The 122,615-nt window shown below is 47.1% G+C and overlaps 1 protein-coding gene across 1 annotated transcript; it reads right to left on the bottom strand.

Moving 5' to 3' along the window:
- Nucleotides 1-16,908: 16,908 nt before the first annotated feature.
- Nucleotides 16,909-82,035, bottom strand: LOC119170747 (fatty-acid amide hydrolase 2-A). Its single transcript, XM_037421998.2, has 8 exons — nt 81,898-82,035; nt 55,452-55,666; nt 50,067-50,286; nt 49,072-49,281; nt 40,298-40,417; nt 35,737-35,891; nt 31,745-31,840; nt 16,909-20,828 (listed from the first exon to the last, which is right to left on the bottom strand). The coding sequence occupies exons 2-8, from the start codon at nt 55,638-55,640 to the stop codon at nt 20,241-20,243; spliced, it is 1,578 nt and encodes a 525-aa protein (XP_037277895.2). The 5' UTR covers nt 55,641-55,666; nt 81,898-82,035; the 3' UTR covers nt 16,909-20,240.
- Nucleotides 82,036-122,615: the final 40,580 nt, after the last annotated feature.

The following is a 122,615-nucleotide window of genomic DNA, read 5'->3' as shown; positions in this document are numbered from 1 at the left end:
GATGCACAGAAGCCATCAAAGAGAGGGTAAGAGGTGACAAGAGGGTTGCAGTAGGGGCGTTCCCAGGACGCAAGCTGGAAGCAGTCATGAGGCAAGCGAGCGCAAAGCTCAAAACGACAGCTGATAGACGAAACCTAGTGATAATTTCAGGCGGTTTAAACGATGTCCTAAATGGAGATGCAGCAGGACTAGCAGCCACACTGGCGAAAGGCGTCAATGACATGCGCGCCACTTCTCCTAAGGTACAGGTAGTGATATGCACGATACCGGAGGTACCGGTGCGTGATAGCAACCTTCAAAGAGCGGTGGTCAACGCAAACCAAGAGATATGGCGGATGAGTCGAGAGAGAGGCTTTGAGGTGGTGGAAATAAACAGAGAGGTGCATAGGTGGGGGGGTTTTCAACGAGACAGAATTCACTTCGATGGGCGGCTAGGTCATGAGGTGGGTTGGCGACTTGCAGGACGCGCAGTAGCTTTTTTGGGGGGCAAGCGAGCCCTTCGGGGTGCAGGATAGCTAGTAACGAGGAAAACAACCAGGGAGACTCTTCGACAGGTGGTATGGACAGGTACGATTCCAAAGTGGCACCAATATCTAAGATAGGTAGAGTCCGGGGCATAAATAGACGTAGCCACGAGCGCCGAGCCAATTCAGACATAGGGTATATTAACATGCAGGGTGGTAGGAACAGGCTGAAGTGGGAAGAGATAGAAGAACAGCTAAGGGAAGAGAGGCCGATGGTATACGGTTTTGTAGAAACACATCTCAGGGACATGGAACAACCTCCGAACAATCCGGACTACGCGTGGGAATATTGTAATAGAACAGAAGGCAGCAGAAAGGGAGGTGGTATTGGGGCATTCATTCATAAAAGTACAGACTGGCAAAGGGTCAAGCAGGAGTGCAAGGAACATTTATGGCTAAAAGGGAAAGTGGCAGGTCAAATGACACTCCTTGGTTTTGTGTACTTGGGGACGGGAGCTAAGGCCAGAGAGGAAAACCAGACAATGGTAGAGTGTATATCAAAGGACATTCAGGAGTTAGGAAGAGAGTGCGAGATAATTATACTGGGAGACATGAATGCGCACATAGAAGATATAGATGGGTATACCGACCCGACCGGCAAAATGATCATGGATATGTGTGAAAGGCTTGATTTGATCATTTGCAACAGTACCGAGGAGTGTGAAGGGCAAATAACATGGGAGGTAGGAAGGCTTCAGTCGACGATAGATTATGCACTGATGTCACATAGGATGTATGATAAGCTCAGGGGAATGCACATAGATGAAGGTGGCTCCAGAAGTCTGGGTAGCGATCACAAACGTATCAAGCTAAGTTTTGGAAGAGGAGTGAAAGTGGGAAGGAGACAAGATGAGCAACTACAGGAAAATTTTTATCCAGAAAGGCAAATTGAAATAGCCACTAAACAAATTGAGAAAGTAATCACGGAGGATAATAAGACAGTGTGGACATACACGAATCTAATTAGACTCTTTGAGCTAGAGCTTGCTTAGACGCGTGACAAGTCACACCGGAAAAGAAGACACAAACCCAAAAGTTGGTGGGATGAGGAAGTTAAGAGAGCCATAGCAAAACGTCAGGAAGCCTCTAGGGAACACAGACATGCTAAGCAGCGGGGTGAACCGACAGATGATGTTGAAAGAAAATGGGCAACCTTTCTAAGCTGTAGAAGGGGTGCATCCCTTCTGATCAATGAAAAAATTAAAAGGAAGGGAGCTCAGTGACTGGCAGAAGTACATAAAAAAGATACAAAGGCAGCTGCAAAATTTTGGAACCATCTAAACTCCCTAAGAAATGAGACGAGCCTAGAGCTGAGATTTATAACTACAGCCCAAGGTGCTAGGCTAGAAGGGGACGAAGCTATTGAATATATAAGAACAAAAGTGACAGAAAAATTTCAACAAAGAAGTACTTTATGCACCACAATAGACAAGGACGAACCAAGTGGAGCAATGGCTCCATTTTCACAACAAGAGTGGGAAAGGGCTGAGAAAAGGGTTCCTAGTAGTACATCAACAGGCCCAGATGGCATTCCAATTAGGCTGATAAAGACATTAGGTCCGAAGTCTAAGCAGGCTTTGAGAGAGGCAATGAGCACAATAATAATCGATGGTGAAGTTCCCGATGGATGGAAACTTAGCAGGACGAGCATGATCTATAAGGGAAAGGGGGACAAAGCTGACATAAACAACTACCGTCCTATAACAGTGACATTAGTGGTCTACAGGCTGGCGATGCAGATTATAAAGGAAAGACTGCAGGCGTGGATAGAGGATGAGGGGGTGCTGAGGGAACTGCAGAATGGGTTTCGGAAACACAGGAGGTTGGAAGACAATCTGTTCTCACTGATGCAGTGCATCGAAATAGCAGAAAAGGAACACAGGCCCCTGTGGCTAGCATTTTTGGATATCAAGGGAGCGTACGATAGCGTGGTTCAAGAGGAATTGTGGGGAATACTGGACACACTAGGCGTGGAACATGTAGTCACTAATCTTTTAAAGGGTATCTATAAAGGTAACAAGGTAGTTATAAAGTGGGAAAAACAGGTATCCAAGCCTGCAGAGGTAAAACGGGGGCTTAGGCAGGGGTGCCCCCTGTCACCCTTATTATTCATGATGTACCTACAAGGATTAGAGGCAAAACTAGAGGAAAGTGGACTGGGCTTCAACCTCTCTTTAGTCAAACAAGGAAAACTTATTGATCAGGCACTACCAGCATTAATGTACGCAGATGATATAGTGCTAATGGCCAACAACAAGGAAGATTTGCAGAGATTTATGGACATCTGTGGTAATGAGGGAGATAGGTTAGATTTTAGATTCAGTAAGGAAAAATCAGCGGTCATGATTTTCAATGACAACGAAGGTAGTGAGCTTAGAATACAGGAGGTCACGCTAGAGATAACAGATAAATACAAATATCTGGTCGTATGGATAAACAATGGGACCGAGTATCTGAGGGAACACGAAATATACGTGACGACTAAAGGTAACAGGAATGCAGCAGTCATGAAAAATAGGGCACTGTGGAATTACAATAGGTATGATGTTGTGAGAGGAATATGGAAAGGGGTCATAGTTCCTGGGCTGACGTTCGGCAGTGCGGTCTTGTGCATGAGATCAGAAGTTCAAGCAAGATTAGAAATTAAGCAACGCGGAATAGGTAGGCTTGCTTTAGGAGCTCATGGGAATACACCAAATCAGGGAGTACAAGGTGACATGGGATGGACATCATTTGAGGGCAGGGAAGCTAGCAGCAAGATAAAATTTGAGAAGCGATTGAGAAAAATGGCGGAAGAGCGTTGGGCTAGGAAGGTTTTCAGCTACTTGTACATGAAGAATGTCGATACCAAATGGAGGAAGCGAACCAGGAAGTTGACTGGTAAATACTTAGAAAACAGCAGGTGGCCAAACCAAAAAGAACTATCGGTTAAGAAGAAAGTGAAGGAAACGGAGACTGACATGTGGAGAATGGGCATGATAAAAAAGTCCGCACTAGAGATATATCGAACGTTTAAGCAGGAAATTGCCAAAGAAAGGATATATGATAATACTCGGGGTAGTTCTCTACTGTTTGAGGCCAGGACGGGAGTACTGCGAACCAAGACATATCGGGCCAAATACGAAGGGGTTGACACAGTATGCAGTGCGTGTGGAGAGGAAGAAGAAACTGCCGAACACTTGATAATGTTCTGTAAAGGGCTTCACCCTATAGTTCAGGATGATGGCGCAGAGTTTTTCAAAGCACTGGGGTTTAGGGACCGGGAGGGCAGGGGCGGCACCAAGATGTTTTTATTGGGGGGGGGGGGCAACCACGAAAAGTGAGTTCCTCCGGGGGGGCAAGCTAGCTCTGCTCCTACTAGGTTTTCAATATATGCTTCCGGGCACTTGGGTGGGCATAGGGGGGGCAGGCGAGAATTTTGGGGGGCTCCAGCCCACCATTGTCCCCCCCCCCTGGCGCCACCCCTGCGGGAGGGCAAAATAAACTTTAAGCGGGTAGACTTAACTAGAAGGAGGTTATCTGATTGGTGGCTAAAGTCAAGGCACGAGTGAAAATTAAACTCTTCACTGCAAAATACGAATCCTCAAACTCTTTTTTTAAGGAAAAAAAAATATAGTTTCTGGTTCATTAAGTATTACGGCTTGGTGGCGCTAGCCACCGCCCGATCTAAAGGGTACAGCCACATCCATCCATCCATCCATCCGGCAGAGCCTGTTCACTGACTCCGGTGCTACCTCCGGCACTGACGGGTGGGTCCTTCGTTGCGCGTTTGTAAGCGCGGCAAGCTTAAAAAACAAAAGTGTGATACCACCAAGGAGGTTATACTAAAACTTCTGGAGTGGCGGAGGGGCTCCGTGGCTGAAGCTTACCGCCGCCATATTGGCCAGGGCAGAAAGCGGATGGGCGCATTGTAGCGTACGTGGCTTTCGCGTTGTTCTAGTGCCAGTAATGTTGCGCGTGATGCCTCTAATTGAACAAGAAGGTTTTGAACACGTCAGTGATGACATTAAAAACGACGATGGTGGGCTCCTGGGTAGCATTTGGCAGCGCGAATCATGTGAAGCGGACACCGGGTACAACCTTTGATGTGCACGTAGGCACGCTTCGCCCGTTCGCTTTTCCTCGCATAGGTTCATGAATACGACTGCATTTGCGATTACATACACTTCCTTTTTACGTCCGGGTGCACAGAGATACTTGGAATAAATTTTTTGTACGTTTCATGGTTCCGAAGACGTCGTAATGCGCGGCACATGAGAGTGTTCTATGAGGGGAAAAAGGTTAAGCGCCGAAAAAACAAATAATGACGAATGATGTTTAGTACACATGTTGAAGCATGCTGCTTCGATGAGACAAGGTACATAGCGAGACGACGGGCTTATAAAATTACTAGCGTGTTTGCATCGTTTCCATGCGCACTTACGAAAGCCAGTACGCGAGTGTGCCTAACAAAAGTGTGCACTTCGCTTTCGAAAGGTAGCTAATGTAGCACTGGCTCTGCGTTTCCGGGATTTCGAGCTTCTTATATTTGCATAAGTACTACGCTCCCAGTCTCAAAGTTTCTGATATGTTGCGATATGCTTCTCTTTATGCAGGAGAAAAAAGGAAACGGGCTCCATTGAAAATGCAGGGAAGTACACTTTCGCCTAAAGCTCCTCTCATTGATGGAGCTGTCAAAATCCCGCCACCCCTGAACTTCACACACAAGGGATTGGTACAAGCAAAAAACAAAAAATAAAACAAAAATTGAAAAAAAAAATCACGAACAAGGTACAATTAACAGCTGAAAAAGAAGGGTACGACATCGTACGCAGCAGTACCAATGGCGCCTTTTAAAATGCATTGATGATTCTCGGAATTTCTTCGACCAGATTATGGAGCAGAACGTATCATCAGAGGGACGATTGCAAGTTTTTCAAGCATTGTTTTCCCTGTATATCCAGGAGCTTCATAAACGAGTACGTGAAAAAGTGAAAGACACTCCCTCCCCCCCCCCCTAATAAACAGTTTGCACACACGCTGCACTATTGTTCGCCAAGGGATAATGGTTGCGTGTGAGTGAAACTTATACTTTCCTTGCATCTCCTAACTGGTCACTTCTGCTGTGAGGCAACTGTGTAAACATATATTGCTAATCGATATCCTCCAGTACAAATTTTTTTTCACATCGACAGTCATGAGGTCAGAACAAAGGTCACTTGCGACGTATGTAACTGCGCGGTAGTAAACACGGACGACAAGAAGATACAAGGACAAGCGCAGTTACATACGTCGATCATGAATCACCAACTCGCCCAATCGTCCACCTTGATTAGTCACTTGCGACGCCGTAGTTGTCCGCCGCCGCCCCTAACCAGTATAGAACAAAAAAAAACTCGGTAAATAAAGAACATCAATAACACAATGGAATTACAACCCAGGTCCTCTGCGTGCCTGTCCAGTATTCTATCACTGAGCCACGCCAGTGCTTGTAACTTGTTTCTAAACTGGCCATAGGCAGACTTGATGTCAGGAAAGGAATAAGAAAGCGTTTTATAACATTGAAGAGACAGCCAGGTGTCACACAATACGAATTGCTCAACGACTGGGTCGTCTAATGCTCCAACTCATTGGAAAACTTGTTCTTTACCACCCTTTAACTGTGCCGCATACCCACCTCATGCATATTTCTTCGTCGTCACCAGCCACTGCATAAAAAAACTGCACAAACTTTCCAACAAGTGTGTAGCGGATACCACGTACGCTTCTCCAAAAAACGACGAAAGATAGCATAGTGAATGCTGGCCTACTACACAAAGTGCATTAATATTTAAGGCGCTGTGGGTACACAGCAGTGTGCTTGTAGCATCCCAAAGAGTGTTTAGAAAATTCTCTGAAAGACTGCTTTTCTAGCTGTAGGTGCGACTGTGCTGCGCGTTCCGTGCATGCCTGGCTTTTTTTTTCTTTTTTAAACACGCCTAAAACGCTAAGTGTCAAAGAAAAATTAAAGCATATATGCATTAGAGTCACTCCCACGTTCCCTCGCTGCCTAAGAATAATAAACCGGTGCTTTAGTAGCTCTAACGAAACGCACGGCTGCCAGCGACCACAGCATTACGGCGCTACAAGGCAGCCGCCACCGCCTTCTGCCCTGAGCAACATGGCCGCCGCGGCTTCACTTCGATACATTGGCGGCTATGCGGGACCGCCACTCCAGAAGTTTTAGTATAACCTCCTTGGATACCACTCCCGTGTGGCACCTAAATATTTAGGAGAGAACATATGCAAGAGAGAAAGAATAAGTACGCAAGATAGCACATTGAACAGAACACCATACCTTCAAGGAAACGGTAGAGAAACTTGTTTATTGCGTATTAATTCATTCGCAACCTGCGGAAACGAACAAGAGGGCAACGATCGAAACGTTCCTCACACGCACACAGTCTGACGAGCTTTAGTACCCTCGTTGACACTGTTCACAAGCAGCAATCACAATTTTAGCACTTTTCGCGAAAGTGGCTTCACTTCGAAGACCCTCAAAAAGTCATGCTTTTCCGTCACTTTCATTTTTTTTTCGGCTCGCCTTTTCGTTGCTGTGGGACATTCTGACACACTGGCTCTTTTTCTGATCGCCGCGTCCCTTCTCGGGGCTTTTGTCGAAGGCTGCAAGTAGCGCGGATATTCTTCGAATACGCTAGGCACCACACCTTTCATAAGCCTTCGTGTTTTACATCCTTGCTTAAAATCAGAAGCAGCGAAATGGCGACTGCACACGGTTGAGTAGCAGGAAGTGGTGTTCGGCGTCCAAATGTCTCGTGAAATAACTTTTATTCACTTTTGCCGCAACTCCTCGTCGCTTGGAATTTCGTGGAACGGTTTCCCTACTTCCTTCTCTTTGCTTGAAGACTTGCAACCGGGCACGCAACAGTACGCCATCGCACCTGACGCGGGTCATCCCAGCCGAATGAACCACGGAGACTTGTGTGCGTAGGCCGCTGCACGAGACAGAAACGAGAGAAACCGTAAACTAACATTCCTGATTACTTAACGAAATTCGCTGATAGGTGCACGGAAAAGCCTCACGAGAAAGAAGCGCGAAAAATGATAGCAAAGCATGAAACCGGCTCTGCAAACACGAGGTGCAAACGACGTTGTTTGTTAACACGCACTCACTTATTGCCGCGTGTCATCTGTTCACGCAACACAATGAAGCAACAGTTAAATATCATACTTGCTGAAAGTACTACGCTGCGAAGATAGGTGCGCGGAAAAGTATTGCCAGAAAGAAGCGCGAAAAATTATAGCCGCGCTTGACAACGGCCGTGCAAACGCGGGGTACAAATGAAGTTGTTTGTTTATACGCACTCAGTTAATAGAGAGTTTTAGTTCTGCGGAATGGTGCTACGTACGCATCACGCAAGCGCCTTGTGTTATGTGGCGTCCTTTGCCACTAATCGGCTTTTAGTACGCCGTAGTACCCGCGTACGTAACGACGTGAAGCGTGTTGCGTCATCTGGTAGATCAAAATAGAAGCACGTGTTGTTGATGGCCAATGTGAGCCAATCCAAGTGTTATAGCCAGATTGTGGCCATATTGTGAGCCACAGAGCCGGTCGGTGCTTGCCTTCGATGCCGCCATTTTGCAAAACGAAGTCTCGCGCTGTCGCGAACATGTTCGAGAGCCGCGCGATCACCTCATACGTACGCACGCACGCATCTCATGCGTGCGTACGTAGCGGATGCGTACGTAATGCGATACGTGCGCGTTGAGGTCTGCGCATGCGCACTACGCAGAACGTGGCGTCCTTACGTACGCAACGCCGCCACGTACGCAACGTACGCAGTACTAAAACTCTCTAATGCCACGTGTCATCTGCTCACGCAACACAATGAAGCAACAGTTACAATTATACTTGCTGAAAGTACTACATACCGTTTTGGTCGTAAATAATTGGTGTCGCAAACGTATGCGACACGAACAAAGGTTTCCTGGAGATGCGTCGCCGCGGCTGAATGCGCCGACTCGATGGATGGATGGATGGATGGATGTGGCTGTACCCTTTAGATCGGGCGGCGGCTAACGCCACCTAGCCGTGATACTTAGTGAACTAACCATTACATTTATCTTTTTTTTTCCTTTAAATAATGAAGTTGAGGATTCGTACTTCGCAGTGAAGGGTTTATTTTCACTTTTGCCTTGACTTTAGCCACCAATCAGCTAACCTCCTTCTAGTTAAGTCTACCCACATAAAGTCTATTTTGCCCTCGCTGTCCCTAAATCCCAGTGCTTTGAAAAACTCTGCGCCATCATCCTGAACTATAGGGTGAAGCCCTTTACAGAACATTATCAAGTGTTCAGCAGTTTCTTCTTCCTCTCCACACGCACTGCATACTGTGTCAACCCCTTCGTATTTGGCCCGATATGTCTTGGTTCGCAGTACTCCCGTCCTGGCCTCAAACAGTAGAGAACTACCCCGAGTATTATCATAGATCCTTTCCTTGGGAATTTCCTGCTTAAAAGTTCGATAGATCTCTAGAGCGGACTTCTTAATCATGCCCATTCCCCACATGTCAGTCCCCGTTTCCTTCACTTTTTTCTTAACCGATAGTTCCTTTTGGTTTGGCCACCTGCTGTTTTCTAGGTATTTACCAGTCAACTTCCTGGTTCGCTTCCTCCATTTTGTATCGACATTCTTCATGTACAAGTAGCTGAAAACATTCCTAGCCCAACGCTCTTCCCCCATTTCTCTCAATCGCTTCTCAAATTTTATCTTGCTGCTAGCTTCCCTGCCCTCAAATGATGTCCATCCCATATCACCTTGTACTCCCTGATTTGGTGTATTCCCGTGAGCTCCTAAAGCAAGCCTACCTATTCCACGTTGCTTAATTTCTAATCTTGCTTGAACTTCTGATCTCATGCACAAGACTGCATTGGCGAATGTTAGACCCGGAATCGTGGCCCCTTTCCATATTCCTCTCACAACATCATACCTATTGTTGTTCCACAGTGCCCTATTTTTCATGACTGCTGCATTCCTGTTACCTTTAGTCGTCACGTATATTTCGTGTTCCCTCAGATACTCGGTCCCATTGCATATCCATACGCCCAGATATTTGTATTTATCTGTTATCTCTAGCGTGACCTCCTGTATTCTAAGCTCACTACCTTCGTTGTCATTGAAAATCATGACTGCTGATTTTTCTCTACTGAATCTAAAATCTAACCATTCTCCCTCATTACCGCAGATGTCCATCAATCTCTGCAAATCTTCCTTGTTGTTGGCCATTAGCACTATATCATCTGCGTACATTAATGCTGGTAGTGCCTGATCAATAAGTTTTCCTTGTTTGACTAAAGAGAGGTTGAAGCCCAGTCCACTTCCCTCTAATTTTGCCTCTAATCCTTGTAGGTACATCATGAATAATAAGGGTGACAGGGGGCAACCCTGCCTAAGCCCCCGTTTTACCTCTGCAGGCTTGGATACCTGTTTTTCCCACTTTATAACTACCTTGTTACCTTTATAGACACCCTTTAAAAGATTAGTGACTACATGTTCCACGCCTAGTGTGTCCAGTATTCCCCACAATTTCTCTTGAAGCACGCTATCGTACGCTCCCTTGATATCCGAACAAGAGTTCGGACGGATGGATGGATGGATGCTATGAGCGTCCCCTTTATAAAGGGGTGGTGACAAGTATGCCACCAGGCTCGACAAAAAAAAAACCTTTTTTCCTTTTTTTTTATGTTGGCCTAATGCCTCTACTTCGATAAATTCTATCTTAATGGAAAAAAGGTAAATTTTCAGCTTAAGTTCTCTGCCATTTACGGCACACTGTCCATATTTTATTTTTCCAATATTTATTTTTGTCCTTTCTCTCTAATTTTCTGCCACCAATACTCTAACCGTCTCTTACTTATTTCAATCGCGGGTGTGTTCAGCTTTCCATTGTTGTCCCTAAAACCCAAGGCTTCCTGTAGGCTCGTGACCCAAAGGTACACCTGGGTGGATATCTCCACATTCAATCAGAACATGCTCCGCCGTTTCCTTATCTTTCCCGCAGCATGTGCATTGTTCTTCTTTTTTACTGAATCTTGCTTTATAACTACGCGTTCTAAGGCAACCCGATCTCGCTTCAAACAGTAAAGCGCTTCCCCTTGAATTATCGTAAAATGCCTCCCTCCTTATTTCATTTTTGCCCTTTCGGTAGTTACTCAAAGCCGGTTTTTTCTCCATAGCTGCCATCCAGTAAATCCTCTCCGCCTCCCTGACTTTTCCCTTAACGCTCTTTGTTGACATATGGCTCACAATACCAGCCGTATATTTACTAGTGAGTCTTCTAGTTCTTTTTCTCCACTGTGTGTCCACGCTCTTCCTATACAAATAACGGAACACCTTCTCTGCCCATCTACTCTCCTTCATATTTCTTAGCCTTTCTTCGAACCTTATTTTGCTCTGCGCTTCCCTCGCCTCAAAACCTGCCCACCCCATATCGCCCTTTACAGCCTCGTTTGTCGTCTTCCCGTGAGCACCCAACGCGAGGCGTCCCACAGTCCTTTGATTTACATCCATTCCCGATTGCACCTCTGCCCTCATGCACACCACTGAGTTCCCAAAAGTAAGCCCTGGAACCATTACACCCTTCCACAGACCTCGAAGCACCTCATACCTATTGTATCCCCACAACGCTCTGTGCTTCATTATTGCCGCATTCCTCTTTCCTTTTGCTGCCGAGGCTTTTTCCTGTACCTCCATGTATCTATCACTCTCATTTACCCATACTCCAAGGTACTTGTATTCACTTACCCTCGGTATTTCTTGGCCTTGTATGGACACCGTCTGATCACAGGGATCATTAAATACCATCAAACCACACTTCGTTACACTGAATCCTAGTCCAAGAGCTTCACCTTCCCTTCCGCATATATTCGCAAGCTGCTGTATATCATCTCGACTGTCCGCAAATAAGACGATATCGTCCGCATAAAATAAACCTGGAAGCTTCTGCTCAATCATCATGCCGCCCTGTTTGTGTGACAGATTAAAACCAATGTTGCTACCTTCTAGCGCTTTTTCCATACTCACCATGTACAGCATGAATAACAGTGGGGACAAAGGACATCCCTGTCTCAGACCCCTGCTAACCTCAACGTTCTCTTTGCTACGCATTCCTTCCCACTCTATGCAAACTGTATTTTCTCGGTATATCTCCCTCAAAAGCTGTATACAGTCGTCGCCCATGCCCATTCCTTTCAATATATCCCACAAAATTTCCTGATTAACGTTGTCGTATGCCCCAGTGATGTCTAGAAAAGCCACGTACAAGGGCCTATTCTCTATTTTAGATATTTCTATACACTGAGTGAGAACAAACAGGTTATCGTCTAACCGCCTGTCGACTCGAAATCCGTTCTGAAGTTCTCCCAAAATATCGTTATGTTCGGCCCATGTTTCTATTTTCATTTTTACTGCTTGCATCGCCAACCTGTATAGTACCGATGTAATGGTTAGTGGTCTATACGAGCGAATCTTGTCCTTTTCTCCCTTGCCTTTATAGATTAAGTTCATTCTACTTTGTCGCCAACTGTCCGGTATTTGTCCGTCCTTTAAGCTTTTTTTCTACTGCTTTTAACAATGCTTCTTTAGTGTTATGTCCTAGTTCGTTAATGAGGCTAACGGGAATCCCATCTAAACCCGCGGCAGTGCGCTTTGGAATTTTTCCTTCGGCCTTTTTCCAGTTGAAATTATCTAGTACTAGCTCTTCCTCTGTTGCTTTCTCCGCCACCCTTTTACTCACCGGGGAGATCCCCTGGACGCTCTTTTGAAACGAATCGGCTGTTACCTTTTGGATGTAACCTAGCGCTTCGTACCCTTCCAATTGATTTCCTCCTTCATCTAGAATATGTTGTTGCGTTGTGACAGACTTCCTACCTATCGCCTTTATGTGGCTCCAAAAAAGTCTAGGCGCGGCCTCCTTTTTTTCGTGTATCTCTGTCATCCAGCGTTCACTTTCACCTTTAATTTTTGCCTCTACCAATTTCTGTACAAGGGATTTTTTCTCCAAATATATTTCCCATATTTTTTTGACTTCGTCCTGCGGCCGCTTCTCCTTTTTTGCCTTTCTATGCTCCCGTGATGCTTCGCGTCGCTTCTCGATCGCCTCCCGGATTTCCTTGTTCCACCAACTTTTTGGCGATTCTGGGATGCGAGCGCCCCTGGCGGACAGCAGACGCAAAAAGAGAGGAGGATGCGGGAGGCGGCCGAACGGGCCCGGCGGACTGACTGCGCTGGCACAGAAAATAAAGGAGGCTATGGTCTGTCACAACAGTAAAAATGTCGACCATGTAGATACGGACGAAATATTTGGATGGACCAGACAACAGCCAAGAACTCTTGTTCGGTTATCGAGTACCTCTTCTCTGCAAAGGTCAGAGTGCAGCTTGCATAAGCGACAACTTTCTCGCGAAAGGCATTGTCGCGCTGGAGGAGTACAGCGCCGATTTCTTGTCCACTAGCGTCAGTGTGTATTAACGTAGGTGCCTTGTCGTCTAAATAACAAAGCACCGGCGGGAATGTCAGTGCGTGCTTGAGTTCTTGAAATGAGGCGTCGCATTATGATTCCAATAGAAGGAACTGGTACTAGCAAGAAGCTTTTGGAGAGGAGCGGCAATACTGGCAAAGTTGCGAATGAAGCGGCGAAAGTACGATGCGAGTCCAAGGAAACTGCCTAGTTCTTTGGAACAAAAGGTCGCGGAAAGTTGAGGACTGCGAAAATTTTGTCCGGATCAGGCTGGATGCCATCTTTACTAGCGAGATGTCCCAGAACTTTTATAGCTGTGTTGCCGAAATGGCACTTCGTTGTGCTTAGTTGAAGCCCAGCTTTGGGGAGACATGTGAGCACTATCTAGGCGTTGCACATGATCAGCAAAAGTGGAAGAAAACACGACGATATCATCGAGGTAGCATAGACAAGTTTTCCACTTGAGGCCATGAAGAACAGTGTCGATCCTCCTTTCAAATGTGGCGAGAGCATTACATCGGTCGAATGGCATTACATTAAACTCGTAAGACCATCCGGCGTAGAAAAGGCGGTCTTTTTTTTCTGCTTCGTCCATTGGTATTTGCCAATATCCGGATTAAAGGTCAAGGGTGGAGAAGTATTGGGCGCCTTGCAATGAGTCAAGTGCATCATATATACGGGGCATCGGATATACAACCTTTCGGGTAATCTTGTTGAGCACGCGGTAATCAACACAAAATCGTACCGATCCATTCTTTTTCTTTGTACCAACACAACGGGTGATGACCAAGAACTGGTAGAAAATCGTATGATGTTTCTTTTTAGCGTATCGGTCACGTTCTCCTCGATGATTTTGCGCTCGGCCAAGGATACTCGGTAGGGACGACGGCGTACAACAGTCTGACCTTCAATGTCGGTGTGATGATGCGCAACTGTGGCCTGTCCTGGTGCCGAAGCATTGGCGTCGAAGGAGGCCTGGTGTTTCGTTAGCAAACTTAGCAACACCTCACGTTGAGAAGCAGAAAGGTCAGGATTTATCCCGGGAGCAAAGGAGGTGGAAGTAACAGACTGGCCCTGTTGTGGCTGAGCTGTCAAGGCGTCAAGAGAGACTAAAGATATCGGTTGGGTATCCACATAACACAACACTGCAGAACCTTAGGGTAGGAGGACAGGCTCCGGGGTAGGGCTCAAGCCAAGGATTATCGCAGCACTGTCTTTGAACCTGACCAGGCCGGAGGGGACTACAACGCCGCGAGCTAGACAGTGGCTGGAAAGGGTGATAAGGACGTCACCATTGGCAATATTCGGAGAAGTAATGGTGATGAGTTGCTCCTTACCCGGGAGCAGTATGGAATCGGAAGCTGTGAAAAAACGCAATGGTTTCTCGTCGACTCGTTCGCTGCAGTGTGGTCTCGGTCATCTCGACTACATGTTGACGGCAAGAAATAATGCAGATGCTGATGATAGAAAGTCCGAACCTAAAATTAGTTCATGAGCACATGAAATTAAGACAGCGAAGGTGATGTGATGACGAATACCATCAATGAAGACACGCGCTGTACAGGGCCGATGGTCTAATTGTTGCTCCATTGGCCCCAATCAAAAATGACCCAAGGAAGGGGTGTCTTCACTTTCCGCAATCGAGAACACAAGTCGGCACGCATAACTGAAATAGCTGCTCCCGTGTCCACGAAAGTTAACACCCGCACACCATGCGCAGTCACCGATAACATGTTTGACAGTCGTTCAGGAGGACTTTGGTCATTACGCCGTGATGCAGTTTTCCCTCCAAAAACTGCACTGTTTAGTTTTCCGATCGCTGGGCAGCCAGTTGAGAGACAGGCCTAAGTGGTGAAACAGAGAGTCGAAGTGGCGAAGGGGAGCGTTGTCGGGAGGCACGTCTATTGTTGTTCGTGTTGGAAATACACACAGGAGACGGGGATCGGTGGTTAGAAGGACCTTCGGCATAACGGTAGTAACCTCGAGCGCATGTGTCGTCACGTTCAAAAGCGGTATAACCACGACGTTCATCTTGCTACCGACGTCGACAGAACCGGGAAATGTGTCCTCGAATTCCACAGCAGTAGCAAATAGGCCGTGGGGCCCGCCAGGAAGAATGGTAGGGAGGGTTCGGTGGACGGGCGACTAGAGGTGCGAGATGTTCGTGATCAGGTACAGGTGGTGGTACTTGAGACGGCGAGGGTTGCATTGCAGTGATCTGTGCATACGAAGCGGGTCGGGGGCAAGGTGGAGCATGGCGGGTGCTTTGCAACGCTGACATTCTTTCCCTAATATTACCACGCAGATCGCTACAGGCGCGTTGAGCAGGAACGTTGTTAGAAGGATGTATGCTTGCAATTCCTTACGAATTATGGCTCGAATGATGGATCGGAGCTCCATTTGCCAGGGTGTTCTCACAGAAGTCGGGTCGCAGGTGGATTGACTGCAAGGTATCAAGACGCTAGCATACAGAGACGGCGTCCGAAACTGTCGAAGACTTGTGCGCGGCAAGGGCGTTGAAAGTGGTAGGTCCGATACCCTTCAGAAGGTGCCGGATACGATCAGCTTCTGGCATGGTGTCGTCGATACGGCGGCAACGTGCAAGCACATCCTCAATATAAGAAGCGTAGGACTCACCATAATGTTGAACGCCTTCTGCCAGTTTCTTCAGAGAAACGAACGAACGGTCATTGTGCCGAAAATACGTCGGAGCTGCTCTTTGAACGAGGACCAATCGCGGAAGTCGCTCTCATGCTTTAGTAACCATGTCTTGGCAACCTGAGATGCGTAAAACTGGACGCGTGCTAATTTCGATGCCTCGTTTTAGTTGTTGTAGACCCCTACGCGGCTATAGTTGTCGAGCCAGTCTTCGACATCTTCGCCAGGCAGACGGGAGAAGATTGGAGGTTCTCGAGTGGGGTTGCTGACGGGGCTAGGGTTGGCAGCGGGTGGTTGCGCCGGCGGGTAGTTCGGTTGGGCTTGCTCTTGTGCCATGGTGCTCTGCTGGCGTAAGCGACGTTCCGAACGGAGCTCCAGGAGCTGGCTTTGGATGGAGAAATGTCGAAGAGATCGGGAAGCACCTTCCACCACTTGAAATACCACAATTCAGCTGACGCTTTATTCAAGCAACAGCAAGATGTCGCCAATGATGAAGGACAAAACGAAGACTGATGATGGTTATTGACAGATGAGGAAGATAAAGTCCAATGAATTTTTACTAAATATATATATATATATATATATATAGTAATAATTTATTAGACTACGTGATATATATATATATATATATATATATATATATATATATATATATATATATATATATATATATATATATATATATATATATATATATATATATATAGTACGGGGGTGCTATCATGATCACCCCCTTCACTTGACGTGAAAAAAAATTTGCATTTGCATGGGGATGTAAGATGGTTTAACGAATATCGCACGGTGGTCAAGACATGAATAATGTCACAATCCCATCGCGTAAATCATCAAACACTTTCCAAGAACAGTGGCACATATCCGGGGTTGGGTATGTGCCCCACGTGTTTGATATTTTATATCTACTCAGGAACGGCTAGACGACATATGGTTAATTTCAACGCTTGGTAGTTGAAAAATAGCGGACATCGGCAGCGTTGACCGGACGATTGCAAAGAATAAATGGCTCATCAGGAATCGAACACTATATGATACAGTCGTCTCGTCCTGTTATCAATTGTAGTCATGTGTCGTCCGATCAGTTTATTTATGTAGCAGTGTGCAGGGCTACGATCCTCACGAGGAGAAGCGCTATGTACATATACGCTTACACCGTCTAGTGTTGGTGATATTCATGTTGTTGTTGGCATCGTTACACAACTCTAAACAACTGGTGATATAAAACATGTGCGACTGTTTAATGTATGTCTATGCGTACACTTGTACATTTCCTTCTCGCCATCTCGTAACGTTTCGGTCAATGAAAAAATTACAACACAGTCAGCTTGCATGCCCATGCTTCGCATAACATCGATTACCATGCAAGGTACGTGGCATCTGCCGAATATTTTGCACACACAACTTTACTGACACGCTTTACATATCTCAATCGATAAAACAACGAATCACACCAAAAATATCGTGCAAGAACTTTATTAGGTGTTGCCTCATTGAGGCAATTAGTTCAGGTGGTAGGGCAAATAATCACGTAAACAGCGTAAGGAAGAAGGGACAAAGCGCTGTACCCCGCCTTGTTATTTTTGTCCATGTGATTCTTCGTGAAACTGCCCTAATTATGTACTATACGAACAAGCCCATCATCAGCACGCTCCATCTACCCGCTACCGCTCGGCCCTACCAAGGCTGCAGGGTGTAAGAAAGCTACACGCTTCCGCAGTAAAACATAGTTCCAGACATAATTACCTTACGATTGATAGGGTTGAGACATCTGCACTTGTTTGGCACGTGTTACGTCACATCGATGCGAGACATGTCCATCTTCTTCGTATTGATGTCGTATGCTATTCTATTGCTGAATCACTAAATCCTGGTATAGAAATCATCGTGTGTGTCACTACTAGACAGGACGCCAGGAAGCAACAAACAACCGCAAGCACACACGAACAACCCATTGCAAAAAAGGCAGATCTACGCGTTTATATACCAACACACTGCACAGGCGCACTACCACAACAACCAATGATTGTTGAAATGGTGTGCCTGCGCAACTTGTTGATATATACACAGACAGACAGACAGACAGACAGACAGACGGACGGACAGGCAGGCAGGCAGGCAGATAGATAGATAGATAGCATTCTGTAAAAGAAAAGCAAGGCTATTGAGATCCTGAAATTCCACAGTCCTGCTCGAAATGCGGACATGAGTCTTTTTCTCAGGTTCATATTATCTGGCTATGGCCATTCAATGTGGACTCCGGTCTGCCCTATCAGACGAAGTGAGATGAAGCTTAAGAAGTTCCTACATAACTCTTCAAATATACAGGCTGCCCAGAGAGTCTAGGCCGTCGCTGAGAGTCACCACCTCTTTGTTCTTTTCTAGGTGAAGCGACCGACTTGATTGGGATCTCTGAGGACGCTTTCATCAGGCCTATACTAGAGCTTAGAGCTCTTGTCAATGTCAGTTATTACTTTCCTCGAAAATTGCATGTGCATTTAGGTTCCGAGCGGAAAAATGTTCCGCTGCAAGAAAGCTAGCGAAATCGTTTTACATTGCATCGAAAAATTATTACCCAACAAATACCCAAACTTTGTTTTGCAGCACCAAGTAGAAGTTTTGGCTTTATGAGTTGCGGTGATGCTCTTAGTTATCGCTTATTTTACAGTGATATCAAATACAGCCAATGCGTGCCACCCCATCCTAGACGCCCAGTAATGTGGTCATTTAGCCACACCGATGAAAATAAAATCATGTGTAAGATTGCGCACATCTTTCGCCAATCTCACTCAGCCTTGCGCATTCTTCGATATAAGATAACATTTCAGACATGATGTTTGTTTGCTTTTACCGTGTTGAATCAAAATGCCTCGAAGAAATTTACTAACGTAAGTTTCTGCCGAAATGTAAAACTTATCTCTTTGCGAATAAGCAGAGTTAAATACTGAATACTTGAAGACAGCTGACAACATCTGAGAAGCACTCGTCATTTCCGTTCAATAATAAGCATATTTATATAACGCATAAAGCAGTTCAATATTATTCGATAAACAAGTAGATTGATTTCATAATCAAAGGCTGTGGAAGATAAGCTGCTAATATAAGCTGACTGTGCGAAGTTTACACTTCGCTTTTGACACAGCAAGTACTTCTGAAGATTCATGTGCAAGAAGACATCATGAAGACATCATGAAGACATCATGCACAAGAAGCCACCAGAAGCACTAGAGTACATTTGCAAGAATTTCTGAGAAAAAATCATAAGAACTGCTTTTCATGCTTACCTTTTGCATACACCTTTTTGAAACCAGCTAATGCTTATTTTTGACGCAATTTCTCAGTGTGCAGATAATAATTGTCGGTTCCCATTCTTCTCATAGGGTCTTCAAAAGCTCGAAAAACAAGCTGTGGCAAATAAGGTGTGGGTGTGTTTTTAGGGGCGAAGCTTCTTACAGCGACACCCGTTCGTCCCTCGTAGCCATTGTAGTGTGTAACAAGTATAACATTTTGACCTCCAAGGTGGTGCTGGCGAGAGATTTCTTCTGTGCGTTGTTGAACAATAAAAGATAGTGCTCAATGTACATGCCAATGACTGCTAAGGGGGAATGGGAAACAGGAGCATTCGGCTTTTAGTGAATGCGCATGCACTGATCCCCATTAGCAGCCATTGGCATGTAGATTGAGCACTATCTGGCAAGAAAGGGTTGCTACGTTATACTCGCTGGGTGTAACCTTCTTAGATTTAGAAAGGTTTAGCGAGCGTTGAGCGGCAGTGCCATGAATACAATGAACTAGTATATATATCATGAACTCGAGGTGGTTAAAGGTGAGAAGTAGATACGAAGCGCAAGCAGTAAGAAAGTAAAAGCCAAATTCTCCTGTCTCTCATTTCCTATTAGCAGCCATTGGCATGTACATTGAGCACTACCTGACAGAAAAGGGTTCCTACGTTATACTCGCTGGGCGTAACCTCCTTGGTTTCAAAAAGATTTAGCGAGCGTTGGGCCCCAGTGCCATGATTACAGTGAACTAGTATATACCATGAACTCAAGGTGGTTAAAGGTGGGAAGTAGACTCGAAGCGCAAGCCGTAAAAAAGTGTGCGTGTGCCACCTCTTGTTTAGTCCTTCAAATGTCCGCTGGATGGCGGTGCTTCTATATGGGGAATATATGATGAAAAGATGCGAGATGATGGTACTTGGAGTGTTGAATAGATGTACGAACAGACACACAGACAGATGCATGGATGGACATATGAACGTACGCAGGGGCGGATGCATGGACGAACGCAGGGACGGACGCACGAACAGACGAATGCACGGACGGGCAGATGGACGCATGAACGGTCACACAGACGGACGCATGGACGGACGAATGCTTCACCCCACTCTCCATCATTTACTCCGTGGATATGCTGCCATTTTTTTTTATTCTTTACTAGTGCGCTTGCATGGAAACAGGTTTTGCATGGGCATGCACAACTTAAAGCACCTTCGCCAATGCATAGTGAGATATCTAAATGACCCAAAAACTGGTCGAGGAACCCTTCATTAACATTTCACCGAAGGATCCATCCACCCACCAAAGTGCTTCTCTATTTCCCTGGCTACCGCAAGGCATAGCCTGTCATTTCCTCTCTTGGCAACAACCTGCACACACAAGGGCAAGTTATTCACTGACCGCATTACGGGGCACACTGTGGCGGGTGCCTGGAACAAGTTAAACAGAGTCACTGTGTCCGGCGAATCGAAGATCAGCATGTCCTGATTCCGAAACAATGCAGCGCTCGTCGCTGCGGGTAGGACTAGTACTCCATTATCTCCCAGCTTCTCCTCAAACCGGTCACGTGCATTTTCTAATGAAGCGACGTACGCTTCACCTTCCTGCTCAGAACGGAAGCGGAAAAGTGACGCCATTTTGCACGTGACCAACGCTGCCAGTGTGTGGCGGCCAGCTCCCACCAGGAGACGGAACAGTTCAACTAATGTGTTGAAGCCACCGGGCCTGTACATCTCGGACAACGGCTGGGGTTCCTTCGCGGCGGCAACCTTGAACAACGTGAACACGGCGAATCGCATCTCGGGAATTTGCATTGGCTGCGGTTGGAGTCCGTGCGTCTCCTTGAGGTACTGAGTGACCTGCGTGAAGCAAAAAGTTGACTAACTTTCCAAAGACAATACAGCCAAACTGAATGATGACATTTATATGTGCAGAAAGATTTGCATTACTGGCAAAAAAAACAGTCTTGCGAGGAACGCAAAGCATATTTACAGCGAGAGTTGGAAGAGCGGCCTTTCAAAGCCTTTTCTAAACACTCTAAGAAACGGGTATAGACACGCCTGGTGGTTGCCCACTGCGTCACAAATATTCATAATTTCTGTGTAGTAAGCTGGCATTCCCTATGCTATTTTTTGTCATTCTTAGGAGAAGCATGGTGTCCGCTACACAGTCGCAAAAAATGTCGTGCCAATTTTTTTTATGCTGTGGCTGACAACAATGCAGAATGAGGCCTCAAGTAGGTACGCGCCACAGTTATTAGGTGATCAAGAACAAGCTTTTCAAATGCGTTGGAGCATTGAACAACCCTCTCGTTACGCAATTCTCGTTCTGTGACGCCTGGTTGTTCCTTTCCTGTTTCTGACACGCTTTAGTACTCATATTAACGTGATTTCTATCCGGACATCAAGTCTACCGTAAGAAAATTTGCAAGAGAGCTACAAGTACCGACGGAGCTTGGTGGTAGAATACTGGGCTAAAATGCAGGGGACCCAGGTTTAAACCCCGCTGTTTATGTAGTGTGCTTTTATTTACTGAATTATTAAATGCGAAGCATTTCTTAGGGAACTTCGGCGACTTTGAGCGTATCTATCTATCTATCTAGCCGCCTACGACTTTTAGCTCTCTCTCGTGGCCGTTTCAATAATGGTATGGATACCAAACTTCGTATGGCATACCATGACTGTATTAAGAAGATACTTGACTACTCATAACATAAAAATCATAACATGTATGACATGAATGTCATGATTTACGTTTTCTGGTCCTGCAGCTCTCGCGGTAGTTTTGTTCACATGGCATGTTGCAAAACTGGTATGGTATGACATGGTTGTATGGTGAACACAAGCGACAAACCCTAACATGATTATCGTGACATGGGTGCCATGTAACAACATGACTACATGCCTCGTTCCTGGTGCACTCGCGGCCGTTTCTCTAGCCTCAGATACACCAAATTTGGTATTACGGTAATTGTATGGATGACGAAGGTACGTGACTGGTGGAAACACAATAATCATGAGATGCGTGTCATCTAACAACATGACTAAATGTGACGCTCATGGTGCACTGGCGGCCGTTTCGCTAGCTTCACTTATGCCGAATTTCGTATTATGGGACGTGAATGGAAGACGAAGGTATGATGCTGGTGCAAACATGAAAAACATAATATGCGTGTCATGTAACAAGACTACATGTTACACTTATGATGCGCTCGCGACCGTTTCGCTAGCTTCACAGGTACCAAACTCGGTATTACGTGACGACAAGGAATGACGAAGGTATGTGACTGGTGCAAACATGATAATCACGTGATGCATTTCATGTGAGAACACGAACACATGCCACAGTCAAGGGGCCAATACATTTCGACGTGATGTGGTGTGCGTGCTCACCGGCGTTTATTTCGTTGCGTCACGCCAGCTCACGCCAGCGTTGCCACGCCAGACGCCGGTCCTGTCATATACTAGCAGGCGCCCGCCGCGCTGCGTTGCTAATGCGCATGCGCGTTTCAGCACGTTCAGCGTCCTTCTGCCACGAACAGAGAGAGACGCAGAGTTGTCTGGGTAACGCTTCGGTACGAAATGCAGCATGTCGCAATTCGTGCCGGTTGCCGTCGGGCTGCACTGGTCGCGCCTGGCGTCAGACTATATAGTGTTCGCGTTTTGCTAACGTAGCGTCGATCTGCTCAGCGCCCGCGCGAGTCAACGCTACATTAGAGTATATATGAAGCCCTTCATGATGTGCTCGCAGCTATTATATACCAGATTTGGCGTTACATAACGTCAATGCATGATGGAATATATGACTGGTGTAAACATGATAACTCTGACATGCGTCTCATCTAAGAAAATGACAACATACCGAGCTCATAATGTGCTCGCGAGAATTTCGCTAACTCCACATATAATAAATTTGGTATCAGAAGACGTGAATAGATCACGCAGGTTAATTACACATGCAAACATGATAATCATGACACGGAAGCCATGTACGGCATCATTTATCTCCGCCTAGTAACGTTGTGCTGATTTTAAAGTGACATATCAACCTTTCTTAATCGTGCTTCGCATATCATCGATTCTCACAGTACGTAAGATCTGCCAATTTTTCTTCATTTCATGCGATAGTGGTTACAGACACCGGCGACGGCGAAGAGCTATGGCGCCACACGTGGCCCGTGTATTGATCTCATAACAGTTCTAGCTGTAATAACCTCGAGTAGCGCTACTCAGTGAGTCCATATACCAGGTGGTACGTCCTGCGAAAAAAAGTTTGATCGTCATTTATTATAATATAGACCGCTCGGGCATGATTAGACCAATTCAACCGCGGGTGCTTCAACCTGCACTTATGTCAAAACATTCTGGTTGCTGTTGCATGAAATAGGGTTAATGATTGGATTGCCCATTTCGTAAAGAGCCTGCAGCCATACATTAGAGGCATTTAACCTGATTTTGGCTGTTCTATAGGTGTGACGGTAAACTTCGAATTCCCCCGGCTACTAGGCTTCATGCAGCACAAGAGACAGCACGTGCTAAATTAACGCTCTTCAATGGAACATGAAGAAATTCGGCAGATGCACGCACAGTGGTGAACAACTTTATTAAGGCAGCTGACGGTTTCCTAAGTGGCGAGGGCTGTCAGGCCATGCCTGGTCGCCACCTCGTCAGCGCGTTTGATGGCCCGGAGCTGGGTGTCCAGGCTTGTGGTCGTGAGGATTCTCTCCCAGGCCTCACTTGAAGGTGACTGTCCTAGGAGGTTTGGTGGGGGAGGGTCCTTGCTGCATCCCCAGATGATGTGATCCAAGGTTGCGGTCTGGGTCTTGCAAAGGGTGCACGTAGATGTGAATAAGGCAGGGTATATGTGCCTGTATATGTACGGGGAAGGGAATGAGTTCGTTTGAAGCCGCCGCCAAGTGATTTGTTGAGCTTTGTTTAGTTCCGGGTGCGGGGGTGGTCTGGTTTGCCTTGATAGCTTGTAGTACTGTGTGATGTCGTGAAAGGTGATGAGTGCTTCAGTTGCTTCGATATCGTGGTCCGAAGTCTGGCCCACCGCTCGGCATACGAGTCCTCGAGCTTGTCTGTGGGCGGCTTCGTTGCCCGGGTTTCCTGCGTGCGCTGGGACCCAGATGAGTTGGATTAAACGAGGATCGTCATCGTCGGTGCTGCTGGCAGTAGTGTCGCCTGAGGCGTTGCGTGCCGCTCGGGGCAGATGACGGAGGATGCGCGCCGTGGTTGGGGAAACAGTGCCCCGGGCAAATCGGATGATAGCAGATTTGGAGTCACTGATAATTGTTTCAAAACCGGCCATTGCGGCGAGTGCTATGGCAGCTTCTTCGGCCTCGGTTGGGTCTTGTGTGCGTATGGAGCCGGCGCACCTCGTGGTAGGCTCTATATCGACTGGGGTACGTTTCGACGAGACGTTGATTGCAAAGGCTTGTTTGGGGGTTGGGTAGCTTGCCGCGTCGACGTGAGCCACTTTTGTGTTCGTACCATAGGTATTGTGAAGGTTTCTGGCGCGGGCTGATCGTCTACCGTCATGAATGCCGGCCAGCATGTTTTTCGGCAGCGGCTGCACAATGAAGCGCTGTCTGAGGAGAGGCGGTAGCGAGATCAAGTCTTGTCCGCTTGGTGACGAGGGAATTCCGATACGTTGAAGTATCCATCTTCCGGTTTTACTACCACGCAATCGTTCAATTTGTGCAGTTCGGTGAGCCTCGATAAGTTCATCTATTGTATTGTGAATTCCAAGGCTGAGGAGGTGCATGGTCGATGTGGTGCGGGAGAGGCCCAAAGCGATCTTGTGGACTGTGCGAATAAGCCTGTCTACTTTTTCTTTTTCAGCCTGGAGGAGTCGTAGGTACGGTAAGGCATAAGTTATTCTTGTGGTTACGAAGGCGTTTAACAGCTGGAGAAGTTCCTTTTCTTTCATGCCGTGTTTCCGCGCGGAGATTCTTCCTAACAGACGGGCAGTCTGAGTGACGGTGACCGCAAGCCTCTCTAGTGCGACGGTATTGCCCCTGCCGGCTTGTACGTGAAGGCCGAGTACCCGCATGTGCTGCACTATCGGTATTTCGGATCCGGCCATTCTGAGAGTGATGGTTGGTAGTGGCGGGTGTTTAACCTTACGGTAGTCAGGAGGACGAAGAAGGAGGAGTTCAGATTTCTCCACTGAGCATTCGAGACCTGCACACGCGACGTATCCGGCCACTGTGTCCACAGCACGTTGCAGTGCCTCCTCGATCTGTCCGTCGGAGCCAGTAGTGGTCCATACCGTCACGTCGTCCGCGTATAGGGTGTGTCGGATATTGGGTATGCAGTCTAGTAACTGTGGGAGTTGGCTCATTACAAGGTTGAAGAGGAAAGGTGAAAGAACAGCTCCCTGTGGCGTGCCTTTGTTGGATAGGGCAAGTCTCTTCGTGGCGTTGCTGTCAATCAGGGAAAGTTCCACAGTACGGCCTTGGAGGAAAGAGCACACGTAGTTGTAAATACGTTCCCCAGGGTTTGTTGAAGCCAAGTGCTGGGCTATCGCTTCATGTGTTACATTATCGAACGCCTTGCGTAGGTCTATGCCTAGCATTGCTCGCGTGCCCGCACGTACGGGGTCTTTCAACAAATCGTGGTAGATTTGTACGAGGGCGTCTTGAGTAGATAAGTGGGCGCGAAAACCGAGCATGGTTGGAGGGAAAAGGTCTTGCTCTTCTGCAAGTGTTTCTAGCCGAGCCAAGACCACGTGCTCAAATAGTTTGCCAAGGCATGAAGTTAACGAGATGGGGCGAAGATTTGATAAGTCTGCCTTTTTTCCGGGCTTTGGTATAAACACTATTTTCGCGTGCTTCCATTCTTCTGGTATATTTCCGGCATGCCAGCAGTCATTGAAATATTCAGTAAGGGCAGTTACTGACCTTGCGTCTAGGTTGCGGATTGTTTTGTTCGAGACGCCGTCTGGACCTGGTGCTGAAGTTGTGCGAAGCTTTAGAATGGCTGCATACACTTCGGCTTCTGTGATGTCGGCATCAAGAGTTGGATTTGGTTTACCTTCATAGGGTGGTAGCGGTGTCGCTGGTTGATGGGCTTGGTTGATGTATTTGTCCGCCAGTTCAATTAGTAGATCTTCGTCTGATCCGGGGTGTTGGTGGACAAGTCGCTTAAGTCTGTGCCGTGCGGCTGTTTTCGAGTCGTCGGGATCCAGTAAGTGGCGTAACAGGTGCCACGTCTTCTTGTTGCCTAGCTGTCCGTTGAGTCCGCTGCACAGCTGGCCCCATTGTTGGCGGGCGAGGTAGGTACTGTGTCGCTCAATTTCTTCAGAGAGGGCCTGTATGCGGCGACGCAATTTCTTATTGTAGCGCTGCTTCTGCCATCTGCGCAGCAGGCTGGCGTGTGCGTCCCACATGTGGAGAAGACGAGAGTCTGTGGCAGGCGTTTCCTCTGCTGCTTTACTTTCGCGCGTTGTGCGTCGCACGTGGTCGTTTAGGGAGGCTGTCCATTCCTTGAGGTTTGTTATGCGTTCTGGGGCTTCACTTTCACGGATGTCTCTAAATTTTGGCCACTCCGTGATTTGAGCGAGGGCGTTGTGTACTCTCTTGCCAGCGGACGTCTGTACCTGGATGGCAATGATGTAGTGGTCACTACCAGCGAGTTGACAGGTGTTCTCCCATCTGGCCTGCGCAATATTCTTGCAGTATGTGAGATCGGGTGACGTGTCCCTACACACGCTGTTTCCTATGCGGGTTGGTGACTGCTGCAGGTCATTTAGTAGAGTGAGCCGGAGGTCCTGACCGAGTTGCCATAGCTTCTTGCCTCGTTTGTTCGCCTGCAGGTAGCCCCAGTCAGGGTGCCTGGCGTTGAAATCGCCCAGTATAAGCAGTTGTGCGCCTCGAGAAAGCGATGTGGTTTTCTGGAAGAGCAGGTTGAAGTCGTCGGCGCGTGCCCGGGGTGCGCAATATACGTTGAGGATGAAGACTGATTGGTGCGAGCGTTTTCGCGGAAGAATTTCAACGACCGTGTGTGGAATGTCCGAGAATTCTAAGTCGTGTTGTTTCGCCGTGAGGCTCTTGTGGACGAGCGTGCCTGTACTTGGGGCTTCTTGGTTGTGCGAGTCGGTGAATTGTTGGAAAGCGATGTAACCAGGGAGTGAGACAGAAGCCATTGTTTCTTGTAGTGCGATGACGTCTGGAGGCGTTTGGCAATTGGGCAGTTGTGTTTCTTGTACGAGTAGCTGCAGGTGGGCTTTCTTTTTACGAAAGCCCCTGCAGTTCCACTGCCATATAGTCAAGTGGGTGCTGGCCATGATGCAGCAGCTGGAGCATTACTTGAGGCCGTCGTGGGTTCGCTGTGCTGGGTGGAAGAGTGAGAGGTCACTCGGTTGCGTGTGATAGCTGGTGCTCTGGCCATGCTTTGCTTGATTACTGCAAAACTGGTGTCTGTGGCAGTTCTGAGTGCTTCTAATCCGGCTACGGTGTTGTTTACGGTGGCTTCCATGTTTGAGAACCGTGTCTCTATGTTCGTTAGGCGTGAGTCTACGGTTGCGAAGGCTTCTGTTACGGCGGCACGAACGGCGTTGACGACCGTGGTTTGGACTGTCGTGCGGAGGGCTTCAGCAACGGATGCGTTGACCATTTCAATAATTCGCGCCGTCATGTCCTCTTCGGATTGCAGCGTTTCCGTGGAAGTCGTTGCTTTGCGTTTGGCTGCTGCGGGTGGTTGGGGCTGTTGAGTTGAATTATGCACGGACTGGCTGGCCTTTGCCAGTTTACTTTCTAGGGAGCGGTTCTGCGCAAGGAGCACTTCGATCTGAGCTTGTTGCGTCGCCATTTGGGATTTTAACGCATTGATTGTTTGCGTAAGTTCCTTGACGAGCGGGTCATGCGTTGAGGCGCACGGTTTCGATGGCTGCGGGGGAGATGATGGCAGCGGAGACGCTGCGCTTGGCGCCCATGCTACACTAGGGTTGCTTGGTGGTGCTTTGGATATATCAGCATGTGGGATGCGACTTGATGATCGGGTTCTTGATTTGGACCTAGAGTGGGAGGCTGCTTGACCCTGGCGAGATCGTGACTTCGATCGGCTGTCGCGTTTCGTCGGCGTTTGTGATGTCCCGAAACTGGGGTAGTTACGCTCGTCCAAGGCAGGCGGGCTATCGTCATTTGAGGTTTGCTGCGTCGCTGGTGACTCGGTTTGTAGCGTCTTTCCTGCTTGTGCTGCGTTAAGTGGTTCAGACTTTTTGGCGAAGCGGTACTCGCATCTTGAGCTGTTCGTCATGTGTCCTCCTTGACAGACGATACAGCGTGCTTGGCATGTTGGTGGCGTTCCTTGCGGCGGTGGCTCGTGGTCTTCTCCGCAACGCGGGCAGCGTCGGCGCCTAGGTTGAGGGCACACATCGGAGCGGTGCCCGGTCTTCCGGCAGTTGAAGCATGCGTCTACTTTGGGATGGAAAGGGTATACTCGAATGAGACCTCCACGGTGTAGAAGCCATCTAGGTAGGTGGTCCCCGAGCAGCGTTATAAGTAAATTCTTCGTTTTTCCCATGCGTCGGCCACCTACTATTTGGTAGTCAGGGTTGCTGTCTTGAAGGTCCTTCAGCGTCTCATCATCGGTGGGGAACGTGTGGGCGTAGAAAGAAATGCCTCGTATCGCGTCGTCTGGTGGCGGGGCGTACATGTGTAGCTCAATCTGCCGGTCTTCTCCGAGGAGGATTGATGTGATGCGTTGGTACGCGATTGCTCGGTCGGTGGTTGCCACACTAACGGTGAAAGTGTTATTCCTTGGGTGTATGCGTAGTTGATCACGCTTGGCTGGGTCCAGGTCACACAGAGATGCCGCTTTAAGCAGTGCTCTCTGCAAGTCTCCGGGTGATGTGCGCGTGAGGTCAATGGGTGTCTTGGGGCGTCCCACGATGTGGTACGTGTGCGACGGCAGTCTTGGCAAGGGATGGCGTTTCAGTTCCGGCGGCGGCCGGGGGGTTGGTGGAGTTTTGGGGGCTTTGCTTACTTGCGCGTCGTTCATTTGGGCTTGTTGCTTAAGTGCCTGGTGACGTTTCGCCTGGGCTCGGAAACCTTGAGGTGGTGTCCAGGAATCGTCTGACCATTCTTCGAGAGAGATTTCGACGCCGTCGACCTCGATTTCCATGTCGGCTAGTGTCCCAGCGGCCGCGACAGCGGCGTTCGGTGTAGCGTCGCTAGGCTTAGGCGTCCAGTGGCGGATCTTGCCGGCGTGGCGTGAAAAGATGAAAAGCTTACTTGAAAATTGTGACCAATATCTGTCGGAAAGTTGTATCCTCGGGACCGGTATGATTTGCAGAAACCATTCGTACAAGAAATCTTGAGCTATGGCACGTCTTCCTACTGAAAACCACGCACAGTGGGAATCGATGATATGCGAAGTATGAATGAGAAATGTTATGTCACTTTAAAATCGGCACAATGTTACGAGGTGGAGGTAAATGTTGCCGTAAATGACTTCAGTGTTATGATTATCATTATTGGATGGGTCGTTTACCTTCGTCATCTATTCACTTCGCATGATACCAAATTAAGTATATGTGCAGTGAGTGAAACAACCGGGACACGCTTTGAGTGTGGTATGTTGCCATGTTCTTACATAATACGCGTGTCAAGATTAACATGTTTGCACCAGTCATATATTTGATCATCCATTGACGTCACGTAACACCAAATTTGCTATATGCGGAGCTAGCAAAACGGCCGCGAGCGCATCATGAAGGGCCGAATATACTCCAATGTAGCGTGAACGCGTGCACACGGTGGGCACAGCGACACTATGTTAGAAAAACGCGGGCACTCTATGGTCTGACGGCAAGTGCAACCAGCGTCCGTCGGCGCGGCCCGACGGCATCGGGCACTTTCGCGCCGATGCCATAGATTAACATAACTCTGTGCTGATGCGTTATTCAGACAACATAGCGTCTCCCTCTTTTCGTGATGAAGGGACGCTGGATGCGCAGAAATGCGCATGCGTCAAAGCAACGCAGCGTGGCGCACGCCTGCAACTGTATGACAGCACCGGTGCTTGAGGTGGCAACGCCGGCGCAACGCGACGAAATGAACGCCAGCGAGCACGCGCACCGCGTCATGTCGAAATGTATTGACGCCTTGACTGTGGCGTGTGGTCATGTTCTCACATGTCGCGCATCTGATGATTATTTCGTTTGCACCAGTCACATACATTCGTCCTTCATTGGCGTCACGTACGTGAATACCAAATTTGACATATGTGAAAGTAGCAAAACGGTCGCGAGCGCATCATGAGTGTGGCAAGTTGTCATGTTGTTACATGACACGCATGTTGTTATTATCATGTTTGGATGTGTCATTCACTTATGTCGTCCGTTCGCGTCGCATAATACCGAGTTTGCTACATATGAAGCTAGTGAAACGGCCGCGAGCGCATCATTAGCGTAGCATATAGTCATGTTGTTACATGGCGCGCATCTCATGTTTATCATGTACGCACCGGTATCATACCTTTGTGATCCATTCACTTCCCGTAATACGAAATTTGGTATAAGCGAAGCTAGTGAAAGCGCCGCCAGTGCATAATTAGCGTGACATGTAGTCATGTTGTTACATCACACGCATCTTATGATTATCATGTTTGAACGAGTCACATACCTTTGTCATCCATTCACGTACCATAATACCAAATTTAGTATATGCGACGCTAGCGAAATGGTCGCGAGTGCATCATGATTGTGGTATGCAGTCATGTTGCTACATGACACGCATGTCATGATTTTCATGTTAGGGTCTGTCGCTTGTGTCGCTATGAAATCATGGCATACCATACCAGTTTTGCAACATGCCATGTGAACGAAACCAACGCAAGAGCAGCAGGGCCACGAAACGTAAATCCTGACAGTCATAACGTACATGTCTTAATTTTCATGTTATGACTAGTCAAATATGTTCTTCATAAAGTCATATTAAGCCATACCAAGTTTGGTGTCGATACCATATTCGAAACGGCCATGACAGCTAAAAGTCATAGACTGGATGGATGGATGGATGGACGGATGGAAGGTGGGTGGGTGGATGGGTAGATGGATGGATGGATGGATGGATGAATGGATGGATGGATGGATGGATGGATTGTATGGATGGATTGTAGCGAGAGAGGAAGACGGGACGGCGGCCAACGTGGTTGTGTCGTTCTCTCGCCACTTTATTCCACACCTGAAGCGGAGCCGCGGTGGCTGTCCACGTCCGACACACCAAGTGGGCCGCCGTCCCGTCTTCCTCTCACGCTACAGGGACGGACGGACGGACGGACGGACGGAAGGACGGACGGATGGATGGATGGATGGATGGAAGGACGGGCGGACGGACGGACGGACGGACGGACAGATAGATAGAGAGATAGAAACGCTCAAAGTCGTCGAAGCTCGCTAGGAAAGGCCTCTTATTTAAAAGTCACAGTTTTACCACGAAGGCGGAGCAATCAACGCGATAACAACAATTTGGAAGGTCACGTTCAGAATGAAAGCAGATCAAAACGTACATGTAGCTAAACATGACTACATGTAAACATGACTACATAGTGTGGTCGCGGCCGTTTCGCTAGCTGCACATATACCAAATTGATAAGAAAAAGAAAAAAAATAAGTATAAAACTTTTGCAACAAGAAGGGGCACACAAGTCATGGTGTGTGCGACGATTTCGTACATTATTTTCTATGCGCTCAACAATTCAAAATATACTGCGACATTATTTTTTAATGCTATGCTTATTACTATATCGTTGGGTATTTTGGCACTAACCTTTTTCACGACTTTGCGAACATCACTTGTGATCCGGCTGATGTAGAGGCTTCCTTCCGTGTCCATGTAATAAAGCTTCAGCATGTTCAGGTTTACCTGAAGAAAAAGAAACCGTTTCCGTGTTTTCAAATCACATGTTTCTGAATTTTCAAATTGTGCCTCATATAATTAGGAACATTTTATTCCCGCATGAAAACTGAAAATTGTTCTAATTTTAACACCGAAAAACGTAACGAAGATCTACGGATCTCTACGAAGTGAATCATGGCAAGTGGACGAAGCACTGAGGATGGTTCTTACCTTAAGTCACGCGTGACATAGCCCACTCGTGCATGTAAGTGAATGACAACGCATGTGTACAGTATATACAATGTGTTCTTGCTGTTGAGCCGCCGCGTCCCGCGCCCTCAAATGCGAGGGAGTGTCAGCGTTTTGTCGCTTCAACCCGAACTCTCGCCTCCGCTAAGCTTCCTATTTGCGCAGACGTTGAGCCGCCGCATGCCGCGCTCTCGCCTCCGGAGCAGCAGCTTGTAGGCGTTGCCGTTTTGCCTTTCGCGGGCGAGAGCACCATCGTTTTCATCCATGCCACAGAGAGTGTGTGGTCTGGAAAGCATTTTTTCTCATCGTCATAAGAATCGTCATCGTCATGGCATATGGTTGGTACCTTGCAAATGCTGTGCCGTGATGACAGTGTCACCTTCATCTGGTACCTTGCATGTGCTAAGGCACTTATCCTTCCTCGTCATCGTTATGGCGTATAGCGGGTGCCTTGCGTGTGCGGTGTCGGACAACGTACAACGGACAAAACTAGACGTTAAGGTGCTTTTCCACCACTGTTGTTGCGGTTTAGCGTTCCCAAATCATGATAGGATTATGAGGAATGCCTTAGTTGTGGCTTTGGCCGATTTCAACGAGGTTCCTTAAACCACCAGCCACAAGCATTTTTTCCTGGATCGACAAGGAAGCGGCTGCGATTCGATCTCACGACTTTCGTGTGAGCAGTCGAGCACCACAAATACTAGACCACCGGGACGCATCAACGCTAAAAAGCAATAGTCTCGGCGTGACATGATAAGAGAGTGCTCATACATATATACAATGATTTTTGTTAAGCACCCGAACATGTATTCACCAGAAGCTACGTCAAGGGCGATATTATGGCGCGTAATTTCGAATAAGGTGTCGAAAGCATAAACGCATATTGTGCAATTTTGTGACACAAGTTGAATTATAGATTTAGGCGACCCCCATCGTTTGGCTTAATTGGGCCAAATTCCATTCCTGGATGTGACGTAGCCAAGTATTGTCGGCTGCCGTACTGCGATCCCTCGCTTCTTTATTCGTAGACAACATTTGCTAAACACGTCAAAACGTGCCATAGTCACTGGACGTGCGGAGCAAAAACAAAGTCGTCAAGATAGCACATGCAGGTGGGCGACCGCAAGACTCGCTGAACTGCATCCAACATGCGCCTAATGTCACTTGCGCTTTGCAAAGTTCTAAGGCATGCTGTTAGCGCTGCATAAGTCGACAAGCCGCACAAGGGTTATTTTCGGCTGATCGAAATTTCTCGGCTTTTTTCCAATACCATAAGGACAAATAAAAAAGTGTTGGTCCTTGTAGATTGTCCACTTCCGTCATGACTCCGCGTTAAGAAAGAAACTTTTCATTTGTTCTGTAACATTAAAAAGATGGTGGCAATAAAGAGCAAAAGGAACCGAGAACTAAAAGAGGCTACTGATCCATTCTTAGATTAGGTAGCAGCGCACAGATTATGAGCAGAGTAAAGGGTTATGAAACGTTCCTATCTGACTAAATTATATAGAAACAACCGCATAGTTAAATAACATGTAGCAATAACCAATAATTTCGAGTCGAAGACAATGTGTGGGATTCAGTTAAAATCCTACGTACCCTGACTACAATCACACTAACACGTATTAGACATAAAATATTGGTACAATAACAGTAGAGATATAAAATTCGTGATAATCAAGTGTCAAATCATAGTTAAAAACATCAATAGGTTCAAAATCATCATCTGTGAAAACATCATGCAATATGGCACTGATAATAGGTAACGAACATGAGTAACAATTCAGTAAGAACATAAATAGTATATTAGTGCAAATTAAAGTCAGAAAGCTATATTTCATTTTGCTTTCAATTAAAAATGATTTCAAAGAACTCTTAGCAAAAGTGTTGATTTCCGTCTGTCCTGCACGATAGATTGCTGTCTGCCATGCAAAATGTTTGTCAGCATGATTGAAATAACTGTCCTAAGTAGTGGACACGAATTTTCGTTTGGAACTCAGGTGCACAAATTGCGAGTGATATTTTTGGGAAGTCGAAAAGAGATTGGCGCTTGTAGTGCCGCTGATTCATCCGTCACCCGAAGCGCCAACACGCTATATGTTGGTTGCGTTGACAATGGCAGCGGATGCAGTGCTGGAACAGCACAACGGCACATACTGCAGGCCACTTCACTTCCTCTCGAGACGCCGGTGACTTATGCGGGGGTTACCACAGCACCTTCAGAGGACCGCGGTTTTTCATGTATCGCTCTATAGTAGGTAATATGTGCACTTCTATCACAATATCTGCACTTCCGTTCCTTCTTCGGAGGCTGAACCCTGAACGCTGTCATCTTACCGACCCAAACCACCCTTGCTTTCGCCTTTGAAAACAGCCACTCATACATACTGCAAGAAAAGAGTGTCAGACACTTTTGATGCATTTCCAAAGTTTACAAGTACATCTGCAACAACTTTGGCAGCCAAAACGAGGTGGCTGACGCCCTTCGTGTGACAAGCGCAATGCCTGCTCACTCCTTAGATTACAAAGCACTAGCCACTGCCCAACAAAATCACCCTGAAATGTGCAGATTGCAGGAAAAATGCACATCGCTCCACCTTACTGAATTGCCACGTTCCTATAAAGAAACAATGATGGCGTCTAACACACCGCAGTCAGCTCTTCGTCATTCGTGTACCAGCAACTGTAACAGCCAACATTTAATTCTGCTCGCCGGGTTAAGCCATCTCGGCATCTGAACATAGAAGAACATTATCAGGGGTCTTCGTTTCATCACGCAGTAAGAAATACGTTTGAGGCTGCCAAATAACTTGACAAGCACTTCATTTCATGGAAATGACCCCACAATTGCAAGATAAATCAGCGGGTAAGCGGCGCGAAAGACACACTACAACAGGACGAATGCTTCAGCGCTTGTGCTCTTGCGAGGGGGCTCAACGACGAGTGTTGGACAGGACTGAAGACACAATACAACAGGATGAGTGCTGTAGCACTGCTCTTGTTGTGCTGTGTCTTTCGTCTCATCTTTCATGCTGATTTGTTTCGCAACTATTGCACTAACTGCCCCAGACAAAAGCACATCTAAGACCCAACATTCTCGCACAGAAGCACAACTTTTACAATGACCTGCATGGTAGCCCTTTTCACCATTTGTCTCTACAATTAAAAGACACCCCTAGCACACTTTACAGAGTTGAGTACCTCGTTGCGTAGAAAACCTACACGAATTTTGCTCTTGACGAGCAGCATTAACGAGGACCGTGCATTGAGTTGTTTTGATGAAAATTACTTCATGTAGAGATTGCTCAATAGCTCAATGATACGTATCGTCGGCGTATCAGATACACAGCTTCGCTAACCACAGCGGGGATCGTAGTCCAATTGTTTACATGAAACATCAGCATCATAATGTTTCTCTTCAGTGAAGAAAGAAGAAAAATTATAGGTACAAATACTTGTTTACTTTGCATTGATTCCCGCGTTCGGTCACCACTTTCTAAAACAACAGAATAGCCATAATACAAGTCTAATTTCTCAAAACACACCGTAACATCGAGCACTGGCACACGTCTGACCTGTGTATCTCTCGGAGTCACCCGTCAATATGGCAACTAAGCTCACAATGAAAGTGATTCATTCACCAACACTAAGACAAATTTTCATGAAGTTGTACGCACCTTTTCACTTAGTCTAAAAACGTTGGTCGGACTTCCCGCCAGAACGTTGAGCATCAGCGGCAAGTCTTCAGCAAACCTGGTCATTGGTCCCACGCAGTTGAACTGTCCAAGTTTGTCTCCGGCGTCTGGGAACAGGCCAGTGTTGTGTACTACTCCTGAGATTGCATGGCGTAAAAAAAAACAGAAAGTCGGTACGAGAGTGGTAGCACCAGAGTTTTCTCTATTCAAGCTACGTTTTTGCAAAGGCAATGTTTGTGCTGTAACAGCAAAAGAATCAATGTTCAACATAATCATTCTATTATTATAAGACTCAATATCAGGTGGGGAAGGAGCCGATACAGAAGACGTTGTGGATCAAGAGTGTTTTAGGGTAGTCAAAACAGAGTATTTGACTTACGAATGTGTTATTAAAGACCACCACTTCATTTTTCGGAGTCGAAAGCGTATTATCATGTATGAACAAGCTGACGTTTTAAAAAGGTGTAGGGGTATGGCTTTGTCCACTACATGTTAACCACGGCTAGCGACCATGTTGTGTTCTGGGTTTCGGTTTCGGATTGACATGTGAGGATGCCAGGGGGCGCCGCTCTGGCATCTAGGATTTCAAGGCGACTGTAAAATAAAGACAGTGTGTGTTAGGTAACCGTGGAGTGCGGTTGTTGTGCTTTCTTTCGGCGCTTCGCACCAACCCGCGTGTTCGGGCTGGTCGGTGTCCCCGCCGGCCGCGTACGTCTCCGTCGGCAGTCTTCTTCTTCTGCTTCGTCGGGACCAGCCAGCCCCCAACACAGCAGACCATAATACTGCTCTGCTGAAACGCTGCGAGATGTTGAAGAATCCACGGTGTTTCTTTTAGCGCAAAAAGACACCACAAGAAACAAGACAGGACAAAGCGCTACCCTCTACTGGCATGATTTATTGCATCACTCCACTGTTTATATCAACCAAATACCGGAAGGACATTTGTAGCAGGGCACGGCAAAAGCCGGACCAGGCCCAGGCAGGAGAAAACGGGGCCGGCCAAGCCCGAAATGTAAATGTAACTGTTAATGAAAATATAACTGTGAAGAAAGAAATGTGGGTGAAAAGATAACAGAAGATAAAAAAAAAGCAGGCTCATTTGGAGTGTTCCACACTAGCCGCCACCATAGCTACTGGTGGCACTAACTCCTGATCCCACATTTAATTAATATGTACATACCAAATAAACTGGCTGAAGGAATTGCCACCGTGATAGCTCAGTTTGTAGATGATCGAATGTGCTCTTCGAAGGTCGCAGGTTCGGTTCCTGCCCGTGGCAAGTTATCTTTTCACCCACTTTTCTTTCTTCAAACTCACCTTACAATTAGGTCTAATACCTTCCCCTATACTTTTCTTGGCAGTATTGTATCTCAATAATATTGTGTCAAATTATGGAAAAACAGGCACTTGAGTATACACTTCTTTCCTTATTTCATTAGTGAGGGTCTCGTATTGGCAGATTCAGCGTCATTAGGTTCGATACGAGAGAATATTGATCAGCTGCCAGCTCTTAATACGTTCACATGCTACGTGACGCCAAAACAAACTCAATAATAGTGCACCACACTCGCCTCCATGGCTAATGGCGGTGCTGACTGACACTCCAACGTTTAAATTATATACCCAATAAAGTGGCTGAGGAGATAGCCATCGTGGTAGCTAAGTTGGCAGAGCATTCAACGCTCTATTCCAAGGTCGCAGGTTCGTTCCTGACCACGGCAAATCATCTTTTCAACCACTTTTCTTTCTTTACATATACATTACAATTAGGTTTAATAGCTTCCCCTATACTTTCCTTAGCTATATGGTCTGTTAGATGTTTATATATATATATATATATATATATATATATATATATATATATATATATATATATATATATATATATATATATATATATATATATATATATATATATATATATATATGACGCTATGATGACTGGGAGACGTGGCCTGGCTCATACCCCATGTTTATTCTTTTCTCACTTCTTCTCGACCTCTACTAACCATCACTTGATACGTCACAGATTCCCCCTCCCCCCGAAAGAAGGCGTGGATTACGCACAACGAAAAGTAAACAAGGAGAGGTTGAGAAGTCACAAATGTCCAAATGCACAATTGGTTTCATGGCCCCGTGGTGTTCCGTATACTCACAAAACTTCAGAAAAAAGTGCAGCGGCCTGGTGAATGGGGGAGTTCTGGTGGGCGAGGTAGGCTGTGGCGTTCTGGAGAAGGTAACCGCGTGTTGCAAAACTGCACTGACCATGACGTGACTTGAGCACCTGCGAGGAACGAACAAGGTTGGAAGTCCTTGGAGCATTTTAAGGTCGAATGTGGTAGGCGCAGAACCTCTGTCGTACAGGCTGTATTCTGTGTCGCGGCTGAGACAGAATTAGTGCTTGCAGCCTGCGTGTACAAGAACTGAAGTTCAAGAAATTATGTCTATGTTCATGCATTGTACAAATTATAGCGTTCAGTCTCTTTTGTAGTTTTCTGTGGCGTTGGCTCTGTTGTCGTGAACTAATGGGATGGTGTCTGAATCTTTGCGTGGTAGAACTGGTGACTTCTTGTCTTGTTCGGTGTTTCCTGAGGTTTCGGAGCTCTAATCTTAGGCGCAGTCTTGATATTTTGTGCCAAATGCGTTTCTGGCGCCGATTCCTTATGCAAAGATGTCTGACGTCTTGAATTTGTTTTAAGAGGCTGACTTTGCGTCATCGTCCTTGTCAGTGTATCCGTTGGAGTGTCTGCAATTCTTGGACTTGCTTTTGCTGGCGTTGCTGATGTTGCTGTGGAACGCATTGTGGTGAGATCCCTTCTTGAACATCGCGCTCGTTTTTTTCACAACTTGAGGTGGGGCCCAGTCGGCAGCTGGTAGTTTGTGGGCTGTTGTCATGCACTTCGGGCAATGAAGATAATGCTTCAGAATTGGTAGAAAGTTATTCAGAAGTTTCTTCTACCCTGTTCACTATAAGAGGCTCTTGCGCATTGCAGTGTGCGACGTTCGATGCGTCGGAGCCTTCGGTGTTTCTTCCACTGTCGAGTGTGTATGGACTGGATGGCGATGCATGAGCCCGTGTGGAAGGAGCATGGCTTGACAGGGTATTTTTCCGATGCGCCAGGTCATCTACCATAAATACGGCGTCCTTATAAGGCAAATGGTGAGCGTTAGGAGCGCTTGAAGAACCGCGTGATGAAAACCCAGGTGGTGGACTACGTATGCCAGACGAAGAGTGAACGGCATTAGGTGGTTGGGCAACGTCTCGGGTCATATGCTGAAGCGATGACTTCGCAAATGCCAACTTTCGTGCAGAAAGTAGGCACGCTCGATGGCTGTGTTTTTCCCAAAATACGCGTTGTTGTCTGCCACTGAACTCGTGTGCCACTTCGTCTTTTGTCAGAGGTCGAATCTTGTTGTGCGTTCGAATGATTGAAGACTGCCTGTAAAATTGATGACTGAGTGCAGTTGTCTGTGGATGGTGGGTTACAAGCAAGTCTTCGTCGTAGTCGCCATCGTATTTTTTAAACCAAACGATCATTTCTTCTTTTATCTTTTGCCAAGACTCATCGTTGTCGAATATGTGGGTGAGGTAAAATTTAAATGCTTCACCAGTGACGTAGTCGCTGAAGTTCGTAACCATTTCCCGTTCTGACCAGGATGCAGCGGTAGCGTGGAAGTCGAACAGGTCGAACCAGTCCTGTACAGGTCCATCGTCCGCTGCTCTGGTGTACTTGGGGATGGGAAGGTCGGTCGATGATTCTGTCATGGTTCTGGTCGCTGTGTGCAGCTAGGAGATGATTCCGTAGTCGATGTATGGTCAGGGCGTCTTGTGTAGAACTGCGTCGATGATGAGACACTGATGAAGTGGCTGGGAGGTCTTCATCCTGTCGACTCGTGTGATGCTATGATGACTGGGAGACGTGGCCTGGCTCATACCCCATGTTTATTCTTTTCTCACTTCTTCCTTCTCGACCTCTACTAACCGTCACTTGATACGTCACATATATATATATATATGTGTGTGTACTTTAAGTCATTCAATCTACATTCGCAGCCTAAATGTACGGATGACGTACGGTGACATACGATACTAAGCGCTTTGCCCGCTTGTCATGATTCACTTCATGGAGGTGCAGGGTTGTTATGCATGCACTATCATGAGTGGGCTCGAGTAACCAAGTTTTGACGGCTGTGCGCATGGTGTACACTACAAATGTCCTTTCGGTATCACGTTGATATAAAGAGAGGAGTGATGCAATAGATCACGTCAGTTGATACTAGCGCTTTTCCTGTCTACTTTCTTGTGGTTTTGGTTTGCTCTAAGCAAAAACCATGGATTCAGACCAACTAGTCCACTAACGCATTTTGTCAAACTATGTCGATTATTTAGAGATAAGTTACGAAATTAACTCAATATTTTCATTAGTTGAGCAAGATGGTACTAACGAATAGTTCCACAATATTACCGAGCGCGCAAAAGGACTAACTACTTTCTGGAAGAACTCAACTAAATTAACAGAAAAACTTGACTAAAGTTTATCACCTGCTGTTGGCTTGTGGGCGAAGATGCCGCAATAGGCAGCCGGTATTCGGACGCTTCCACCAATGTCTGTGCCTATACCAATCAGGGAGCCAGCCGCTGCCAGCAGGGTTCCCTCTCCACCTGCAGTTGGCGTGGACAAATAGAGCTTAAATACCAAACTGAACACCAATATTAGAATTTTTATTGCATTTCACATTGGACGCGTTTTTACACCAGAGATGTTCAAACATCTCATTACAGTTGCTAGAGTGAATAGAAATATCATCATCACCATCATAACCATCATCATCATTAGGATGAAGCAGTGGCACGCCCTATCCTCTTCTTCCTGTTCCTCATCTACTGGTTCTCTACCAGGACACACACGCTCATTTATCTGATGTGGGCTCCAATAACTGACAGGGGAGAAACAATTACAGAGAGATTAGAAAAAGAAATATTTAGAGAGAAAAAGAGATAGAGAGAAAGCAATGGAAGAACGAAAAAAATGTAGAGAAAGAACTACACAGAAAGAGAAAGAGATATAAACGAACAAAAAAAAGTGATTTTGGTGTTACACACAACAATTCCCGGGTGTTTTTTTTCATTTGTTAATGAATATTTCTCGGCCGGGGTGCACGACCCGAGAAGCCTATACGTCATGTTATCTGCCTACACAAAGTACTTACTGGGGATTTCCCAGTAAGTAACTTTGTAGGCAGATAACATCACCACGTGGCCTGCAGTTTCAAAGCACAATTGAATAGACCACGCTCGTGGGAATTGGCTCTTGACTAGAATTTATCTTTTTTAAAAGTCACACGCTGCTGCTTTTGTCCGAGGTCAGTCCAAATGAGTAATAGATTTGTCATTTCCAAGCTCATTTTTAAGTATATTCTGGTTGAAAACTTTAGACCACGCTACTAACAGTGATGACTCGGTTATTAGTTTTGTCTTTAACTTTCCGAGAATAATGGGCACCAAAAAGGACGGCTCATTCGTCAACCACGATAAATTATAAAAAGACTTAAAGGCCACTTTCGTTCGTCGCAAAGACATAAATGGTGACATAAGGGCTATGAGCCTGTGTGCCTTGGTAAAAAGGTCAGTAAAAACGCCACTTCAGATTAAACTTTGCCAAAGGAGCATCTTTTAGTCCATGATGGAATAGAGGTTGCATAGGGGGCTATAGAAAACAAAAATCTGCATGGAAACAACTTCTGGTCAACCGATGCCCAAAACATTTGTGTGATCATAAATTCTTAACTAATACCGTACAATAAGTAGCAAATAATCACTACGATATGAAAACATTTGATTATCTTTCTAGGGCTAGAAATATAAAAGCGCTTTTCATATTTTTAAGGTCTCAAAAAATATCAAGTCATGTTTATTTCATAATTCACTTTCGTTACACGGTAAGAATAGTACAGCCGGACGTCCCAAAGTTTCCGAGAAACTGACGGGGGAACCTGTTATGGTGACATGAGTGGGGTAATTACAAAAAATACAGCAAAGAATGCGAATCTGTGAGCAAGGACTAACGAGCCTACTTAACAATAACAATACAATCAATATATAATATCTTTATAATAAAACGGGAAAAATCAGACATGAAAATACTCAATATCAGGTGATCAAACAGGAATAACAAAGCAAGTATAATGAATTCTACATGACAAATGCAACTAGCTTTATTATCAGGGGTATCAGTTGTACAAAAGTAGATGGATATACGAAACTAACACATACATGCTCAAAGCCGTTATATATTTACAGAATTCAGATGAGTTAATAAATTCCTCAACAAAATATCTTTTGCTATTTGAGGTGAAAATATGACTGTTGTGCGAAGATTTTATTTCAATAGCATTGAATTCAAAATCACTATGCTTGTAAACAATGTTGCGAACTTGTCGTAGTTTGTTCTCACGACCAATAAAAGAATATTACTCTGGGAAACCCAGGTAGTATTGCTATTAGTTAAGTGATGATGATCAATGCATGCAGTGAATGTCACGCGTGGTGATCCTATCGGCAACTATGAACACTCTATGAAAAAAGAATTGTCTGAATGAAAGTATGTTAAGTTTGGAAACAATGAGTACAGGACGAGTAAAATGAGCCAAATGTAATTAAAATAACCGCTTGATTATGATGTCGCTGCCACCATTCAATGTGCGCGCAGTGAGTGTCGCCCCAAGATGATACACAATATAAAATATGAGTGTGAATTTAGGCAAAATACAAAGAACGTAAGACGTGCGGTGGAAAATACGTACGTGTTTTGATGATAACATTGATTCCAAATACTATTTTTTTAACTAGTGAACTGGCATGTTTATGACATTTTAGTTCAGTATCTAAGATGGACGCCACGAAACCGTGCTTCACTAGAAATGTTTATGGAGTCATTGCGGCTGTGAAGAGAAGGTGGTATCTCAAGTGAAATTCGCGGGGAATGAAGCGTCATAAAGACCTGATCTGCCACTGTTTGCTCCGGTACTATAGAGTGATGTTATGTAAATCTATGTTGAGGTCAGTCTGGAGTGTAGACACTGATTTATTTTATGTAAAGTTAGTTGTGTTATCAGCGTACAGTAAGCACTAGGTCCTAGTAAGAATGGCAGGTAAGTCATTATTAAACATCAAAAATAAAAGTGGGCCTAAAATTGATTCCTGTAGCACACCTATGTGAATAAATTTGGGTAATGACAGATGGCCGCTAATGTGCACCATTTACACCTGTTACTGAGGTAGCTTTGAATAAAGTTTAGAGGAGGGCCAGACATAATTCTGGTTTTCCGAATGCACGTGATGATTTGTTGTGTCAAAAGCCCTCATTCAACCGATAAAAACAGAATGACCTGTTTATTTTTCTCAGTTGAGGTAACATAGTGCAACCTCTGGTGAATATATGGGCCGAAATCCTAATTGTGCTGACAAAAGGTTTTTTTGAATAACGCATTAATCTAGTGTGGGATAGTTACCACCCTCTGAAAATGTTCACTCTTCAGTTCTTTTTCTCCGTCAACTGTCTGATTAGTAAAACATATCACGAAGGGCTACAATATATATTTATGTCAACTATACTATTGGACATTGTGAAACAAAAGGTGGGTGATTATTTCAATGACGTTGCTATAGCTGAGCTGGTGGAGGTGATAAACCAGTTATCTCCTTCAGCACCTAGATCAGATGGGGATACCAATGCAATAATAAAAATATTAATTTGAATTTTTTCCACCGTCCTCTTTGACAAATGCCTGGATACCTGCGGAATGGAAGCTGTATAAAGTGATTCCGCTTCTTAAAAAGCAGGCAATTGGATTTGCGCGGGAAAATGTATACGGACAATCTGAATAACGCCATATCTGGCGCACCAATGAAAGAGTTTTGAATGTCCGGGTAATAAAATATATTGAAGATAATACAATAATAAACCCCAGTCAAATTGGTTTTAGATCTGATTGCTCAATATGGTGCGCGCATGTTGGTTTAAAGAGCCACATACAACTAACTAGGCGTCGGGGTGAACACTGTGCATTAGTTACTCTTGATTTGGCTAAGGCGCACGATATGATTGAGCATTCAACTTTATATTCACATGGAACGCCACCAATTTCCTAAGTACATCAGAGCGTGGGTTTTGGAGTTTTTAAGGGAAAGGCAATTAGACTGCTTTAAAGATGGGTGCTCATCAAATAGATATAAGCAGACACGTGGCGTGCCACATGCGGCTGCCCTGTCGCCAGTGTTGTTTACCATTTTTTAAGCTCCATTTCATCAAATCAGCACATTCAGGTATATGCGTATGCAGACGATGTTGCTTTGTTTGAGAGTAATGAAGATATGCAATCACTATATCGGAATCTACAAAATTATCTCAATATACTACAAGCATATTTAAAACACATTCATAAGACTTTCCACGTCAAAAAAAGCGTGCTTCTTGCGTTCTCTTTTAAGCAAGCTATAAACATCTCGCTAATGTATAGTAATGAGCTCATCACACGGCTGTATTTTTTTAAATATCTAGGCATCATATTAAGAACACATGATATTAGTGAAACCACATCGATGGTTTCAACAAATCATAAAATGGGATTGACAAGAGATAACTAACAATGATATATAACATTATGTGCGGCGTAATATGGAATTTAGATGTGTATTGTTTTTTTGCAGTACAGCCTATAAAATGAGACCCACAATACAGCTGGAAAGGAAAGCGCTGCATTTGTGCCTGAATTTCGCAAAGTTTCTTGCAAGCAATGTGTTGTATCTGGAAGCATGCCTACTTCCCTGCTAAAAGGATCCAAAATCTTACTACTTAAGCATTCTAAAGATATAAAGTTCGCACTAGAGATGCCCATTTTACGTTTTCAGTGAAGAACTCAGCTCGTTTTTTTAAACAAATTGGTCGCGAACACACACCCTACAAATTATAGTTGCACAAGCGAAGCTAAAGCCACTGAGTGTAAAAATCAAGCATACTGGCGTAATAGGTAACTTATGTTTAATGCTTAGCATACGACTTAATCAAATGGTTCTTCATAACGCAAAAAAACTGCCGCATAGGTATTTAAAGTACCAGTCAGCAGATTACCTAGCTCATCTGGAAATAAGCAATATAATGGCGACTCATGCGTTACTGTCAAAAGAAAAGGCTGGGGTAGCCATCTTCTCTTCTTCTCTTGACTGGTCCTTTTTGGTTCGACTCCCAGATTATACCCCTTTATTCATTACAGAATTATTGGCAATTGTTCTAGCTCTAAGCAAAATGCCCTCAAGCGAAGCAGCAGCAGTGATCATTACAGGTTCTCTATCAGTATGCACCGCACTTTTTGCGGCAACCAATTTAGAACTCAAGAGTAAATTTCATTATTTAATTCCAAAAACGTAAAAAAACAGCATATGCTATGGGTACTAGACCACCGCGGATTATATTGGAGCGAAACGGCAAACCCTTTAGACACAGTATCTTAAGATGAACCCACCGTCCCAGTTTTACCACATAGTGCCATAGTGCTTACACGACAGCATTAAGGTTAAGAAATGCTTGTTGGCAATGTGAAATAGGCAAATTATTATTGGATCAATTTAAAGACTTTGAGCATCTAAGGCATTGCTGGAATAAACATCGGTGTGCATCTCGCCAGTTAGAAGTTACTTGCTGCAGATTGCGCTATGAAGTTCCACAAGTCAACTATTACTTGGTCAAAGATGCACTCAATTTCATAAGTTAGGAAAGTACTGAATGTTACAGTAATATTATTACTGGGCCGCAACCTTAGTAGACTACAGCCACATGAAAGTATGCTCCACTATGTATTGATTGATATCTGGGGTTTAACGTCCTAAAACCGCCATATGATTATGAGAGACGCCGCAGTGGAGGGCTGTGGAAATTTCTACCACCTGGGGTTCTTTAACGTACACCTAAATCTGAGCACACAGGCCTACAACATTTCGGTCTCCATCTGAAATGCAGCCGCCATAGCTGGGATTCAATCCCGCGAGGTGTGGGTCACCAGCCGAGTACCTTAGCCACTAGACCACCGCGGTGGGGCGCTCTACTATGTATGAGTACATCAAAGCAACAGAAGGATTACCATGTTAGTCTATCCTTACTGACTCAGAGTCTTAGTTTGTAATGGGTTGTTATTTCAAACAAGAAACAGAGATGGTCTGACTACTTGCAGAGTAAGCATTTTCATTTATTTATTCGAAGTTCTATCTGTAAACGAATTTTACAGATTGATTTGAGTTTCACAGTCTGAGTGAGTGAAACAACTTTATTGACGATCCGGCATAAAGGGGGAAGGGGTAGGGGGATTAAAGAGAGACACTAGCGTGCTCGGACGTCCCGGAGCAGCAACCTACTCGCGTCAAACCCGTGGGGGCGCCGCTTTCGGTCGCTGGCGTTCCAGGATGCTAAGCACGTGCTGGATCACGTCTCTTTGGTTGCCTGGCTCTCGGCTGATGATTTTGCTGCTTATGGCAGTTGGCATTACTTCTTGGTTACCCGGCGGTGGTGCACAGTCCCAGAGGAGGTGTCTCTGGGTGGCTCGCGCCTTCTTGCAGTGTTGGCATACATCAGTGGTGTAAACCTCCAGGCAAACGTGCTTTGCCCAGACGGTGGTCCATATGGCTTGTACTTGCAGCTGCCGTAGTGTGGCTGCTTCTCTGCATTGTAGGTCTCGGTGAGGCGGTGGGTAGAGGCATCTACTCGTTCTGTAGCACTGCAGAACGTCGGCGTAGGTTGTGATAAAATACTCTCCGTCTTCGGCATCGGGTCTTTGCGGCTCCGAGGAATGCGTTGACGGAGACCCGCGGCTAGTTAGCGTGTGTGCCTCCGTTGCGGTTCTGCCTCCTCGTTGCGGTTCGGGCCCACGTCCAGCTCCCCGGCGTGCGAGAAGACAGTCTACTACGACTCACCCAGTCGTTTGCAGTCAGCCACATCTCTTACGTAGCGTCGTTCCACAATTGGAAAGCGGTGGAGAAGATCAAGATTGACGCTATGATCAGAAAGGCGTACAAGACGGCCCTGGGCTTATACTTCCACACCAACACGGAACGCATGCTCGCATTGGGCGTTCACAGCACGCTGGAAGAAATCGTAGAAGCCCAGCGAACAGCGCAGTATAACCGCCTGTCCCAGACCAGGACGGGAAGAACGATACTACAACGCATCGGAATCAACGCGCCAGTGACGACTCCGGAGATAGTAAAGCAGCTATCCCGGGACGTTCTCCAAAGACTGGGGGTTCCACCCTTACCGAAGCACATGCATGCGCAAGTACACCAAGAAAGAAGAACGGCGAGAGCCACGGCCCTCACAAAAGGTCACACCAACGATCCGCGCGCGTACTACGTGGACGTGGCGAAGTATCCCCACCGGCCAAACACGTACGCAGCAGCAGTTATTGCAGCAGACACTGGAGTACTCACAACGTCGGGAAGCATACGGTGCAAGTCGCCCACGCAAGCCGAGGAGTTTTCAATCGCACTGGCACTAGTGATCCCGGTTCGCCGCACGGTCCTCAGCGACTTGAAGACGGCAATAGTCAACTTTGCTACAAACAACGTCCATGGAACCACTGCAAGAGTATGTTCAACTATAGCAAGACTGGAAACCAACATTACCGTCAAGTAGTTTCACAGTCTACTACTTCAAGCATCCTGCCACCCGGTTGTAGGCCAATCCCCGTTTGTGGGTGAGTGTCATGCCTATGAGGTCAACATCATCATCAAAAGACATAAAATGGACCTCTTCTTCATCTTCTATTTCGCTCCCGAAACACCGGCGCCGATTTGTCTGGCGTGAGACGCAATAGCTTTGATAGACCAGAGAGCGAATGCAGGGAGAGAGAAAGGAAAGTAAGAGTAGACGAGAGGCAAAGACATATTTAAAAAGTGAGAGGAAGGGAGAAACAAAGACAGACAATTGGTTGAAAGATAACACGCTGGAGTAGGCAAATAGAGAGAGATAGAAAGAGGTAAAAAACAACTGGCCCTGTGTCTGCATGTAATCTGCAAAAGTCATCAAAAGACGATAGTCTTGCATGTGTAGACGGTGAACAAAACATTTATTTGATGTTCTGCGAAATAAAATCGGTGAATGGTATTCTAGAGGCGCTACATTATAGTGCCCAGTCGAGCGTGCAGCAGAGGCGAACGAGCGCATCAAGTCACGTCACACGTGAAATGTAAGTGCCATCTGGCCGTTTTCTTGGAAAACGCAGCACGTGGCTCTGAGACGAGTGTGCACGCCCGTCTCAGAGGTGATAAGCTGTAGAACGCAAGGCAACGGGTAGGTGCCACCACCGTCTCGTCTTAGCAAAGCGTTGGAAACACTCGCCTTTTCATGCAAGTGTTGCATGGTCAGCGCAGCGTGATAAGCGCTGCGGTCCTTAAAATTTCTCATGTATGCCTTTTCTAGTAAAAGACGCAGATGCAGAATATATACGTGTTGTTACGATAACCCAGACATGGGCAGTATTTGCTTTTTATTCGACAATTGCACAAGTATGAATGCTAAGCCTTGAGCAACATTGGTGGGTGCTACGGATGGGGTCAGCCGTTATAAGTACCCAGTGCTGTTAAGAGTAGACAAACAGACAAATGTACAGACAGACTGACCAAATCTTTTTTTCAAAGGTCCCCAAGAAAGACTATCGTCTTTAAAAAACGTTCACAGACAAGTGAAAGCAAAAACCAAGAGCAGCGCAGATAGAAAGAGAAGACATAAAAAAAGGCACAGAGAGGAAGAGGGTGTACCATAACCCCGCAGTATCAGTAAGATGGACAAAAAAAAAACATCGAGGTTCGCCTTTGCGATGGCGTAATCGTGCCTCGGGCGTATCGCCTTCTGAAATGCTAGCCTGCTTCTGTTCTCGGAGCATGCCTTAACTATTTCGTAAGGAAACGAATCACCGTGTGCATAACATTGGCTGTTCCATATTATCACTGAATGTCCACTGCAAGCATGGTTGCAAAGTGGCCACTACGTCATAATTATTCCTCTAACGCATCAGCAAATAGTCCACTACACGTCTTTGTAGAAAGTGCTCTTTTAAATTTGTCCTGCACCATTGGGAAGACGCATTAATATATGCTCTGCTCTAGCAGCATGGCATTTCATCCTGCTAAGCTGCCGCAGAGGGTGACATGAAAAAGAAAGGAAAAGGGAGCCACGCGACAGCAGGTCATGTGGCAAACAGCCTGAGAGCTTCGCAAAAGACCCGAGACACAAACAAGGATGCCCCAGAAAATTTGTATAAATCACGTACCACTGCTCCCTCCGGGACTACGACGTGTGTCGTGCGAGTTGAGTGTGGCGCCGTCCACCAAATTGTGCGAGTCGCCCCACATGCACATCTCAGGTACGTTCGTCAGCGCCAGTGGGATGGCACCGGCTGACCTGAGGAGAGCTACAGCAGGAGCATCCTCTACAGCACGCCGCCCGTACCAGAATAAAGAGCCTGCATCCTGTCGCATACCTGTCAAAGAAACACAGCTGACATTCCAGTGTTAACAGTGACACGCGTGAAAGCAGCAGTAAGGTATAGCGTTCTGACGAGACGATATTCCAACACCTATAAAATAATGCTGAGCACAATGCACTTTGCTCTCACTGTCAACTCACCGGCATGGACAATCTCTACAATGTATGAAGTGAAACCACAGCACAATGTGTAAGCCAGAAAATTGTGCAGCAAGTGAATTAGGTTTTTGGAAAGAATTCATCTTAATAGACATGTAATGCGATCACACAGACCTGAGAGAAGTGAAGACGTGACAAACGTCGACCAGGTATGTCTTACTTCTCTATTTTGTCAGCATGTGCACGTTTTTAATATAAATAGATTACATCTAGTTAGACAGTCGTTACTCTAGCAAAGTGCAATGTCTACATGATCACGCCAGTAGCACTCCACTCGACCACAAGCCTATGCTGTGAAGCCTTTGCATATCTCTTGGATACTGGAAGTAATCACGAATAGTGGTCCGCTGGGAGTCCTAGACACATACTCTGATTCTTTAGGAAGAAATGGGTGGCAGGTTAGTTGGTTAATGAAGGTCGTTAGCATTATATCTGCGTGCAAACTTTGATGTTGCTCTGTCAACTGCCCATATTTACTCAACCTTCCTAGAAAATGTCTAACTTCAAGAAATAGTATACCACGTTTCTCATCTACCAGTTTTCCTCAGCTTAACGTTCTTCCTTCTGGTCTCTTTAAAACTGCAAATTTTATGCGTCGTGCATCGGCCACCAGTTGGTAACCTTTGATCGCTATGCTGTTCTTGGAAGTGAACGGCAGCCCCAGCAGAGGCTTCTCTTCGGTCATTTGACTAGGGCTCATGGTTCCCGATGCCACCAGTGTGTCGACCTCCTCGGCGTCTTTAAGAGCCTCATCGAATCTCTCCTCGACGACAGCGTTGATGATGGGCTGCACCTCCCGGATGCGTCTGATGTAGGCGGAGACAACGTCGACACTTCGCACCTGCAAGGACGAGAAAAAAAAAAGAGAAGTGATGATTGCGTCACCTCTTTCATGGTTCCCACAAAGCTACACGATTGGGATAAAAAACTTGAAAATAGGAAACATTTTTCAAACAGACGCGTCGCTGAAACTACCGTTTCGACAGGTAGACTTTTCTTCTTCAAGGCGTGAAGTTTCTGCGTTTTTCGGCACCTTCTATAGGCACGCCTTCATCCCTCTCCCAAAATCCCACCAAGGCAAAAAATATGAAGCGATGTCGAAAAAGAAAGGGACATGCAAAAAATGTATGAAGGTGTGAAACTTATGCATAGCGGTAGCACATAATGAACGCAAGTACACCGCAGCAAACAAGGACATCGTGCATAATGTGTATTTTCTTAGTTCTTGTTTCGTTACCCTGTTCTAAGGATAACTATAAGACAGGCTAGCTGCTGTTTATTCATCTTCAAAGGTTTGCTTAGTTGACAGAGACACAGCAGGAATAAAATACAGGACTTTAGGTAACCTCAGGCATCGCGCTCTTGTCCCCTGCATTATTTCATTCGTCCTGGGTCAGTGTTCACTAAGCGCAATTTCGAGAAGAACCCTGCAGAGCCGTACACAGGAATTTTTTTCTGGGGTTGTTTTTGTGCGGATCGGCTAACTTTGCCAAGTGTTTATCGATGCGAAAGCACGTAAATACTTGAGTATTACGCAAAAACTTATAGCATAAAAAAGATTTTGGGAGGGTGAGAACACTTTACCTCCCCCCTCGTTACTGCCCCTGGAACCCTAGAATTAAAAAGCGCGGCAGGAGGCTATTCGCAGTATGGTCAAATGGTGAGAGTAAAAGCGAGCAATTATACAGCAAAGCAAGCAAACCAAGAAAGTTAATATAAAGACCGGCAATGTATGCGAATTTTGTTCCTTTGAATGGGTAAGGGTGGTTTGAGCGACTGAGGCACAAGGAAACCGGGCGAATTTGCATTTAACGAAAACATGCATCACAAGTGAGCAGGAAGTGAGCATGGTCAGAGCGGTTGAAAAGGGAGTAGTAAGAGTCCTAACTGTGTCTATTTCTTCTGTAAATTAAGGCAGGGATGCCTTCAAGCTTTCCCATAGTATAGTACCAAGTACTCTAAATTGTTTACCACTTTTTTAACACACTGCTCCCTCTTAAGGCACGTCACCACGACGGTTGTCCTCCGTTTCCATGTGTTCGTATGATATAGTAGTTATTTTAGGAGCAACACTACTCTATCAGGCAAATAAAATAAATTAACGCGCAGGCACAAACACAAGAAATCAGAACTCTATCGTTGTCTTCCATCCGTGTCTGCAACGCTTACTTCTGTCATCATGCATCCGTACCCACAAGCTCAACTTTCTGTCCTTGTACATCGGGCAGTTTTGGGAACGCGCATCGAAATGTTCCAGTGGAATGCCACTCGAAAATCGAAATTACTTCAGAACCATTCCGCATTTTTTGGCGACCCTGGAATACAATGGGAGTGGAATGGGGACACCTCTTCGAGGAACGGAATGTGGCATGAATTAAGCGACTTTTTCGCAGAATGCAAAAGGAATGATATTGCGCTTTTGTTTTCAAAAATAAAGCACAATTTGATCCACGCACTGTTCTTCAAACTTGATTGATTGATTTGTGGGGTTTAACGTCCCAAAACCACCATATGATTATGAGAGACGCCGTAGTGGAGGGCTCCGGAAATTTCGACCACCTGGGGTTCTTTAACGTGCGCCCAAATCTGAGCACACGGGCCTACAACAGTTCTTCAAACTTGAAGCATTAGTTAGTGAGAACCTTTAATTTAACAATAAAGCAGTGTTTTTAAGATGGCTTGGCTGATTAAAAGCACAGTACATTTATAAGCAATGCTATCCCTCGATAGACTGTGTTGCTCCGAAGTTTGTTTCTATCCTATGCGTAACCACGGTTCTATTCCGCCGGTATTCATCGTGTAGAACTAAGTCAGCTGTAAACCCCCGCCTCCTTCCCCCCTTTTTACCACCATTGAAACAGCCGTCATTCAAACTTCGGGTTTGAAAAACAAAACAGTGAAGTGCCCACTTGTAACATTTCGTTACAAAATTTAGATGACTAAACCCAAAATAAAGCTCCTTTTTGAACACGGCATTTTTAAGACCTTTGCTGCAGCATTCAAAAATAACGATAACGCCTGGGCACTTTTTATGACATAACGACTGCCAGAGAATCAATAGTGGGCAATTGATACACGTATTGTTGTAAAAGCATTTGTTTGATGTAATAAGAAAAAAAAACACGGCATATCCACGGAGTGAATGACGATCAGTGGGGCGAAGCGCCCGTAAGATTATCCGTGTTTCCGCCCGTCCGTTCATTCTTGCTTCCGGCCGTCCGCGCGAACAACCATGCGTCGATCCATGCGTCCGTCCGTCTGTCCGTGCGTCCATTCGTGAGTCCGTCCATCCATCTGTCTGTCTGTCTGTCTGTCTGTTCGTGCATCTGTCCATTCATACGTCCGCGCGTCCATCCATCCATCCATCCATCTGCTAGTCTGTCTTTCCATCCGTCCATGCGTGGCATCTAGTCAACACTCCAAGTACCGCCATCTTCCATCTCGCATCCCCTGTGGCACATACCCGCTCTAGAGCGGGTATGTGCCACCGGTGGCTACGTACTACTACATACATACAAGGGATGGACACACCCACGCCTTAAGAAGCTTCGCCCCTAAAAAATAAAGGTGGGTGGCTTATTCTAAGATCAGAAAGCTGTGAGTGACCGCTGCTGCACTTATCCGGGAGATCCCTCGAAATGAATTTCATGAATGAGCCTGAGTGAGCTCGACCCGTTTTACCGACCTATGAGTGACACACGTATAACAACTCTTGCAACAAGAAAGACCTTGCGTACCTGCGCATAGGCGAACTCAGAAAGTTCTCACCCGATTCATGCCTGCGAGACGCACTTGACAAACGTGCGTGCTGACGAGTAGTGAGGCCTGGAGTTGCTTATTCGATGCGAACGCACAAGGGGCCTCAGTGGTGCACTGTTCCAAATTATACCAGCAGATCTAGAGGGTTTTGTTTCCCATTACCCAAATCTTAGCTTTCTCCGCACAGGAGTGGCAAAGCCGCTTAGCCTTCTTCAGCACTATGGCCAGCATAAAAATACGTTATGTCATCTTTGTAATTAACACAATCATAAAATTGAATGACAATAAAACATCACCTTTCATTCAAACAAGCTAACCATCCAAATTATGTAGGTAGTGGGAGAACTGCTCTTATGAGAATTCGTAGAGTAATTGTACTACACGTGATTTGCATGGGATTTGTCTCCAAGCTATTATCCCTGAACCTTGCTGAGGTGTTTTGCGTAACTTCGCAGTTCTTAATCCATCTTATGGCATCAGCGTTATGGCCAGTTCATTCTTAACTCGATAAAACTATCCAGATGCATTTCCTACGTTAAATAATTACAGGAATAGAATTTAACTGCGTGGCCATTTTCAGAGTGGGAATGCACAAAGGTTTTGTTTTCAGGAATTGAAAGGAATAAAATTCTGGCCAGTTCGAATTCCCTGCAATGGATCGGAATCGAATGTATAGGTGCCAATTATGCAAGACTGGGTCATATCTATCTGCTGAAGTATATTACGCAGGCGAGATATTCTCATTTTTTCCCGCCTCGCTAAGACGAGCATTTTTACTGAAGTATAAGAGTCTTGATTTCATCAAAGTAGTAGCTTGTCGCATTGAAAAATTACTGCTGTCACTGCTATCAGTAATTTAGTCGCTGTGTGTGCACGATGTTTGCTCAATTGCAAGTGGACACTGATCAATCGCGGTTTTTCTTGCTTTCTTTAAGAATCGCATTAAGCCCTTGGATATGCTGTGGGGTTATCGATGAAAAAGACACCACACCCCATTAATTATAACTTCGCGCCAGCTCATGCCTATGGCATGAATGAGGTTTATTGTTTCCATGAACAATTATGGTCATATATATACTACATAGACGAGTGTAATAGGCTTCCAATTGTAATATTCCTGCTTTAATAATAACGAAACAGTTATCCCACTGTCAAGCAAAATGAAAAAAAAAGTATTTTTTTATTCGGGAGGCAGGAGCTCACTTTTTGCACTGTCAACGTCACTTTCGGAAGGTAATATTTAAAAAGCTGCCATTCCTCAAATTGGAGAGGCAACACAGTGTATTTGCAACGCATGCCACATCAACTCCAGCGCACAATTCTGTGCACAAATTCTACACAACACAACATTGCTTACGTCGTACAATAGCAACAGTGCACATTTTCTGCTGTGGCGTAACATCAAACCATGGTGCTGGGTAGCGTGGTTTTGAAATTGACTACTGGAGACGAAGTGCCAGTGACGCCCACTCGAGCACAGCAATATCTTTGATGACATTTAGGCGAGGGCTGATGATTGGTACATCTGCGAGGTATAAGCCCATTAAAACGATATGTACAAACGCTAGAGTTGGCGACCTTGTGATGCAGACAGCCGAGTTCGTGGTGTCGAAAGGTGAAACAGCTGGACGGCAAATAATGGGCGGGTGAAAATGGGGGAGGGGTACTGGTAAAATACAATAACTATGTGGTAAGCCTGTCTAGCAATCACGTCGTATTTGTGGGAATCATGCAGCAAACAAGGTTGTAATTTATCCACAAGGATTAGCAGCGATTAAAAAAAAGCGCTTTCAAAGCTACTTTATGCTTAACATTCTCAGCCTACTTGGCCATTTCTCTATCAAAGTTGCTCACGAACAGACTCAGAATGTCGGGAAGGTGTTCACTGGATAGTTAGGGGATGGGGAAGGGGTTTCTTGCATTGCATTGGAGGCCCCATAATCAGTGCCCTGCGAGTCACAGGTTGCCTACGCCTGAACAAACGGAACAACCTTGCGGTCGCATCTGCACAGGCAAAGCACTTTATGCCACCTTGGTGCAGTTTTATTTACGTGTCATTGCCATGGTGTTTCTATTTGCTCCTATTTCAACACCTGGCTGCAAGTGAGCGAAGGCAGTCAAAGTCGCGCATGTCACCCACCAAGCTAAAAATTCCTGCATTGATCACATACAGCTCATTTGCTGACCATGTGAATATTTGGGCTAAGAACAATTTTCGAGCCAAATCTGGGTGAAGAGCAATCTTACCTTGCCATTTCTAATGTCGGCAGCAAGAGATGTAGCAGAACGCAGCAGAAGCTTGTCGGTGATAGGTGGAACTGGACGAGGCCTTTGCCAGAACCACCACAAGGCAAACACCAGCCGGGTCGCAGTCCACCACAAGTACAAAACCAGCTCTAGTAACAGCTCCCGACTACTTCCTAAGATGATAGCCATTGCTTGGAAAATGCTGCGCGACAATTCTGTGATAAAGAAAGGAGAATCGCCAATCAATCATTACATCTACGAAAGCACCACAGGACCGACAAGAAAGACGGTATTAGCAAGGAAACGCTAGCCCCTACAAGCGTATCGCTTCACGCTTTCTTCCTGCCTACGTGTATGGCTTTGCTTTCTTGAGTAAGCAACTCTTGTTATCGCGGCATAATATCGCAGGCAGTGAAAGGCGTACAATGTGAACACTGTGTCAATGAGCTGATCAGAATGTTCTTCTTAGACGCGACCTATATTTAGATGTTTGAGGCTTTCATACTTTGACATTTCTTAATGAGGTACTTCATCTCCTGGGACAGCTTGCTACTGTCTCGTCTAACTACCTTACTTTCAAATTCGACTGCAAACTTCGAAATGATACTCGTCAGATTATGTTTTAATGCATCAACGTCAAGGCCGATTTCCTTCATCATAGCCGAGTATTTGTTCTGGAGTGAGAATCTGAAGTCCTGTATTTTCTCTCTCACCACTAGCTCAATGACTAGTTTCTTGCGTGTCAGTTTCTGTCGTTCCTTCTTCAAGTATAGGTGAATTCTAGACCTTGCCAATCTACGGTCTTTACATCGTATCTTGCCAAGCACTTACACATCCTGCACGATGCCTGGGTGTGCACTAACTGTAAAGTCTATTTCGTTTCGTAATTTCACAAGTCGTTTCGTACTTTCACCATTACGGCTCCTCAATGTTCACTTGTTTTTGAAGAAGGTATTCAAGATCCGTAAATTATTGCGTTAAGTGAACTCTACTAATTACTCGCCTCTGGAATTTCTAGTGTCGATGGCAAAATTCCCTACTTCCTAGTCTCCAGCCTGCTCATTCCCCACGTTTATATTTAAGTGATATTAATATGATATGGGGTGTTTAACGTCCCAAAACCTTCATATGATTATGATAGAGCCGCAGTGGAGGGCTACGGAATCTCGACCACCTGGGGTCCTTTAACGTGCACCCAAATCTGAGAACATGGGCCCACAGAATCCCCCCCCCCACCCCCACAGAAAATACAGCTGCCGCAGCCGGGACTCGATCCCGCCTTGGCATTCAAGTCACCCGTTGCTATAGCATACTGTGTTTTTACCTGACTCATTGCTGATTCAACGTCTTTATAGAAGCTTTCAACTTATACGTAATCATGACTGGATGTAGGTGCGCAGGCCTGCACCACCTTCATCTCGTATTTGTCAAGTTTAATTAATGTACTTGCCACCCTTTCATTATTGTAACTGTATTCCTCTATGTTACAAGCTATATTTTTGTTGATAAGGAACCCGACTCTCAGTTCTCTTCAGTCAGCCAACCACAAGAGCGAAGGACATGCCCATTTTGTAGCACTGTAGAGGCCTCTTCTGTCCTCCTAACCTCATTGAGCCTTATTACATGCCATTAAACAGCCCCTAGTTCCTCGAATAGCACAGCCAGATTTGCCTCACTAGACAAGATTCTAGCGTTAAACCATGCCAAGTTCTGGTTCAAATGGCAGCCTATCCAGACCGAAAGATTCTTAGCACCATCTGTTGTGTCGCAGATCTGACTGGCGCCTTGGTCAGTTGCTTCGCAGCGGCCGGGGACTAAGAGCGGAGGGTTATTTGGCGTATCCATGTGGAAAGTAGTGGCCAGATACCGCATGGGGGTAGTGAATTCTTCTCTGGTGAGCAAGTGGGTAACCGGCGGTGGTTACCGGTGAGGCCGCACCCCAGGACCTTTAGTGCAATTTCATCATCATGCGGATAACTTTATTTTACCAGCAAGGAATTGCGTGGCACCAGGATTCCAGCCACGGACCTCTTGAACGCGAGGCTGATACTCGAACCATTATGCTATCACTGTCAAATGGAAATTTATGATTACTGAACTAGAAGAGGAGGGCCAAAAAGTAGGTCTTAAAATTATTCTGCAGAACACAAGAGTAATTTCAACAACCTCGCAAGAGAACAGCACTCCAAGATTGGTAGCAGTGAACTTGAAGTTGTAAAAAAGTAAGTGTACTTAGGACAGGTAGTAACCATGGAGCCAAACCTTGAGGTTTAAGTACCTAGAAGAATAAGGATGGGGTGGAGCACATTCGGCAAACTTTCTCAAATCATTAATGGTAGATTGTCATTATCCCTCATCAGGAAGATATACAACAGCTGCACCTCACCTGTACATAACTACGGAGCAGAAACCTGGAGGATTACAAAGAGGGTTCAACTTAAGTTGAGGACGACACAGCGAGCAATGGAAAGGAAAATGATAGGTGTATCTAAAAGACAAGAAGAGAGCAGAGTATATCAGAGAACAAACGAGTGTAAAAGGCATCATAGTTGAAATCAAGAACAAAATATGGCAGGGCACGTAGCACACAGGCTAAATATTCGGGTCATTAAAGATTACCGACTGGATTCCAGAAGAAGGCAAGTGGACGAGAGGCAGACAGAAAGTTTGCTACATGGACAGATGAGACTAGAAAGTTTGCGAGTATAAAGTAGCAACAGCAAGCACTGGACCAAGTTGAGTAGTGGTACATGGGAGAGGCCTCTGTCCTTAAGTGAGCAAAATCAAGCTGATCACGGTGATGATAGATAAGAGCAGCATTCCCTTTGAACCATGTGACGACTAGTACAACAAAGCTCTCTCCAAGTCTTCTGCATGATCTGCAGTTTGTGCTAGCAAATTAATCCCAACCTTCCACCTCTAAATTCTCACTATTATCGCAGTGCCTCTGTTTTCATCCTTTTCACTGGTTGTGCTTTCTTCTACCAATATTCCTGCCATCTCTCACAGGTCCTCAATGCAGATTAATCTATGTTCCCAAAACTGTCACTGAAGCCTAATATCATAATATATATTCCTTTCTTTATGAATGGAGCGAGAACTTGACATTCGTCAAAAATATGTCTCGCGGTTCTTGCCCAATCCCCCATTTAAAGTATCTTTTTCTAAAAATATTCTCTAAGGCTTCGCATTTTTGATACCTTGGTGGAGCCTCAAAAAGCTGGTAACGTCCGCCTGATATGTCATATATTCATTTTTAACGACGCGAGCGTGTATTTTCGGATTGCACCAATACTTCAGTCACGTATTCTCGGCACAGAAATGACGTCGCAAATGCGCAGGATGAGATGGCGAAGAAAATTCCGACACGGGAGTCGAACCATTGGCTCTCGGTCCGCGACAAAAGATGTCACGCACACTATCGACTGTACGACATTCAAATTCTCTTGAGGCTTTACACTCTTAGACAAATCCTGGCTAGACTCCACGCCCGCAGACAGGAATTCAAGTCAAGTTATCGCCGCTTCTATGCGGCTTCATAGCCCTGTCCCAGAGAAACCAGCCCGATTAGAAGTGGCCTTCAGAATAGTCGGGACAAATATTAGCCGTTATTATAGGTCACAGTTTTTCTCGCAAGATACAGCCTGCGGTTAGGCGTGACATTTCCGTAGGCGGCCCGGCCCTGATGCGGTGGTGGAAAGAAGCATTATATTACGCTTTTGAGAGCGGTTTCCCAAGCAACGCTCAATGTCGTGAGGTCGTCCTCACATGGTACAATCATGCTCGCACAATTCTCATTGACCTTAGTACTTACTGAGGATGACACAAGCTAGTTTGACCCGGAAACGTCTTTTCGAGTGCTTTCTGGGGACAACAATTTGTCCGGAAAAGGTCCTGTCAAGGATCTTTTGGGGATGACAAAAGCATTGCACTGAGCACTTAGATATATTTCCTCAAAACCTTTGCGCCCCAAGTAGATGCATTTCACATGTGAAAACTTTTTCCACACATTCGTTTCACACAGTCATAAAGTATATTTTTGCCTCGTTTGTTTCTTTCAATTTTGACAGAAAATTTTCAAATTACGCGTTCCGTCTAATAAGACATGCGTAATTAATTGGCTTTGGTATTGAACCTGGTATTGCAGAATGTACATTTGAAACAGTGTGTTCTCAAACGTCAAAGCCTTAAATTAGTCATTATACGCTGCTGTAGCGCGTAATAACAAACTAGCAGCTGACAACCAATGACCATGCGGCATCATTGTGCATAGTCAAGTAGCCAAGCCATTCCAAGCCAACTGACTGTCAAAATGGCGTCTGTGAGGGTAGGCGCCGTGTACTAATGTAGGTTTGTGTGCATGGTGAAAAGTGAGACATGTGTGACAGTGTAAGTCGTTGGTGATGGCGGGAGGTAAATTGCCGTGTTTATGGGTGCACTGGGCTGGTCAACGTTCAGACTGGTCATGGATGTATTGTCACTAGCCGACCGCGGTGAGGTGTGGTTCTAAGCAGCCTGGAACACCAGCATATCGCGATCAATTGTGCTTCGAAGCAGCCTGGTCCCAACGTGAGAGGATCGACTTCTGCATCTGACACATGGCCCGACCTCGGGCAAGTCAATTCAAAGCCCATGTCGAGTGTACTGGTAGGCTGCCATAGCGGAGCCTCTAACACTAGTGAGTGCATTGGGCACAATACACGTGGTGATGAGGACACTGTGTCAAACGTTTGAGGAAGATTAGGAACGTGGTTGATTGAGCTGTGTTGACTGCCTTGATACTAATTTTCTTTTTTCAGACTATACGTGGACTCGAATGCCTTACAAAGCCGTCATTTGTGATTAATTACTGTTAAATAAATTTCAGTCAATAAGCTTTGTTTTGTCACCTCTCTGTTGATTCATACAGTATATATACACGAGACCTCGCAGGTGCTTTTTTATGTATGAAAATGTCATGAAAACAAGTAAATCCTAAGTAGTATCACTGCCCACAGTGCCGAACCGGCCACGCAATCGTTGTTCTGAAAAGATACTGAAAAAGTCCTGAAGTGTTGTTTTGAGGATGTGCTGAGGTTGTTATGTGGATGGAAAGAGGACGGGATTAGTGCCATTCTAGTACCATAAAAGGACATTCTGAGGGCGTCATATTTTCCTCATGGAGGCATACTGAGGACGTCCTGAGGATGTGTTTGTGTTGTCTGGGTTCTCGCCGAGAATGCAGCGGATACGACGACTACAGGTAATTAGAAAACCATTAGTGTAACAATCACCTATATTTGCGAGAATAACATGCAAAGCACAGCCCTAAAATCGAACTCAAGACCGCATGCAAAGAAGCAGATGTCTTTCCCATCGCACCACAACGCCACCGCATGAAGGCGAGTCTTTTTGCGGGGCATATATCTTCCAAGTGTATTTTTGCAAGCCTTCTTCAGAACCTCGAACTGTTTTTGTGCCATGTGCATGCATTTGATCAGCGAATAGTTCGTAGGGCTTCATGAACTCGAGACAACCACGGTGAGCGCTTCCGGCTCTGACTTCGGCTCATGGTGCGCCGTTCCGCAAAAACGATTAACATGTGCTTGTGCGCCGTTTTAGTACTTCCACGTAAACTATGTGTGTTACACTCACCGAAATTCGCGGATGAGGCTGTGTTCGGTTGTCGAAACCTCCGTATATTTCTCGCACGTGCGTGTGCGGTGAGAAATTTCGCTGATTTGTGTCAGGAGGTACACGCTTGTCAGTGACAGCAACCTATTCTCAGCTGTTTGAAGACAATGTGCTTTCGCACGCAAACGTTGCATTAGTATTTTAGCGTGCCTTCTTTAACATTTGCGTTTCGTACGCGTGAACAGCCGCGAGCTGCACGCTGGGGCAGTAGCCCCTTTTTAGCATTTCAACGATTACTTATTTATGCAATTGCCCCGCCACGGTGGTCTAGTGGCTAGCGGCTGCTGACCCGCAGGTCGCGGGATCAAATCCCGGCTGTGGCGGCTGCATTTCCGATGGAGGCGGAAATGTTGTAGGCCCGTGTACTCAGATTTGGGTGCACGTTAAAGAACCCCAGGTGGTCAAAATTTCCGAAGCCCTCCACTACGGCGTCTCTCATAATCAAATAATGGTTTTGGGACGTTAAACCCCACAAATCAAATCAATTATTTATGCAATTAGAATTTATGTGCACTATTTTGCTACATAAAGTGGTTTTTACTCATTTTCAGTCTTTAACTGACCTTATTTATGGGGAATGGCTACTTTATTTTTTCTTCAGCATCACACCGCTGTTCAAGTGAATGCCGAAACGCGCACCAAGGTCAAGTATGACGTACACAAATTAGTGATAGACAGGTCAGTCTCCCTCCAAATAAATATTGCCTCTGCACATCTCTTTTGCGAACCTAGGCGTGCAGTTCGGGTCAAGAAATGGTGCAGAACGAACCTCAAAATATTTATTGTTACTGCTAGCAGTTGCTGTTTAGAAAATGAGGATTTCTATAGCTAGTACATTATCTCCACAGCAGTACACTGGTTGTCTTGGTCGTGGTTCACTGTTACAAATCCATGCTGGAATATGATAACTGTACTTATATTCAAAAGAGTGAGCCCATGTTGGTGCCATACGCTCTCCAGCTGACTTCGATTGATTGATAGGTGGGGTAACGTCCCAAAACCACCATATGATTATGAGAGACGCCATAGTGGAGGGCTCCGGAAATTTCGGCCGCCTGGTGTTCTTTAACATGCACCCGAATCTGAGCACACGGGCCTACAACATTACCGCCTCCATCGGAAATGTAGCCACAGCAGCTGGGATTCGAACCCGCGACCTGCGGGTCAGCAGCCCAGTACTTTAGCCACTAGACCACCATCGGCCGGGCTCTCCTGCTGACTTTGCACTTGACTTCTGTACTTGGTGTTCATCATCAAATTACGCAACCACTAATCCAACATCGACCAATCGAGTTTCAATTTTGATCTTTTACTGTCTCGCGGCCTTCAGTTTGCTTTTTTTTTGCCATGCTTTCTTAAAATCATCACTTCAACTTGTTTCTAGAAGATGAGCATCAACATACATAGGCAAGTGTTTCAATAAGCTGTTGCGCATGTACTATTAATCTTTTATTTAGTGCATGACACAGTGTCATACCTCGACAACTGATGAACGGAAGGTTGTTTGTACTCATTTATTGAAATCAAAAAGAGTAACAATGGGACTGCACATCCCAGTGTATGTCCAAATGCAGAGAGACATATGATATCTTGAATAAAGCGTGCCATATAGCACTAGAAAATGTTTCCGTCCCAGACCATCTTGTAGAAAAACGACCATCACAAGACAGCGGGACGAAACGGCGACGCACAAATGCCTCGGCATGCAGGCGACGGTGAACGTGACGCCGGCGCTGGGCGCCCAGCTGGCGGGGCGGTAACAGGGGGGGGGGCGTTTTTTTTTTTGCGCTCGTGCTTGTGGCTGAACGGTTCTGCGTAAGTTGATGCCACCTCCTGGCGCCAGGCTGGCGCGACGAACTCGGCGGCTCTCCTCCTTTTTTTTTCCTTCTTGCACCTGCTCTTACCGGCTGTATGCGTGACTTCCACGCCGTGCGGATTTCACGGGTGTTTTTATTGCTGCGCTCTCTATAGACAGGATTTTAGACCGGACGCAGGAGCGTGCCACCTATGTGCCGTTCGATCTCCGGCACCTGACTGAGAGTGTACAAACGTGTCTTTCATACTGCACATTAACCTCACACGGTGGTTTTACCCTTAAGAGCGGTAAAGTGTAATGATTCATCATTACCATGGGCTCTGCGATTAGCTTCTGCACGCGTCGTTGTTACGCTACTTTCCATTCAAAGCGATGGCAGAAACAAAAAGCAATTTTTTGAACTTGTTAACACACCGCGAGGTTGCCACTTTAGGCCAAGGGTCGGGATCGCTCATAGCATCCGCACTGCTCCCTTTCGCTTGCCCCGAGGAAATGGCGGCTGAGCTACAGGGCAGACAAACACTTGAGAAAAAGGGGGAGACAAAATGCGCTTTGCTTTTCTCTCTAGTCTTGTCGTAGTGTTGAACTCTTGAAGGGCCTGCTCGCGCTAGCGACAAGTCTGGCGTATACAAGCGCTGTGCCATGGAACGTTGGCCGCCACCATTTGCAAAATAACGGTTCAACGTGCATGGCAACCTTCAACGGCGAGGCATTTCAAAAACATGCCTGCTCTTTTGAATGCAGCTGTCGGCTACCTCGAATCTATCAAGCATTCAACGTGCGCTCTCTATATTGTAAGCTCTTATCGGATGTTCAAGTTATAACTTTACACTCATGTCCTTAAACGTCGACTACACAACACTCGAATCAAATCGCAATCGTTTTTCATAGCTCTACTCAAATATTTGACGTCGTAGGCTTACCGAGTAATGATAAGCATTTCCTGAGCGCATACATCACACGTTTGTTAGATTTTTTTTTTGCTAATCCTGGATAGCTGGCGCTACTTGTCCAGGTGCCAGCTTTGGGACACGTTATTTCATTTTAGGCTGTGCTCTTTTAAATACCTGATAGTCTAAAACGCCTGAGACCAAGCTTGGGAACAACACGGACGACATCCACACTTATAGCGTGATAACCACGGCGTAAGAAGCAAGCAGTTCGAAGCGTCCTGCGGCCGACGACGCGGTTCACCGATGTAGCTCCTCCGTCACTGATGGACTACGACCGCTCTCGGGCAAAAGGAAAACGGCACGAAATTGAGTATAGGACCTATTCTCCGAATCGCAAAAAAAACAGCAGACGTGCGCGAACGAAACCGTCCGCACACGACCGCCTGAGAGCGTTAAGCGTCAAATGACTAGGCAGACTTTCCGCTAGCGTGAACGGCTGCTAACGTCCCGCGGGATACCGACCTCAGCCAAAGTTGCGCGTCCTGTCAGACGTACTCGTTTGGCTGTCACACTACCTTCTCTGAATATGCTCTCACCGTCTACCACAAGAACTACCGCAAGGATTCATAAATGATCATGGACTTAGTCATTGGGACAGAAGTATATCGCCATGCATCCGCGTGGGTGCAAGCGCATTGAAACACCAATATATATTGCCCCAGCTCTCTTATTCAATGCACAGTAAGCATTCCTACTTCTGTAAGGACACTTCCTACTTTCGCGTTATACCGATTCCTATGACGGAGGGATTAACCGTGTTTTCGAAGCCCAACATTGTTGGCGTCCGTCAAGCTAGAAAAAACAGACACTATACACCTGCACAACGAAACGCAAAAGAATATTGCATAAAAACCGACTTATGTGTTCATGAATCAAGTATATGACAGCACAATGCATAATCTTCAGTGCCGTCCGTCTATCCATCCGTCAATGCATCTGGCCATCCGTCCATTCATCTATGTAGCCGTTCGTCCATCCGTTCATGCGTCCATCCATCCGTCTATCTGCCCGTCCTGTACACTGGTCGACGATTTATACGTAGACATTAGGACCTTAGATCCTTGCTTAGCCCACTCCTCATCACTCACTTTTCTTTTTGCTTTGAACCTAGCAGTTATGAGGGGATCAACAGCTTGTGTGTAAATAGCATAGTTGTGCGCATGATGTGCGCTTGCCAGGCACACCGAGTGCACTAGATATTGCTACATGTAGGTTCCGCAAAGCAAATTGTCAGCGCGCATGTGTGCTCGAGCTCGGAGCCATACTGGTCAGCGCTGCAACCATCGTTGCAAATATATTTCAAAAATATATTTGCACTATATTGACTTGTTACTCACGCAACATATTTGGTGGGGGTAAAACGTTCCCCGTCAACACCACGCAGCTCCGCAGTGGACACGTTCTCCAACTTCCCGCCATGGCTTCCAGTGACAACCCGTCGCCTTCTCTGTCTCCGGCTTCTCCGACAACCTTTTTCGCGGTCCCCACACCCCTTGATCCCGGGACATTATCTGCGCAACCTGGCCTCGATGTCGACTACTGGCTTCGTCTGTATGAACTAGTCAGTCAAACTCACCGCTGGGACCCTACCATGATACTCGCTAATCTTCTCTTCCACTTGGACGAAGCCCTGCGTGTCTGGTACGAAACAAATGAGTCCGAACTCACCAGTTGGGACACGTTCAAGGAGAAGCTACGCGGCATCTTAGGGGACCCGACGGTCTTGTATGTGTCCTACATACAAGAAGTTCTCGCTCGTTGCCGGAAGTGTGTAAAGCTGACATGGTTGGTCACGTTTTGAAGGGAATCGCGGACGACGCTTTCAATTTGCTTGTCTACACCAACGTCTCGACTATCGATCGCATTGTTCAGGAATGCCGCCATTTCGAAACAGCAAAAAGCTGTCGGGTGTGCCCTTAATTTTCTCGTTTGCCAAACACGGCGGCTATGTCCACCTGCTCCGATTCTGCTGCCACACCACTCCGTGAGCAGAGTGCCACACGTATCGTTCGACAGGAACTTGAAGCAGCAAGTCCAGCGCCGCTTCAGCCCTCTTCCTTTGAACATGCTACCATACCAATAACCCCAACGGTCTGTTATTCAGGCGGTCGTACGACAAGAAATCGCCAACTTTGTGTTTTTGTCACCTGCCCCGTCTCTCGCCCCTCCTTTAAACCAATGCCATCAATGCATATTGTCATGACGCAGACACAGCAGGAGTTCGATATAGAAGAGCTCACTTTAATTAAAAATGAAAGGCGCTCGTAAAGAGGACCGGGCAAGAGCTTCGTCTTCTTCTCTGGCTGTGCGAGCTCTCCTCTGCCGGTTGAATGCGGCATTTGCCTCCCTCCAGGAAGAGCATCGACCCGATGCTCGGCTACAGAATACGCGGTGTATGTAGTTGACGTATTACGCAACTGGCTCACTGCAATATGGCTTCATCCGCACAACGTGTACGATTTCAGATTTTTGGGCTCGCGAGGAACTGTCAGGGATGACCTCATAATTCACGTCACTTAGGCGCCGTATAACATTGTAGAGACCAAAGTACTTCTTCAATAACTTTTCACAAAGGCCGCGTCGGCGTATAGGGCTCCAGACCCACACTTTCTCGCCTGGTTGATAAGTGTCGTATCGGTGTCGCAGGTTATAATGTTGTGCGTCATAACTCAGCTGTCGGGCGATTCGCACGCGTGCTAGCTGCCGTGCCTCTTCAGCTCCTTGGGTAAAGGCTTGAACATCCGTGTCTGTATCCTCGCAGTCGTGCAGCAGCATGGCATCAAGCATTGTCGTCACTTCACGGCCATAAAGAAGACTAAATGGCGTGCTCCGCGTAGTTTCCTGCTGCGCCGTATTATAAGCAAACGTCACGTATGTGGAACGCCGTCCCAATTTTTATGATCCACGTCGATGTACATACTAAGCATAACAGCAATTGTCTTGTTGAGGCGTTCTGCTAAGCCGTTGGTTTGCGGGTGGTAGGAGGTAGTTTTTCGATGCGCTGTTCCACTCAACTCAAGCACTGACTTGAGGAGCATGGCCGTGAAAGCCGTACCTCTGTCTGTTATTATAATTCTAGGAGCACCATGCCTCAGAACGATATTTTCAATGAAAAATCATGCCGCTTCTACTGCGGTTCCACTTGATAAAGCCTTTGTTTCTGCGTAGCGAGTAAGATAGTCTGTAGCGACAATTACCCACTTATTTCCAGTATGCGAAGTCGGAAATGGTCCAAGGAGATCCATTCCGATTTGTGCAAAAGGCATGGTGGGCACTTGAACTGGTTGCAACAATCCGGCTGGTTTTAAAGGTGGCGATTTTCGGCGTTGACAATCGAGACACGTGCGGACGTAATGCTTTACAGTGCCTGGAAGCTTCGGCCAGTAGTACTTTTGTTGGATTCTGGCCAATGTGCGCGTGTATCCGAGGTGGCCGGAGGTTGGCTCATCGTGGCAAGCGCTCAGGATCTCATCGCGAATGGATGTCGGGAGGACAAGTAAGTGGGCATTTCCGCTGGGGGCAAAGTTCTTCTTGTATAGGACACCACTGCACAAGCAGAACGATGGCAGGCTCCTTGCAAATATCTTGGGAACGCTTGTAGACTGGCCGTTAAGAAAATTAATAAGAGGGAGCAACTCACTGTCTTCTTTCTGCTTAGACGAAATGGTGACCGTGTCCACCACTCCTAAAAATGCCATGTCATCATCTTCTGAGACATCATCTTGCTTTATAGGCGACCTGGATAAGCAATCAGCATCAGAGTGCTGTCGTCCCGACTTATAGACGACTGTCATATCGAATTCTTGTAGGCGTAAGCTCCAGCGCGCTAGCCGACCGGATGGGTCCTTCAAGTTGGTCAGCCAGCAAAGAGAGTGGTGGTCGCTGAATACGTGGAAGGGACAGCCGTAGAGGTATGGGCGAAACTTCAGAACTGCCCATACTACAGCAAGACATTCCTTTTCCGTTGTGGAATAATGGGACTCGGCACGGGAAAGCGTCCTACTTGCATATGCAATCACTCTCTCGGCTGAGTCTTGCCACTGGACGAGTACAGCGCCTAAACCTACGTTGCTGGCATCAGTGTGGATCATGGTTGGAGCGTCCTCGTCAAAGTGAGCAAGCACAGGGGGTGTCTGCAGGCACTGTCGTAGACCGTCAAATGCTGCTTGTTCCTCTTCGCCCCATAAAAATGCAACATCGTCTCTCGTTATGCGTGTTAAGGGCGACGCTATGTGCGAGAAATTGGCGATAAATCTGCGGTAGTAGGCGCAAAGGCCAAGAAAACATCTTACAGCCTTCTTTTCTGTTGGCACCGGAAATTTTCGGACGGCGTCGATCTTGTCGGGGTCCGGACGAACACCTTCATGGCTCACCACATGTCCTAAGAATCGGAGTTCCTTGAAACCGAAATGACATTTCTCAGGTTTCAGCGATAAGCCAGCGGACCGTATTGCTCGAAATACTAATAGCAGCCGTCTTAGATGTTCCTCGAATGTTGGTGAGAAAACAATGACGTCGTCGAGGTATACCAGACACGTCTGCCACTTAAGGCCTGATAGGACGGTATCTATCAGTTTCTGAAATGTTGCTGGGGCTGAGCACAATCCGAAGGGCAAAACTTTAAACTCGTAAAGCCCGTCAGGCGTAACAAAAGCAGTCTTTTCTCTGTCCCGCTCATCGACCTCGATTTGCCAATAACCGCTTTTCAGGTCCATCGACGAGAAGAAGCGTGCATGCCTCAGCCTGTCAAGTGAATCGTCAATACGCGGTAGTGGGTATACGTCTTTCTTTGTCACGCGGTTCAGCTTGCGGTAGTCCACACAGAAGCGTAAGCTGCCGTCTTTCTTCTTAACTAGCACTACCGGTGATGCCCAAGGGCTTTTTGACGGCTGAATGATGTCATCATTGAGCATTTTCTGGACTTGTTCTTGGATTGCTTCGCATTCTTTCGGTGCCATGCGGTATGGGTTTTGTTGAATTGGTCTTGCCGTCTCTTCCGTTATAATTCGGTGCTTTGTCAGTGGCGTTTGATTTACTCTCGAGGTCGACGAAAAACAATCTTCAAACTGGCCGAGAATATCTAGAAGACTCTGCCTCTGCGCTGGCGATAAATCTGTGCTCCCGTCGACAGGCAGTGGTGTTGAAGCGGCCGGCGTCTCTGCCTGTTGTACTGCGAAGCACTCGCGGAATTCTACAATTTCTTCGAAGTGTGCAACTGTGGTACCCTCTGCAATGTGTCGACGCTCGTTGCTGAAGTTTGTCAACAGGACCTCTGCTTGCCCAAACACTACACTGACGAGACTTCTGGCAATAGCGATTCCTCGAGAGAGTAAAAGCGTCGATATTTGTTCCGCGACACCTTCTCCACTATGCTGCGTGTTACACGTGACAGAGACGAGGCGGCATGACAACGGTGGCATGGGCACGTCGTCAATCACGCGCATGGGCTTGCGCTGCAGCGCTGCGCTATGGTCCGCTGAGAACGTCAGTACACCGTCCGGTATATTTATAATGGCACCGTACTCCCGCAGGAAATCCATACCCAAGATGGCCTGTTTACAACACTCAGAAAGAATAATGAAGGTTGCCACGAATGATAAATCCCCGATCTTGATTCGTGCGGTGCACTTTCCGGTAGGTGTCAGCAGCTGGCCTCCGGCTCCTCGAATTCGCGGCCCTGTTCATTCCATTTTCACCTTCTTGAGTTGGTCGGCCAGATTCGCACTCATTATTGAAAAGTCCGCACCAGTGTCGACCAGTGCGGTCACGTCGTGACCGTCAATTGAAAGTGTAATGTCGGCGGTGACAATCTCGTCTTTCGTCGGTTCATTCGAAATGTGTGGCACTTCATGCGGCGGCAATGGGGGATTTTCAAATCTTCGGCAATTCGCAACCTTCCCCCCTAAGGTCGCTGCTTTTAGTTTCCCCGGCGTGGACTGGGAGTCCTTCCTCTCGCCATGTCCGTGGTGCTACCTCTATTAGATCGGAGAAAATGACCTGGGGAGGGCGAGCGTGACCGGAACCCAGGAGAAACGTCTCGCGGGATCGTCGCGCTCGTTTCAACGTTGCGTCTTCCGTCGAAATAGCGCTGAGGGGTAGTGGACGGAAATCCTTGATACCCGGCAACCCGATGAGGACCATACCGCACGATGTGGCCTGCTTCCCCACAATGGAAGCACAGGGGCCTGTAGTCAGGGGTACGCCATATGTCGGTTTTGCGGAGTGGGGGTCGCATCGGCGTCGACGTTTCCCTGTAGTACCAAGGCACTGTCGGCGGCTGTTGCTGGTGGTACTGTTGAGGTGGCGGCACGTTAGATCTAGGCTGTCGACGGAGAATATCTGCATATGTTGGCCTAACTATTTCAGTGTTCGGCTCGGGAAGTGAAAGCGCTTGCCTTATTTCTTGGCGAACAACTTCTGTGACCGACGCAATCGCGCAGTCATTCGGTGTGGCGGCGAGCTTCTTCACCTCTTCTTGCACAATTTCGCGTATCAGGTCACGCAAAGAACGCTCGTCAGGAGTCACCGTGGTCACAGCGGTTGCGCTGATTTGTCCGCTGTTGTTTGGACGGTCGTACTGGCGGTACCGTAGCTGTAGTGCGCGTTCTATGGCGGTCGCCTTCTTCGAAAATTCGTCGACGTTTGAAGGTGGGTTCCGTACGAGACCAGCAAACAGCTGCTCTTTAACACCACGCAGGAGGTGGCTGATCTTTCTGTCCTCGGACATGTCGGGATCGGCTCGATGAAAGAGACGAGCCATGTCCTCAACAAACATAGCAACAGACTCGTTGGGCTTTTGAATCCGTGATTGAAGGAGTCGTTGTGCATGCTCCCGTCTTTCGGTGTTTGCGAAGGTGTCCAGGAACTTCCACCGGAACTCGTCCCACGTTGACCACACGCGATTCGTGAACCACGTGCGAGCCCCGTCTTGAAGAGGGAAATACACGTACCCCAACTTCTGTGCGGCGTTCCACCCGTTAACGTTGGCTGTGCGCTCGAACTCCTCAAGCCAGTCATCTGCGTCCTCATATGAGTTGCCATGGAAGTCCACAGGAGTTTTAGGGGTGAAAACAGTCACCTGTGTCGTGCTTTGGCTCGTCATGGTGGGGCAACTGCTTCCCGGCGCGGTCATGTTTTCCGTCCAAGGACCGAACTCTGGGCTCAGGCCTAACAGGCGGCGGCTGGCGCGGTGAACGGGTGTTTCGACGAGCGGAAGTCTTTGTGGACTAGATCCCGGGCTGTTGGAAGGTGTCCTGGACATGTACCCAGCTCCTCCACCAGTGTCACGACGCAGACACAGCAGGAGTTCGATATAGAAGAGCTCACTTTAGTTAAAAATGAAAGGCGCTCGTAAAGAGAACCGGGCAAGAGCTTTGTCTTCTTCTCTGGCTGTGCGAGCTCTCCTCTGCAGGTTGAATGCGGCAATATCGACATGAACCATTCGTTCCTCCACGATCTCATAACCCCACGAAATGGCGGACTCCCGACGACAAACCGACTTGTTTCCGGAGCCACCGCGCTGGACATGTCTCCCGCTACTGCCATGCCTCATGGACGCCGCCACATAAGAACCTGTCTTTTACACCTTATCGCCCAAATGAAGATCTTTGCCGGTGCTCGCCCAGACGTACGGATTTTGCTTTCGACACAGCTAACAGCCGCCTTTCTGCTCGTTCTGCGTCTCCTCAACGCCGTCATTCCCCATCGCCCCAGCCACGCCGCCATCCCTCGCCGCCCAACATTATATCGTACCTGACGGAAAACTAGACCGTGCAGCTTCGGAGGTAGTGCTTCATAATCTCCGTCTGAACCAAACCCTCCATTGACGCTTCCTACGAACAAGAATCTTATTGATGTGCACGTGAACAGTATTCTTTGACAGCACTAGTCGATACTGGCACTCATTGATTGATTTGATTGATTGATATGTGGGGTTTAACGTCCCAAAAGCACCATATGATTATGAGAGACGCCGTAGTGGAGGGCTCCGGAAATTTCGACCACCTGGGGTTCTTTCACGTGCACCCAAATCTGAGCACACGGGCCTACAGCATTTCCGCCTCCATCGTAAATGCAGCCGCCGCAGCCGGAATTTGATCCCGCGACCTTGCATGTTAGCAGGATACTGGCGCTCACGTGTCTATAATCAGTGTTCATCTTTGTCCCCAAGTACTCATGCCTCCTGCTACAGAAGCTGTACGTGTCGGCGATGGCGGAACCACTCCGGTCATTGCAATGTGTATGGCTCGCATAAGTATCGCCGACCACTACGTTCCTGTCTTATTCACGGTGCTCAATAACTGTCCTCATGACCTCATCTTAGGGATGGACTTCCTGTCGACCCACTCTGCTCTCATAGACTGTTCTGCTGGTACTCTGCTTAGAACTTTCTCCTCAGCCGAATATTCAACCTTAACTTCAACGTGGCCTTTGTGCCACAGATTCCCTCCCCTTACCGCCTAAAGCCCTCACGTTCGCTGAATTCGGCACAACCTCACCCGTGTTGAATGGAGATTACATCGTCACGCCGATTCCTGATGTCCTACTGGCCCGTGACGTCACCGTCCCTCACGGCGTCGTAACTATAGCTGCATACCGAACACCTCTACCCGTCATAAACTTCGGCTTCACGAAGCAAGTTCTCCCTGGAGGCATCTTAATCGCCACGTTGCGGTATTTAGCCGATGACCACGTCACCACTTTCGCAGCCGACGTTTGAACCAAGCTTCCTAGTCGCCCACCCGATGCCACACTCCTCGACAAGCCAGTACGTCCTATGATCATCGCCTGAACAATATGTAATTGGTAGCTCATGGTTTGATGTAATGCTGGTATATACCTTAAACCCTTACCACACATTCGCATTGCGGCAAGACGGCGCGTTGCATGATTAAACCACGCGCATCTCCTTATGGAGTGAGAAGGCGCGCAGCTGCGCTGGGCAATGGTAAGCCGCTGAGTCTACCCAGCATGCGCCGACGCGCTGTAACGCGAACATATGGTATAGGCTTTACAGTCAGACACCCCAGTTTCATCCCTACGAAGAGCAAATTACTGGGCGATGATGTGTATTTCATACGTATCGGTTATCGGTATATTAGCGTTATGGTTCAATATACCTTAAGGAGTCATGGACATGTAATGTTTGTTAGACGAATATATAAGTGAATAGCCGACACTGCCACACGATTTCAGTCCTGGCACGACATTAATAGACGTTTTTTGTTTTTTTAATTAGGCACCTACGCACTTTTTTTTTCAGAAGACTAGGCTCCCATTCGCGACTCCTGGGTTTTATTCTGGCTGAAGCCGTGAATATTATTCATTGCTTCCTTATCGAGATATTTGATCCATTGACAATACCACCGACGCTAGCAACGAATATTCTGCGGTATGGGCCCCTAACCTCTGGTTGAATTTGCCAATGTTTTGGTTGAATCAGAGTGAACAAAAAATATTGGCCGATCCCACGTACAGTGGGAATCGATGATATGCCAAGCATAAATGAGAAATGTTGATATGTCCCTTTAAAATCAGCACAATGTTACGAGGTGGAGGTAAATGATTCCGTACATGACTTCCATGTCAAGATTATCATGTTTGAACGTGTCGCTTACCTTCATCATCTATTCACGTCACGTGATACCAAATTTAGTATATGTGGAGCTAGCGAAACGACCGCGTGCACGCTATACGCATGGTATGCTGTCATGTTCCTACATGACACGCCTGTCAGGATTATCATGTTTGCTCCAGTCATACACTTTCGTCATAAATTAACGTCACGTAACACCAAATTTGGTATATGTGGAGTCCGAAAACGGCGGCGAGCGCATCATGAAAGGCCCAATATACTCCTATGTAGCGTTGACGCGCGTGCACGCTAGGCACAGCGACGCTACATTAGCGAAACGCGAGCACTCTGTAGCCTGACGCCAGGCGCGACCAGCGCAACCAGCGTCCGTAGGCGTGGCCCGCAGCAACCGGCGCGAATTGCGAAATGCTGCATTTCATGCCGTTGCGTTACCCAGACAACAATGCGTCTCCCTCTTCTCGTGACGGAGGGACGCTGAACGCGCTAAAACGCGCCAGCGTCAAAGCAACGCAGCGCGGCGCGTGCCTGCAAGAATATGGCAGGACCGGCGCCTGGCATGGCATGGCAACGCCAGCGTGACGCGACGAAACGAACGCCGGAAAGCACGCGCACCACGTCACGTCGAAGTGTATTGGCGCCTTGACTGTGGCATGTAGTCCTGTTTTCATATCACACGAATCTCATGATTATCATGTTTGCACCAGTCTCATACCTTCCCCGTCCATTGGCGTTCCGTAATACCGAATGGGGCATATGGGAAAGTAGCGAAAAAGTCGTGAGCGCATCATAAGGGTGGCATGTAGTCATGTTGATACATGACACGCATGTCGCGATTATCATGTTTGGATGTGTCATGTACCCACGCGTCCATTCACGTCGCATAATACCGAATTTGTCACTTGTGTAGCTAGCGAAACGGCCGCCAGCGCATCATGAGCGTAGCATGTAGTCATTTTGTTACATGACACGCATCTCATGTTTATCACGTTTGCACCATTCACATGCTTTCGTCATTCATTCACGTACCGCAATACCAAATTTGGTATATGTGACGCTAGCGAAACGGCCGCGAGCGCATCATGAGCGTGGCATGTAGTCATGTTGTTACATGACACGCATGTCATGATTTTCATGTTACGGTCTGTCACTTTTGTTCGCCATGCAATCATGTCATACCACATCAGTTTTGCAACTTGCCATGTGAACCAGATCACCGCAAGAGCTATAGGACCATGAAATGTATATCATGACATTCATGACATGCATGTCATTACTTTCATGTTTAAACTAGTGACTAGTGAAATATGTTCTTCATGCAGTCATGTTATGCCATACTAATTTGGTATCCACAGCATAAAAGTCGTAGGCGGCTAGACAGACAGACAGACAGACCGACCGACAGACAGACAGACAGACAGACAGACAGACAGACAGACAGACAGACAGACAGACAGACAGACAGACAGAGAGACAGACAGATAGATAGATAGATAGATAGATAGATAGATAGATAGATAGATAGATAGATAGATAGATAGATAGATAGATAGATAGATAGATAGATAGATAGATAGATGGATAGATAGATAGATAGATAGATAGATAGATAGATAGATAGATAGATAGATAGATAGATAGATAGATAGATAGATAGATAGATAGATAGATAGATAGATAGATAGATAGATAGATAGATAGATAGATAGATAGATAGATAGATAGATAGATAGATAGATAGATAGATAGATAGATAGATAGATAGATAGATAGATAGATAGATACGCTCAGAGTCATCGAAGTTCGCTGAGAAATGCTTCGCATTCAAAAAAATGGCCACGTATCTTCGGGCTATACTGCAAATGTCGTCGAAAGACGACAGTCTTCTGCCGGCCGCAATACACGAGTCCTGGTCTTATCCAAGGGCACGCGTGATGCTGTTCTCGTTCCATTTCTATCCTTGCACGATAAACGCAATATTAAGTCCGCCGTGTAGGCACCATCGGTGACGTCTTGTAGGGCAGAAATACACTCCGTGGCATTAGCACAGTATATACAAAGGCACACTTCTTGGTGTGGTGCAGGAAGAACCCAATTCGACCTCAGTGAATAAAACTTTGAGAGCCCAATAGACGTGTTCGGATAAGCTTCTCTAAAGAGACGGTAAGCCTCTCGCTCCGGACGGGTCATAACACTTTTCGAAACAAGCTCCTTTTTTTCCGTCAATGATAACAGATACTACATCTTTTTTGTTGGGACTCTGCCGAGGGCAGCTATACTCATCTTTGGAGTAGTAAGCCAGAGCTGCCTGGACGTCCATTGGTTTCAGCCGTGTCTTTTTTACCACATTTGGTGCTAACCATATCCCGTGTTTTGCGCGTCAGCATCGGGATGTGTATATCATGTAAGCTGACAAGTTTGGTATAAGCGCTTGGAGTTTTCGGCGCTCCATATCGCTGGGCAACAGTGTCAACAAACGCATGCGCTCTTGACACGAAGAACGCGCTTCATAGGCTTGCTTGAAGTTCTTGAACCACTGGGCACACACACTGCATTTTAGATCTGATGGTTGAAAGTGGCGGTTACACACGTTACGGTGGCATTTTACGGTTGCTGTAGAATTGCTGCTATGTTGTCTTTGATCTGCATGAACTTTGCTATTTTGCGCATGCAGCTTCTCCAGTCGCATATGTGACAATGCTTCAGGCGTGTTTACGCACCGCTCTTGACTTCTGCCTTATTCTTCTTCTGGCAAAAACTCATCAGCTGTTTCAGCTGAGAAGCCATTAGACGAAGACAGCATATCTCTGAGGCGTCTGAAGCAGTTCTGGCAGACGTGGTCGTCGTTATGTGCATGGTGGGCAGCGTTCGGCAAAAGCTTCTGGAGGGCAATCAGGCCGATGTCTTCGACCTTGCGGAAGTTTTTTTGATAAGGTATTCTCTTTTTATGCAACATGAGGTAATCTGAACAAAAAACTCTATCCCGGCTGAAGTGGTCAGCCATCGCCACGCTCCTTGAGGCTCAAATTACTGGCAATGCAACTATGCGTGAAACCAGCAGCACGAAAGTGATCTATCTGTCGTCTGTTCCTATGTCTCTCACTTTTAATGAAAGCAGACATAAAACAGCTTGCGCAAGTATCCGCAGTGCGAATCCAAAACTGAAGTATAGTACGTTAAAATAAATTTCACAATGTTTTTGTCAATAAAATTACGAAAGACGTAATCTTTGTCCCTACTTTAAACCATATGAACTAAAGCATTGCCTCTGAGATGCGGCGCGCACAGCAATTCATCTGTAGAGCAGACGACGGATGACAACTTGCCCGAAAGCGTGTTCTTCAGTCTAATGCGGCAGTCTTCGTGCCCCAAATGACAAAAATTTGTTATGAATCGTTTATGAACTCATTCAACATTCAATTCTCTTACCCAACGTGTTGCAAACACATGGCCGACACAGCAGCTTCATCTGTGTGTCAGTAATGGAGAGGCACCACATATTAGAAGTCTCAGTGCTCTACGTATAAGAGTGAATTCAGATACTGTAGAATATCGTGTTCAATATAGTTACTCCTATCTGCTAAAACAGCCTTTCTTCACCAAATGCAGTCACATTTACTCGCGTTTGAAGCTCATTGCCACTTTCCCGTTCTGATTTCTAGATTTCTCAACTTATCAGTGCTTTTTCGAAAAGCTCTGATTTGTACCACGAATATTGTCGCTAAAAACAAAATAATACAACATGTTTTTCTATATAACTGTATGATGGCCTTCGGTTGTCTATTTACGAGATTTTAGGAAAAATCGAAGATGGGGTTATTTATTATTGAAATTTCAGTGGAGTACACTTTTGCCCATATGAGAACTTTGAGGCAATATATAAAAAATTACATTTGCCCTACGGCAGCAATAATTTATGTACCTAATGAACACACTATATCCTTAAAACGTGTCAAGTTTGAAAACACTCCTTGCATTACTTTCGGGAAAAAAAGGGGAATACGTAACTTATTTTAAACTGTCGCAAAATTAGACATTATCAAAAGCTATTTTTTTAAGGTCTACAAACTTGAAACCGTATGAATTCATTCTTCATTATACATGCATTTCAGGTAAAAATTATCTTCCTTGAAACAAAAATATTTGTCTTTTTGTAGCATCTGCAATTTTCGAAAATGACAGGTGACGAAATTGGTGCCTCCGTGTTGGTGAAGTTTGATTTTTTTTCTCGTAAGTTATGCTGTTAATCATAAAACGAAGTTGACTTTCGGGATACCTGGTGAAAGGTACACGAAGTATAAAATACTGAATGAAATCTAAAATAACAACTTTTGGACCCGTGTCGATCTCTCGTGGAATCACACAGGAGAAGAAAAAAGTTTGCGCCCGTGTGCGTAGTCAGGAGATGAAAGTTTTGCACAAGTGAGCGTAGGGTCATTCCGCCGTGTTGACGAAGGCTTCTGTCCTCAGTGACAAAGCAGGTAATGAAGAGGATTTCCACCTGAGGGGTGAAGACTCGTGCTACACGCAGAAGAGTGTGTCTACCACCAGCGAGCGAAACGCGTTGCAACAGCTGCAGGTGGGAAGCCGACGTGTTACCGGCGAAGAAGTTTGGTGCTTGGAGAGCGACCACTAGAAGACGCAAGGTTTCCTGGAAGAAAAACTTCGGGGGCAGCGCATCGACAACAGCGCTGCAGTTTGAGTGAGCGATTCTTGGAAGAGTATCATTCAGTTTGCTCCAAGGAGTTTGGACTGGATAAGTTTTCGAACTCTTTAGCCTATAAGTGTCTTGGTTGTTCGTTGCATGTGATTGCATTGTAGCGCGTATTGTTGTTTGTGTCCGTTGTTTCGAGTGTAGCGGATTGTACTGCGTAGTACGTTGTTTGATTGGTGACATATCGTATTCAACTATTGTCGAGTGTGTATATTTGTCTATCGTTTAATCTGCCATATTTGAGAATATAATTGTCTTTAGTTTATCAACTCTCGATTGATTTATATGTGAGGTTTAACGTCCCAAAACCACCATATGATTATGATAGACGCCGTAGTGCAGGGCTTCAGAAATTTAGACCACCCGGGGTTCTTTAACGTGCACCCAAATCTGAGCACACGGGCCTACAACATTTCCGCCTCCATCGGAAATGCAGCCGCCGCAGCCGGGATTCGATCCCGCGACCTGCGGGTCAGCAGCCGAGTACCTTAGCCACTAGATCACCGCGGCGGGGCGTTTATAAACTCTCGGCTCTGACTTGTTCTTTGGGCCACAGCCGGCGTCCACTGGCGCGTCAAATAGAACCACTTCTAGATTGTCTGCGCTTTCGTGGTGCAGTTCGGGGGGCTCACTCCAAGGGCCGATACTTCGGCCCTTAGAGTGAGCCCGGCGATCGCCTCCCTAATTGACGGCACCTGTGACAGCAGGCAGTATCTCAAAAACAGTATAATAGATGGCGAATGTCCGAATGTCATAGAAGTACGTACAAGCTGCAGTCAACTGCTGATATTCTAGATGGCACTCTACCGCTACTTTTCAATTGGCTGCGGCGCGGGCTGTGTCTCGGTACGTGGAGAACGAGTGCCTCTCTCAGTCTCCTGGATAGCCGCCGTACGTGGCGGATCGTTGATGGGGCATGGACGAAGCAGAGCGGTGGACACGTTGAAGACGCTTGCATTCGGCTTGCAATTCTCGCGTCTCGCGTGTGTTACCCGCGCGCCATCTGCATTCTCAAACGCGATCGGCTGCATGCACGGACGGCCAGACACATAGATGGACGCTTTGCCCCATTTATCATCATTCACTCCATGAATATAGTGTGAATTTTTCGCAGCATTCAATCGGCGTAAAGACAGTGGTATTTCACGTAAAGCAATGTGTTTTGATGAGCGAAGTGACATATATACAAACACTTTTTGTTTTTTTGTCTGAGGTGCGTGAGCATTTCGATATTTGTATTTTCTGAGCAGTGCCAACAGCGCGTCACTAGCGTATTTCAAGTTCAGGCATCTTGCATTGACTAACCGCTAATACGACTTCAAAAGAGCAACAGTTTCTGTATTTGCAAAACCAAGCGATTCATCGCGCGACGGCAACTTCCATTGCTTTTTGCATCACTCGTCATCGTCGCAGGGAATTTGCCCGTGTGTGGGCTTTGGCCTATGACGCAGCGGCAGCCGTAAAATGGAACAGTCTAGAGCACTTCTCCGCCAAGCTGGCGATAACCTACACAGTAAAATGACGAGAAAAGAAGTCTGACATCGCCGCTCAGGACAAAATCACAAAAAGTTCGCCGAGTATGACGTTGCAAAACAAAACAAACATAAATGTTATGGCAGTCGGTAGGTTCCAGGCACCTGGTGGGCACGCGCAGCTGCGTATAGAGTAGTTGAACTGATACCGTATTTTCTTGCCTACAATCCGATGCTTCTGACAGACTTCTGTCAAATGATTACATTCTAGTCAATCCAATGCTACATGTAACCTGCATCCCCCATTTCAAACACAAAGAACTGAAAAAAAAACGTGTGGTGTTACTAACCGTCTCCCTTATTATCATGAACCAGCGCAATTAGCAACAAAAACATGGTAAATTTTTTTTAAATTTAACCGGCTACCAAACAATGCCAAACTTATTAGCGTTTTATAGCAATTTCAATATATGCTTGTGCCATTCCATGCATAGTCGAGATGCGTTGATCATAGGCGTATCAGTCGAGAAGGAGGTAAGGCGCCAGCCCCCCCCCCCCCTCCCACCGAGCAAAGTTGGGGGGGCTGAGCCCCCCACATTTGATAGTGGTCACTCATGCTGCACGCTGGGGAATCCAACAAGTAAGGTGAAGTTTTCCTTCACAACAATAATCACTCATACGTGTTCTTACAGGAGAATGAAAATGTTACAAGGCAATGTTACAACATAGTGAAATTTTGCCGACATTTCCTCTATGAAGAATTTTCTTGTGGGCTCTTTGCGGTGCGGGTTGGCTATGCGACGCCTTTGCGTCTTGGGCAGAAGTACTGCAGAGCTGGTAAGCGCTGAACAGAGGCCCTATATTATTACATCACTTGTTCGTGCTTTTATTCTGCTGTGACTTGTTGATGCAGTTACGGATGGGAGCGAGCATACTTTTTAAAGACAGGTAAAAGCATTTTCTGCTTCCGGAAAACCATTTGTCTATAAAAAGGGGATATCGTAACCACTGCTCTGTTCAGCCGATGAGTGTAACGAATCGTTTTGGACGCGAAAATCAGGCTAATGGCGCCATTCCTCAATTAAAATGTGATTGAAATTCGTGGTTGCTAAGAAATCGAATCTAGTCACATCTGTGTACGCAAATTCATATCAAAGTGTGTGCGCGTCGATAAATGTATCTTTATATATATATATATATACATATATATATATATATATATATATATATATATATATATATATATATATATATATATATATATATATATATATATATATATCCTGGCGTTTGAGGTAGGTTCCCCTCCCCCCCACTCGCGAAAGTGTCGGTACGCCACTGGCGTTGATCCACTTAAACGAACTTATCAGTTCCTATCAATTAGCACAGCTATACATTTACTAACTAGTGTTCCTCGGAACGTATTCCTCGAAGCATTAACAAAGTTAAACAACCTCTTTAACGTCATCACGGTAAAAGGGTACACTATGAGCACTCCCTTGTTTGATTTCTTTATAGATCCAACTTTTCATGCATGTACATTTTAGAGGCTGATTTATGAAATTTCATAATCACTGTTACCATTGCTTGAAGTTATTTTACACACTCATTAGAAAAACTTTGAGTTAATGTGGGATCTGCATTCAAGTGAAACAGTCTCAAATTGTCTGGTAGCCTCCGTCAACTTGTGCGAAAGGTGTATCTCGTATTGTAACGTGCACGACCTTTCTCAAACTTTCTAAAAAATGCTCATACCAATACCATACCTGCTTAGGATATCACGGCAGATACCCAAAGAGTATATAGGGTGCTCTTTGGGTATCCAAAACAAACTAATGTTCGACACTGCCCAGCTCTGGTTATCGCAGGCAGGTGGACGTTTGCTTACGACGTTTTTATCGCAAATTATTCTTATGTATGAAAAATGCAAATGATGTAGCCAACGCGCCAGACACTAGGGCAGGTGTTCCGTCTCACGATATCACACAGTATTCAAGATCACACTCTATGCACCAACACGTTCAAGCCCACACATGCATGAACTCCTTACTAACACGGCGTCTCTGAATTGAACTAACATACTGGGCAACGCCCCCGTAAAGGCCCTTTGTTTACATTACTACTCCCCTCGTCACTTGGAACTTCTGGCATCCTTGACCCCACATAACGACAAAAATAGGTGACTATTGTACAGTGCACTGTCTAGCAGTTACTTATCACACATACCCTTCGTCCGAGCATCGACGTACGCCGTGTTTCCGACGAGGAAGTTCGTTTTTGAACGGTGTCAGACAAAACAAACCGCGGACGGCTAGCGCCAGCTGGTGTCACAATGTCAATTCACTTAACACCTCCTTTAGAAAGATGCCGGCGGCGTCACTCGCCAACTTCACGAAGCAGCCCTACCTGAAGTTGTGGTCACGTGTCGAGAAATAGGCACATGCCACCTTCCGTCATATTTCCTTCAGTGGATTGGGAAGGTGCTCACAGGAGTGCGTAGGGTTGGCAGTTCATGATAACGTTAACTTTTTTTCTACAACACACCGCAAACGATCCAACATACCAGCTCTCCTGTAAAAAAACAGACGATTGGTTCAGAAAGGTTCCTCGAAAACCCGTCTTAACACTTGTTCTCATTTAAATGCAACCTATATCTTCTTATTTTACTTAGCTATATGCCAAATGTCTCACTACGAACAGGTCCAAATTATTATGTACCCGTGCTAAACATCGCCATGACATAACAGCAAATTCAAGAGGAATGTCAATGCGTAAACAGCAGCCGAAATAACGCAGCTACTTAAAAGTAAGAATATAGTAGGGAGATGACTTTGTCAGCACGTAACAAAATGCCCATTGCAGCATTCAGACCAGAAAAAAAATAATACAGACGCCTTGGTAATGCATGCGATGCGTAACGGTAGCTAAGAAAGTAAATACTTTGCAAGCAATTTAACTATGCGTTTAAGAGCTATTTGAATAATGATTGCAGGAGTATAGCACACTGTACGCTAACCTATCTTAGATGAGGTAAATGCTTGTTTAAGTGGTTGTAGCATGAATATCAATGTTGCTATATTACCTAGAATTGTATTTGCGTATAAGTCATGATCAGGGCCCGTTAGTTGACATTCTTCAGACTTCATAACGAAGCACCCTGCAAGAAAAACACTGAAAACCCCACTATTCGCAACTCAAACTAAACGCTCACCACATAGCGGCCGCTCCTGGAAACAGCGTTAACAGGGTCAACCTTGAAAGGAGATATGCTACCACGGTGCGTGCGTTGAGAAGCGTTTGCATAGCTCCTTCTATTCCGCCTTGCCACAAGGGCGAGCGCGAAAAGGAGATATGTGTTGTTCTAAACACTCCGAGGGATGCTGACGACGTGTGACGAGAAACGCTGCGAATAAAAAAAATTGGCAGATCCCACGTACAGTGGGAATCGATTATATGAAGCACGAATGAGAAATGTTGATATGTCACTTTACCATCAGCACAATGTTACGAGGTGGAGGTAAGTGATGCTGTACATGACTCCCATGTCATGATTATCATGTATGAATGTGTCATTTACCTTCGTCATCTATTCATGTCACGTGAAACCAAATGTAGTATATGTGGAGCTATCGAAACGGCCGCGAGCACGCTATGAGCATGCTATCTTGTCATGTTCTTACATGATACGCGTGTCAGGATTATCATGTTCGCACCAGTCTTGTGTTTCTTCATCCATTGACGTCGCGCAACACCAAATTCGGGATATGTGGAGCTAGCAAAACAGCCGCGAGCGAATCGTGAAGGGCCCAATATGCTCCAATGCAGCGTTGACGCGCGCGCACGCTGGGCACAGCGACGATACGTTAGCAAAACGCGAGCATTCTATAGTCTGACGCCAGGCGCGACCAGCACCCGTCGGCGAGGCCCGACGGCAACCGGCTGAAATGCGACATGCCGCATTTCGCGTCGTTGCCATAGGCTAACATTACTCTATGCCGGTGCGTTACCCAGACAACAATGCGTTTCCCTCTTTTCGTGACGGAGGGACGCCGAACGCGCTGAAACGCTCATGCGTGAAAGGAACGCAGCACGGCGCGCGCCTGCGCGTATATGGCAGGACCGGCGCCTGGCGGTCCTGCCATATATATATAACATATATATATATATGATATAAGTACCATATATATATATATATATATATATATATATATATATATATATATATATATATATATATATATTGTCACGAACAAAACAAGACCCGCAGCCAGGAGTTCACTTGAACCAGAGCAACGAAGATGTTCTCTTCTTCTTCGCCCCCAAAAACGCGTATGAGCCACCGTGGCTCGTTTATCAATGGTGGCATTACCCCCTCTCCCAAGAAGCATCGTCTCGATGCTGTACATGAAGGCAAAAAAAAAGAAAAGAAAATTAAATGAAAATTAGCATGCGAGCAAAATGAATGGCGTAAGGCGGGATAACGTAGTTGGTTGTGGGGACAAAAGTTAGAGAAATAAGAAAAATAGGAAAAATGTAAGGAAAGGACGAAACAAAAAGAAAGACGCGAAGTTACTAATAAAGTCAGTCACTCTCTGGCGATTCACAGCGCGAAAAGTATGGTTTGAGACGTGAAACGTGAATGACTTCAGTTTGCGGGGTGAAACGGGAACGTCTCGAATTGCCTTGTGGGAGAACCTCGTAAGTGACGTCACTGAGACATCGCACAACCTTGTAAGGGCCGAAGTAGCGGCGAAGAAGCTTTTCGGAACGTCCACGCTGTCGGATAGGGGTCCACACCCAGACTTCATCACCTGGCTTAAAAATAACTTCACGGTGGCGAAGATTGTAGCGGCGCGCGTCTGCGGTTTGGTGACGTTGAATGCGGTGACGAGCAAGTTGACGGGCCTCTTCTGCGCACTGCGCGAATTTGGCGGCATCCGTGTGGTATATTCCTAAGTTGTCGGGCAGGAGCATGGCGTCGAGCATCGTCGTGACGTCACGACCGTGGACTAAGCGAAATGGCGTGAAACCGGTACTTTCTTGAACAGCAGTGTTATACGCAAAAGTTACGTAGGGAAGTATGGTGTCCCAGTTCTTGTGGTCGATGTCCACATACATTGACAGCATGTCTGCAATTGTCTTATTGAGTCGTTCAGTCAGCCCATTTGTTTGCGGGTGGTAAGCCGTTGTTTTACGATGTTCCGTGCCACTTAATCGCAAGACTTCCTGCAGCATCTCTGCGGTGAAAGCTGTCCCACGATCAGTTATGACGACAGCTGGAGCACCGTGACGTAAGACGATGCTGTTAACAAAAAATTGGGCGACATCTGCTGCGGTGGCTTTTGGAAGTGCCTTGGTTTCACAGTAGCGTGTTAAGTAGTCTGTAGCGACAACAATCCACCGGTTTCCAGACGAAGACGTGGGGAATGACCCCAGCAAGTCCATGCCAATCTGATGAAAGGGCGCCTTTGGTGGGCCAATTGGGTGCAGTAGTCCCGCTGGTCGTAAAGGTGGAATCTTACGTCGCTGACAGTCGCGACATGTGCGAACGTAGTGCTTCACAGTCTTCGCGAGACGTGGCTAGTAGTAGGAGCGTTGAATCCGTTGCAGCGTGCGCGTATAGCCGAGGTGTCCGGATGATGGCTCATCGTGACACGCACGTAAAATGTCACCACGAAGCGTAGTTGGCACCACAAGCAGATACATAGCTTGTGTAGGATGAAAGTTCTTTTTATAAAGCACTCTATCACGGAAACAAAAGGAAGATGGTGAGCGCGCAAAGCTTCGGGGAAGGTGGGAATTGCGTCCTTCCAGGTAGTCAATGAGCGGGATGAGCTCCGAGTCATGACGCTGTTGCTCCGCTAAGCTGGTCGCTGATACGGCAGAAAGAAAAGTGTCGTCGTCTTCAAGGTCAGTGTTGGCATTTTCGACCGGTGCACGTGAGAGACAGTCGGCGTCGGTGTGTTTCCGCCCAGATTTGTGGACGATGGTGACATCAAAATCTTGTAGCCGAAGGCTCCATCGTGCTAGACGACCTGAGGGATCTTTGAGATTCGCGAGCCAACAAAGGGAATGGTGGTCGCTAACTACCCTGAATGGGCGGCCATACAAGTATGGGCGGAACTTTGTTATGGCCCAGACAACAGCGAGGCATACCTTTTCGGTTGCAGAATAGCTTTTCTCCGCTGGGGATAACGTTCTGCTCGCATAAGCGATCACGCGCTCTATGCCATTTTGCCACTGAACTAATACCGCTCCTAGTCCAACGTTGCTGGCGTCAGTGTGTATTTCCGTGTCAGCGCTTTCGTCAAAATGACCTAGTACAGGCGGAGCCTGGAGGAGGTTTCGGAGGGTGTCGAACGCATGGCACTGATCGGGACCCCAAACAAACGAGACACCGTCTTTTGTAAGCTTGTTGAGGGGTTCAGCAATCTTCGAGAAGTTTTTGACAAAGCGCCTGTAATACGCACAGAGCCCCAGAAATCGGCGTAGGTCACGCTTATTTGTGGGCACGGGAAAGGCGGCAACGGCGCGGGTTTTCTCGGGATCTGGGCAGATCCCAGCATGGCTCACAACGTGACCAAGGAACTTCAGTTCTTCATATCCAAAATGACATTTGTCGGGTTTGAGAGACAACCCCGCTGTTCTAATTGCCTGAAGAACTGCATAAAGGCGTTGGACGTGTTGTTCAAACGTGTCTGCAAAGACCACGACGTCATCAAGGTAAACAAGGCATGATTGCCATTTGAGCCCCGTGAGAACCGTATCCATCATTCTTTGAAAAGTAGCTGGCGCTGAGCATAGACCGAAAGGCAACACTTTAAACTCGTACAGACCGTCGGGAGTAATAAACGCCGTCTTTTCGCGGTCGCGCTCGTCCACTGCGATTTGCCAGTAGCCGCTACGCAAATCCATGGAGGAAAAATATTTAGCGTTGCGTATACGGTCCAACGAGTCATCTATCCGGGGTAGAGGATAAACGTCCTTTTTGGTGACCTTGTTCAGTTTACGGTAATCAACGCAAAAACGCAACGTACCATCCTTCTTCTTTACTAGCACAACTGGCGAAGCCCAGGGACTGGTCGATGGCTGAATGACGTCGTCCTGAAGCATCTGCTGGACTTGGTCACGTATAGCATCTTGCTCTTTTTGCGACACCCTATAGGCATGTTGTCGGATGGGTCTCTCAGTAGGTTCCGTGATGATACGATGTTGAGCAAGTGGTGTCTGTTTAACCCTTGACGTAGTGGCAAAGCAGTCTTGAAATGAGCCGAGTATACGCAAAAGGCTTTCTCGTTAAGCCGAAGGTAGTCTCTCGTTTACGTCGAGAGTGCTGACGAAGGCCTCGTCAGGGTGGCCACTCGATGAAAATGAAGCTAACGTAGATGGACCATCGACATCGGCAAGTTCTTCACAATATGCAATGGCAGTGTGTCTCGTTAGGTGGCGATATTCGTCGCTGAAGTTCGTGACCAGCAGGTGAGCATGCCTATTGCTAGGCTGAATGATTCCTCGGGCAACACAGATTTGTTGTGAAATAAGGAGAGACAAATTGGCCTCTGCAATTACCGCGTCAGACAAGTCCTGTCCCAATTCTACTTTGACAAAGAGGCTGCTTCGAGGTGGGAGAGTCAGAGAATCGTCGGTAACACGGAGCGCTCTTTTCCGGAATTGCATACTGTCAGTTGCAGCGCAAAAAGGATCCTCTAACGACACAAGTAATTCACGGAGGTCGATGACGGCGCCGTATTCACGAAGGAAGTCCATTCCTAGAATGACTGGCCGAGAGCACACGCGCAATACGAGGAAAGAGCCCGCAAATGTTGACGTACGTATTCGAATGCGTGCCGCGCACATACCAGTAGGCGTCACCAGATGGCCACCTGCCGTGCGCAACTGAGGTCCTTGCCAAGGCGTCATAACCTTCCTCAGTTCAGATGCCAGTGTTGCGCTCATTACTGAATAGTCGGCACCGGTATCGACGAGGGCGTTAACAGCATGATTGTCGACGAAGACGGCAATTTCGGCAGAAACAATCTTTTTGCTGTCGGAGAACACTGCAAAACCGGAATCGCCCTCGTCTGGTCGTTGCGTCGAAGGAGGGTCTTTTACAGTTCGCCGGGCCGCGACTTCACCCCCAGAAGTCGCCGTTCCTAGTTTCCCCTGCGGGGACTTGGTGACCGGCTCCTGAAAGGAGCGGAAGACGATGAGGGCAAACTGGGTGACGTAGACCGGCGAGGCGATGGTGATCTCGATTGGTGGTGCCGAATAGTCGAAGGAGTACGTTGGCCCGTGAGATAGGCTTCAATTTCGCGGGGGCGCTCACCGTTGCGCGGGCATCGAGCATCAGGGTGGAAGCCGCGGAGACCTAGTTGCCGGTATTGACAGTTCCGGTATACGTGACCCGCTTCGCCACAGTGATAGCAGAGCGGACGGTTATCCGAGGTGCGCCACGTGCTTGCCTTGCTACCACTTTGTCTTGAGATGGACGGCGGATAGGTGGGTGGGCTCGAAAACCTTGAGCCGAGAGGTGGGCTTGAAGCAGTGTCGTGAAATGGCTGCATAGCCTGGTACCTTGGCCGCATAGCAGTATCTGTAGCCGGTGGCGCAGGGGATCGCAATGCCACTGCGTATGTCAGGACTGGGGCCTCGGGAATCGGCGGTGCGATTGGGGCTAGGGGTGTGACGGCCTGCCGGACTTCTTGTCGGATTACATCCGCGAGGGCTGACACGGGTGGATGGGATCCCACTGCCTGCAGCTGTCGCAATTCGTCCCGAACGATACTTCGAATGAAGTCTGCGAGGGTCTGTCTCTCGCTGTCAGAGCCGATAGAGCATGTGGTGGCCGGGATCTGGCGTTCGTATTGTGACGACCGCTGCTGCAGCGTACGTTCCATCGTAGCCGCCTCACTGATGAACTGGGCGACTGTCGTCGGTGGATTGCGCACGAGCCCAGCGAAAAGCTGTTCTTTTACTCCGCGCATTAAATGTCGCACCTTCTTTTCCTCAGGCATGGCAGGGTCCGCGCGCTTGAAGAGTCGAAGCATGTCCTCGACAAACATGGATACACGTTCGTTCGGCCGTTGGTTTCTGCTGGATATGGCTTGTTCGGCCCTCTCCTTCCTTTCGGTGTTGCGATAGGCGTCACGAAGCTGTCGGCTGAACTCTTGCCATGTTGCAAAGGAGCCCTCGTGGTTCTCGTACCACGTCTTCGCAGAATCCTCCAAGTAGAAATAAACTCGGCGCAGCTTGCGAACATCGTCCCATTCGTTGATATTGGCAACCCGTTCAAAGTGGTCTAGCCAGTCATCAACATCCTCGAAGATGTCTCCATGGAACGGCTTTGGTGTCTGTGGCACGTGGAGAACATGGGCGAGAAGCGAATCATGGCCATCGCTGGTTTGGACCGCCTGGCTTGTCATCGCAGTTGCCATCTTTCTGGGTGTCGATGCCAAGGGACCAAATTCAGAGGGTAACCCACGCAGGCGGCGGCTGATTCTTGCTCTGGGAGATGTAGCTGTCTCCACGATGGCCGACACAGCCGAAGTACACGTACCCAGCGTCTCCACCAGTAATGTCACGAACAAAACAAGACCCGCAGCCAGGAGTTCACTTGAACCAGAGCAACGAAGATGTTCTCTTCTTCTTCGCCCCCAAAAACGCGTATGAGCCACCGTGGCTCGTTTATCAATGGTGGCAATATATATATATATATATATATATATATATATATATATATATATATATATATATATATATATATATATATATATATATATATATATAACAGATAAAACTAAACGCGAAGGAGCTTCTCGTCTGTGTCCCAGGGATTTTTTTACATAACATTTTACATTTTATTGAGGTTGTTATGACCACATTTCAAGAAATGCACAACAATGATTAGACCCATAGCCGTAGGCTAGTAAGGGGTCTAACGGGAGAAAGTATACAAGCAGAATACAATTTGTATATAAGAAAAAAATCAAAACATCAAAAAACGTTGATTTTTCAGCAAACGAACAAAAATACAACAAGATAAACATTGTTGCACTCTGTTCATAAATAATGAAATAATCAAGTATAGACAAAACATCAATGTGTAAGGCTTAGTACATGGTCATTACTATAAATCTACATGTATCAAATATTTTTTGAGTGCGCTCGAGAAAACGCTAGAATCTTTAATCAATGGTATGTTATTCCACACTTTAGCTCCTACGAACTGTAGTAAGCGTTCACCATACACGTTTTTAGGGAGTGAAAGAATAAAATTCCGCAATGTAATGCATCTAGTGACGCGGGACGAGGAAGAAAAGATAGATACATCGAAAGGTACACTGTGTGCAATAACATTGTTGATGGTGACTGCTGTTTTATGCTGCCGTATGTAATCAAAAGGTAGACTATCCAACTTGTGAAACAAATACTCACTGGGTTCATTATATGCCGCATAATCTATAATTCTAAGTGCACGCTTTTTTAATATCCGGATAGGATCAAGGTAAGTTTTAAAGGTCCATCCCCATGAGTCTAAGCAGTATGATAGATGACCATGAACAAACGAAAAATAAAGGACTCCGAGAATATTTCTGCTAAAATAATTTCTAGCAGCCAGTAGCATACTGCAACCAGATGCTAGCTTAGTACAAACAGAGTTAATTTGTTTTTTCCAGTGTAATTGGCTGTCGAACACTACACCAAGATATTTATATTCATTTACATGCTCAAGTTGGCATTTGTTCATTGTAAGTCAAAATGACTAACAGTTTACATTTCGGTAACGGGAGTGAAAAATGGTGTATTTGGTTTTCTTTGCATTGAGTGTTAATTTGTTCACTGTAAACCACTTAAAAATATTTTCTAGTTCTTCATTAGCTCTACATTCTAGATCGGCTATGTTATCGGCGGTAACTATTAAAGCTGTGTCATCAGCGTACATTAGCAACTCGGCCGATTTGAGTATGCATGGCAGATCATTTACGTATAGTGAGAATAATAGTGGCCCCAGGATGGACCCCTGAGGTACCCCTGTCTTTATGTTTAATAATGACGACGTAAGATCTTGCATGTTGACCATTTGATGACGTCCATCAATGTAGTTAGAAGAGAGGCTAAAAACTTTGCCGCGGAATCCATAGTGTTTTAATTTCATAAGCAGAATATTATGGTCGACGGTATCGAATGCCTTTTTTTAAATCAATGAAGACAACTGCCACAAGAAGGTTGTTGTGCAGTGCTTTGTTAATCTTCTGTGATAAAGATAACACAGCTGTTGATGTGGAATGGTGTGATCTAAATCCATGCTGCTGCGGGCAAAAACCATTATGCTTTTCTAAGAATAGGCACATTCGTTTTCCAAGAATCTTTTCAAATAGGTGTTCATGATGGTTAACACAGATATGGGCCGATAGCTTGAAGGATCAGAGCGATTGCCCTCTTTATATACCGGCACAACTCTGGCGTTTTTTAAACAAGATGGGTACGTCGACGTACGCAAGCAATGGTCAAATACGTGGCACAAGATGAAACTCAAAATATCAATGTTATCTTTCACTAAGCGAGCAGTAATACCATCTATTCCACTGGCTTTGTTCGTGCTTATATTGGCAACAGTGTCATGAATTTCATCCTCAGTGATGTAGTGAAGAGCAAACGTATTTGTTAAGGAGGTTGAAAAACATTTCATTTCTCTACTAGGGAATTTCGCGGCTAAGGTAGAGCCGATTTCTGTAAAGAATAGATTAAATTTATCAAGTATACGCGCATCGACTACATCAGGTGATACACGCTGTGTTGGTTCTTTACCGACAACTTCTTTTACAATTTGCCATGTTTTCTTTGAATCGCCTTGTGCTTGAAAAATGAGTCGAGAATAATAGACCTTTTTTTGTTGCCTCATTAGATTCACGGATTGGTTTCTTAAAAGTTGGAATTGACCTAAATAATATTTATTTTCTTTGTGCTGTTTCCACTTGTGGTACCAGAAGTCTTTCTTCTTCAGCAATGCAAGGATCTCTGTTGTCATCCAAGGAGTTAGCGGGGTGTTATATGAGCGTACTTGCTGGCGGCAAATCGCAATTGTGGCTTCGTTTATTGCAGTGTTTCAGTTTTGTTGCGAAGAAAAGAAGAAACTTTTTGGAACTTCGTGAGCTGATTTTAAATGATAAGCATAATATAATAAGGTGGCCCGGCCGTACATGACCGACCCCAGCCCGAGCCCGGCCCGAGGTTCTAAGCCCGGGCCCAACCCGGGCCCAGCAGTACATGACCGACCCCAGCTTGAGCGCGAGGTTCCAAGCCCGGGCCCGGCTCCGGCTCGGGTGTTCATTGCTAAATTTGCTAAACTCACGATTAGGCCCGGCCCGGGCCCACTAAAGAATATCAGTTGTTGACTATGATTATTAATGATGCTTTGCGCTTTGCAGTGGGGAATCAGAGGGAAAATTCAGTGTGCACATGCGTTGAAATGTTGCTTTTCCCGCGGTGATGACTCAGTAATTAGGCTGTCTTGCTGTTAAGTAGTAGGATGTGGGTGCAATTACTGTGGCCACAGCGGCCGCATTTTGATTGGGTGAAAGGCAAGAACACCTGTGTACTTATCTTTAAGTGCACGTTAAAGAACTCCAGGTGGTCGGAATCGATTCGGTCTCCATTATAGCGTGCCTCGTAATCATATCGTGGTTTGGGAGCAAGGAATATAGATGAAATGTTGCTTATATGTCACATAGCAAGTCAATATTATAGCAGTATAGGGAAAATAAAACATAGCAACAAAATGTATTGAAAAGTCTACAACTAACATGAAAAAGCGGATAGAATCAAACCCAGGACATTTTTGTTGATTCCCTTTTTTACACTCGCGTTACAAACATTATTTACACTATCTTTAGGAGAATCCTGATTAATAATTTATTGCAGCAAGATAAGAAAACCTTAACGCTATATATTGTGAAAAGCCACCAAAAGCAGATAAAATAAATATTTTTCGTATTCTAACGCCATCACGGAAATGTAATCACCATTTACAATATAATTATGTAATCAAGCTGTTACACACCATGTTTGATGCTATTTCAGATAAAAGGTTTTCCCCTTCTTTGTGAAATAAAGATAAAAAATACGCCTGAAATAACACTCAATGGCACAAAAAAGATCACACTTGAAAACGATGCCACAAGAATACAAGTGCAAAAAAATAGAAAAAGGCAAAAATCTACACGTTCTTGCGCAAAAACAGGAATTTATCCAGGCTCTCTGGCTTCAAGCAGGTCCTCCTGTCTTGGAGTACGTACCCAGCTGCACTAAAATTGCATTCGCTGCTGGCACTCGTGGATGCGATGCAAAGTACTTTTTCGCAAGAAATGAAAGCTTGCGGTGTTTCCTACGATTGGCTTCCCACCATTCAAGCAGTTTTTCAATGTCCTCACACGAGTCACTGTCCCGAAAGTAAATGTCAAGCTCACTGTCGGCTGGTTGAGTAAATTCGTCAAGGGACATATGCTTCGCTGGGGGTTCATAATTAGGATGATTTGTGCTTGTTTCTTCTTATTGATTGATTGATTGATTGATTTGTTGGGTTTAACGTCCCAAAACCACCATATGATTATGAGAGACGCCGTAGTGGAGGGCTCCGGAAATTTTGACCACCTGGGGTTCTTTAACGTGCACCCAAATCTGAGCACACGGGCCTCGACATTTCTGCCTCCATCGGAAATGCAGCCGCCGCAGCCGGGATTTGAACCCGCGACCTGCGGGTCAGCAGCCGAGTACCTTAGCCACTAGACCGCCGCGGCGGGGCAGTGTTTCTTCTTATGGCAAATGCAGATGTACATCGATTAACAATTCGCGTACTCTGTCATGAACACTTTTCCTCTCCTGCTCATCAAGAACGCAGAGATGGCGGAAAGGCGGCCATAAGAACATTGCCACTTTCTGAAGCTCTTCTAAGGGCAGTTTTATTTGAAGGAATTCAGTGACCTCGGCTTGAGCTGGCACACTTCTCGTGAGTCTGTCGAATCAGCAGTAAGGTGCTTCTTCAGTTTTGTGTAGTACACAGTACAAGGGGCAGCGTTACCACTTTATCTTGCTCAAGCTTTTTGCTGGCCTCTTCGAAGGGCTCCGAGAATTCGGCGACCTCCGTCAACAAAGGCTTATTGACGTCTTCCAAGAGCACATTTCTCCTTGAATCTAGGAGGTTCTCCATCGCATCGTACTGACTTAGCTCGAACTTGGTCATGGCGAGCTTTGAATTCCACTGCGTACATATCTCCTAGCACACACCGTGTGGTAGCTGGCTCATCAGTCCGCTCTGTTTTAAAAAAAGTCACGACAGCTTTCACTTTCTGCGGTTGTTCCAAAAAGTCGGGAAGTTCGGGAAGTGCGACATGTCGAGAAGGGCCACGGTCGGGAAGCGCCACATGTAGAGGAGACAAATTACGGATTATAGAAAGCCAGTAACTAACACAATAAAAGCATCAGTGCACTCTGCCGAGCTACGACACAACATCCAAAGCTTTCTCTTTTTTTTTTCTTTTTCAGTAGATGGCGACACGGGTCCCACGCTACACACGCAACAGTTCCTTGCATGAAGTTTCTTATGGGTGGGCCGCGGTCTGCGCATACTCCGCTTAGCCGGGTGTCGCCTAGCAACGGAGGCCGTCTTTACTCTCTTATTCTTCCGCGCTTCTTTCCACGCGTGCCTCTTATTTCTACTCACGCACGAGGAGTTATCAAATCTCGCAGAGGTCGCTGCAAGGTGGCAGGGCCTTCATTTTCGGGATGGCACGAATTACACGCGCCTGCACCTTAAGATGCTTCAGGTGTGCGCCCTGTCAGGACAGTTACGAGCTTGCGATGTCAGTGACAAGTTATATCTCCATAATTCCCTCACTGCCCAAGCGAAAATTAATATGACGCTTTGAAGGTGATTCACGGATTACAATTTGACAGGAAGGATAGCCACATACAATTCGGCATACACCTCTACAGGCGCAACGAAGAACGACAGTAATAAATATCTTTGTTTACTTGTAGATTGCATCAACTGTGTCAACCACAAATAAAAAAAAACGAAATATTTGTTACTCCCGCAGCCTGAAGCCCAGGCCCGACCCCGGCCCGTAGCTTCAAGCACGGGCCTGGCCCGGGCCCGCCCGAAAATGCTTCATTCAGACGGCTCGGCCCAGCCCATGGGCCGGGCCGGGCCTGGGCTGGCCCGGGTCCATGCAGTGCTCTACCGTACCTTTCACTATCATCATCAGAATGCCCGAGCAGTTCTCTTTCAGCCTGTGCTATTCAAATGTGGAAAAGCCCTCTCACCATCCTTGCCTGGTAACTGTTTTTCATGTCGAGCTTCACCCCCTTGCCATTGTTTTTGTCAGGCAGCTCTACACGCACACTTGTTACACAGCTGTTTTGTGGCCTTTTGGTTGGTAATTAAACGTTCAAGATGAGCTCCGGAAGCAGTACGAAAGGAATGCTACGACAGAGTGGAAAACGCGATGCGAGTGACTTATGGGACGAAATCGCCAATGATTACTCGGATATGCTTCACTAATGCTCGAACATTACGCATTGTGCGACAACGTAGCGTGCAGGTGAGCTTAACTGACTACTGATAATACCCACACTCTTTGTCGTGATAAGAAAACGGCTACGTGACCGAAAATCTTGAAACAGCATATGTGAACGAATGTGAAATATGTGTATTTAATGCCGACACGTTGTAGTGCGTAAGAATGATGAGCATGCTCAAGAGTTCATCTTTCAGTAGTCTAGGTGGCCATATTAGGATAGATTGCGCTCTTCCTAAAGACTAGTCAAATTTCTGTACTACCTATCATTTCCATGGTCGCTGAACGACACCAGCGCCAGAGTCCTCTCTATTTAATTTTACGAAACTTTATGCGCTGGTTTCCAAAACCTGTAGGAACAGCGCCGGTTGCGAGAACCGGCTGCTCCAAGCTGGCCTCCATTTGCAATCCCGCAGCGGTAGCGTTGTAGTCGGAGGCACTGCCAGCTTGCTCGGTGCGCAACTCAAGCATTGGAAGTCTTCTTATTTGTAGGGAGGAAGAGGGGCAGGCAGAATGCGCTTGTGCACAACACCCCGGGGAGTCGATAACAGAGTGTTGTGCAGCACCCTGTTGGCGCATGTGGCCTGGCAGGGGGGGGGGGGGGGGGGTCACAAGTGCCTTTTGTACGGCGCCCCTCTCCCTCTGCTGAAGCCCGTGCACTCGCATCGGTTGTTGCTAGATTCTCACCACTGAAAGAGCTTTATCAACATGATAAAAAAACTTTATGACTTCACAATGCACTTATGCCACACTGAAGAATAATTAACGGAATTAGTGTGAATCTTTTGACAGTCAGACAGCCAGACATAATTATCAATCTCCTCCGCTGGCTGTGTGAGGAGAACGGCTCTCTCAGCCGGGCGTGGCGTGGCTGTTACGTCGGCGCAGTAGTTTTGAAAGAGCCGCCTGAATGAGCGTCAAACTCCGCAAAAAACGATATACTTAGCACTATGGTCGTTTTTTTATAATCTACTTTGTAGACTAATTTAGTTTGTTATATCCACTTACCGGTGCGGCGATGGCGTAGTGATTAGAGCATCCGCCTCGCATGCAAGAGGTCCGTGGTTCAAATCCCGGTACCACGCAGTTTCCAACCGGATTAAAAAAAATCCGCGTGTTGATGGAACTGCATTAGGAGGCCTGGGGTGCGGCCTCACCGGCAAACACCGCCGAGAACGCACTCCCTCACCAGAGAAGGATTGGCCACCCTGGTGCAGTATCTGGCCATTACCTCCCACATGCTTACGTCAAATAACTCACGGCCCTGAGTCCCCAGCAGCTGCGAAGCAACTGACCACGGCGGCGGTCAGATCTGCAACGCAGCAGAGGGTGCTAAGAATCTCTGGATCCGGACAGGCCGCCATTGGAACCTGAACTTGGCAACGTTTAACGCTAGAACCTTATCTAGTGAGGGAAGTCTAGCTGTACTATTCGAGGAGCTAGAGAGTGTTAAATGGGATATAATAGGGCTCAGTGAGGTTAGGAGGACAGATGAGGCATATACGGTGCTACAGAATAGGCACGTCCTTTGCTACAGGGGCTTGGCAGACATAAGAGAACTGGGAGTGGGGCTCCTAATTCACAGAAACATAGCTGGCAACATAGAGGAATACTATAGCATTAATGAAAGGGTGGTAGGTATCGTAATTAAACTGAATAAAAGATACAAGATGAAGGTACTAGAGGCTTACGCGCCTACATCCAGCCATGATGACGCTTCAGTTGAAAGCTTCTATGAAGACGTGGAATCGGCAATGAGTAAGATAAAAACACAGTATACTATAGTGATGGGCGACTTTAACACAAAAGTAGGGAAGAAGCAGGCTGGAGACCAGGCAGTAGGAAATTATGGCATCAGTACTAGAAACGCCAGAGGAGAGCTACTAGTAGAATTCTCGGAACGCAATAATTTACGGATTTGGAATACCTTCTACCAAAAACGAGAAAACCGCAAGTGGACATGGAGGAGCCCTAATGGCGAAAATAAGAACGAAATAGACTTTATAATGACTGCACACCCTGGAATCGTGCAGGATGTGGAAGTGATTGGCAAGGTACGATGCAGTGACCATAGAATGGTACGGTCTCGAATTCGCCTAGACTTGAAGAAGGAACGACAGAAACTGATACGCAAGAAGCCAATCAATCGGCTAGCACTGAGAAGGAAAATACAGGAATTCAGCGTGTCGCTGCAGAACAGGTACTCGGCTCTTAGTGAGGAGACCAACCTTAGCGTAGATACAATGAATGATAATCTGACGAGTATCATTACGGAGTGTGCAGTGGAAGTTGGAGGCAGGGTAGTAAGACAGGACACTGGCAAGCTTTCCCAGGAAACGAAGAACCTAATTAAGAAGGGTGAAATCATGAAAGTGTCAAGTACAACAGACAAAATAGAACTGGCAGAGCTTTCGAAGTTGATTAATAGACGTAATGTATGCGATGTAAGAAGGTATAACATGGAGAGAATTGAAAACGCTCTGAAAAACGGAGGAAGTGTCAAAGCATTGAAGAGGAAACTTGGGATAGGCAAAAGTCGGATGTATGCACTAAGGGACAAAGAAGGCAAAATAACTACCAATATGGATAGGATAGTTAAAATAGCGGAGGAGTTTTACAGAGATCTGTACAGTAGCCGAGACAACCACGACCTTAATACTATAAGAACTAGCAGTAACCCAGATTACACCCCACCAGTAATGATGGAAGTCAGAAAAGCTTTGGAGAGCATGCAAAGAGGCAAAGCTGCTGGTGAGGATCAGGTAACATCAGATCTGCTGAAAGATGGAGGACAGATTGTGTTAGAAAAACTAGCCACCCTGTTTACGAGGTGTCTCCTGACGGGAAGAGTACCGGAGTCTTGGAAGAACGCTAACATCATCTTAATACATAAGAAAGGAGATGATAAGGAGTTGAAGAATTACAGGCCGATCAGCTTGCTTTCTGTAGTGTACAAGCTATTCACAAAGGTAATTGCTAACAGAGTAAAGAAAACATTAGAATTCAATCAACCAAAGGAACAAGCAGGATTTCGAACAGGCTACTCAACAATTGACCACATTCATACTATCAATCAGGTAATATAGAAATGCTCAGAGTATAACCAACCACTATACATAGCCTTCATAGATTACGAGAAGGTGTTTGATTCAGTAGAAATATCAGCCGTCATGCAGACACTGCGGAATCAGGGCGTAGATGAAGTATATATAAACATTCTGGAAGAAATCTACAGGGGATCAACTGCTACCATAGTGCTTTATAAAGAAAGCAACAGAATACCAATCAAGAAGGGTGTAAGGCAGGGGGACACAATTTCCCCAATGCTATTTACCGCGTGCTTACAGGAGGTTTTCAGAAGCCTAGAATGGGAACAGTTAGGGATAAGAGTTAATGGAGAATACCTTAGTAACCTGCGCTTCGCCGATGACATTGCATTGCTGAGTAACTCAGGGGACGAATTGCAACTCATGATTACGGAGTTAGACAAGGAGAGCAGAAAGGTGGGTCTTAAAATTAATTTGCAGAAAACGAAAGTAATGTACAACAACCTCGGCAAGGAGCAGCGCTTCGGGATAGGTAATAGTGCACTTGAAGTTGTAAAAGACTATGTCTACTTAGGGCAGGTAATAACCGCAGAGCCGAACCACGAGATTGAAGTAACTAGAAGATTAAGAATGGGGTGGAGCACATTCGGCAAGCACTCTCAAATTATGACAGGTAGATTGCCACTATCCCTCAAGAGGAAGGTATATAACAGCTGTATCTTGCCGGTACTTAGCTACGGAGCAGAAACCTGGAGACTTACAAAGAGGGTTCAGCTTAAATTGAGGACGATGCAGCGAGCAATGGAAAGAAAAATGGTAGGTGTAACCTTAAGAGACAAGAAGAGAGCAGAATGGATTAGGGAACAAACGGGGGTTAAGGATATCATAGCTGAAATCAAGAAGAAGAAATGGACATGGGCAGGGCATGTAGCGCGTAGACAGGATAACCGCTGGTCATTAAGGGTAACTGATTGGATTCCCAGAGAAGGAAAGCGGGTTAGGGGGAGACAGAAGATTAGGTGGGCAGATAAGATTAAGAAGTTTGCGGGCATAAATTGGCAGCAGCAAGCACAGGACCGGGTTAACTGGCGGAACATGGGAGAGGCCTTTGTCCTACAGTGGACGTAGTCAGGCTGATGATGATGATATGAGCGTGCGGACACGTGTGAACGACTGCGTTCAATGACATGGCGAAGGGCTTTTGTTATGTTCTCTAATTCAATGTTGGCATCATCGTCATACAATTTTTTAAATTCGATAGAGAGAATGTGATTCCGTAATAAGTTGTAATTGATTTTGCTTGCATTGCTGAAAAATTGTGCATTCTTGTTAGTTTATGGAAACAAAGCTAGAAAGGTGATCTGCTATCGGTTCATTATAAACACCAGCATTCACTTTCGATGATACATTAGTTAAGATGTGATGAATCGTTGTTGCCGACGTACTGGTTACTCTCGTAGGGGTATGTATGAGATTACGAAACTTGAATGAACTAACCAATTGTGTGTAATGAGTGTAATTAGTGTTTGCGGTGTCTATGTTCATATCTCCAACGATGACTGCTTGGTTCTGGTACTTGGTTGAAAGACAGAGAAGAATTTCTTCCATCCTATCAAGGAAATGCGCTGCATTGGAATTTGGTGGACGGTAAACCACGCCAATTATGCCAAAACAGTGGATTCTGATAAAAAGTGCTTCTATATCGGTAGAGCTGTGGTTCAAGAAGGATATAACTGTATATACGCAGCTTTTTTTTACCAGTCGAGTAAAAAGGGCGGCCACTGTGAGGGCGGCCACTCGGTTGTAGGTCTCTAGCCACGTCTCCGGGTCTTCACACGACGATCCGCGGAAGGTCGGGGGCTCTTTTGGCTGCTGCATCACTACCGCTGAGATGTTGCAGATGTCATCGTGCCTCTCGTCGCCGTGGCCTTTGTGTTGTCCGGGAGGGTTCCGTATTAGGGAGCTAGTCCTTTCAGTCTGCGGCTGGCTCGACCGCCACGGGTGGTGTCGGTGTCTTCTTCACGACGTGGGCTGGGTTCACGGCTTGACATGGGCGTCCGGTACATGAACGCAGCAGCACCTCCACCAGATGTCACGGGGTCGTGACGTAAATGAAGGAAATAGACTGAAATTACAAGATTAAACTATTTATTAAACCGAAATTGTAGCTTGTAACTGAAGGTCAGATTACAACGATGCCCACTGGCACTGATAGTGGCGAGTGAACGGAGCGTCAGCCGTCAATCAACTGACAAGTGGCGAAGCGCGTCAGCATTTATATACTTGCCATCGAATGATCCAGCGGTATTGCTACCACCAACGTAGGTTCTAAAGTAATCTGTAATGTTCACGAAGTGGGCGTAATCTTAACAAAACGATCTGCTACAGCCTCGAAGCTTTTCGAACATCGTAGGCGTGGTTTGCGCTATACGTAGTGTAATAAAGTGACAAGAAAACTAGAGCAAAGGAACGTGGCAATATCCATGGAATGAATGATGATGAAGGGGTGAGTGGGGCGAAGCCTCCGTCAATCTGTCCATGCTTTCTTCCGCGCGTCCGTCCGTTCGTATGTGTGCCCGTTCGTGCGTCGATTCATCCCTGTGTCTGTTTGTCTGTCCATCCCTATGTGCGCACGTCCATGCGTCCGTACGTCCGTCCGTCCGTGCGCGTGCCCAATCATCCGTCCGTCTGTCTGTCTGTCTGTGCGTCTGTCCACGCGTTCGTCCGTCCATCTAGTGAACATTTCAAGTACCGCAATCTCGCTGCTTTTTATTGTATATTCATCATATACAAGTACCGCCATCCAGCGGGCAATCCAAGGACTAAGCGGGAGTATGTAAGACATTTCTGCTGTCAGCACTTTGTTAACACTGCGAGCATGATAACGATGCTGTGCTACGTTTTTCGTAACATGCGGAAAGCAGATAAGTGCCCGAGGGTTGGTATGTGCCATGGGTATGTTGATCTCGCAGGTTACGCACTACGACAACGGGGGACGCGCAGGTCACGCCATAAGGAGCTTCGCCCCTAAAAATGTTTGGGGCGAAGGATTGCTGACGCTTAGGTTAAGAATGGTAGCACTACGAGTTCCACGGAAAACAAGCATATGCGAAAAATACAGTAGCACGCATGAAGCAACTAATTTTCTAAAATGCTTCATTATATGAACGAAACGATACTCCGCACCCCGCCGCGGCGTTCTATAGTGGCTAAGGTACTCGGCTGCTGACCCGCAGGTCGCAGGATTGAATCCCGGCTGCAGCGGCCGCATTTACGAAGGAGGCGGAAATGTTGTGGGCCCGTGTGCTCAGATTTTGGTGCACTTTAAAGAGACCCCAGGTGGTCGAAATTTCCGATACCCTCCACTACGGCGGCCCCGCCGTGGTGGTCTAGTGGCTAAGGTACTCGGCTGCTGACCCGCAGGGCGCGGATTCGTATCCCGGCTGCGGCGGCTGCATTTCCGATGGAGGCGGAAATGTTGTCGGCCCGTGTGCTCAGATTTGGGTGCACGTTAACGAACCCCAGGTGGTCTAAATTTCCGGAGCCCTCCACTACGGCGTCTCTCATAATCATATAGTGGTTTTGGGACGTTAAACCCCACATATCAATCAATCCACTACGGCGTCTTTTATAATCATATGGTGATTTTGAGACGTTAAACCGCACATATCAATCAATCAATCAACCTTATCAGAGGGGAGCAATGCCACGTTCCTTTCTTCAAGTTTTGTTATAACCCCATTGCACTACGTTCCGCGCAAACCACGCCTGCGATGTTTAAAAAGCTTCGAGTATGTAGTAGGTCGTTTTGGTAAGATTACGCCCACTTCGTGAACATTAAAGAATACTCTAGGACCTACGTCACTGCTAGCAATAACGCTAGAACATTACATGGCGAGTGTAGAAAGGCCGATGCGCGTCCCCGCTTGTCAGTTGATCAACGGCCGACGCTCCGTTTTCTCGCAGCTATCAGTGCCAGTAGGCATCGCTGTATTCTGACCTTCAGTTACGAGCCACAAGTTGAGCTTGATAAATAGTTTAATCTCGCAATTGCAGTCTGTTTCATTCGTTCACGTCACGACACCGTCACGATATGCTGTGATCATTTTTTTTATTTAGAACGCGTGCAGATATGCGCACAAAAGCGAGCGCGAGGGTCGTGCGCGCCTGGCGTGCGTGTATGTATGTTCGTGTGTATAGAAACCATATCCTTGCATTCGTAGCGTCCGTGGTGTGCGTGCATATATCTTCTTTTAACATCAACTACTACCAACACGAACACATGAGTTCAACAGCACAGGTTTATGCGAACGTGGCAGGCATGTTTCTAGAGGGAGCGATGTTTAACCATATGTTGCTACAGCTGCCGCGCCGTGTTGCGACTATCATATAAAAAAGTTGTGAGTGATTAAAGACACGTCTGCAGCGTTCAACAATAACACGAACACAAACTGCAATACATAAAAGTTACATGATTACACAGATACAGACAGACTAAACATTCCTTTCCGTTCACTTTCCATGTAGCGTCTGTTTGGTTTCACTGCCTGGCGTGATTCGTTCAGTCTCGTTCACTGTCTACTGAATGTCTGTTGTCGCACCACATATCGGCATTCTTTCCCCGGAGTCGAGAAACCACGGCGGTGGAGCCAAGCACAGTTGTACCATCACGGTAACACGATAGCCGAAGGTGGGTCCGCGCCTGCCCGAGACCGAGACTCCATAACTCTGTTGTCTTTTCTTCGTTCTTTCTTTCTTTCCTTCCTTCTTTCTTTCGTTCTTGTCAGCCCGCTTCGCTATGCGCTTCCTTCAAATTGCGAAACACATATATGTGAAGGAAAGACACAACACCCCCGGCCCCGAAAACGTTCGACCTAGGAACAGAATTTAAGAGCGTACAAGATCTGTATTGGTCGCTGTAAGGAGGGCCCGTTTGGAAACTTCACCATGAAGGCTCTCATCTTGCTATCCCTTCCATAACATGCTCCAGAAATTCTTCCCATCTCGGACATAGGACTGGGAGCTCTTCCCTCATAGTTGATAACTACGTCTACAACATCCACGCTACGAGTCTGATTATCAGAAGTGGGAGCAGACCTGAGCGAAATGAGGTAATCTTTCGACCAGTGTCTCCAAAGGTGCGCCAACATTTCATTTCCGTGTCTCCATCGCCGTGTAGCTATCTTTTTCGTTGAATCCACTTTCTTCTCATAAGATGGTAGAAGGATAGATCTCTTTCCAGTGAGAAAATGGGCTGCAGTTAGCACTTGAGGATCCTTAGGAGACGCCGATAGATATATTAGTAGGTGAGAATTCACGGTACCCTCAACTTCATAGAGGATTCTGTTCAGATCCTCGAACATGAGCTTTGCGTGTCCTAGTAGTGCTTGGAGGTAGACCTTCACTGTTCTCACCATCCTTTCGCAGAAGCCTCCCCGCCAGACTGCTCTCTCAGCAATAAATTTCCAATTTATGCGCACAGCCAGGTAGTGGCTTTGACACTTTCCAGCACATAACACTTTCTGCATGATTTCAGAATATCTTGCCACCCCCTGACGTCGTCCTTTTTCAAGGTGCTCAATCAATGCCTTGGCACCATGCATGTTCATGAGAGGTAGCGTCAAACACGACCCGCCGCTTTGTTGCTGTTGAGTCACCATGCAGCACAGCGTGGTGAGGAATAAAGTGAATTGGATGACTGTCATCTCCCTCCTTCGATACTCCTTCAGCGAAATCCGTCTCCCGTAGCTTAGCATGGTAGAGCCATATTCGAAGCCTTATTCGGGAGTGCGCAGCATTTTTCGGCCAAGGCTCGGTTGTCGCCTGACCGCTTGTGTGGGATTATCAGACAGTTGGCCGCAGCTTTCTTTCCAGGGCAGTGCTACATCGTAGTGATCATCCTTCGTTTTGATGGGCTGTTTTATCTTACAATAACCGCTTGGGCTTCTTCACAAGGTCCCACGGGCTGATCCAAGAACCCCACGCTCTCTAAATCCTAAGACCTCCAAGCAAGTCTTTCCACAGTTTCCACAGAAGTGCTCACTCTCAAAAGTCATATGCTTTCAAAAGGACGTGTAGGGAGGTACGAATGCCCATCTAACCCTGAAATATCTAGCCAAAAACCGAGCCGAGGGCAACCAAATCAGGATTTTTGGTGTGACGTCGCATCTCTCCAGTTATAAACTTCCAGAGATGGTCAGCATTAATCAAGAGCCTAATTACGGCAGGCAGGCATTCCCGGTAAAAACAACTTGTCTGCGATGGGCTGTCCACCATCTTGCACAGCTTCCACAAACTCACTTTCAACTGGCATCTGTATGACATCCCTGATAATGAACGGCATCTCAATGAATTCGATAAAGTACATCTTTCCGTCATACTGACTGTGCAGGCATACCTGCACGAAACGGCGCTCTTGCTGGGCTGAGGAGGCGTCTCTGAAGCTGAATGCTAGTCTTTCCGATTTCCTTGATACCGAGGTTTTTAGAGATGTCTTCCCGAATGAAGGTACGATAGCTACCCCTATCCCCTGTAGGTCTTAAGTAGCTGCAACGTTGCTCTCCGACAACCCATAGCCCGCAAGTTTCAAGCAAGACTCGGTATGCACGGTGCTCTGGTTACCCGCGTGCAAGGTGTTGGCATCCACAGTATGCATGGAGACTGTAGTCTTGTTTTGCTGCCAAGTAGGTTCGCAAGTGAATGTAACGTGTCTCCCTTTGCACCTTGGACACGTAATTTTACGCCTACATTTCCTTGCGCGATATCCGAACCACGTACAGCGAAAACATTGGCAGTCACTTTTCAATTTCTTCAACTTCTCGGCTGATTTCACTGTCGCAGACCTCCATACTGTGGTCAGTTGAACTGCAGAATAAACACTGCTTCCCCACCTCACATAGCACAAGCAGCACGGCTGAAGTTGGTGGTGGAGATGCTTGTCCTCTTACAATTTTCTCCTTACGGTCTTTCTTCTCCCCAGACTCTCCGATTGCACTTCTTTCTCGACTTTCGACTTCTAAGAGTAGAAAGGGCAAAAGCTTCTTCAGCTCACTTTCGGTAGAGACTGAAGATGAAGGAGCGTAGGCATCGCCTGCTTCAGTCTCTCCTGTTCAACTTCCAAGGCGTCGAGCGGTTGATGTTTCCCTGTAATAAAAGACCACAATATCAGGTGGCAGCGCCTTAAGCAAAGTATCAGTCATCAAGGTGAAGTAGGTCGCGGAGCCGACATTGAGTACCTTCACTCTACGTATGTGACATTGTACATGGTTCAGAAGCTTCCTTAGGCCACGAACATCAACTGATGAGCGCACAGAGAGCAGGCTCCTCAGCTGGGCTAGGTGATCCTGCACGATATGCCGGGTGTCTCCAAAGCGCCTTGATAGTAGGTTTATGGCATCATCGTAACAGTCTCCTGTTGCTTGCAATCCAGCGATAGATAATGCTGCCGCACCACTCAATAAGCTTCGAAGGTAATGAAACTTTTCTCCTTTCGTAAGCCTGTTGTTGTCATGAACCACCTCTTTGAACCGCTCCCAAAACACGTGCCCCTGTCCCAACTCTCCGCTGAACGTCCGTAGCGGCAGAGCGGGAAGCTTTACGGCACTTCGATGCGACGTTTCGCTGCCAGGATGGCTAGCCTGAGGTTTGTCAGAGGTCTCTACTCTTCTTGAAGCTCGGCCTTGAGGGAATCGAGAGCGCCCTCCTACTTGGCACCTCGTTCCCCAGCTGCCGCGCGCGCGCCGACGGCGTAGCCCGGGCGCGCATAAGCACCGGCATCCACCACGATGGCTGCCAGGGCGCCCCTTGGTCTGGGCCAGTCAACCGTCGGCTCCTTCCCGCGCTGGCATGTCCGGGCACGCTACGCTGGCGCGCTGCGCGGGCCTACGTCACAACGTAGCGCCATTTGCCTTTGGGCGCGCGTGACATCCTCCTCTCCTACGAGCTGTGTTGGGCCGACGATTCGCTCGTCGCGGCAGATGCTCTCAGGCCTTCACGAGGATTGACGTGCTGCTAAGCAGGCGGCTTCTCGTTCGTGCGTTCGACTTCGGCTCTTGTGCGGGAGTCGTCGCGCCCTAGGCAAGCGTACTTGCTCGGTCTTGCGGAGTTCCCTATACGGCCTGCAAGCCCGTGAGTGTCGCACTGTGCTGCATCTTGGGTTTATAAACCCGTTGTTCTTGTTTTCCTGCCTCGTGCGTGTTTTCTGCGCCGCGTCGGAGAAAACGACAAACCCGGCCGCAGCGTCGTCGCACGCAGCGGCAGTGGAAGACGTCGCGCCCCTACACGGTTGCACTTAGTAGGTAGGCCTAGTGCAAACCTATCTGCACATAACTAGCGCCCAACGTAGTTTCGGCATGGCTTCAGAGCAGACCCCTTCCAGGCGCTCGTTCCTGTTCGATTCTGTGGCGACGGACTTGATCTCGTTCGAGGCGGACGGCTGCGACAGCACGGGGTACGGCCCTCTCGGCGACCCTCGGCTTTCGTTCACCGGGAGAGATCCCTTTTTCGGGGCCCCCTACGGTGATGCGAGTCGCTTGAACGAGGACCACAGTCCTAGCCAAGCCAGTAACGGGCTGTATCAGCTATTCGAGACACACGCGCTTATGGGCCCGTCCCCGGCGCTGTCTCCGCTCGCTGGCCTTTCCCCGTCAGCAGCATGGTTGACAGCTGAAATCGCCGCACCCAGGCCTTCCTACCGGGAACACTCAGGTGTTGGCGAGAACGCGCTTACTGACCCGTCGTGAACGCGAGCACAAAGCATTGACGATGTCGTTTGCGAGCCTGCTCGCTTAATCGACAACGTCGCCGCGTTCACCGACGCTCCCTGGCCTGAGGCTCGCGTAGGCGACGCTTTCGACAGACGTGGGCCACCGTGCTACGCTGATGACCCGTTTGCCAGTCGCGTGAGGCCTCAAGCACCAGTCGGAGCGCAAACCCTACCCTCCTCCATGCCGTGTATTATCCCTTTTCGGTCGGACGCGCATGTTCGGGAACAGGCGCGCGCACCTGTTACGGCCGCGCCTGAGTCGGAGCAGTCACCACTGCACGCAACTGTGGCGCAGCTACTAAACGTTTTGTTGGAAGTGGTGTGCTCGCAGCCTTGTGCTTTAAATGGAGACCCCGAGTCCTTTCAGCCAAGCATTCCGAGTAGCTTAAGGGTACCTCTGCCTGAGTACAGCGGTTATTCGGACCGCATCAGTGCCACAGAGTACCTAGAGGCGCAGCACCGCTATCAGCAGGCTATGCGGCTGAGCGACAGCGTTATGCTAGGTTCTGTTTTGCCCGTGTCGCTGGCAGCCCAAGCGCCGAGGTGATAACGGCTCGTCGACCACCAAGCTCGCTCGATGGAGGAGTTTAGGGCGCTCTTCCGTAGCGAATTCCTTTCTCCTGAATACGAGGGCCGCATGCGTTGCGAGTTGGAGCTTCGCACACAGCGTCCCGACAAATCTCTTGTCGAGTACGTTCGGGCTTTGCAGGAGCTCTACCTCCTTGCCGATCCTACGGCATCAGACGCAGAGAAGGTGGAGCGAGCCATACGCCAGTCTCATCCAACCTTCGCTGCTTACCTTTGGAGCGCCCGTTATCGTGACCTAAACGAGCTGGCATCCGATGCCAAGCGTATTCAGGGCGATATTTTGGCGGCGCGAGCCTATCACCTGCCGCCACCGCCGTCCGCGTCTCTCGAGCCTCGTTGCGCATGGGCTAATCGTGACTCGTCACACTAGGGTTCCCCGAACCATGAGGCGGCCTCTGCCGCGAGAGACCGAGACGCGCTCGACGTGTCGGACCGCGCTCTGGACCCGTACTCGTACGCCCGGGCGGCCACCGTTGCCCGGCAGCGTGAACAAGAACGGAAACCCCCTGCTCCAGTGCACGAGGGGATATCCGATCGCGGAGCTCCACTGCGGCTAGCGAACGGACACCTCGTAACTCTAAAGGATCGCCAAAATCCCCCCTGTTGGAGGAAAAGGCGTGGTCTGCTTTCGTTGCCATGAGCGTTGTCACACCGCACGTGAGTGCAACGCGCCCCAACCGACACAAGGGCCTGCTCACCCGTCGGGAAATGGGGTGAGCCGTCGGTGAGCTCCCCCTTGCCGGCTGCTGCAGCAGTAAGAAAGCACCGGAGTGTAACACAACCTCTGGCACCGATAACGTGTCGCGCCGGACATGACATTCCAGCCACGCCGGCGCCGTTCATCGCCTTTACGATCGCTGGTTGAGAGTTTGCGGCGTTGCTGAATAGCGGGGCTTCGATCTCGCTATTCGGCGAAGAGGAGAGGGCTCATTTGCGCGACCGCTCTGTCCGCATTCGAGCTTGCGACACTGCCTTCCACCTCGCCAGCGGTACCGCCACCTCGTGTGGCGCAGCGCGGTTGGTTGTGCGTTGGGAGAATCGCGCACGCCGACAGCGCTTTGTGCATCTCCCTGGTCTTTCCGTGCCTGTGATTCTCGGTCGCGACTTTCTCGCGCGCACAGGTATCGTGATTGACGTCGCAAGCGGAGGCTACAGGGACGGCCCTTCCGGCACCCTACGGCCTTTCGCTGCACCTCCCGTGGTCTCGGCTGCCAGTAAGTCGCCGGACGCAACGAGGAGGAAAGGGGATAGGAGACCAGTAGTTGCCCCCGCGGCCCACGTCTCCCCCTCCGACGCCAAGACTGGTCCTTTAGCCGGCGCGGCGGAAAACGGTCCATGCGTACAGCTTTCCCTCGAGCATAATGCTGCCGCGGTGAACGAGGTCTCGGCTATGCCAGTGACCCCCCCACCCCCCCGCTAAGCAGCAACTCGCATGGCTCGCTGCTGCCTTTGCCGGACAGCTTGTCGAAACACGACAAAGCACGCCTGTCGTTGCTGTTGACACGTTTCAGCGACACGTTCAGAGAACGCCGGTGTTGCACCTCTCTGGTGAGGCACCGGATCGACACAGGCGACGCACAACCGTCGAAATGCACTCCTCGCCCAGTTATTGCGGCAAAGAGGAAAGCAATTGACCAGGCACTGGACGAGTTGATCGAGACCGGAGTTGTCCAAAGCTCAAACAGTCCTTGGGGTTCACCGGTGGTAATGGTGCCCAAAAGAGACGGCTCTCATCGGCTCTGTGTGGACTACCGCCGGCTGAATGAGGTCACGAGGAAGAATGCTTATCCTATGCCTAACGTTGACTCGATCGTGGCTGCTCTAGGTGGTACTTGCTACTTCAGCACCTTGGATGCTAGCTGCGGTTATCTACAGGTTCAGATGGAGCAAGCGGACGCGGAGAAGACTGCGTTCACCTCTCGCAGAGGTTTGTACGACTTTACCCGCATGCTGTTTGGCTGTTCTGGAGCTGCAGTCACGTTCCAGAGATTGATAGACCGCGTTCTAGGGGACGCTAATGGCAACACGCCATGGCATACCTCGACGACAGCGTCATCTTCTCTCGAACGTTCCAGAAACACCTTCACCACTTGGAGGATGTCCTCGGGAGGGTGCGTGCCGCCGGGTTGATTTTCAACCCGAAGAAAGCTCAAGTAGCTGAGACTCGCATCTCAATATTAGGCTTTGTCATTCAGAGCGATCGTGTACTGCAGTGCGAGGAGAAGGTACGTACCATTGTGGAGTACCCGACGCCGGCAAACATTCAGGGCCTGAGGCGCTTTTTGGGCATGGTGAACTACTATCGACAGCTCATCCCAAACTGTGCGGCCCTCCAAGCGCCCTTGACTGCACTCTTGAAAAAGTCGGCACGATGGAGCTGGGGGCGAGAACAAGAGCGAGCCTTCAAGGCGCTTTCCGAAGCTCTAGTGGCCACAGCCGAGTTAAAGCTGCCCGACCTGAACAGGGAGTTCGTTGTCCAAACGGACGCGAGCGACCTGGGTCTCGGCACGGTACTGCTTCGAGTACGACGGTGTCCTCCGGCCAGTCGCCCTTGCGAGCTGGTCACTTAGCGCCGCCGAGCGTAACTATAGCGTCACAGAAAGGGAATGTCTCCCTATAGTTCTTGCTCTCCGGAAGTTCGACTGCTATGTCGACGGCGTGCCATTCGTGGTGGGAATGGACCACATGGCACTTACCTGGTTTAAGCGCTTGCGCGAGCCCTCGGGCTGCCCCGCGCGCTGCGCGTTGACCTTGCGGTGGTACAACTTTGTTGTGCGCTACCGGAAAGGGAGTCTGAACGTCGTGGCTGACGCTTTGTCGTGTGTCCTCGTTTCGGCGTCCGACACTTGTGTGCGCCACTTCCGAGAGCAATCGCATCAAGTACACCCCGGGCCATCTGGCTCCAAAGGGTCGAAAGGCTCGAACCCCGATGGCGAAGTGACTTTCGAGTCGACAGCCTCAGGTGAGGACGCATACCTTGTGGACCCAGTCATGTCCACGGGTATCGTCTTTAGCAGTGAGGAGCTGCTCAAGGCACAGCAGGACGATCCGTTTTGTCAACACATCGTTGACGAGCTCAAAGAGCTGAGCTCCCAAGTGGAGCTTGGCGGTCAAGCCGCCGGGCGCGAACACACAGCTGGTATTGCTGTCGGCGCCGAGTGTCATACGCAGGCCGGTATTCCTGCGGGCACGTTGGACTCGTACCTGCTTGATGCCGACGGCATTCTCCTACGCTACGTCTTATCTGAAGAAGCTCCCCAGGAGTCTTTCAAGGTGGCGATACCCCGAAGTCTAAGGAAAGCCACCCTAGGTTATATCCATGACTTGCGGTTGGCCGGACACGCAAATGTCCTTAAGATTTTTCAAAAGTTGTGCCGCTGCGCTACCTGGCCTGGCATGAAGCGTGACGCCCTTCACTACGCCCGCTCATGCCGCGTGTGCCAATGCGTGAAACCTCGCGGGGGCAAGCCTCCTGGGCTCATGCAGCCAATCGACAGCCAACAACCTCGGCAAGTCGCGGCCTGTGACATTATGGGACCTTTCCCGAGAAGCCGGAGAGGCATGTTTTTCTCCTGGCTGTCACAGATCACTTCACAAAGTGGGTCGAACTGTTTCTCCTTCGGAAGTTAACAGTACACACAATCTGGGACAAGTTGACCGAGGTCTTTACGCGCTTTGGCTTTCCGGCAGAGTTGATCACGGACAATGCGTCCTATTTCACGGCCAAGCTGTTTTTGGATGCGTGTGCTGCCTATGGCATTAAGCACCATAAGACAACCACGTATCACCCATAGGCCAACCCGACCGAGCGGATCAACCGGAACCTCAAGCCCTTGCTGAGAGCTTTTGTACAGCAACACAGGGGTTGGGATGCCTGTCTCGACGAGATAGGCTTCTCCTGGTGGTCTACGACCAATCGCTCGACGGGGTACATCTCGCCTTCCTCAACTTTGGGAGAGAGCTGCCTAACCCCATAGACCGCGTCCTACGGGGTGGCGGCGGGGCAAGAGCCGTGAAGGTCAGCCCGTCTGGCTACATGGTGGAACAGCGCTCACGGATGGACGCAGCCCTCGACCTGGCACGTTCTAACCTGGCAAAAGCGCGAGCTGGTCAGAAGGCTCAATACGACAGGTCGCATCGGGATGTCCGTTACGATGTCGGCGATCTCGTGCTCAGGCGCAATCCCGTCTTGAGTGACGACGCCAAAGGCATCTCGGCCTCCCTTTCGGCCAAGTGGTTGGGCCCATACCGAGTGCACACCAAAGTGTCGCCCCTGGTATAAAAGCTGGCTGACTCCCAAGGGAGACCATTCGGTGGTCCAGTTAACGTCTCCGACCTCAAACCTTTCGTTGCCCGCAACAGCGACTCCGGGGAGGGGGAGGCGTTCACCGAACCACAGGGAAACCGGGATAAGGCTGGTTCCAAACCACGCCACCGGTACAACCTGCGAAAACGCACTCAGGCTGATTTTCGCCCCCGGCTTGTAGCGGGACGTTATCCCCTCCATGTAAGGGAGCGGAGATTATAGCTGCTGTGCGAGAGCCCATCCGGCAGCAACAGTAACGGCTACCTGGCGAGCTTTCTCCCTGGTAACACCATTACACGCGCTGCGCGCGGAATATCCACTCGGTTCCCAGCGCTGCCGGCTGCTCGAGAGAGAAAAGCCCTTTCCCCGGTGGCTCACTCTCGCACTGGGTATCTTCCGCGTAGTCGGCGGGAGAAGGGAAGCGTGCGCCCAATTGGCTTACGCAACCTTCAATCCGACGGAGTAGGCTCTCTCTATTGGGCCAGCCTGTTGCGCCTCCGGGGCCGCACCTTCAGTTGCGGTTCAGATTTTCACCGACACCCCAGCTTTTATGATGTCCTCCTCGATGGCTCGTTCCTCCAAGAAAAAGCCTGGAACACCAGCCGCTTGCTCGGTCGTTCCGCAGGCACCGGCCGCTTTCATGCCGCCTCCGTCGAATGCTCCCCCGGCCCCGGCTAACAAGACACCACCTCGTCGTGAAGTCGCTACGTGAACGTTCCAACATGGCACTGAGGCCCCGGTTGCCTTCGTGTCGACTCCTGGCTGGTCCAAGCAATGCAAAGTCTGGGTGCGGTTAGAACCCGAGTCCGTCCTACGTTTTTTTCCGTGGGCGCCCCCTTTCGGACCTGCTCGATGCTTCCGGAAGTGCCTTGATGCCACCTGTTCCCGAGGCTTCCTACTGCGACGCTTGTGGTGTCCTGCTGGTGCACGAGGCTACCCACCTCCGTTCGCGGGTTCACCAAACGAAGATCGGCGGTGCCCCTGCGGTCTTGTCCGCTCCAGCGGTGCCGCCTGGCCCGGGCCTTCAACCTGCCCTGTCGACCGACTCTGTTCAGGCGGTCGTAGCGGCGCTCGTCACGGACTCTTCATTCAAAGTGGCCATCGCTGCTGTGGTGTCTGCTGCCCTCCCACGGCCCCAGGTTTCTGCTGAAACGCCGCCGACCGAAGACACCGGGGCGCCCGACGATCTCGTGGACGGCACGGAGCTGGACCTCAGCTTTTTCGGTGTCGGTGGATGCTTTTATTACGGCGTCTTTAGGGTGGCCTCGGTCTTAGGAGGGGGGAGGATAAGGGAATAGAGAGCGCCCTCCTACCCGGCGCCTCCTTCTCGCTGCCGCGCGCGCGCCGACGGCGTAGCCCGGGCGCGCATAAGCGCCGGCATGCGCTAAGATGGCTGCCAGGGCGCCACTTGGTCTGGGCCAGTCAACCGTCGGCTCCTTCGCGCGCTGGCATGTCCGGGCACGCTACGCTGGCGCGCTGCGCGGGCCTACGTCACCATAGATTTTCTCAAAATTAACTAGAGGGCACTCTGGCACTGCGATCGTTCAGCGACCATGAGAATGATGGGTAGTACACACATTTGCCTAGTCTTCGTACTTGCGGGCAGCGAATTGTACTTGCGGCTTCGTTTATTGCTGTGTTTCGGTTTTTTATTGAAAGAAAGATCGAATGCTTTTGAACTTCGTGAGCTAATTTGGCAAGTAAGTTTAAAAAAATAAAATTGTGAAGCGCAACCGCTGAACATTTGCTAATACTTGTTTCGTAAGAAAAGAGCTTCAAGCCACACGAACACAGACGGAGCCAAAGGCAGGCCAGAAGTACGAATATTCGACAAATGTGTGTACTACCGATCATTTCCATGCTCGCTGAAGCGTCGTGCGTTGCAGCTCCCATAGACACTAGCGCCAGAGTTCTCTCTAGTAAGTATTGTGGGAAACTCTATGTACGTCACAACGCACCGCCATTTCCCTTTGGGAGCGCGTGACATCCTCCTCTCCCATGAGCTGTGTTGTGCCCGGCGATTCGTTCGTCGCGGCAGATGCTCGGATTCGCTCGCAGGATTTCAAGCTGGACGGTCATGTCCTCGCGATCTCCGCCGCCAGCGTAGCTCCCGCCGACTGGTTCGCCCTCCGCGGTCTCCTGACGCCGTGCAGCTCTCGCATTGTGGTGCCCTGCCCTTGGACTGCTTCGACCGGATCCCCACTTTCCTATCTCCTTCTATTTTCTGTCGCTTGCCTCCCTATTTCTTTATCTATTTCCTTCTATTCTTTTTATCCCTTCTTCCCCCCACCCCTACAAGGCAATGCGCCGTGTCGCCTATAGGCAGACAGAAATTAGGTGCCTTTTTCCTCTTCCTTACGAAGCACCACCACCACCAGATGCTCTCAGGCCTCTACGAGGGGTTGACGTGCTGCTCAGCAGGCGGCTTCTCGTTCGCGCGTTCGACTTCGGCCCTTGTGCGGGAGTCATCGCGCCCTAGGCAAGCGTACTTTCTAGGTCTTGTGGAGTTTCCTATACGGCCTGCAAGCCTGTGAGTGTCGCACTGTTCTGCATCTTGGGTTAATAAACCCGTTGTTCTTCTTTTCCTGCCTCGTGCGTGGTTTCTGCGCCGTGTCGGAGAAAACGACGAACCCGGCCGCAGCGTCGTCGTACGCAGCGGCAGTAGAGGACGTCCCATCCTTACACGGTTGCGCTTAGTAGGTAAGCCTAGTGCAAACCTTTCTCCACAAGTACAACCACGAACTGTCGCATCCATGTGATTTTTTTTAATTCAACTGTATAAAATTGAAGTAATAAAACAGCTTTGCGAAAATAGCGGGTCATAAAAACTTCAACTCTACATTCGGTTTTCCTGGTAAAGAATACACTTCCACGTACAAGTCCCCCAATATTGATATGACTACGTAGCGAAGGGTTGGGCTGACGACTTTATAGACGGAGGACCATGTTTCCACTTCAATGTGCCCTAAGAGGGTGAATATTAGGAGAAGGGGAGCATGGAGCGGCACCTTTCAGTCAAAACTACCTCTACAAGACTCGGCGTAACTTGGAAGATTTAAATTATTTCTTAGGCTGTAGGAAAGACATTTACGCGTCTGTGGCTTTAAATAACAGCTCACTGTCATTAGATTATCACGGTTATTTGTAAAAGTCGTAGGCGGCTAGATAGATAGATAGATAGATAGATAGATAGATAGATAGATAGATAGATAGATAGATAGATAGATAGATAGATAGATAGATAGATAGATAGATAGATAGATAGATAGATAGATAGATAGATAGATAGATAGATAGATAGATAGATAGATAGATAGATAGATAGATAGATAGATAGATAGATAGATAGATAGAGAGATAGATAGATAGATAGATAGATAGATAGATAGATAGATAGATAGATAGATAGATAGATAGATAGATAGATAGATAGATAGATAGATAGATAGATAGATAGATAGATAGATAGATAGATAGATAGATAGATAGATAGATAGATAGATAGATAGATAGATAGATAGATAGATAGATAGATAGATAGATAGATAGATAGATAGATAGATAGATATGCTCAAAATCCTGTCGCCTGATCCTCATCCTGTCGCCATTTCTGGTAGGTTCAATCGATACTTTCTCTATGTCTTCAGCCAAGATGATGGTTCTGATCCTCCTTTTATACATAACTCGGAACATGCGTTGCTGGGTCTCGAGGTAACTCACGCTGGGGTTCTTAACCTGTTGCTAAAAGCTGACACGACTAAAAGCGCTGGACCTGATGCCATACCCAACATGTTTTTGAAGAGATACTCAGAATGGAATGCCCATTATCTTACAGTCATCTTGAATAAATCTCTGGACACTTCAATTGTTCCCGAAGCTTGGAAAATTGCCAGCGTTATCCCAGTATATAAATCTGGTGACAAGCAGCTTATAGTAAACTATAGACCAATATTTCTTATTTCGACTTGCTGTAAGCTTCTTGAGCACATTATTTACAAGCATATTGTACAGCGCTTAACTTTCCACAATCTTCTCTTACAAAGCCGGCGCAGCTTTCGCTCTGGCTTCTCCACCGTCACGCAACTCCTTGAGTTTACACACGACATAGCTTCTGCACTCCATAGTCACGATCAACTAGACGCCATTTTCACTGATTATTCTAAAGCTTTTGACATGGTCTGCCACGAAAAGCTTCTATGTAAACTGCGAGCAATATTAAGAAGGTCTAAATTATTAGACTGGATCACTGACTATCTACACTCAAGATCTCAGTTCGTTACCTTTATTCGCACGCATTCTTCATCGGTAACGGTCACATCTGGAGTGCCTCAGGGTTTAGTGCTTGGACCTCTGTTATTTGTCGTTTTTATTAATGGTGTAGTAAGTGTTATTAATAACACCAACGTCTATATGCAGATGACTGTGTCTTGTACCGCACATTTACTGAAGCTAGTGATCAACAAGAATTAAACAAGGTACTTTCAATGTTTTGCGAAAAGAGTGATAGGTGGCAAATGAAAATAAATTTTACCAAAACAGTTGCCATGTTATTTGGTAACAAAAAGAAGCCGCTGAAATACTCGTACAACGCCAACGGTATTTATTTGTCCCAAGTTAGTGATTTCAAATATCTGGGTGTCATTTTTTCACATAACCTAAAATGGCATGCCCATATCAACCATATCTCTGCAAAAGCGCTTCGAAAACTTGGTTACATAAAACGAAGTTTAAAAGAATGCAACGTTGGAATGTAAGCTGACTGCCTACAAATCACTAGTTCGTCCGATACTAGATTACGCTTCAGCTGTCCTCACCTCACGTGCAACATGATGCAGCTAGAATCAATCCAGAAAAAAGGCTATCAGATTCATCTTCGGTCGTTATGATCGCAGATTCTCACCTTCATCACATGCTCACATCCTATCGTTGCGGTCTTTGAAGCATAGGTGCAAACGCGAACGCGTAATTCTGCTGCACAAGATCGTCCACACCCCATCCGGTAATCAGGCACCCTTCTTTTTTGTATCCACTAATACAATGTCACTAGAGAAATCGACAGACTGAACATTATTCATTTCAGGACACATATTGAGGGTTTTCGTTTTTTTCCTTTCACTATTGAAACCTGAAACAACTCGGATGGTTCGCTTCGCGCATTGTCTCATGATGAGTTCGTTGAGAAACTACGAATACCCATCTTGTTTTAATCTCTTTGCATTTTCTGAGTGGTTGTCTTTTTTCTGTAATTCCATCAACATCTGTACTCGCACGTGATGAAAGATTTTGTTGTACAGCTATGCAAGCACATCATATCTTCATCTGTCTGCATAATTTTAGGGTTTATTTCTTTTGTTCCCCATGGAACACTCAACAAAGGCCCTCGTGCGTCACAACCGCACGAGGGCCTTTGTTGAGTGTTCCATGGGGGTTGTGTACTCCATACCCTTATCCTGCGGAAAAGTGAACATTGGTCAAACCGAACGGTGTATTAATGACCGATTAAGGAAACATGCGCAAAAATTAACGAAAAGAGATGACAAGTATGCGCGCCTGGTTGCGCATGTCATCTCGTGTGGTTGTGACACACGATTTTCTGAGACGAAGATTCTAGGCAGACGCGCAAGTAAAACTGCACGTGAAGTGTTAGAGGCCTTTTTCATTGAAAAGAATAAAGATCACTGTTTAAGCGCCCCTTCAATTTCGTTGTTACCAAGCGAACTTCAGTTTATCGCTCTGGGGATATGACATTGATTAACTGTACGTTTGATAATGTATGCTGTTGGCCTTCTATGGTGTGTGTGCGCACAATGTGTCCTGTATATATTCAAGCCTTCGAGCTATGAATAAATCAGTTGGAAGTGGGCGCTGTGTGTGTTTGATGCATGGGTGTGTGCCTGTGGGAGTGATCGTGTCAAGTTTTCGCGCTCGAATTAACTTTTAGATGCGGAAGCATCTTATACTCGCGCCTTGTAGTGCGCCGTCCGCACCGCTTCTCGAACATTCAACAGCTGACGCGCGCGCATGCGCCGTCGCGCCGTCGCCCACCATCTGTGCCGCGCGCGCTTCTCCCTCGAGAACATTCGACAGCTGACAGCGCATGCGCCGTCGCGCTGTATATATACTCAAGGTCGGCGCTCGCTCGCTCAGTTGCCGCTCGTCGGTTGGTTTGTACGGCGCGTCGACGTCCAAGGTCGCGGTTAAATGAATTCCAACGAATCCACAAACACAATGATCGACGTCCCTTCGACCAGCACCGCCCTTTCGCATACGTGTGTACGTGTTCACTCATTTAACACCCCCTCCTACAACCACGTTAACCAATTTAGCCATCGACCCAAGTAAGTCGCAATTTAACACCCCATTTCACAACCACGTTAACCAATTTAGCCATCGACCCAAGTAAGCCGCACTTTAACACCCCGTTAACCAATTATATGCTCCGCATCCTCCTTAGTGTTCCCCCGAGGGAAGCTGCGGACAATTTTTGAAAGGCTCTGTTTTGCCCGTGTCGCTGACAGCCCAAGCGGCGAGTTTAATGGCATTAAAGTTTCACTGTAGGGTTAATCCACCCACCAAAGTGCGTCTCTATTTCCTTGGCTACCGCAATGCACAGCTTGCCATTTCCTCTCTTGGCAATGACCTGGACGCACAAGGGCAAGTTATCTGCTGACCGCATTACAGGGCGCACTGTGGCTAGCGCCTGGAAGAAGTTAAACAGTGTCGCCGTGTCTGGTAAATCGAAGATTAGCAAGTCCTGATTTCTGCTTTTCATAAAAACGCTAAACATGCAGCATATTGTAAGTTTTACCAAAGTGATAAAGAAAAAAATCAAAACGAATATGAATAAACTATCACTTGTCATGAAAGAGCTGCCCCTTGAGAAAGATAAAAAATACTACTTCGTAATCATTATAAAGCACTTTTATAGCATATATAAATTATTACGTAAATCATTTACGTGACAAAGTTTCACGTGTGTGCCTAAAGTTTGAAGCACCCTCTAGGCAGCATAAAAATTTTGTTGCGAAATATAACGCCCCATTGCAATAACTACACTTATCACATTCACATATACCTCCGGTTTCGTTCAACATGATCGGAGAGAGTCGAAAATTGACCGGGTACACTTCATGTGAAATGGTCCTTATCCCTAAACCTGAGACCAACAAGCAAGGTGCGTTTGTTATATATTAATATATCTTCATGAATAATTTTTTTTTGTTTGGCTCACGAACATGGTGAGGAGGGCAGTCGAGTGAGCATCGAACACTTGTCTCGTTGAATCTCTAAGCCATGCGGTAATGCGAAAAGCCCTTGCTAGTTTTGAATATTCGCTCTCACTTGTTTTTATTAACTGTGCTTTATATTACTGCTGCGCGCGGCGATGGCGTAGTGGTTAGAGCATCCGCCTCGCATGCAAGAGGTCCGTGGTTCAAATCCCGGTACCGCGCAGTTCCCAACCGGATTAAAAAAAAAAATCCGCGTGTTGATGGAACTGCATTAAGAGGCCTGGGGTGCGGCCTCACCGGCAAACACCGCCGAGAACGCACTCCCTCACCAGAGAAGGATTGGCCACCCTGGTGCAGTATCTGGCCACTACCTCCCACATGCTTACGTCAAATAACTCACGGCCCTCAGTCCCCAGCAGCTGCGAAGCAACTGACCATGGCGGCGGTCAGATCTGCAACGCAGCAGAGGGTGCTAAGAATCTCTGGATCCGGACAGGCCGCCATTGGAACCTGAACTTGGCAACGTTTAATGCTAGAACCTTATCTAGTGAGGGAAGTCTAGCTGTACTATTCGAGGAGCTAGAGGGTGTTAAATGGGATATAATAGGGCTCAGTGAGGTTAGGAGGACAGATGAGGCCTATACGGTGCTACAGAATGGGCACGTCCTTTGCTACAGGGGCTTGGCAGACAGAAGAGAACTGGGAGTGGGGTTCCTAATTCACAGAAACATAGCTGGCAACATAGAGGAATACTATAGCATTAATGAAAGGGTGGTAGGTATCGTAATTAAACTGAATAAAAGATACAAGATGAAGGTAGTACAGGCTTACGCGCCTACATCCAGCCATGATAACGCTTCAGTTGAAAGCTTCTATGAAGACGTGGAATCGGCAATGAGTAAGGTAAAAACACAGTATACTATAGTGATGGGCGACTTTAATGCAAAGGTAGGGAAGAAGCAGGCTGGAGACCAGGCAGTAGGAGATTATGGCATCGGTACTAGAAACGCCAGAGGAGAGCTACTAGTAGAATTCGCAGAACGCAATAATTTACGGATTTTGAATACCTTCTACCGAAAACGAGAAAACCGCAAGTGGACATGGAGGAGCCCTAATGGCGAAAATAAGAACGAAATAGACTTTATAATGAGTGCACAACCTGGAATCGTGCAGGATGTGGAAGTGATTGGCAAGGTACGATGCAGTGACCATAGAATAGTACGGTCTCGAATTCGCCTAGACTTGAAGAAGGAACGACAGAAACTGATACGCAAGAAGCCAATCAATCAGCTAGCACTGAGAGGGAAAGTACAGGAATTCAGAGTGTCGCTGCAGAACAGGTACTCGGCTCTTAGTGAGGAAACGAACCTTAGCGTAGATACAATGAATGATAATCTAACGAGTATCATTACGGAGTGTGCAGTGGAAGTTGGAGGCAGGGTAGTTAGACAGGACACTGGCAAGCTTTCCCAGGAAACGAAGAACCTAATAAAGAAGCGTCAAATCATGAAAGTGTCAAGTACAACAGACAAAATAGAACTGGCAGAGCTTTCGAAGTTGATTAATAGACGTAAGGTATGCGATGTAAGAAGGTATAACATGGAGAGAATTGAACACGCTCTGAAAAACGGAGGAAGTGTCAAAGCATTGAAGAGGAAACTTGGGATAGGCAAAAGTCGGATGTATGCACTAAGGGACAAAGAAGGCAAAATAACTACCAATATGGATAGGATAGTTAAAATAGCAGAGGAGTTTTACAGAGATCTGTACAGTAGCCGTGACAACCACGGCCTTAATACTATAAGAACTAGCAGTAACCCAGATTACACCCCACCAGTAATGATAGAAGAAGTCAGGAAAGCTTTGGAGAGCATGCAAAGGGGCAAAGCTGCTGGTGAGGATCAGGTAACATCAGATCTGCTGAAAGATGGAGGACAGATTGTGTTAGAAAAACTAGCCACCCTGTTTACGAGGTGTCTCCTGACGGGAAGAGTACCAGAGTCTTGGAAGAACGCTAACATCATCTTAATACATAAGAAAGGAGATGACAAGGACTTGAAGAATTACAGGCCGATCAGCTTGCTCTGTGTAGTATACAAGCTATTTACAAAGGTAATTGCTAACAGAGTAAAGAAAACATTAGAATTCAATCAACCAAAGGAACAAGCAGGATTTCGAACAGGCTACTCAACAATTGACCACATTCATACTATCAATCAGGTAATAGAGAAATGCTCAGAGTATAACCAACCCCTATACATAGCCTTCATAGATTACGAGAAAGCGTTTGATTCAGTAGAAATATCAGCCGTCATGCAAACACTGCGGAATCAGGGCGTAGATGAAGTATATATAAACATTCTGGAAGAAATCTACAGGGGATCAACTGCTACCATAGTGCTTCATAAAGAAAGCAACAGAATACCAATCAAGAAGGGTGTAAGGCAGGGGGACACAATTTCCCCAATGCTATTTACCGCGTGCTTACAGGAGGTTTTCAGAAGCCTAGAATGGGAACAGTTAGGGATAAGAGTCAATGGAGAATACCTTAGTAACCTGCGCTTCGCCGATGACATTGCATTGCTGAGTAACTCGGGGGACGAATTGCAACTCATGATTACGGAGCTAGACAAGGAGAGCAGAAAGGTGGGTCTTAAAATTAATCTGCAGAAAACGAAAGTAATGTACAACAACCTCGGCAAGGAGCAGCGCTTCGAGATAGGTAATAGTGCACTTGAAGTTGTAAAAGACTGTGTCTACTTAGGGCAGGTAATAACCGCAGAGCCGAACCACGAGATTGAAGTAACTAGAAGAATAAGAATGGGGTGGAGCACATTTCGCAAGCACTCTCAAATTATGACAGGTAGTTTGCCACTATCCCTCAAGAGGAAGGTGTATAACAGCTGTATCTTGCCGGTACTTAGCTACGGAGCAGAAACCTGGAGACTTACAAAGAGGGTTCAGCTTAAATTGAGGACGACGCAGCGAGCAATGGAAAGAAAAATGGTAGGTGTAACCTTAAGAGACAAGAAGAGAGCAGAGTGGATTAGGGAACAAACGGGGGTTAAGGATATCATAGCTGAAATCAAGAAGAAGAAATGGACATGGGCAGGGCATGTAGCGCGTAGACAGGATAACCGCTGGTCATTAAGGGTAACTGACTGGATTCCCAGAGAAGGGAAGCGGGTTAGGGGGAGACAGAAGGTTAGGTGGGCAGATGAGATTAAGAAGTTTGCGGGTATAAATTGGCAGCAGCAAGCACAGGACCGGGTTAACTGGCGGAACATGGGAGAGGCCTTTGTCCTGCAGTGGACGTAGTCAGGCTGATGATGATGATGATGATATTACTGCTGAAATGGGTACCTGTTCCGGTTAGGTCAGCCGTAAAGTTAACGTGTGTGCGTCCATGTTCAAATTTACACGCGATTATTAATC

Source organism: Rhipicephalus microplus, chromosome 2 (genome assembly GCF_043290135.1).
Source record: "Rhipicephalus microplus isolate Deutch F79 chromosome 2, USDA_Rmic, whole genome shotgun sequence".
In the NCBI taxonomy this organism is placed as follows: Eukaryota; Metazoa; Arthropoda; class Arachnida; order Ixodida; family Ixodidae; genus Rhipicephalus; species Rhipicephalus microplus.
Note: the sequence above shows the minus strand (reverse complement) of the source record. Positions and strands in the feature narration are given on the sequence as shown.

Excerpts from the sequence above, each read along its gene's own strand:
- LOC119170747 (XM_037421998.2), bottom strand. The coding sequence starts at position 55,640 with ATGGCTATCATCTTAGGAAGTAGTCGGGAGCTGTTACTAGAGCTGGTT. Across the intron at positions 50,287-55,451 it reads CCGACATTAGAAATGGCAAG|GTGCGAAGTGTCGACGTTGT; the intron begins GTAAGATTGCTC and ends TCGTCCTTGCAG. Across the intron at positions 49,282-50,066 it reads GAACAGCATAGCGATCAAAG|GTATGCGACAGGATGCAGGC; the intron begins GTTACCAACTGG and ends TTTCTTTGACAG.